The following is a 144179-nucleotide window of genomic DNA, read 5'->3' as shown; positions in this document are numbered from 1 at the left end:
GCACTGAACCTAGAAGAAGGCTATGCTTTTGAAGAACAATTATAGGAGACAGCATTATGAGAAAAACATGATCTAGTTCCTCTTATCATGTCTCACTTTTAGAGTAGGATAGCATCATAGAAGAACAAAGAAAACCAGAAAATTGAAAATAGATGAATTTGCTACATCCTCCTTAAATTTATCACCCCTAGTTGGATGCAGAAGTAAATATTATCGTTTAGAAAGTCCAATAGAAATAAATTGTCCTTTGCATGTGTCATCAGCAATTACTTGCACCTGAAAAGCTTGTGGCTGAAATAGAAATAATCCAGAAGTTAATGCAGAGCTCATCATCATGACCTGTTTCTTCATTTTAACCTACAGGGACCAATTTCAACAGCAGAAATTCACGTCAGTCCACTGTTAGCCAAGTCAATCCGGTAAAACACATCAAGTGTATTTGGAATTAAGCTGAAATCTCAAACTCATCTTCTATGATCTCAACTAATTTTCTTCACATCCACTTTCAAGTAAAATTTATCTCAAATTCCAGTTAAATTAAAAGTTGCAATAAATTTTTGTTATCAACTTCAGCTAAATTCAACTCCATAAAAGATCGATATTCAATGCTGGTGTGGTACTGCACCCCAAGATAACAATATTTATTTCTGTGATAGAAATGAAAAATAAATAAAATACTGATCGGCATTAAAAATTAGAGTAGTTTGTTCAGAAAAATAATGAAAAAGAACCAAACCGTCAAGTAGCATTCAATGAAGAGAGCAACAAACTTCCATGATAGTTCACTAATAGTCCAGTCAATGATTTTACAATCTGAATCAATCAATCACTTCATAGATTGAATGACCCCTGTAGTTAGTATACATAGTGATACTAATATATTATATAAAAATAGATTAACAATTCTTCTTCCTTGCTGGCTGAATAAATCCCAGGTTTCCAACTGACTCTGACAAAATAGAAGACAAGGAAACCCTGCTGAATGTTGAGGCTGCTCAAATCACGGCTAATTGCTAATACTATATTTGTTATATACACTAATTGCTACTGGTGCCACCACCTCTGTACCCCTTCAGAGCTCCATCTTCAACTGATTTGAATGCAGAGATACTGTATCACAAATTTTAAATTGTTCATATCAGATTCAAAAGTAACATACCAGGATAAAATTGCAGAGTTATAACAGATTTTTTGTTATAATGCAAACTAATTCCTTTTGAGCAATTTATAACATTTTTATCAGAAGTTAACTTTGTTTGAGTTATTTATGATTCATTTATGCTTTAGAGCATCAGTATGTTCCATAGAAAAAAGACAGCTCCCATCTATCCATTTTATCTATTTATAATATGTAAAAGATGAGTTACAAAACAATATGGTGTCATGAGTATTATTCCTCTTCCGTTTGTTCTATTACTTTAGAATTTTAATTTTCTATAACATTTATTGTTTTATAATTATCTAAAATTACTAATTAATCAATAATCTGTGTTTTTATTAAACACATTCAAAGTATATATCAGTTACTCATTACTAATTATAACGGTGATACAACATTCATTATAATTTTAAACCTGTTGTAAATTCTGTTAGAAACTGGTTACCCTTTAAATTGCTCATTGAATAAAAGAAAATTAAAAATTCTTATTTATTTTACCTGCCACTAGAGTGCTCAATCAAGGCCTCGTACCATGAAATAGAGTTCTTAAATGTTCCTTGTGTGGTTTCCCAACTCATTTGCGCCTATTAAAAGCAATTCAAGATCCAAATGCAAGTTGTGAAATCATAATTGAAAGGATTCTCTCTCTACACAGAGACAAACACATTCCTCACAAAGGCATCATTGAGACTCGTTTGGAAAGGGTTTTAGTTGAGTTAAAAACATTTTAAAACCTACAACCAGTTTTCAGCTTTTAAAAATATTTTTAGCGTAGGATGGTTTCTGGCTTTTAAACTTTCAATTTTTAGTTTATAGATTCATATTAAATCGGTTTGAAAAAATTCTTATTTGGTTAAAAATATGTTTGTATAGTGTTGGCGATGTTGAACACTACAACAGTATTGGTATGGAGTGACAACAACAATTGTGGTAAATGATGAAAATGTTAGTCTTATGGCAATGGTGTAATAACAAATTGATAATGACTACTGCAATAAGATTTACTTGCAGGGGCTAGTAGCTTATCAGTGGTAACACAATGACAATGGCGAAGGTGTCGATTATAAAAGTAGTAACGACAATGACAATTGTAACAATAATAACATCAATGGTTTACAATGGTAATATGTCAACGATGATTAAGATGACAAAGACTGGGTGATGATAAAACTAAAGATAGTGGTAATGGTAACACGATGAAAGTTGCAGTAGCGTTGACAATGGTGCTTACGGAGGTAGTAGTGAGAAAATAATTGTCCAAAGTAGAAAAATGTGTTTTCTATAAGCTAAAACAAAATTTATAAATCTTTTTTTGGTCACAAGAATAAATGTCAAATTGTTTCAAAATACAAAAGAAAAATCATTTCCCTTTAGTTTTGGGAACACGTCTTATTTGAAAACTTATTTGAAAATCAAAAACGAAACTCGTGACCATTCAAAATGATTCGTAAGTTATATCCTTTCAATTAACAAATATGGGAATGTCTATTCTTATAATATTAGGAATTTTATTTTTAAAAAGAATTTGAAATGTTATGTAAAAGATGTTAGTTAGATAAGAAGTCTTAAAAGAATTCGAATTATATAAATTTAAGAGGGTAATTGGTCTACTCACAATCAAAGAATATAACATTTTTCTATTTCACATTTATGTGAATATTATCAATGTGTTTTGTTGACTTATTATATCAAATACAATTTTATTTTATGTTTCTTGAGATTAGTAGATGTCCTACCCACGTTGATAAAAAAATGTTGGTACAACTATTTCTCGACCAATATTAATTAAAACTTTCTAGATTAATATTTAATCAAAATTTTCTCAATCAATATCTTTTAACCAATTAGTAAAATCATTTTCCAACCAATATAAAATAAGATTATTTTTCGATTGACATTGTTCAAATTATTTTTCGTTGGTGGAGACCAAGACTAGTTCTCTATAAAAGTTGGTCAAGGTTTTCCAAAAAAATTGTTGACGAGCCTATTTTTTATGGAGTTAGTCGTATTGAATTAGTTGAAGTTTGTCCTCGTTATTTTGTTTAGATGTCTACCGAAATTTTTTTAAAGGGTTAACATCCACGCAACGCGCGGGTACATTTCTAGTTCTGCCAGTTGAAGAAGGGAGCATGATGAAACTAAATGCAAATTTTTGTTGAATGGACTTTTGGGAGGAAAGGGTGCGATAGAAGCTTAAGTCTGATGTACCTGAATTTGCCGATGAGTCATAACTCAAGAGTGAGTTTTCTGGAGTCATAAAATTAGTGTTGTCTTCTTCCCTGCCCCAAACGGGCTGGTGGTGGAATGCATCGAACTGCCACGGTTGCTGATATTGTTGTCTATTTGCATTCTGCGGGATTTCTGGCCACACGACGGGTGCAACTGTGGGAGGGAAGTTACAGTCCATTGGAGACACTCCCTACAGGTTACCGACAATATTTAGCAGCAGAAGGAAATTAAGATAAAATCTAAACATCAATGGAAAATGCTGAACTGGCTCTATTGTTTCATCCAACACAAACACACCCCAGAGCATATACTGATTGTGATAAGATAGACTATCAAATGCTACCATCTACGTGTACACATTACATTGTTAATTCTTGTTAAGCGTCTACTTAAGGTTGGTCTGCAAGAACATCCTACAGAATGAATGAATCACAGTAACTGACTATGAGGCATCTCTTTCACTGTCCCAATTTTCAAGTTCACCACTCCAGTGTTTTGGGAAATATAAAAACAAAGAAAATCACAACTGATAAGGCAGGAGTAAAATTTTTTGATCTATCACTAACCAATGTGAAAATGTAAGTGTTTGAGAGAGTAGTCTAAAATTACATCAGAATTCTTAATACTGCACAAATGCCCGTTTTCCAATAAAACTATAACTGAAACTACTCCAGAAGGTGATGATAAATGTTATTCCTCAAATCTTTTAGAATCCAAGCAGACAAAACTCATTCACACAGGAAGTGGATTCTCTCGTGTGATATCCCCTTGGCAGACAATAAATAGGTGGGATCTATCTCATAATCATTAGGAAAAAGATAATACAAGATTTGAACACCGATCTATTATGTAAATGAGGAGCCATAGCGCATTTACTTCAGATGACTCCCCAGCAAAGACAAAAGCTAAAAAATTATACTTACTTCGGTAGCCAATAAGCTGTCAAGGTTGAAATCAATTACTGGGTTCACTGCTGCCAGTTTCATTGATAATATCTGGATTGATAACGAAAATCAATAAGAACAGCATCATCTTTACGAAAATTATTCATATTATAGCATTGTATTCCAATAGAGAGATTCTTCATAATTGTAATTCACTTGCAACGCAAACTTACTTCCATAAATTACCATCTCAAAGAAAACAATTTTATCATTTTTATGACTTCTGCGATACATACAAAAACCAAGCAATGCACAGCTCCAAGAGCATTTATTTTCAAGTCTCTAGTCCACATTAGGCAGATAGGCGACAGTTCCGTAATAAGATGAAATACAATTCCATGTTCATATAAGAAGGTCGAAGCTTTTATGACATATATTACAAAATAATAGAATCATGACTGCCATCATATTCCAGAAACTAACGGTAGCTTTTTATTGGGCTACATGTCAATTTTGAAGTATCAGATAAAGACGAGAGAAAGGAAAACCAGCCACTTTTTTTAAATGTTTGTACGCACTATCCACAGTAATATTAAGAATCAGATTACTTCTAATATCTTTATTTTTTTCATTGTTTGTCAAAAATGCCTAGAATGTCAATGATATGAAAGTCTGACCTCCACTTCATGTTGTAGAGATTGTACATGGTTGATGATTTTATCCAGAACCAATGCTGTACCTGATATCTGTATAGCAAACATTGTTATGTCAGCTTCAGCTATATCTGGTATCTGATTTACTAAATTTACTGCTTGGAGAAAAAATAAACACAATCTAAATGCATTAAATATTCACAATAGTGGCTGACTATTAAGGCCTCTAAATTAAACCAAAATTGGTCCACAGTAGCATCGATAAAATTGTGATCGTGTATAGTAAATCATTAATTAAGTGAAAAGGAGTGAGATTAATTTTTTCCCATGTTGAGAAACATCCGCACCTAAAATTATTCAAAATATCACTTTATATTAAATAGAAAAAGGTCAAGCTAATACCTAGTTTGTTGGTTTGAGAAAATATATTACGATTTTCGTTTCTTCATAAGTATTTACAAAGCTACCATTTTGTTTTAACTTTAAAAATATAAAAGTAAAGATTTGTCTGAAACAAGGCTGTTGTTGTTTTCACTGTTCATTGTACAATTTTTTTTATAAGAGGAAACAACGTATTTATAAGGTTATAATTTTGTAGTCAAGTTTTCATAAAAACAAAAATAGTTTTTCCAAATCAATCAGGGATAAATTTCTCTTGTAGCTAGCTCAAAACAGACAGATTCAATTGAAAACTGTAGGAGATAAATCTTGAGGTGTGTATCTAGATTAAGGTTAGGCGGCCATAATTTTGATCATGTACAGTGTTCAAAGCCAGTTAGGTTTATCCGTTTGGTAGATGCACTGCAAAAGGAATGCTTTCTTTTTTCACCCCATTTCCGCCATCCCATAAATGATTGATGGATACCAAACTCCTAGAGAAGATGGAACCGTCACCGTCTAAAGGATTAATATTTCAATGGCCGAGGGGACCCATGCACACTAGTTTCAATACACCCACCTATGTGTCTTCAAATCGTTAAGAGCAGAGTCCAGCTAAAATATGCCCCCCATTTTCGCCCCCACACGCCCACCCTTCTGTCTCTTCACTAAGCCTTCTGGCTGGAGAAAGGGACGAGGGAGGATTTCCTTAATTGTCCTGAACAAACCGTGACGCATATTTTTGTTTGTCCTTTTCAAAAAAACAACGACTAATTTATGGCTAAATAAAACGAAGAATCGCTATATTACTTTTATGTAACATTCTTTCCTTGCTGTCGCTTTTTGTACAGTTCATTCTTTTACATTGACGTCCAAAATCCGGAGTCAAAAACTTGTTAAAGGAACAAAACTGGTTAAGGATGGAGAAAGGGCTCGAACCTACCTCAAACTCCTCGCAAATGTGTTTGAATTTCAGTAGATAATCTAAACTACTGCTTGCCTAAACCATGATTTGGGAGTTCAATGAGAAACCAAACACTAATTTCTCATTATGCACTTAAGAGGCTTGACAACGCAGTCTAATACAATTTTTGCTAACATCATTTACTATTTATTAAAGTTGATTAAAAGAAACAACAAAAATCAAGATTAACTCTTTGATGTAAAAAATAAGTCCCACTAAATTATGCAATCTTTAATAAATCTCAACAAAATTTAGAAAAGAGAATGCGATAAAAATGATTAAATTTTGTTATTAACATTTTTGATAGCCTAACGACAAATAATTTTTCATAAGCATACACAATAAAAGAAAAGAAATTTCTTCTGTACTTTATATACAGAGCTAATTAATAGGAACTATTTCTTTATTTCACAAAGTTGATTTGAAATTTTGCATAAACTAATTTGAGATTATATAAAACCTTGCTATAAAAACAGTTATAATAAAATAGCCCTTCTTCATTTAACTGGTGTATATTATTCTCTTATAAATGCTTACTAAAACAAATTATCCAAATAATTCTTAAACAGAGGAACAAAATTGGAATAACAAAGGCTTTTTTCTGTACTGGAATGACGGAGTTAACCTTGAAACAATCTTGTTCAGTACGTTACAAACCAATTCAAAAAGCAACACCAGAGAGAAGGTTACGAAAATGCCGTGTTGACACACCCAGTGGGGAGTGAGCACTTTTCTTGATACAAAAGCATACACTTTTTTTAGGTGAAAAGGTGACAATGACACAAGCCAGTTTACAAAACCCCATAATCCCCGGACATAATTGCACTTTTAGGAGACAAATCAGACAGATAATCATGGCATAATCATGAAAAATGAACAAATCGCGGTTAATGAACTCTATAATTAAGAGTTAAACTCAACCCTAAAAAGGAAGAAAAAGGACCAACCTTGTTGCAACCCGGGACCAGCTCTTGCAAAAGCTTCATCCGAGCATTTATTTTCTCTCTCCTAGCCTACAGCACGGTTAAACAAAAACAAATGTAAGAAGTACTACTATTTAAAAAAAAAAAAAAATATATATATATATATATATATATATATATATATATATATTCAACTTAACTTTTTTGACATAATAATATTATTCAACTCCACTTTTTCTCTTATAAATAACTGTGATTAAAATAATTAATCAGTGGTTAATTAAATAGGTTACCCTTTCTGCTAAGCTATGGCTATCAGTGGCTTGACCTCGACGAACTCGAACATGAACGTACGGAAGCTTCTCGCCGTCGCCGGAACTATCATCGGCGACAACACTCTTGCTCTTCTTCGAAGATGCCTTCACCTGCGTTTCACAGAATCATTGAATTTCGCACAAATTACGAAAACCGAAACCCTAACTCCGGTTAACTCCGGTTGCGATTGAAATTTGCGAGGTATACCTTCTTCTCTCGCTCCTTCCTCTTCAGTCCCTTCTCGTCCTTGTTCTCCAGGACGGGATCGGAGGCTGAGCCGCCGCCCTGAGTTGAACTCGGGTTGGAATCGGTCTCCGGCAGCTCTCGCTTAATCTCCGTCGAGTTGGAGTTGGAGTTGGAGTTAGAATTCTCTCCGGCGAAGACAGAGAGCCTGGCCGCGCGTTCGATCAGTGCGGCGTTTGATGGGAAGGTCAGGTTGGCGGCAGAAGCGGAGGCGGAGGCAAATGAGGTCAACGGACAGGGTTTCGGATTATGGCGCGGTGGTTTCCCAGCTTGCTCCGGCGAGTGGAGGAGCTCGACAGCCTGCGTCGGCGGGAGTTCGAGCAGCGCAGTAAAGGAACTGGCAGTTTCCGGCGCCGGAGCTATGATGCCTTGGATTTCCTCGTTGAACTGAATGGCTTCAAGCATGGTTTGCTCCATGATCCAAAATGAACCGAACCGGACAGGAAGTGCAGGGAAATGGAAACGCGCTTCTTGGTTTTGAAGGAAGTTCTGAAGAGTTTTCTGTTACGAGCTGTGAAGGAGAATGGAGAGTAAGAAAAAAAAAACTAGAAAGAGAAGAGAAAATGGAAAGATAATGAAGGGAATGTGTTTGGGAGTGATATATAAAGGGAAGTGGTTTTTAATGGCGGTCAATGCTCTTTCCCTTTTTTTTTTTTTTTCTTCTCTCTCTCAGTTCTTGTGTGTGTTACTGTGATTGTGTCTGGGAGATTGCTTCTGCGCCATTTCAAGTATTACGAAAGCAACCTCGCTACGCTAAGCAGAGTTTATAATCTCGACTATACGGGTATTTTCGTACGGTTGTAACCGAAATGTAGAATACGGGCTCCCAGAATCCAGAATCGCACTTTAATCTCTTCTGTCTAATATAGCGCACAGTAACTTTTAATCATATTAAATATTAATAATTAAAATAAATTTATAAAATTGATTAATTTTATATATTATATACAAAATAATGTATTAGATTATTATATATGTAACTGGTGAAAATTTCAAATATTTTATTGAAGTTAGGATTGTATAAGTGTGACTCAAACCAATTATCAATAATCTGTAAAAATTTATAAAGTTTATGAAGGCGTATTTCATTCAAAGTTTTATGTTTTAGAAAGGATATATAATAGATAAATAAACATATTATCAAATTATGTATGACATTGTTTTCGAAGATTTTCAGACATTTGTTTATACACGTACTATTAGTTGTATGAATTTATGTATTCATCTGAGACAAGTATTTTAATAATTTTTTAATCTATAAACAATATATAGTCGAGTGTATGTGATCGAGCTAACTCATCGATTGTCACAACAACTGAGTATACAAATTTTCTTGAGTCATTAATGTTGGTTTATAATTTTTCTTTAATATATTTTAAAATATTAAAACTAGCTTCAAATAATACTTCAAAAACAAAACATAACAATAATACAAATAAGTAATAAGGAGATTTATTAGTTAAATGAATGACAAATAAAGAAAAGATTTTAGGTTCGATCTTTAAAATTGTAATATTTTGTATATGGAGGATTTAAAAAATAAAACATATTTAATATATAAATTTAAATTTGTACAATATAATTAAATTTTAATATAAATATTTTACTCTGTAGAATTGAATAAACATTTAATTATTTTTATAATAATATATTTTATATTATTTCATAAAATAATTTTAAATTAAATATGATAATTGAGTTAATTAAAATAAAGAATTTTGATCTAAATAAAATAATAATTAATAATTTTACATATTTGTCTTTCAGGTCTTGTGTTTCACTGTGATTGTGCCTGGAGATTGCTTCTCAGCCATTTCAAGTATTACGAAAGCAACCTCGCTTGGTACGCAGAGTTTACAATCTCAACTATACGGGTATTTTTGTACGGTTGTAACGGAACGGAAATGAGGAACACGGGGTTTCCCAGAATTGAACTTTAATCTCTTCCCTCGTCTATCTATCACATTATACAGGTGACAAGTGTCTCACTCCACTTCCCAACCCGATGAACTTGAACTAAACTGGAATTTCTTCCTGCACCTCCAACCATTTATTCTGTAACTCCAAAATAAATTTAAAATTCTCACTTTACCCTTTAATTAAAAGTAATTATTTTTTGGTTAAATCATTTCAGAGGTCCCATTCTTGTAGCGAAATTTCAAGTACATTCCCCCATTTTTATTTAACTCAATTGAGTTTCTATTTTCAAAAATTCGCTACAATCAGTTTCTTTTCGTTAGTTGTCCAGGTGCTAATTATGTGTCACGTGTCAGCGTGATTTTTTTGATTTTTTTTTAATTTTTTAAAATTTTTTAAAATTTTTAATTTTTTATAATTTTTTTAAAAACAAATAAAAAAATTGCCACGTGTCAATCTGACATTGTGCCACGTAGCAGAAACGGTGTGATATGGCAATGATAGTGCCACGTGTCACTATTGGATGTCAAAAGTCTCAATGTAATTCCTTTATTTGTTATTTTGTCTTAATTTGGTCCCAATTTTTTTAAAACTGAGTCAATTTCATCCTATATCAAATTTAAATTTTATATAAATTTTACCATGGTATTTTTATTATAGTTGATATTTTTAACAAAATTAAATTTATTTAAATGTATATTTTGCACTGATATTTATTTAAATTTTATTTTAAATATTTATATATCCATAATTTAGAGATAAATGTTAGAGTTGCTTTAAAAATAAAAATTTTATAAATTCAAATATAAAATTTTAAAAAAAATTATAACAATTCTAACATTTGTCTATAAATTATTGATATATAAATATTTGAAACAATATTTAAATAAAGTTCAATGCAAAATATACATTTAAATAAACTTAATTTTGTTAAAAATATCAATTATAATAAAAATACTATTGTAAATTTATATAAAAATTAAATTTGATATAGGGATGAAATTGATTCAGTTTTAAAAAAATTGGGACCAAATTGAGATAAAATAACAAAACTACAGTGAGACTTTTGACATGCAATAGTGACATGTGGCACTGTCACTGCCACATCACATTGTCTCTGCCACGTGGCACAACGTCAGATTGACACGTGGCAATTTAATTTTTTAGAAAAATTATAAAAAATTCAAAAATCAAAAAATATAAAAAAACCCACGTGCTGACACATGGCACATAATTAGCACTGTTACTGGACAACTAACGGAAAGGAACTAATTGCAACCAATTTTCAAAAATAAGAATTAAATTGAGTCAAATAAAAATAGGGAGATCTTGAGATTTTGCTACAAAAATGGGGACCTCTAGAATAATTTAACCTTATTTCTTCTCTCTTACCTATTCACTTATAAATTTTTTTAACATATGTCGATATTTAGTATCTTATTTCGTTTTCTGGACATGAATATTTGATTTTTTTTTCAATTTTCAGTTATTATAAATGTCATCATAATGATATTAAAATTATATTTATTTATAAATATCAATTTTTGTTCAATTTTTTTTTATGGATGTCAACATTAGTATTTTTTTTTTCTTTATCGGATGTTCACATCCGATATATATATTACAAATGTCAAAATTTTATATATGTTTATATATATATATATATATATATATATAAAATAAACATATTTTTTTATATTTTTCAGTTTTATCTTTAATTATTATTTTAAAAATTAATTATATTATATATAATTTAATTTTAATCGTTATTCTAAAAACCTTCTCGATCTTTAGTAGTTATTTTAAAAATATTTTTGTGTACATATTTAATTTTTCCAATTTTATTTATTATTTTAAAAATAATTTATCTTTGACCGTTATTCTAAAAATCTTTTTAAAATTTATTTTATTTAATAAATATTTTAAAAATTAGTTATATGTTTTGAAAATAAATATTATTGATTTTAACTCAAATTTCTATACAAATTAAAAAAATTTACTAGCATATAAAGGGAGGATTTCCTTATTTTGTGTCCATATTTTATAATTCCAATTTTACAATATATTTATTTGTTTAATTTTTAAACATTAAGTATTACTTTTACACGTATCTTTACAGTACAAACCGTGTGACCTGTACAATGCTCCATTAATGATTTAAACGACGTTATAGTAAATGACCAAATAAAACACGAATTGCGAAAATGATGACCATTTGAAACATTTCGTAACAAACATAACTAAAGAAATTAAGCATTTAACTATAAGAATCATCCGCAACAAACACTATAAGAATGAGGACAAAAAGGTATTTAAGTCAAAAAAAAATATTACACACTAACTCATAACATTTACAACAAAAATGCTAAGGTGGTTTATACAAATATAACTAAAGGAATTGATTTAATTATGTGACTTATTGAACTAAAAAGTTTTGAACCAAAGTGAATAATAGCATCAAGGACAAACTTACTAATTAAGCATTCTGCATTATAATGGTTTGGAGAGAGACTCTATTTAAAAACATAATAAATGCTTGAAACTTTTATGTTGCACAGTTTTATATTTTCACTTATTTTCACATGAAACTCATGAATATATAATTACTAAAAATAATTTTATAAACATATCAAAAATATATATATTATCACTTTGAGGAAATCACCAATTTGGAGTTAAACCGTTAAAATTATAATGGACAACCTAATAGGTTACTAAAATTAACAAAACAGAACTTTGTCTTTGTAATGTTCCATCAAATTGATTTATAAAATCAGGAGGGCTTAATTGTACTTTCGAAAAGTTTCAAATGTATGGCCTTTTTTTCCCTCCACGTTTTGACTCAAATAATATCACGAACTCTGTTTTAACGAGTAGAAATATAGGCGATGTGGTATATTGACAATTTTTTTATCACGTTATTTTTTAATGATTTAAAATTTAAAATTTATATTAATTTTAATTTGATATACACTTTTACATAAAATATATGTATAGTTTGCATTTTAGATTATGTAGTTCCTTTTGGGTAGATATAAGAGTTTTTCTTTCCTACTTTTCCCTCATCATTAGTTAATCAATTAAGCTTTTTTTTTTTAAATTTATTTAACTTATTAGTGTAGATTTTCTGTGTTGTGACATTAAAATATAATTAAAAGTAATATAGGAAAAGAAAAGTATGGATCTTTTATTTACTAGTATTACAAAATATGATTTAAAATTGATAAACAATGGTAAATGTGTTTTAAATCTTAAAATATGTTCACATCACGAGTAGAATTATTTAATAGCAAAGAAATGGAGAATTTGGCTCTAATTAGTGTAGGATGATCCATTTCTCAGAAACTTGTCCAGAGTCATTTTTTATGTGTGACTCATCTTTTTTTACTCGTGATTAAACTTTACCCTTACCATTACCTATAATTAATAGATTGATATTTCTAAATATTTTCACTTGATGATTCGGTAATGATGCTTTACTAGTTGAAATTTTTTTATCAAACAATCTTAGCAAAGACCTTGTCAAAGATAACCAAGGTTTGTACAAGTGTAATAGGCAAAGCTATAAAACACTTTACACTTATATTTATTCAACCTAATTTTGAGTTACATTCAAGTCATTTTACAAATTGTAAAGGATTTCACTAATTAAATAATGAATACAAACACATTGATTTTTTTTTTTTCACTAAAGTCACTTATAGTTTTTTTTTCCTAGTATTTTACAGATGTCACTCTTAGTTGTAACAAAACAATTATTTTAGATGATGAGATAACTTTCCAAAAAAAAATATACAAATTGAAACTTTTTGGTTAGATATATGTTCACAAAGTGAAGGTTTTACAATGTAGCGGACATTTTCTACAACATATTTTATGATCTACCCTTAATATCCTAAAGTAGTGACACATGGAAACTACATTGATACTTTTTTGCAAGATTGTTAATTTGTTATGCATGACAAGACTTCTATTTATATATGTATTGAACAAAGTTGTTGTGAATTACATGTAGAGCTTTTATTCCATGTTAGAGTTATAGCGGAGGTTAATAACCATTTAGTTGACATAGATCTTTGTTGCACCGAACTTGTAATGCTTCAAACTTCCTTTTGCACTGAACATCCTTTTTGTGTACAAACAACACCAACTTAGTATACAAATGCAAAAGGTTAGTCTAACGGGTCAAAGATTTTAGTGGAATATGTTGATGGTTTCTTAAGATGATTTGACAAATTCAAATTGCGCTGGACCTTGTTGTGAGTTTCGTCTTTGGTCTTGCATGTTCTCTTAGATGTCGTATAATAAGTGTTGCATAGAAGTCATGTGGAAATATGATATGATGACTCCATAAAGTTTAAGCTTTATTTCACTTTTAGATCTTATAATAATTTTTTATTAGCACATTTAAGAAAAAAAATACCAATTCATCAAAAATAAAATTTATTTATTATGGTATCATATGTCATATTGACTATTGTTAGTGTTAGGTTTATAAGGAGGGGGTTTCACTGGGGAGATACAACACCAATGAGACATGAGCCAAACCATATAAGGCACTGACACCACTCTCAACCCAAAACCTTAAAGTAATGAGTTTATGGGTCTTGATTCTTATATAGTGCTTAGACTCACACTTGAGAAAGTAGAGCACTATATAAGAATAAAGACCCATAAACCCATTGCCTTAAGGTTTTGGGTTGAGAGTGGTGTCAGTGTCTTATGTGGTTAGGCTCAGATCTCATTGGTGTTGTATCTCCCTAGTGATACCCCCTCCTTATAAACCTAACAAGTGGTATCAGAGCCGATGGTTAATACCGGCTCAGACGAGTGCAGTACCAGTATGGTCCTAGTATTGAAAGTCTTCCTGACAGTGTGGGTCAGGTCAAGCGTGTCCCGTTAAGAAGAACGGCGGTACAGAAAAGGGCAGAAAATGAGTAAGTCCCACATTGACCAGAAATGAGAAAGTAGAGCACTATAAACCAGATAAGACTAATTTACAATATATAAATGAGTACAAAAAATTTCACCTTATTACAAACCGATTTTGTGAGGTTGAATTAGATTTAAAGTCAATTTCTTAACATGACATCAAAATCATGAGATAAAACCTATCCCGACGAAGTTTTTGTTTGTTAAATTTATTGTTTCAACCGTTATTGAACCACCCATTAATGTCTAGTCTCACACTTGAAATGTTTATGTCTTGGCGTGAGGGGATATGTCAGAAGTTTCACATCTACTAGAGATGAAGCTAGTTTACAATATATAAGTGGGTGCTAACCTTATCTTTCAAGTCACTTGAGTTAGACTTAAAGTCAATTTCTTTACAACTATTTTTATCTATACAAAATATACTATTGATAAGAATTTTTACGTCATATAATAATTAGATTGCTTGAGTCTAAGAAGGATGTTACATGCCTACAACTTTTACTTGATTTGTTCTCGAACCACACCATACAAAGGAAGAAACTTGCACTTCCTTGAAAATTTCTTAAAAGGTCATCTTCTTTAAATTACTCTGAGTAAATAACTTTCGAGTTCTAGTAAAGAGCTACTAAAAACCATATGCATCTTCTTGGTGTAGGTAGTAGTAAATAATTTCACTAAATTATTTTAAAATTTATAGTCTCACACTTGAGCAACCTTCATATATCTTCCATTTCTATGAATATTTTCATCCATCAATGTATCTCTCTTATCCTCTAAGAGTTGTTCGTTGTTCCTTCTCCATACCTCACCTCTTTTGCATTGAAAAACACACCCCACCATTGTTAGTACCAAAGATTTTAAATGTCCTCCAAATGGTTCATCCTCAGACCACACCATACTAGGAAAGATGCCCTACTTTAATACCACATGTAACACCTAACACCTAATTGCCTTCAAAATCAACGACCACCACCACAAATCAACTCAACTTTTTAATTTGGCCTCACTCACACATTTCTTAGAAATTATTCGAATGAATTATGAGTTCTAATCTGTCAATAAAATTGGAAAAATAAAAAAAAAAATTGTATAGAATAAAATACATTAATCATCCTCTAGGTTCCATGAAATTGCATAAATACCTCCCATTTTTTAACACATACGGTATTCTTCCTTATAGCCATACACTCTACGTTTTTCAAATACTTAGGTTGGTGCAATGCAAAAATATATATATTCTTGTAATGTTTTTCAAAAAATAATAAAGGAAGGGAAGTATAAGGATAGAAGAAAGATGCTTACTTAATTTAACAAAATATCATTTACTAAAAAATACAAAACAAATCATGCTACGTTAAATATTTTTAGAATCGATGACGACACTATAGTTAAAGATTCAATAATTGGATTCAGCATAGTTGAGTTTGAGATCGAATCACTATTAAAAGCATTATTACAATAATTAACTAATATATTAAACAATATTAAAATATAATATCATTCTTTTACAATGTTAAAAACTAAAATAAAGCATCAATTTGTTGATTCTTAATATTTAAAAAACATATACAAGTTTAAATGAAATATTTGACCATACAAGTTAAAAATATTTATTCATAATTAAAAATTTACATAAAACAAAACAAAAATAGATTGATTTTTTTTCCAAAAAGTTAAAAACAAGTTAAACTAAAAAAAATTATAATATTTATTAATAATTACAAGTTTATATATAAAATAAAAAATTAGATTGATTTTAAATTAAAAAAAAGTTAAAACAAAGTATTGTTATTTTTTTGGGGTTAAATGTGTTTTTGGTCCCTTAACTTTAAGTGAATTTTGGAATTAGTCCCTTTTGAAACTTTTGATCAATTTAGTCATTTATCTTTTGAAATACGTGGATTTAGTCTTTTTAATCAAATTTTGTTAAGTTTATTTGATGTTTCGTACGCATCTCAGGATTGTATTTGAGTTGTTTATATTGTTTGACACATTTTTGTTTTAATGTTAAGTCAAATACTATTATGAAACGCGTTTGAAATGTCAAATAAACATAACAAAATTTGATTAAAATGACTAAATTCACGTGTTTCGAAAGACGAAAGACTAAATTGGTCTAAAGTTTCGAAATGGACTAATTTCAAAATTTACCGAAAATCAAGGGACAAAAAAATATTTGACCCTATTTTTTAATGAATCCAATTTAACCATTCTTATTGAATTTATGATTTTTTTTCTCAAGTCAATCTTGTAATTTACTTGAACTAATTGCTTGACACAGGTTCATTTTTTTGAACCAACCATTCTTGTCTGATTTTCAATTTAGATAATAGGATGAGAAATTATATATCTTTTAAAAGTGGTGCATAGTGCATGGTTTGAAAGATTAGATTGATTGAGGAATTTTTCTAATTTTATCAAAAGAAAGTGTATATAATTGGATTCTATGTATCTAAAAGGTCAACGAAATTCCATTTCAGCAATTTAATGTGCGTAATAATTTAATAATAAGGTACTTTTATTCTGCAGCTGGCAAACAGGGAACATTATTAAGGCGTGTTAAGGTTGTTTGGACCAAATGGAAAACAGATAAGGTTAGGGTTTGTAATGCAATATAGCTGTCTCAAGGTAAGAGGAGTTTAGTGCCATCATATGATATATACTTTTTCAATTTCAAAATTCTAATTAAAATTCATGATATATAAATACAAAAATAGTTCAAAAAGAATTTAAAATTAGCATTTCATCAACTTGTATGAACTTTTTGCAACACCATCCAATAATATACACATTATTAAAATATTTATTCCTTTCCAAGTAGTTATAGGTGAGCAAAATTTCCTTAAGAAAATGATAAAGCAATTAGGCATATAGTAGTGGGTCATGCTATGCTCGAAGAATATTTTCCAAGAAAATACTAAGTATGTATGTTAAATTAATAAAATTTGTTGTTAATTTAAATAATATTTAAAATTTAATTGACGAATTGTTTAAGAAAGTATAGGATAGAAAAATATATAAAAAATAAATAAAAATAAAATTTTAGAAAAAAAACGCATGAAAGTTTAATTTTTATAAAAAATTTAATTTGATTTTTTTTCCTTAAATGGATTTCTATTACCACTGCAAAAAAAAAAAACTAATAACTAATTTTACTGACCAATAATTGCTAGTAATTATATTGACCAATTTAAATATTAATTTACAAAATTAAAAATTATTGATTACTAAAATAGTCATTATTATGAATAAAAAAATTATAATTAATCACTAAAAATTAATCACCAAGTTTTGATTACCAAATGAATTAGTTTCTAATTAGTTAGTAACAAATTTAGTGATAAATTATTATTTTTTATTTATAATAGTGACTATTTTAGTAACCAATAATTTTTAATTTTGTAAATTGGTATCTAAATTGGTTACTATAATAATTAATATTTTTATTTTTAAAATTAGTTTCTAATAAAAAATTCTTGTAGTGTACTTTTTAGTATAAATTTGATATTCTAAGGAAACAATTGGAGTGCACATTAAAAAATACAAAAAAATGATATAGTTCATATAATAATGTTATTTGCATAAAAGATTATTAATACTATTAATCTTAACAATAACAATTGCAACTTGTCTATATAGTATAATATTAACCTATCAGATCAAAGTATTATCAATTATAAAAATTCTTAACTTCATGTTAAACAATTTTTTCTTTAAAAAAGATTACATCGTTTTATTTTATATCGATATGTTTTTCGCTAAGTAACATTAAATTTGAGTTCATTAAATATAGTTTTAAAATTTTATGGATAAAAATAACATAATTAAGCAATGTGAAAGTTGCTTAAGTGATAAGAGTCAAGAATCTTGAAGCAAGGAGTAATATCACTCAAGTAATGTTTTTATACCAAATGTAGTAACGTGTGAATTTGTACGTGGATGACTATTATTTGAGATATTTGGTCACATAGAAATGATGTTATCTTTAAAAATGCAATAATAGAAATGGAAGAAGAATTTAGGTTGACTCAAACTAAAGCATGGGTTTAGATCACCAATAAGTATTCATCAACAACATTTTCTTATTCTGATTGATGTTTGAGTTCAATTACATGTCTCTTCTCAATTTAAAAGTTTCAATTTTGGGGTGCTTTATCACTTTTTGGCTCATCATGATAGAGCTTGTGTGTATGTTGTATGTTGCCACTAGTTATAAGTGATATTATCTATACACTCTTCATATTTTTAGATTTCGTTCACTATTGTTTGTAGTCTTGGTTTGGTTTACATCAAATGTCTTGTTGAATTAGCTCTTTGTATTATCTTTGTGTGTCTTATTGACTTCATCTTTTGCAGAATAAATGATACTATTGTTAAATGATGGTTAAGCTTTGTATTCAAATCATAACCATGAAGGGTTTGCTTCTTGTTTGAGTGTATATCATTATAATCTTTGTTTCTATACTGAGTTTGTAATGCTAGTAAAATATTACTTTATATGATGAGTAACTTTTTTATTGTTGTTGTATATAGGTTGAGGTAACCAAATTGCCTCTTATTAATATATGTATTCTTATTGATGAAAAAAAAAAACTAAACAGTTTATATAGTTTAGCAATAATCCTTAGATATGGCACAAATGCAAATAACTAACTATTAATTTATCAGAAAAACAAATACATATAATATGTTTTGAATAAAAAAAAATTGAGTTGCGTAATGCTGAAAGAGCACGCAAGAGGAAAATGAGAGAATGAGTGATGTTGTTGGTCCACTAAAATTCATGTAACAAGTTTTACGAGTGCATGTCATGCAACTTTGCAATGCATCAAAGAATGGTGAACTGGCTCCAAATACGAAACTTAAAAAAAAAAATAGGTATATGAATGGTAGTAGGTAGTGAATAGGTAGTTATATGTTACAGATGAGCAATGAGTAAGATGTGGTCCAAAGGCTTGAAAAAGTTAAAAACATGACAATTTTTATTTATTGCTATCGATTGTTGATAGAAGAAGTAGGGTTACCTCTTCCCACTCACTAGTAACAACTGCTTCTTTTAGTGCTCTGATTATGACCCTACAACTACAACCAACCCTCTCTATCTCTTTCCCTCTCTACCCATATCTTATCTATCAACTTTTCTTCTTACACAACCAAATCTTTATATCAATACTTCACAATCTCCCTTTATAACATTTTATAAGTAATTTCTATTCTTTTACTTTCTATATTTTAAAGATATCACATCTGATTATAAGAGAATGTTGTCAAAATATCATTGTCCTATAAATAATTATAGTTAATATAAAATAATAATAAATTTTTATTACTTTAATATTTTATATTAATAATAAAATCTCACACTTTTTAATATATGAAAACAAGAAAATAAATGACAAATAAAATAACAATCACATCACTCAATTAAAAAAAGAATTAATAACAAAAATTCAATTAAAAAATATAAATTTTTTAAAATACTCAATAAATATACTAATTAATAAAGATTTGGTTGAAAATAAATTTATTTATGAGAAACTTAAGGCTTAATTAGATTATAATATGATACCAACTCCTAGGTTAAAGTAGGTTATGTTAGAGATGAATAGTGAAGTTGTAAAAGTTTTATCTTTTTTGTATTTTTTTTGTGTGTATTAGTATGTAGGTATGTGTTTATGTATAAATGATGTGACAGGGATTGAAGAGGGACAAGAGGTAGACATAGTCTGACAAGAGAAATTGGGCCTGGTTGCATGGTGGGGGTAAGAGCCCATTGAGCTGAGATTTTAATGTTAGAGAGGAAGGGCCTGATCCTGAATGTGGGCCATGGAGGTTTGTGATGGAGATTTCTCTGGCTCTTATAGTGTTCACTTGCCCATACCCATCATCTATGTATATGTATTGTAACTATTAAGATGTATTATTTGAATTTAGATTTTCCGCTGTTTTTTTTGTGATATTTTTTTTACTGTACGTTCATAATACACATCATTACCATTAATGTTAATATTTTAAAATATATTAAAAAAATATTTAAAATACTAACATAATATATTTTTAATATTCAACAGAAAACAATATTAAAAAAATTAGTAAAAAATTTGAACTCGTATTATTTTAACCCGAAAGCAAGAGTAGGAGACAAGGTCGCAAAAATAGGAAAAAGACATGACTTGTCACCTTAACCCTTTGTCCTTCTACTACATCCTCATCTTATTCATTCAATGGTGAACAAAATAAACACCACAAGGGGTACCCTCTATTTATGGGGCTTTCCAGCTGGGTAAAGCGACCCTAGGGTAACTTCTTTCCACTATGGAGGGTTAAGGAACAAGGGCACTGCCCTATTATGCAAAATTGGAATGTGGGAATCTATCTTCAAAGATAGATTTTTTTATTTTTTATTTATGGAGAAAATATATTATGGACACTGCTGGTCCATGGTGAATCTAACTGTTTTGGTGTTTTCTTGAACATGTATGCTGACATTTCATCCAACCGTGTACTATATTACATGATTTTTGTGTTTTTATTCATTTGTTTTCTCTTGCTGTGGTAAAGGTTCTGAAAATAATGTATCCCTAACTTCTCTGTTACATTAAATTCGTTTTGCCCCGTTTTCTTACAAATAATACACCACAATTTATTAACTATACATTATTTACTATTCTTCTTACCACGACCCTAATATTCTTGTAAAATTTGGTATGAACTTGGTTTCTATTTTGAGATTGTACCCTCTTTGACTGAGATTTTCTGAATTTGAAAGATTAAGTCATTTCTCAAGAATAATGTAGTCATAATTAAATTATAAAATCATAAAATCCTATAATTTTATATACTATTTACGAGTTATATTCCATCATAACCGTAGTAGGATCATAAAATCGTCGTACAAATTTATAAAATCGTATAAATTTACGTTTTCTTCAAATTATTTATTGCACCGTCTCTTTACTGTTTTTAATAAATAAATTTAACTTCAATTAAACCTAGAACTAATTAAAAGTTAATGTAATTAAAAATGTTCATTATTATATGTTGTGTCATTTTATACATTTCATCCAATTACAAATTAATACTATTGTTATTAAAATTTATTTTTCAATTAAAAATTAATATAAAGTTGTAACACCACAACATCATCGATTAAAAATTAATATAATTAAATTTTTTTTCAGCCATACACATCTTATATACACACAAAACATTTATTTTGCCTCTATAATTTCATCTCAATTCTCTAATGATGTTTGAATTATGGAAAATATTGAAAGAGAAGAGAAAATAAAGATACAAATTTAAATGATGATAATGGAGAGGATGAACATTTGGTTAAAGTTTAAATTCAAATTTAATTTTGTTATGTAATATGACATTTTCTGTGTGTATCTAGGTAAAATATTTCTTCTATTTTATTTTTTTCACTACTGAAAAATATCCATCAACTCTAATGTTTATGGTAAAATTCATCATTAGAGTGTTGAAATAAAATTAATGTCGTTTTATATGTAATATCGTATACAAATATAAATAACTCTTCATTAATGTTTATTGCAATTCATTTAGAGACTCAACAATAAAATATCAAATAATTATGTATGTAAGATCTAATAAATTGATAATAATGATCTAAATGAATAAGTATATTTATGTATTTGTAGTTAAATAATGGGAAAATATGATGAAAGTTAACCGTTAAGCTAAACTAAGGCCACACAATGTTGGCCCAAAAATAGGAGATTTGGGCTGAATTTCATTTCAATCAAACTAATCAATTTTTTCTATTAATTCATTTTGTTGACTAAATAAATGTAGCTGTGGAATAAATTATTTATATTATTCTAATTTTTATTAGAAAAACACATGCTGAAAAAAAAATACCGAACCTAGTCTTCGTATGAATAACTGTGATTGTCAACCTATTCATTTTTTTATCTAGTATACTTTTGAGTTTTTTTTAGTATATATACATTTTAGTAATTTTTTATTAATCCATTGTGTGAAATAAAATAAAAATAACATAAAAATGGACCCTCTAAAATTAGGTTGCACATACCATTTCTTCATATCATTACAAACATGAATTATGAAAGCAGTTTTGTAAATATAGAAAAACACTTATTACAAAGAACTTACAAATTCTCCACTTCTTGGTATTTATGGCACAAAAGTTTACTTTATTATAAATACAAGCTTCAATAACATTTAAAGAAAATGACATAATTTTTTAATGCTTCCAAATATACTTATTTATTTGTTATAAAAAAAAAACTTAAAATTAATTTACACACAAATTACAAAGTAGGTCTTAAGAAACTATATAGGATATATTTTACAAATTAATTTATCTTTAAATTCATTTTATTTGTTCCTTCTTTTTTCTCTTTTAAAAGTTTTTGTGGAAATATTTATGCAATCAAACTTATTAATCTATAAATCAACTGATAATGAGTTTCATATTGTCTTTTTTATTAGGTAGAATGTCGGTGTTATCTAGTTACTTTGTTTATAACTTATTCTCAATTTAGACATGTAGTATTTCAAGTAAATAAATTCATGTATACTTTTTATAAATTTTCATATTTTTTTTAAGGCTTTGTTTGTTGTGATAACCATTCATCCTTGGTTTGGTATTTTGAATTTTAAAAATATACTTTTGATCTTTAAGTATTTTAGACATTTTTTTTATGAAGGGGAAAAGTGGCTTATTTGGAACTTCAATATTTTAAAATCAAAAAGATAAAAAAAGAATAAACAAAATGTTTTTTTCTTTTTAGAAAGAGTGAAAAGATTAAAACATATTTTATCATGACCCCACTTTTTTGTTGATTTGAAAATACAAGTGAAAATGACCGGTGGCAGCTTGCAAAGGCCCGGTGGGCCCATTAGAGACACCCAATTGTGGGCCCGAAAAGGACCCAGCATGTCACGAACCGAACACGGGGTCAACACACGCGAAGGGATAAAAGGCCCACGTGTTGGCATTAGATGGGCCCAATAATCAATTATGAGTTGGAAGAAATGCATACAGTTGTTCTCAAGTTGAGTACAGTGTGTCGGGTATGGTCAGATGTGAGAAAGATAATGTGGGCCCATTTTCGTTCTATCACTGTTTTTTTTTTTTAAATTAATATTATTTAAAAAAAAGTATATTTAAGTCTAATTTAATTTCATAAAATTATTTTGTAATGTAAAATATATATTCCGTTATATAAATTATATTTTTGATTATATTTTTAATAAATGTAAGATTTCTACCGGATATTGAGTTCCTTATCGCTCAAACTAACAATTTCTTAAGATTATTTAATTTATCGTATTTTTCTTTACAAGATTCCATTTGTTTGTATCTGAAGAGAGGGTGAAAAAAAGTAAAAAAAGTAGTGTTAGTGTTAGGTTCTTTCGGAAGACGGATTTTAAATTTTGAGAGATTTGAATTATTTTGATTAAAATATTTTACATTTTTTGTTTTTCTTTGGGATAAATCAAATAAAAGTTTTAGTTTACATAGGATAGTTTAATTTATGCTAGATGTAAATAAATTAAATATAAAATTAAAAATAAAAATTAAGACTTCAATGTTAAACTTAACAGAAATAAATATTAACCAATTTTAAATATTTTATAATTTAAAAGCATGTAATGATTAAAAATATGTTATCAATAAATATTAATTATCTATAGTATCTTAAAATAACATCCAGTAATTTAAAAATATAAATATTGATACTTTTATCCCATGAGAGAAAAGAGATGAAGGAGAGAGAAGAGAATAATACTAACTAAAGAGAGGAAAAATTAAGTGCTTATTCTTTTCATGGATTTACTATTTGTGAGATAGTACATAAGGATGATATGTTTTTTTTTCCTTTAGTTGGTTTGGAAGAAAAAATTATGTAACTTTAGTTCATTTTCATATTTTGAATGATTCACTTTTAATTTTCAAAAATAAAAAAATATATAAAAGAATTAGATAAAAATAAACTAAAATTTCGTGACTTTCTCTTTAAAACATCACTAAATCCGCTTCACGAGAAAGCATTTGGAGGAAGAAGATAAGATTTTGTCACTCCCAAAATAAAGTGATTAAAGAGAATGAAAAATCCAATTATGAAATGGCCATTGACTTTTTTTTTTTGAAATTTACAACCATTTATCCATGATAACTAATATTTATAATAATAATAACGAAATATAAAGTATTTAAAAACAATATTAATGAAGAAATTAATAATAATCATAATAAATACTAATAAAAGTTATAACGACAGAAATAACTAATTATTACTAGTATTAGTTTTTTAAATTCAATATTTTACTATAAACATTTTATCCAATCCTTTTTTATTTTAAATTAATTACAACTATTAATATTTTTTATAAAAAAATCATCCAAGTTTTATTTTAAATTAATTTTAACTAATTAAATTTCATTTGATATTATTTTTAATGATAAGAACAAATATGTAATCTTATCATTTAATTTATTAAATAATTTTTTATATGTTACGTCTATCAAATCATTTATAAACTTAATTTTTTAAATTTTATTCTCTATTTTCTCTAAAACTCATCCATTGAGTCTCTCTCCAATTATCTCACCAAAAGAACCACAATAAAAAAAAAAAGAGAGAAAAAGACCAAAGGAAAAAAACAGAGTAAAAAGAAGATAACCAAGAGAATAGGAGAAACATGAGAGACAGAGAGAAAATAAGAAGAGACAATATTTTCAAATTCTAGAATTTAAAATCATATACTTTTAACTAATGAAAATTCTTCTATAAATTTCTAAAGCTCAAATTTTATAAATTATTTATCTAAAATAAGAAACAAAAATCTTCTTTGAAAACAAAAATGTTTCTTTTATAATAAACTATAAACTGTTAGGTTTGCTAGTAAATAAATCCAGAACTTTTTTATAATAAAAAAATTTCAATCCTATGATTAAAAGAACTTGTGATTCAACTTATATCGGTTTAAAAACGATATTAATACTCAAAATAATCCAATTTGTTGTGATTTGTATTGAATCAACTGTTTTCATTTTTACCTATCTTGGCCAACAAATAAATGAAATTGCATCAATTAGAATATTATGTTAAGGTGAAAATTCTTAAACAAAAAAAGAGAGAGAACATATTAGATATATGAAAGACACTTATTCATAATATTGTATCATCACATAGTCATAACCTTATCGAAATTACAAACTGCAAGTCAAAACATTCTTTGAAGTTTTAAAAAGAATGCAGATACACGATGACAATAATCTAGAATTTATTTGATAATAAAATAAGAAAAACAATGAATTTAGTGCATTTATAAATTGATTTTCAGTAACATTTTGAACATGAGAATTAAAAATCAAACCACGCTGGTATTTCAGTTTTTTCAGATAAGAAAGTGTTTGATTCTTTATTTAATTGGATTAGTTCAATAATTAAAATTAATTCACTTAAACCTAATAGTCTTGTTTAAGATTCGGAATCAATGATAGATAAATATTTCTCTTTCCCTCTTCAGACTTCGGAAGTTAGTTTCTTTTAACCACAACACAAATTACATACTCCAAAACATTGACCTAAAATAGAGGAGTGCAAATAACATGCAATACCATATGACTCTTGAACTAAACGTGCCTATTTCTTGGGTACCATCCACGTAACCTTAGCATTCATGCTTTCAACTGCGAACATCTAAAAAATATGGTACCGTTGAAATAACCTCTCAAATAATTCGTAGGACAAGCCATTTCAGGTGAAAAAGAGATGTAACAAACAATGTTGATACATGAGTTTGTAATGTTTCACTCAAGTTAATACCTAACATTTCTATTTCTGAAAACACCTGCATTCTAAGTGTAAACCTAATGTAATGGTACAGATAAAGTCACAAGTTCCCCCCCCAAAAAGGGAACTCTCCCAACAACCAAAAATAGGGTGCAACTTACCCAGAGTGCCACATTGCACAAGTTGTGGGTTACCAAAGGTGTCCTAGGTCATCATCGTCTTCAATGCCTAAATAGTAGACTGCGATTAATGTAAGCCTGAAAATAGAAAGTAGGTACAAATGTTGACCATCAGGTTCCTTAAGAGAGTATATCTACCCATGAAGAATAAAGTTTGCAAGAATAATCGTAGAATCTTTCAGATATCAGAAGCAAAACCATCCATTTTATTTCCAAGGAAAGGACATTTTAAGAAAACACACCATAAGAGCAAGAGAGGAAAAATATCCTAATTTTAACTTGCATAATTACGTATGTTCTGTTCTGTGTTATTCAAATTTGAGGGACAAAATACTAATAGGTCACATAATGCATCTAGACAAGGATCCCACCCAAACATTCTCTCACGTGTAAGCTTTGGTTATATATGACAAGAAAATTACAATTTCAAAGGTCATTTGAAAATATTTACGACCATTTACATGACCAAAAGAATTAGAGAGGAGAAAATATAGTTGGAGAGGGACTAGTCAAGAAAATGTAATTACAGGATTCCAAGGGTCTCTAAAACCATGGCAGCTGACATGGTCAATTTCCTAATCAGATAAATTGTAATATTCTAAAGAAAAGTGTAGATTGTATACTTCGGAGGATTACAATTTTTTTCAAGACCACTAGAGATTTGACCGAATGTCTAATCCTTCAAACTTGGAAATGTAGAATATTATTCTTCCTGCGGCAAGCATCCTAATGGAAGGTCTTAATTAGAAAAGGAAATAGATACGGTGTTAAGCTGTTAGATCGTGCAAGACAAAGCAGAGTAGATAAGCATGTTCTATTGTAAGGGTGTGTGACAAACCTGAAGATAGTAACAATGAGAACCGTTAAGTATAAAGCAAGTTTGACTATCCGAAATTTCTTCTCAGCATTAACTACCCTAAATACCTCAGTAACATCAATAAGATGCTCTCTTTTCATATACCTGAATCATAGAAAAGGAATAATCATGACTAAAAAGAACATAAAACAAGTTTAAACAATATGTTCTAAATGGAAGAACAAACATAAACTTATTCATTATACTAAAAAAATCGTTGTTGACATTTCCTACTCTATGCATATGAACCCGCAAAAAATAACTTAACACTAATTTAGACACAGAAGTTGGAAATTTTTTAAACAAGAAACTAACAATCATGTTGCATGGATCATATGACATAACACATTCATTTCCCTCTAGAAAACCAGTGAACAAGGTTAACACAAATAGCAACAATGCCAAAACATAAATGTAATCCTCACAAATCCAAACAGAGTTTAAAAAATTCTATCCAATTTGTCATCACGAAGACAGTTAGTAATAGGGATAAAAAGACCAGATTGTATGCAGTTTCAATGAAAACCTCAGGATCCGAATCGTATAACGAGAAGATTAAAGAATAGATTGATGTTGATTGCCAGCCTACAATAGGAATCCAATATTCTATGTATTCATGTCTTTCTTTGTCAATCTTTTTGGTGAAAGAATTTTGAAAAGAAATGACTAAAATATACAATTACTTATAAGAGTTTCACAATGGCATTATATCACTTGTAAGGCAATGCTAGAATTCTAGGTTTGGGCTTAAAGCCCAACAATTTGCTCAACATAGAATTAGTTAAAATAGTTTATGTGGTCAGTTTGGTTTTAGAGGCAAGGCAGTCATAGGGAGAGGGTATGGCAAGGGTGAAAATAATGCTGTAGCTTTTGTTAGATAACCTTACATTGGGAACATGTCTTCTCTGAGAATCTTTACCCTGGGATTACAGGTGTTTCTCTTCTACAATTTGCAAGAGTTTTTGTTTTTTCAATCAATGATATTGCTGTGTTTCTATCGAATCTGAGTCTTATCTTAACCACGAGATATCTGTGTTACCAGGGATGGTGGGCAAGTGGGCCATGAAGGATGAGCTGCCAGATTTTATATGGGAACCTGCTTTGTGGATCACTAGAGCAGAAAGTTTATTTGAGGAGCACGAAAATCACCTTTAATGAGTTGCAACAAACTTTCATGAAGATGGATGGTGTGACTCTGCTTTGGTTTCGGTCTTGGTGCCAGGAGGACCTTGATTATATAAAGTTGAAGGAAGAAGCATTCTAAAAAATGTTGCAATATCTCTTTTCTTTTACTACCTTGCTATAACTTAGAAAAGGAAAAACATGTCGCTGCCCTGAGAATTCTACTTATATTGATGATGTTTAGATAATGTTAAGATATCACTAGATATTATAAGTTACAATAAAATTCCAAGAGAAATATTGTGGAAGTATCAAGCGAGAAAAAGAGAGTACATATTGCCTATATTTAGTAATTCAAGAGATGAATGATGGGTCCCAGCTGGGGTGAAAGCAAAAGGTGAGACCACAGAAGACTTTTCTGCAACTGTGGAACAGGACTAAGGATTTCTCTTGGGTTTACAAAAACCTCTATGTAATAAGAACATATTCAGATTGACAAGAAAGATATGAAAAATATTTCAAAAGAATCTTTTGCAAATTCAGATGTAAATTAGTAAATTATAATAGCCAAACAACTAAACAATAAACATTGTCGTAGCCAAAACAGAGAGTTTAAAGAACTTCATCTACTTTGTCACAATGAAATATTTAAAAGCTGTCATAACAAAGTGGCTGAGGTGTATCAGAGTAGCAGTTTCAATTAGAACTTCATATTCAAACAGTAATAAAGAGAGCAATATTCCATTTACAAGAGATTGTATAAATGCACAACTATAATCACATCATACATATACTTCACTCCCTTTATTCTCCAAGCAAAAGTAAACCTACGCAGGCATCTATGTATATGTAGGAAAAACAAAAAACAAAATGTAAACGCAAAGGTTCCCAAAAAAAGTGTTTGGTTTTGAGTTCACATAAATCCTTCGAAAGAAAAACTCTTGGGCCTCAAACTTTTTCTAAAAGCAACCATAAAAGGAAAAGTAAATTGAGCTCAACCATGAGTCAAACTCAACTTACGCATTCTGACTTCTATAAAAAAAAATCTCATCTAACTTCTTGAATAAACACAGAACTTCTCCAGAAAGTGTTTGGTTTTGAGTTCACATAAATCCTTTGAAAGTAAAACTCTTGGGCCTCAATCCTTTTCTAAAAGCACCCAAAAAAGGAAAATAAAAAAAGGTAATATAAATTGAGTTCAACAATGAGTTAAAATCAATTTATCCATTCCAACTTAAATAATAAAAAAAACCTCCTCTAACTTCTAGAAAGATGAGGTAACAAGATGATTTTAGCCTACGGAAGAGGATATTTATTTCAGCCATAATAACATTATTAAAAGCACACACAGACACAGTATCAGAAGCAAAAACATCACACCTAAAAACCCCACCAAACAAACACAATGCCACTAACAACAACACATAGTTCACTCTCCTCTAACAAAAAAAAAAAAACATGAACAAGTTAACTTACAGTCTGGCATGGTAGACAGTAACAGGAACTGTGAGCAAAAACATGAACCAATGGCCAGTGAAGAGGCACAGAACACACAATGCTCCCTGCCCAATGAACTCCGGAAGCACGAAGTAGTTAATCCGAGACGAAGCGTCGAAAGGGTTGACGTAATCAGACTCCAAATCCGACAGAATCAAAACCTTCAACCCCAACAACAATAACCCCAATTCAAAAACAGTTTTACCGAAAAAAATAATAATAATTAAGCAAATGAAAAATTGAAGACCTGGTAGAAAGTAGAAGCGAGAAGGGCAATGTTGGCAGGGAAACAAATGAGGAGCCAGAAGATGAGATTCCAACCCATTTACAGAGAAGGAGGAAAGTAGGGTTTGTGAAAGGGAAAAGGGTAGAGAGTGACCGTTGGAAGCGATCCAAAATTCAAAAGTGGGATTGTGGGAGAGTTGGGGAAAGAGTGCATGAATGAAAGAATCTTTGTTCGCATCCACGCCTGTGGAAAAAGGAAGAGTAAAGTTGCATGCGTTTCACACCCCTGCATATGAAAATTGAAACCTTGATTTTAAGAAAAAAACAAAAACAAAACAATGTGATCGTGGTAGAAAAACCCCACATCGATTATTACCTACTCAACTGCTACGATGTTAGTGACACACCATCAGATACTGTTTTTTCTTTTCTCTTAACTGAATTTTACATTAGATTTCGTAAAGTTATAGATGTGGTTAAATTCGTATTTTTCATGAAACTTGGTTTTGTTATGAACAAATGGAAACTTGAAAAATTAGAAAATATTTTTTCTTTTTTGTATTTTTATACCTTAGGGGCTTTTGTTTTAAGTTGAGTTGAAGTTTCCAGAAACTTAACACAGTTATTTTGAGTTGTACCTGAAAGTAACTATTTTTTATTGAATAATAAATGAAAATCGAATCACGAGGAAAAAAAAAGTCTTGATTTAGTTATATTTTTTTATATTATGGTGGTTTATGTTTGAAGTTGAAATTTTTATGTATTTAACACGAGTATGTTTTATTATGTCTGATTTTTTTGTGAGGATTTTTACTTCAAAATAATTATTTTTCACTAATCAATTCAATCAATAAGTTGAATTTATAACAACTTTTTCAAGAAATTATAACATTTATAACCCTCATAACACTAAAGAATAAAAGCCTGGGCAAAGAATAAAACTAAAGAAAAGACACGCAATAAAAAAATAAAAAAAATTATATTTTGATTCTTATTTTTTACTTTCATCTCTTATTACTTAATGTGATTTAGTATGAACTATCAATTCTTTTAAAAAGAAATAGTGGTACAATGATTTATATTAAATCACGTAAAAAAAATGAGAGATAAAAATTAAAAGATGAGAAATCGTATTATTATACTTAAAAATATAGAAAAAAAACTTAAATTAAATCAACCAAGCATAAAAATCTTACCTTAAGCACGTGCAGATTCATCTTAACAGTATAGAAATTAATACAAAACTTGATCAATAGATTATTGCATGAAACTAAGACTATAATTATTTATAATAGAAAATATGATATAAAAAAGTAAAATTTGAATGAAAAAGTATAAATAATATATATACTTATCTTTTCTGTCTTCAATAAATGGTGTCTTACTTATACAAAAGAAATATAATAATATTAATTTAAAATATTTTTTTACATTAACTAATATTTTTCATTTTCAGTCTTAAACTAACCATTTATAATAGGAGTTAAAAAAACTCTTAGAAAATGTTAGGAATCTAAAGCTAACATTTTCCTTTTTAGGATTATAAAAGGTATTTAAATTAAAATAAATTGATTATTAAATTAATAGTTAACCCTTTTAAAAAAAAGTAGTGGACTAGCCTTTGTTTGTGTGACAATTAGTCTTTAGAAAAATGGTCGTTTATAAAACCTCCAAATCCAAGTAAAATCTGAAGGCTTTTGCATTCGTACACCCCATCATGATTAAATGCACCCTCATATATCCTTATTCACTTAAAAGCTTGTTTCAGAAAATATTTCAAAAAGTATGTTTAAAAAGGTTGTTTCATAAAGTATTTCAGAAATTTCATTCCCAAAATTTTATTTCGAAAATCGTATTCTGCAAATTCTGTTTCAAAAAATATATTTTAGAAATTCCAGAAAATTTGTTTCCAGAAAGTTTCTGAAACAAGTAATCCCAAAGTTACTTCCATGAAAGATGAAATGGTCATTTTCAAAATTCGGGTGCATAAAGAAAGTTTTGCGGGTGCAGGAAGCAAGAGTCAATCCAACCCATGTAATAGGGCCTGGCCCGTATTACCCAATCCAGAAGGAACTAGAGGTTGCAGAGATGAGATGAACGATACTGAATTTCCTGAATCATCATTTGAAAATCTTGCTTCACCCGTTCATCTTCCAACCATTGTTATTATTCTTTTCTTCAATTCCAGATTCTAGCTTTTCTCATTCACAAAACTCTTTAGAGCCCCAAAACCCATTTACTCACTCTTCATTGCATTGTCTTCAACAGGTTTGTTTTTCCTCACCCCATGTCTCCTTCTGTCCATTGCCCTTTTTTTTATTCCCCTTTCCTCTTTATATTGTATCTGTTATACATAAATTGCAGTAATAGGAGTCATAGGGACTTTGAATTTTATATTAAATACTGTATTATACATACTTAATTCCTGCTGATAGACCCATGCTATGAAAAATCCCGTGTTAAATCGTGACATGTTTTAATTGGTGGCATTTTAGTATTTTGGGTTGTTGATGATAGTAACTGATATGGGTTCAATCAAGAAAAGAACTGAAAGGGGTTGAACTTGGATTGGAATAAATAGGGAATTTCATGTGATTCTAATGTGAATATCTGAAAAGCCAAATGATAAATTTAGTGGATTGAGCAATCTAAATATATAAATTTTCAAAGTTTCAGGCGTTTATTACCAACTTCGAACAAGCTTGAATGATAATAACTTCTCTTCATATAAAGATGCACCTTTACTTTCTCAGAATGAAGTATTGAAGACTCTCCGCCTGGAATGGTGTTGGTAAAAAGAAAGTATAAATTGATTTCATGTTTAACTTAAAAGGTTATATCTAATTGTTAGATGGACCGTTTTGAAGGAAGCATTTAAATATGTCCAATTAGAGATTTCTGAAGATAATAGAGTCTAAGCTGGTAAATAGGAGAAAAGAAGCACTGCAGGGTTTCAACAGATTCTTAACTTAATTGTATATAATCGTCTAAAGGATGGGAAAATGTCAAGTTTAAGATGCATTCAAAGATGGGAATCACATGGTTGATTCCTGTTTTCATTTGTGATTTAGTGCTAATTTAGAAGATGTTTGGAAGAGTTTCTATGCATCTTAGCAAATATCTCATGACTCCTATAAACTCTTTCTGCGTTATTTCAATAAGCTTCTCTCCATATTTTAAAGCTTTCTAGGGAAGTGCTTCAAATACCTTTAGCTTATTCTGATAGGTTTCACATTCTAATTTATGACAAAAGCTTTTGTGTAGTATGACCTCATTGAATAAGTACTTGATTAAACAGTTTACCCAGATGCATCCTTAGTCTTGCTTTTCACAGAGTATTAGACACTTAATACTGTATATAAATGGTGTATTGTGCCATGATATGGATTGACGTGAATGATAGGAAAATGATAAAACTAACTTCTAATCTGTCGTACATTTTTTTTCTCTTAAATTTAGAAATTGAATCCTGGGAGTTAGACTGGTTATTCCCCTGTGTTCGTGGTGTGAGAAACATTATACACTTTAAACATTTGAGCCTTCCAGATGTTCAGATTGGTCTTTATTTTTATGAAATCTCTTGCTTGCCGGTGCCATGGGTCTATAGCAGCCACCCAAACGCTTGATAGAATGTAAGTAATCCTTCAATTGTGTCAAATAGAATAGTTGATGTGTAATGATATTGAAATTGAACTTTTAACACCAGAAATTACTGGAAATCAATGGAAAGAATAAATAGGAGTGCCTCTATAACGAGTCTTTGAGTACATACATGGACAATGGGTAAAAAACGAAAAAAATATGGTCGTTGCTCTTATCAATCTATCTTATGCAATGTGATTTTTATCTTATTGAGTATGATTTCATGATCTGGCATTTTGACGAACTTCAGATCAACAAGTTACTAACCTATATCTAAAAAGTTGGCATTTATGTTGTTTTTAAGACTACACGATACTAGTTTAAAATAATATTTATGCTTTGGTTGTCAGCTTCCGATACTGTGTGAAATCATGGCCATGGACTAAACGAAATAATATTTATGCAATTTTATATTAATTTCCAAGTGATATGGATTTTATAAACATGATTAACATGATAAGGACTTTCAAGTCCGCTGAACTGACTGTCTTGAGAACTAAGCTAGGAGCTGCCATATAATATTGGGTTTTATGGGAATATTAATGCTAATTCATATATTCATAGTAATGTTACTCTGGGCTGATAAAAAAATTAATTCTGATAAAAATAGTAATGTTACTTTGAATAGTTTTTGATGAATATGGTTGGCTTTTATTCAGGCAATGTAAACATGAGTGTTTGCGTTTCTACTAGTCAATCTTCAATAAATGCTGTTGTCTTGAAAGGTCGTTCTCCACTGCTGATGAGCAGTAACATTCATGGACTTTGGTCCCGCGGAATATCCACTTCATTTTCTTCTAGTTCATTTCCTGGGGAGTCAGACATAAATCATGTTGATCTTTCTGTTTGCACAAAATTGTCTTGTTCTACGGTTATGGGCCAAACAATAAGAGGGGGCTTCCTTCGATCATGCTGCTCCAAGCCAAGGGGAAATACTCGATTCTTTAGTTCTGTAGTACCTCGGAAGAGGTATCATGAAATTTCACTGGCATGCCAAAGTATGAATATGAGGCTTTTGTTACCCAAACAAAAATTGCTGCACAAAGTCAAGTGTAATTTTGGTCCAGTCAGTTGGCTGCGGGGATGTGCTTCAGTTGGCTTGATTTTTGGGTTACTTGTATGTAGTTCTAGTTCTGAGCCTGCTCATGCCGAATCACATTCTGAGAATGAAAATAGGAAAGATGACTGCAACGAGTATGAGTTAAATGTTAAATTCTCACATGGGAAGAAAGTTTATACTGACTATTCTGTAATTGGTGAGCTTTGCTTTCTGTTAAAACTCCAGAGTCTAGATACATACACATACAAGTCTATTCCTATGCATTTGTAAGTAATAACTGCAATGTTTACTAAACTTATGGTACTGAGCAGGAATACCAGGGGATGGAAGATGTTTATTTCGCTCTGTTGCTCGTGGGGCCTGTTTGAGGTCTGGAAAGCCTCCTCCTAGTGAAAACATCCAAAGGGAGCTGGCGGATGATTTACGAGCCAGAGTATGTTTTATGTATCTCTGTGCATCATTGTAACAAGTTTAAAACGCCACCTTCCTCCTGACTTCCTTGAAACTAAACTAATTGGAAAAACAAACAGGCACAGTATTGCCAACAATTTAAAGTGATTACTGAGATATATCAATTGCTGATGGATCACCATTTCAAATTATTCTTATAGTAGCTTCCTAATAAAGCAGTTGAAGTCATCTGGTCACTACTTTACTTCAGCTCATGCTCTTGATTTTTGTCTTTCATTTTTCAGGTTGCTGATGAGTTTGTCAAAAGAAGGGAAGAAACTGAATGGTGAGCTCCCGTATCCTGTAGCGTTCTGATGATTCCATTGCTTGATTGACAATTTTATCAATACAGTTCTTTCAATCTGTTTTCCCCTCATAACATGTAAACAGCTAAAAATACAATAGAATGTTTGAGACATCACAATAACTGTTTCTACTGTTAATAAAAGATTAAGTTTATTCTCAATCTTCATGTTCTACCCTCAAAGTATGCTCTGGTACAAGCAGATTCTCTCCATGCTTTTTTATTTTTATTAAAACTACTAGAAATGAACAGAGCGTAACTTGGCTCTAACGGTTAGCTCAAGTGGGAATAATTTCTGAACCGTTATGAAAAATAGCCCGACCATATATTGACTCAACGTGGGACATCTGAGCAATTAACACTCATGATGGACATTTGTAGTCTAAGATTTGTAGAACTGGATATTTGTTGGTACAACATAAAATTGATTGGTCTTGATTGAAATGAACAAAACTTAACTCAATTCCAAAAGCTAGCCTAAGAGTAGTTTACCTATATTCCTAACTTATAGTGGACATCCTAAAATCGGCAGGAGAAAATTGTCATTTTAAGTTGATCTCAAACATCAATTTAGTTTATTTATTTATTTTGTTCTTCTACTAGTATAACTTATACCACACTTTCTGGAGGAATGTAGTGAACTTAAATCAAAATGTATGCATTAAACTTTGTGTATAATGATGAAATCGATAATTGATTATTTGCTAATAAACATAGTTCTCCCATGAAATCTTCAGGTTCATTGAAGGTGATTTTGATACATATATTTCACACATAAGGAAGCCTCATGTGTGGGGAGGTGAACCCGAATTGTTCATTGCATCACATGTTTTGCAGTAAGTCTCTCTTCCTTTTGGGCAAGTGAATTCATATGCAGTCATTTACTGTACACAGTCAATGTTAATATAGGAGGTCCATTTTCCAGGATGCCTATCACTGTATACATGTATGATAAGGAGGCTGGTGGCTTGATATCAATTGCTGAGTATGGCCAAGAATACGGCAAAGAAAACCCAATCAGAGTTCTCTACCACGGTTTTGGTCATTATGATGCACTTGATATTCCTACAAGGAAGGTTCCTAAGCCACGTCTGTAGCATTTCATATTCAAAAACTGACACAGATTAAAGCCTGTATTGGTTTCCTTTAGTAACACTTATTAAGGTCATTCATAGGTCCAGTTTCCCAAAACCTTGTGCCTTTCAGATCTTAAAGGCCACAGGTTCCATGGCCACAGTGAACAATGATATTCACTTTATTCCTGAGCCATGTTCATGGTTGTTTGTGTTGTAATTTTTTTTTTTTTTGGAGGCTGAAGAGAAAGAAATGAGTCCCCCCTTGACTATCTTAACCTTAAAGGTTCAAAGTTCAAACTATCTACTAACTTTTGCGAACCCTTTCTGTGAAGGTAGAAATAATGGTATCCCCTTAAGTCTGAGTTCACCACTATTCATTGAGAAAATATATGTAATGTCTGATAAAGCTGGAAGTTGGGGCAATTATTGAGATGTTATGTTATGGATACCATGTATGTGGTGTAAGTTGTGTTCAGGGAATTAATGTTTAATTTTTACATAACTAAACTTCTTTGCTTACCATTTCATCTATTATGCACTTTCTTTTCATGTAAAATCTGGATCAATGTCATTAGAACTAGAACTAGAATATCAAAGCAAAAATATATACTTTTTTAATACTTTTAATATATTATATTTGTTGGGAAAATTTTCATAGTAAAATATAAGTTTTTCTATATATTAAAGTTCTTCTGTTGTCTTTGTCACATGATAATGATTCTAGTGATTTGTATGCGATGGCAATTCATACTATTTTATGTATGAGGTACCGAATTGTTCTACTTGTCCATTTTTTTAGAATTTTTTCAGTTTTTTGTATTTATTTTCTTTTTGCAATTGTTTGTCTATCCTTTTCAGTAAATGTCAATCAAGGTGAACTTATTTTTAATAAATTAGAAAATACATACTTTATTACTTATATTAGCCTAAAACAAATGGAAATACAAGTAAATTAAATTCATTTAAATTAATTTTATTATTCTTTATATGGTTCTATAGAGTTTCAATAATACGTATTTATATTACTTATTTATTTTTTTGTATATATTATTAGGAACGTATTCAATTTTATTTATACTAATAGATTATAAAATAACATCAATATTTTTTAAATACATTAAATATTACATGGAGACATTATTTTGAGCAACTTGAGATGAAATAGTAGACATGGGCCAGGCCCGCCGCCGGCCCGTCAGTCTTTTTTTTTTATGTTTAAAAATTAAAAATAGTTAAAAAAAATAAATTTATTAAGCGAATATTAATTTACTGAACCTATAATAAGAACTAGTTTGATTAAGCAAATATAAAAAGTCTTTTTTTCTTAATAATGGAAACATCATTATCAATGTTTAATAAAAAAAATAGTGCATTATTGATATGGTTTTTATGTACTAAACCATAAAGTATTATAAATTAAATGCATCATTAAAAAGTATGTCTATTGAAATAATTGTTATAAACATTCTTTTTTAATAATCTAATAATATTTTTTAAGACCCAACTTATATAATTGCTCCACTTTGATATGTATCAACCTATATTAGCATCTAAAAACAAAATTTATAGGATGAAATCATGTATAGAGAATTATATCTCCAACATAAGTAATGTCAATTCATATCAAAATAAGAGAATATTTTCCTTAAAAAGCTTGGACCATACCATCTTTAACCTCATAAGAATATGATAAATATATTATATGAAATAGATATTTAATATATATCCCAATTTTCAGAAGAATATTAATTAATTTGAACATTAAATCACTTTTCTTATTATTATTCTATTTGAGTTGAAACATGCAATGATGATGGAAAGAAAAGATAATAATTTAGTTATAAAATGGTCCTTCATTTTACATACAAAATTAAAATCTTTTTGCTGAATTTTTTATGTCGTCTTTTATTTTGTTTATAAAATATACTAATTTTGGTATATTAATTTTTTAATATATTTTAAAATATGAAAGTCAGTATATGTTGAAGATAAATATCAAAAACTCAATAAAAAAAATTAAATTTAAATAAAACACATAAATGAAGAAAAATGTTCAAATTGTTTATATATAGTTATATAGTTATCTAAAATCTTTTTGCATCAATTTGATAATAATGCAAAGTCATTCATTTAAGAACTAACATGCTCTTTAAATGTCTATTAAAAAGGCTAAATCATTGCTTAAACCCTTAAGCAAATAAAACCTAATCTTTGATTGATAATATTGAAAGGTTTTATCTTTCATGAAAAGTAACAAAAGAAGTGGTAGAGAAGCAATGGCATAGAAGCAAGTGCACCATCACGTGTGTGTGTCTGCCTCCATACAAACACAACCTTTTCACTTTAATTGTTTTCAGGTCTCAACCCTTTTCTCCACTTTATTTATTTACACTTTTTGGCTAACTTTTTCTTTACATAAATATGCACATATACCAGGGACCCTATACCCCATAACCTATTATCCCTAATCAAATTGTGGACAAAAAATACATAATGGAAATGCCTATTCTGGTTTCACAAATTAATCCTTAAATATTACAAATCCCTCACACATTTAAAGACTAAATAAAAATTTACAATTTATATTATAATGATTAAATATGATTTTGGTCCCATAATTTTAGGTAAATTTTAAAATTAGTCCATTTTGAAATTTTAGATCAATTTAATCTTTCTTTTTTTGAAATACGTAAATTTAGTATTTTTAATCAAATTTTGTTAGATTTATTTGATGTTTTCTACATATTTTAGAATTATATTTGAGTTGTTTATATTGTTTGACACATTTTTGTTTTAGTGTTAAGTCAAATACTATTATAAAACACGTTTGACATGTCAAATAAACTTAACAAAATTTAATTAAAATGACTAGATTTATAAAATTCGAAAGATAAAAGATTAAATTGGTCCAAAGTTTCAAAATGAATTAATTTCAAAATTCACTGAAAATTAAGGGACAAAAACATATTTAACCTTATTATTAATTACTAAAATGAGTGTTTACATTTTAATATTAGAAAGTTTATGGAAATTTAAAATGAGTAAAAGATGGGATCAGATTCTATCCAAAGTCTACTTTCTGGGTATATAATGTGATAATGATCAAAATCCTTTACAATTTTCCTTTTGGAATAAAATGATCTTAATTTGACGTCATAAAGGAATCAAAGAGAAATGTTGCATTATTCTGTTGTATAATATTCTTAGTACTCAGAGACAGATTTTGTTCCATAATTGACACCACTGTACAAATTATACATCATCGTCAACATTCATAATCAGGTTACGACAGATACAGATTGAATTGAATCTATGCATTGTGTCATGTCTTCTCTTTGTCACCAAAACAAAAGGAAACGAATATAAAAAAGTTTTTTTTTTTCTTACACTATAAGGAGAATGTCTCAATGTTATCCATGTATACATGTTCTGCTAAGTTCAAAAGCACGTTTAGAATTGAGAATAAAAACTATTTATATGTGTTTTATTTTATTTGAAATATTTATTTAAGAACAAAACAAACACTAAAGTATTATTCTGTGTGATGCTGCTGGTTATACAATTCCATGAATTATTGTACAAAAAGCACGACAAATAATGCTTTATTTTGCATATATGTCTCGTTGACATTGTGGTTACGGGAGTTATAAAAAGAGAAGATTATGACAATGGAACGTACTTCCAGAAAATTTTGATGTTTTTTAGTGGTACGTGTAAATCTATCTAATATGTTAGAAATCTTACCTCAATTAAAGATAAGACAATTTCATAATATATATAAGTAAAATGTAAATCTCACTTTACAAACCGGTTTTATAGGGTTGAGTTAGGCTTCAAACCCACTTTTAATATGATATCAGAGTCAAGTTAGAGCCTGTCCTGGAAAATGGATTAAAAGTTCCATATCGACAATAAAATAATTTAATTTTATAATGATAATTTCATAATATATAAGTTACGTATAAACCTCGTTAAAATTTAAATTTAGGTTTTAAAATTTTGTGTTCTATTAAAGTATCTCTATTTTTATATAAGTTGATATGTGAATTATTAACAAAAGTTCACATAGGGTGCTATATTTTTCATATGTGGATTATGCACTACACAAATAACCAAATCATTTCTACTTTCCTTAACATTTCACCAATTGTTTCTCATAAAACTCATATGTGAGTGGATAATCACTATTGGGGGTGCACTCAGTTGTGAAGGCCCATAAAAGGCCCAATTAGCCCAAAAAACTGAAAATGTTTTCCAGTATTTTAAGTAAAAAAATTGGAAAAAATGCAAAATTTCAGGGAACTGTTGGATGGGAATGCTGATCTTCAAAAACACCTGAACATGAACTCAAATGTGTGTCTCGTAAATAAATTTTTGGGGTTTTTAAGTTCTCCATTCGTATGGAAAAGATATTTTCTATCTTTTTGGTTTTTAATACTTACATGTTAATATATTATACATGTATACAAATATTTATTCAAATAATTATACTATTCCTGTTAATTTAAACTAAACGGAGATTATGTACTTTGTATCACAGCCAACTTAAATATATATTAATTTTAGTTCCAAGATTTTTATATATCCGAAATATTTTGCAAAGATCAAAGAGTTGTAATTGATAATTGATATTGTAATAAAATATATGTATGAAGGTATTTAATAATAGTTATAGTTTTATTAAAATCATATCAAATTACTATAATCACCTGCAAACAATCAGAACAGACATAAATCATGTCAAGGTCAACTAACTAATATATGAAAATAAAATTCTTAGGTACAACCAAATATTCTTTTCACTAAAATTAAATCTTTAAGAATGAACGAGGTCACACACACACACACACATATATATATATATATATATATATATATATATATATATATATATATATATATATATATATATTAATGATGAACATGGTAGTGAAAAATTCCATTATTATCTCTAAAAATAGTACACATTCCATTACTAAAAGCTATCAATGTGTACCGTTTGGTTGGAATTTTTCAAGGGCATCTGTTAGGAGGAAATTCCATTTCTCCACCTTATTTTGATTTTAAGGAAGTTTAACAAAAAAGGATATTTTGTTTTTTATTTTTATTTTTAAATTTGAATGATTAGAGCATTTCCAAAAAATGTTTAACAACTGTATCATAAATAGTTAGAGATGTTTCAAACAATTTTAATATTGGAAAAATGTGAATGTTATTTGAAATATAATGTTTTATTATTGGAAGAATATGACTGGACCATAAAAATGATTATTTTATTCCTGTCTGTAATATCAAAACCTCCTATATGTAGAAAAATAACAAATGAATTACCAATATAAAGACCAAAATGTAAGAGCATATCAAAACGAAGAAAATAACAAACAGAAAAAAAAATCATGACAAAATAAATAAATCAAAAACAAATAGTAGGACTCTAACATTAAATATTTATAACTTTGTGAGAAGAAATTTTACCATTGTAAAGGTTTATTCACATAACATAAATGATGCTCATTGTAAGAAAAAAAAAAAAGGTTTTTATATTTTTCCTACCTCACACATTAGATCCCTATTTTTGTTGTTTAGTTGTGTCTACTCAATCCTAATACTTTTTCTTGTTCAATTAGGTCTCAATTTTCGTTAATTTTGTTCAATTTGGTCTTTTGTTTTAATGTCATTTAAATATTTAATGATTAGAAACGATGATTTCCACGTGTCACTACATGTTTTTTTTTAATTTAAATTTTTTTAATATTTTTTTTAAATTTTTTTGAAAAAATGTCTACGTGTTAATCTAACCGTTTGTTATGTGTCAAAGTCAATGTTTTTATATTCAATTTGGTCCGTATAATCGATATTTTTGTTTAATTTAATCCCAATTTTTTGTTTTAAAGGAAACACTTTTATCATTCCAAATTGAGACCAAATTTAATTTTCATGTAAATGTTATAATCATGTTTTTACTAAAATTCATATTTTTATTAAATATTTTTGGTTTAGGGTTAAATTAGTTTAAAATTAGAATAGAAATTTTTAGTATGAGAACTAATACCATTAATCTAAAATTTTAAGTGGTTAAAAATTACATAATCACATGAAGTGATGATGTTTCTCCACACTTTTTAACCTCTCCAAATTTTATAAATCACATTTGATTTTTAACCTTTTAAATTTATAGATCAGTGATATTAGTCTTTATTCTTAAAATTTTAGTTTTAATTTTAAACTAATTATAACCCCAAAGAAAAAATATTTAATAAAAATGTGCATTTTAATAAAAGCATTATTATAACTTTTACATAAAAATTAAATTTGATCTCAATTTGGAGAAAAAAAATTGTTTCATTTCAAACAAAAAATTAGGACTAAATTGATCAAAAATAATGAATATAGAAAACAGATTGAATATAAACATAAATTTTGACACGTGACACGTTATTGGGTTGATACGTGAATATATTTTTCAAAAATTAAAAAAATAAATAAATAAACTACGAAGTGACACGTGTCCATCACTGTTTATCATCATTAACTATTTAAATGACGTTAACAAAAAATAATCAAATTGAACAAAATTGACTAAAATTGGAACTTTGAAGAAAAGAATATATTAAAACTAAATTGACACAATTAAATAAAAATAAGGACCAAATTTGTATTTTACCCAAAAAATTAAATTACATGTATTCATTGTTTCTCTTGAATCTCAACATGTGCTCCACACCTTCCTTCACCCTCAATTCAAGATCATTATCTTGAAAATCATTTTCAACACCTACCATTTTTTTTTTTTATAAATTTGTTTGATTAAAGATAAAACTTGTTTTGTTTTATCATTTTAATAATCTTAGATTAACAAAACATGCAACTCAAAAAGGTTCACTAAACATAAATTTAATCTACATTATTATATAAGTGTGAAAGCATACATATAAAAATAAAACAAGAATATGAACACATAGGATCAGCAACAGAACAAACAGAGGATAAAATTATAGTTCTTATAAGTTTAGCATTGAACATCAGTTTAATACATAATATTATACAAATGAGAAAACTTGCTTCTAAGAAAAGAAGATAAACATGCACATGGAGCAAAAGATAAAACAAAACAAGTATAATAAAAAATAAGCTCAATTCAAAAATTCAAAGGAATTGTAAATGTTACAAAAATATGATTTTATCTACATTAATAATTTATTTTATAGGTAATGAACAATTTTTGTAAATAATTTGATATTATATATGAATTACCTACTAAATAATTTGTTGGTAGATAATTTTATTTACGAAATATGCATTAATGTCTTTTTTATTTATCTGTAACAAAATTGAATCACTTATAAAATTCAATAACATCCAAGTGGATAAGAGATATGAAAACTTGTTAGAAAGGAATTTAGTGTAGCATTCTTAATGTCATACAAAATACAATATTGAAGTTGATTGTGTTGAAGGAATCAATTATTGAAGTTGAGTTGATCACTCACTAATTTAATGTTGAGAGATGATCAAAGAAGTATACAACTAAACTTGGTATGTTCAAAAAGATAATAACGAGACAATTAAAATCTTTTATAGAGCAAACTTCACCCCATAGTTCAAAAGTGTAACACATCATTCATACATGGAATTTTCACGGAATATTAAGGGAGAAATTTAAAACTCAACATGCTTGATTACTATTTAAGAATTAAACCAAAATAATATTAAACATTTGAGAATAATTCTTCAAAAATATCATAGCTTTTTTTCTTTATGTTCGTACTCATCGTATAATAAAGATCTAGTACAAACGCTAGTTTACATATTGGTATGCAATTAAAGAAAAAAGATGACAACTACTAATTACTTAAATTAAAAAAGTCATAATAAATGTGTTTAAAATGTAAAATTCTTATAAATGACATCAATAACATGTTTGAGAAGTAACAAGAAGATCATGAAAGATGTTATGACTTTTTTTATACTACATTTAATTTTTACTATTGTTCATTTATTTAAATATTATGTAATTCACGTAATTTTCAAATTAAAATATTTGCATGTATTATTAACTATTTAATTTCTTAAGGACAAGTTGAACTATTTTTCGTAAAATATAATTAATTTCAATTAAACTATATAAATAAATATTATTGTATATCATAATTGTTGAAGATTCCACATTGGCGAGAGATTAGTTAGAGGTACGATATTAGTACAAACCTCATCTTAAAAGTTGATTTTGTAATGTTGAGTTATGTTTAAAGTTCATTTTTTTAAATCGTATTAGATTTATCTGAAAATGATATTTGTAATTTATTGGACCTACCGTGTCACCCGCTATAGGACCACCATTAATGTTTAGTCTCATGCTTCAAATGTATATGTCTCATCATGAGGGAGTTGTTGGAGAGTCCACATCGATCAGAGAGGTGTTGGATACAAACCTCATATCATAAGTCAATTTTGTAAGGTTGAGTTAATTTTGGTATGTGGTCACAATAATCATACTAAAGTTGTATACTGCTATTTAGAGGCTGATTAGCAAGGATCTTCTAATAGAATGTCACTTCCAAATATTTTCAATAAGTCTTTACGTGAAACTTAGAATTAATTATTATAGAAACTTGGTACATAGGATTTATATATACTAGTTTAAGAGAAAGCGTTAGATATTGTTAAGATATCATAAAATATTATTAATTACAATATTACATGTTATTTTTAAATATAACGCCTTAGACTTATCTCCTTGTATTTTTTTTATTTATAAATACATAATCTTAAGTAGGGGTGGCAATTAGGGCCTCGCCCGGCGAGCCGACCGGTAGGCCCGCACAAAATACGCGGGGCGGGCCTAGAAGTTGAACTCGCAAGCCCATCACACCCCGGTCCGCATAAGCCCGCGACCCACACCCACAAGCCCGTATAAAAAAAATTTGCACTTGTGTATATTAGTTACTTCTTTTATGGACTCTTGCATTAATGTTCTAAATTCTTGTATAACTAGAAAAGACAAATATTATGTATTTTTTAATGTGCTTGTACATTGTGTATGTCATAGTATAAATATGAATATGATGAAAATGTTGAATTATCAATTTATCATCCAACTTCCCAAAGTCTTTACTTAATTTTGTGAACTTCTTGAAGTTTTTCAATTTTAACATTGAAAGTTTTATCATAAGAATTAAAAAAAAAAAAGCGGATCAGCCCGCGGGCTCACGAGTCTGCAAGCCAAGTGATGTGCGGAGCGGACCAATGATTGCAATTCGCATAAATTGTGTGAGACAGCCCACGATGTGCGAGTCTTATGCAGGCCGAACCTAAATAGATCGGATCGGCTCGCATTGCCATCCTAAGTGCTCAATACACATTAATAACTCATCTGATCTCTTTTTTTCTTTTATGTTAACAATAATCAGGTTTAGCTAAAAATTATTAAATATTGAGTTGCTTGTTTACTTTTTTTTTTCCCAATATAATAAAATTGAATGTAAATTCTTTAATGATGATATGGAATAGTGAGATTCACATTTTACATCTATTTTATTATAGAAAACAACTCATGGGAGATATTTCAACAAAGTTGCCCTTTAAAGAGCTTGTAAAGAGGAACCAAAAATTAAAATAGTTTTGAAATAATATAAGAAAAACCTATACAAGTTGAATACAAATATTATATTCAAATTGATTAAATTTCATTAAGTTGAATTAAATACATGTTACATATCTTTTATTCCAATTTAATTTTTGTTTCTATAAATAGTTATAAAGTTGATTCAAAGATGGGCTAAGAATTAGATGCCAAAAGAGAAAGAAAGTAGAAGAATTTGAATTGAAAATGGGAAAATGGATAAATAAGAAGAATGTGAGGTTGCAAAGAAAATATGAAAACTTGTTTTGGCAAAGACGGCGGTTGCGAATGTAATCTTGAAAGAGAAAGTGAAAAGGACGAGACATTGCAGAATGAGATACGAGCAGAATCTGGTACGCACCAGACCACCTAGCTTGTAATTATAGACCAATTCAAAAACTCTTCTGTCTCTATAATGTTTTTCCTTTTTTTCTCGGATATGTTAATTCTTTACAATGTTGTCATGCTACCTTCGTCTAAGATCCTAAGTCCGACAGTGACTTCTGTACTAAAACCCTAATTGCAAGTTGCTGTACTATTTTAAAAAATTCATTTTCTTCATTATTCTTCATAGTAATGCTTCCCCAGAATTTTGGTGGAATATGATTGCATAAGGTTTCAAACTCAGTATTAGTTAGATAATAAATTTACGCCAATAACTACTTTTATTATTTTTTTAGGATTAAATATCTTTTAATCTATAAATTTGGACATGAAATTAGAATTCATTATTATCCGAAATTTTGATTTGATATATTTTTATCTTCAAACTTTAAAAATGAGTGGATATAACTTCTTAACCCAGATGTGTTATTTTTTTTTACGTGTTAAACGACCTTCTAAACTGCATTTAAGTTAAAATATGTCATACAAGTGTAAACCATTCGGACGTTAACCCGAAACGTCGCTTAACACGTCAAACAAATTTTACCTTATTAAATTAAAAATATTATATTCATTCTTTTTTAAATTTTGAGGGTAAAATTGTTTCAAAGTTTTACATAAGCATTATGTCAAAATTTTTTATAAAGACGAATTTCAATTTTATATTAAAGTTTAAGAATTAAAAATATATTTAACTTTTTTAACTATTCTTTTGTTAATTTTAGGTTAAATTACTCTTTTGATCTTTGTTTCGTTAAGAAATGTCAAATTAGTACTCCAATTTTTTTTTATCTCAATTTGGTTCTGATTTTTTTAAAGTTATTCAATAAGATTAATTTTTCACAAACAGTGTTAAATTTAGTATCACATGTCAATTTGTGTTTTTTTATTTGCTTTTATTTTATTACTAATTTTTTTTAAAAATTTGCACGTGTTACCACATAGTTGTGTCACGTGGACAAAGTCTCAAATTGATCTCTATATTTGTTTTTAGTTTTAATTTAGTTCCAATAACAATATTGTCCTCATTTAAATAGAGACTCAATTCACTTTTTGAATAAATCATATGTTGGTATTCTTACTAAAATTAACATTTTTATTAAATATTTATGTAAATATTTTTAAATTAACTTTAAAATTTATAGGAAATTAATGACTGAGATCATGTTAATTAGTGTTTGAATGTGATTATTAAATCGAATGTGAAACAGACAACAAAACATGCAACAAAAAAACATAAAACAAATTAAAATTAATAAGTTGAATAGTATAATTATCAAAATTTAAGTATTAACTCTATCAATTCACCCATGTGAGTTGTCCTAAATATTTCATATGGATTTTAAAGCTTGTTAAAAATATTTTTATAAATATTTAATAAAAATGTCAATTTTAGTAAGAATATCAGCATAAGATTTATATAAAAAGTAGTTTGAGTCTCAATTTAGAGAGGAAGGACAATATTGCTCAATTTTTATAAAAAAAATTGACTAAATTGAAACTAAAAAACAAATATAAAAACAAAATTGAAACTTAGTCAATGTGGCATAACCTTGTAGTGACATATATAAAAAAATTATTTAAAAAAAATTAAAAAAAAATTAAAAAATCACAAATTAACATGTGATACTGACTTTAACATTGTTTATGAAAATTAACGGTAAAAATTAAATTAAATCACTTTAAAAAAAAGTATGACTAAATTGGAAAAATAAACCGAAAAATCAATTTGACATAAAAAAACAACGAATAATTTAGCTCTGATTTTATTTTAGGTGAGAAATTATTTACGATAAATAGTAGTTATCATGATATGATATCATGATAAAAAGGTAGAAGTGTTTCTTTGAATTTTATCCAAGAAGATGCTAGATGTTGTGAATAATAATATGCCACGGTAAAATGAAGTCTCTGTCTTGAAATAAATGATAAAAGAACAAAACCAAGTGAAAATATTTGTTGAATTATAACTCTAGAAGCACCCTCATGTGTGTGCTTTTAGAAGTCATTGAGATGTGAGACACTTTTAGTGTTACATATATATCAAGGATGACGAAATAAACGTCATAATAAAAAGCATTAATATTTTTATTTCTAAAAATTATTTATTAACAGAGAAATAATATCGATATAAAAGTATACTAAATATAACGTAAAAATTTAAAAATGAAAGAAAAATCACGAGACAAATAAATAGAAAATAACACTATATATAAAAATTTATACAACATAGACTGCTATCACATTAATCTTAAGTTAACTCATATCCATTAAGATGAATAGAACTAATTTGACTTTTCTCACACGATGTACAAATTGTTTAATATGAAATAAATGTTCAACAGATTTCATAACATCCTAAGGGAAAACATTACGACAGCTAATAATCATATTGATAAAATTTGAGTAGCTTGACGATCTAATGAAAACCACATTTGACAACTTTCAAGCCTTAAAAGATATGTAACAAATTATATAAGTAATTATTACTTAATTAGAAATTGAAAAAAAATTGTATTATATAAGTAGTTATTAATCAATTAGAAATTGAGAATAAATTTTATTGTATAGGTAATTGTTATTTAATTAAAAATTTAGAGTAAATTTTTTTATATAATAAGTTTTTCTTATAAAAAGCATTAATCATAGTATAACATCGTAAAAATATACGTGTAAACATATTCTTTCTCAAGAATACTGGTAATCATAGGTAGTTTAAACATAAAAAATACTGGTAGAATCACAATTATCTTTCTCAAGAATATTATTTTTTTTATCAAACCACAAAAGAGATAAATATTCATTACCAACCTTAATAATGGTGAACAAATATCAAATAGCCTCAAGACATGAATATCCTATTAGGCATTACTTTTAATATATATTAACCTACTTAGTAAATACTTCCTTAGGCCCATGATGTATTAAGATGGTCTCAACTTGCTTGAATGAATCCAATAATACTTTATCGATTGACATGCATTTTGATATTTTCAAGGATCACAATTAAATACCTTATATGCATCTCAATCAACAATTTATATACACCATCTAAATTAATTCAAAATGTATAAAATAATAATTGAACATATAAATATTTTTCTTTTTATTCAATTTATGGAATAAAAAATTATATACTTTTATTTTATTTTTATTATTATTTTATATACAACTTTTTGAATTATAAAAATCAATGAGTACCTATAAATAAATATAAATTAATAAAGAGAACTGTAACTATAAATAAATTAAATAACATAACTATAAATGTAAAAAAGACAAAAATGACAAATAAATTCATCCCCGATGATATTATTTGAACTAGTCCCGAGTTTGGGTATGATTAATACCTAATTTTTTTTTATTCCATTTAAATTACTAAAGCACATTATTCTCTTAGTTTTTAGTTTTATAAAAAAAAAAAATTCTTTTGCTACACAATTTTTCCTCCCTCTAAAGTTGGGGTTGGCTCGTTCTCCTCCTGCACATTGCGGGTCTGACTGACCTGTCTCGTAAAGAAAATGCAAACTGAAAAGTCTAACCTGTCATGCATTCTTTTTGGCCCACGGGCTAGTCCTTTTTTTTTTTAATTCTTATGATAAAACTTTTAATGTTCAACAAATTGAGAAACTTTAACAAATTCACAAAATTAAGCAAAATTTTTGGAGAGTTGAATGATATATGATAATGCAACATTTTCATCATATTCATATTCGTACTTTGACAAACATTATCTATCCTTCAAAGTTTAGCACATTCAAAAATACAAAACACTTGTCTTTTCCACTTATAAAAAAATTTGGAATGTTCATGCATGAATTCAGAAGGAAAGTAATCAATATACATAAGTACAACTTTTTTTATGTGAGTTGCGTGCCAGCCTGTGCGAGATGGGGTTATGCAGGTCAGGCTTTTTGTAGGCCAACGGACTCAATATCTCGACCCGCCCCATTTTTTTTATCGAGCATGCGGGCCGGCCCGCCGGGCCAAGCCTACATTGCCACCCCTATATCTCTCTAGTAATTGTTTAGCTTGTTTTATATCCATGAAATTCATTCACATCTTCAATATTTTCTCTCTTATCATAACCATTGTGCAACTATGTTCAAATTGCATATTATCAAATACATTGAATCAATTTTTTTGTCTCACATTTAAATATATCTACTCCTTTTTAATGTTTTTATTTATTTATTTTCATATAAAAATATTTGATTCTCAATTTTAAATGTTCAGTCATATAAACTCTTCACTGAGCAGGTAATATAAAAAACTTATCTTTTTTAAGGTTAAATATGTTTTTAGCCTCTAAACTTTGACGCAAAATTGGAATTCATCCCTGATCAAAATTTTGACACCACAAACTTTAAAAATGAATGGATATGGTCATTTTAATGAAATTATTATGTTAATTTTTTTGACTTGTAAACCGCATGTCAAACGGTATAAATAACTCAAATGCTATGAAACATGTTTGATACGTAAAAAGGAAATTAATATAATTAGTTTCATTTTTAAAGTTTAGGAATCAAAATATATTAGAATTTCAGACATGGATGAATTCCAATTTGCATCAATCTTAATGGACTAAAAACATATTTAACCCTCTTTATTATTCCTTTTTATCCTTAATTTTGTTTCATTTGAAGAACTTTGGTTTTGCTAAAATAATTTTTATTATCTCTTAATAGTTCAACTTTTGATATTTATAAACTAGAGATTGGATGTATATTCATTTGAATCGAACCAGTATAAATCTTGTTGTCTCTTGTGCTCTCTTTCATTCTCTTAGGTATAAAGGTTGAACAATATGCATTCTTAAACTCCTTTTGTCAATTGGTTAAAGGTTTCATAAAAACTATTTTTCAAGTGTAAGAACAAATCAAAAAATTTGAAAAACCAATTCACCCCTTTTGATTGTGAAATATTGGTACATGAAAACTAACATAATTTCTTCTTTGGAGTTCAATATGAGATAATGAAACTTGTCTTCTTGTCTTCGTGTCATTTTGATCCCTAATCCTTGAAGGAAAACCAATGCGTAATTAAAAATTAATTAAATAACATAAATATAAATTTAATAAAGAAGATAAAGCTTAACTAAAGATAAATTAAACAACATTAATATATGTTTAACAAAGAGAACCAACATGTAACTGGAAATAAACTAACCATAAATATAAATCAAGAGGACCATGAGTGATAAATTAAATGACATAAAGTAAATTGTATAAATGAAGATATTCATAAATATATTTACATGAAATACATCATATAATTTTCTCATATTTATACCATATCAATTGTATAAATGAAGATGTTCATGAATATATATACAAAATTGTGATAGGTTAAAAATATTATGAAGTTTTGAAATGTTTGAAAGTAAACAATTTGATATGTAAGAAAACCAACCCGTTTATAAATTTAATAAGGACTAATGAATTTGAGTAAAAGTTTTTTAGATTTTAGAGTTCTACCGATCCTAATAGTGACAGGTGTAATTTTTAAGAAAATGTTTTCCCCTTCTTCAAATTCAAGGGGTTTCATTTGTTTGTCATAATAACATGTTTGCCTAATATCAGAAGTTTTCATATGTTTCTTGATTATTTTAATTTTATCAATTGTTTATCGAATTATCTATGAACCAAAAATTAAAGAATTTACATTCTCATATCAACGCAATTAAGTTCTATATATTCTTCTGTATAGATCCTTGTATGGAGTCATTTTTATGCTTAAACAAAAATTATTAGTATAAGTAAATTTTATTAGTGATATAAATTGATGCCAACTTCCAATTTGTTTTAAGATATAAGCTCTTAACAAATTCTCTAAAAATTGAATAGTCATTTTAAATTAATTTTTAGTGATAAGTTGAACTAAGCTTTATTTTTGTTTTTGAAACATTTTATAAACTATTCCAAAATTTAGAGGAGAGATGAGATCTTTATTTTGTTAATCTACCCACAGGTACTCAAATTGCATCTTAGCCAAACATAATCCTTGTTAAAATTGTAAAAATAAAATAAAATTCATGCTTTCACATTTCCACTAATCAATAAACATCGTATAAGTATCCTAACAAATTCAATAACTTTGTCACTATTAATATATATATATATATATATATATATATGTATAATTTAAATATATTTTTTATTTATATAAAGTTGATGAATTTTTATTTTTATCCAAATTTACCCTGGATAAATTTAAATTTAAATTTATCATTTTTAGTTTTTATAAAATATAAAATTTTATTTTAATTTCAGTAAATATTTTTTATCTCTCTAAAAAGTTAATATCACAATTTTTAGTTATAATTTTATTTTTAGAGAGAAATTTTGATTTTACATCTTATAATGCTTTATTTATTTGCATGTTTTAATTTTTTTTTCTTAAGAGAAATTAATATATTCTCTATTAATAAATTGGGGTAAACATAAAAAAATATTTTTTATCGTTGAAAATTTATCTGTAAATTTAAATCACATACCATATATAAAAATAAAAGAGTATTTGAATGAAGCAATTTAAGAGAGTAATTTATTTATTTGGAGAATTTGAATTTCTTTAGAGTAAAATAACTTGTTTGGACGGGGAAAGTAAAAGGAAATTGAATTTGAGGAATTTTAAGAAGATATTTCAAATTACTAAAATAGTAGAATTTGAAATTCACTAAAAAAGAAAAGAAATTGAAATTTCATAATTTGTGAAATTCCTCATTGTTTAATATTCAAAATGTCAATTGGGCCTATACGACCCAGATGACCTAGACAGGTCGGGCTGGGTTAATGACCCATATGGGTTGGACCGACCAGATGATTTAGACAAACCAAGCAGGCACGACGACACAGACGGGCTGGACAGGTCCAACTACCAAAACTAGCCAGGCAGGCCCAACAACCCAAACAAGTCGGGCGAACCCAACAATAAAGACAAGTCAGGTAGGCTCGATGACTCAAACGAGTTGGGGGCCTGATGAACCAGACAATCCCGACAACCTAGACAGACCGGGCCGTTCAAATTTTGAAATTCATCCAAATTTGACCGAGTTGACCTCGACCGAAATTTGGAAAAATCTGGCCTAGTCTGCACCGGCCGAAATTTGGCGGAATGTGACTGAGTTGGCTCCGACCTAAATTTGGCCAAATTGAACTGTGATTGCATCAGCCAAATTTGGCCAAATTGAACTGTGATTACATCAGCCAAAATTTGACCAAATTTGGTCGAGTCAGCTCGATCGAAATTTGGTTGAATTTAAATATTTTAAGGTTACAATTATATTTGTTAAATTTAATTTCAAATATATTAAATAAATATTATTAAAATAAAATTTTATCTCATAAGAGAAATTCAATTATTTTATCAAAACAAGAGATTGAAATGTAAGATATTTCAATTACTTTATTTAAACAGATTATTTAGAAAATGAAAAGAATTCAATTACAAAAATTTCAAATACAATGTATTTCAATTTTCTAGAATTATTGAAATATTTCATCTTAACGTTTCTATTAAATATGTTTTAAATTTATAGGAAAGGAAAAAAAGAATGAATTTCAATTATTTATATTAAACTATTACTAAAAAAATCAATATAAACTACTCAAGTAAAAGCAATCATATGCTGCAATTTATTCGCTGTAATTATTGTTATGCAATTACTATTATTATTATTTTTTAAATATAGAAAAACATGCGGTCTCTTTTTTCATGAATTTTAATAATATTTGTTTAATATAATAAAGAAATAAAATTAAATCTATTTTTTCTCTTAATTTTGCAGTAAAAAATAATTTTTTTAAACTTTATATTTTAATTTAATTTGTATAACAAAAACTTGTTAAATTTATTTAATATGTTAAATATATTTTATGATAATATTTAAATTATTTATATAATTTCTCTCATATTAAATGTATAAATTTAATAAAATTTAATTAAAAAATTAAATTCAAATAAAAATTGTCATATCAAGTAAATTTAATAAAATTTAATTAAAAAACTAAATTCAAATACGCTATTAAGATTTGATGACTAAATTAAGTGTAAATAATTCTAATTTTCAGTTAAGAAAGAAAATACATATTTAACAAAAGAAATTATATTAATTTATTTTTAAAATAACAAAATAAAATTAGAAATATTTAAGAGATCTAATCTAACATAAAAATTTATCTTTTAACATGTCTTAATTAAGCATATAGTCCAATAAATAAATAGAGGAAGGACAGTGATTGATGGTTTTTGTACTTTCTATTGGCCAAACTCAACACCACATTCAAGATAAATATGTTGCCTCCCTTACTCACTTTCTCTTTCTCTTTCTTCATTCATTAGATCTTCCTTGTTTTCACTTCTTTCAAAAGCAAATCTGAAACCTGCTCGTAACACAACTTTTGTTTATCCCTATCTCTCTTTCTCTCTCTCTCTCTCACCCAAACCGGTCCCTTTCACCGGATCTCTCTCCCTCGAACTGTGTGCAAACTCATCTCTTTCCTTGCTTCCTTCAACTACAAGATCTTATCCCACTCCAGCTTAGTCCCTAAGCTGAAAACACACACCAAAAAACAAAAAAAAATTCTCAGAATTTTTTCCCTCTTAGGATAAAAAGGAACCAGTCTTTTCAACAATGATTCCCCAGCTTCTCATTCCACTCTGACTTTACCTTTGTTTTCTTTTTTTCTTTTTTTTTATCTTTTTACGGTCACTTCTTATTATATAATTGTTCAACAATGGATTCCCATACCCATCATCATCATCATCAGGATTACCAGCTTCATCTCCATCACAACCAACCCTCTTCTGGGTTGCTTCGTTTTCGCTCTGCACCCAGTTCGCTCTTTTCAAATCTCACACCTTTTGTCGGCTACGGTGCTGACACTGCTGCTTCGAGTACCTTCCACGAGTTGGAAGAAAGCACCAACCAAAAGTGTGGTTCTAAGGATTTCAGTTCGATGAATTCGCATAAGGGGTATGGTGTGGGGTTACCACCTCACTATCCCAGACACGGTTCTTCTTCTGCTACTTCCAGTTCTTCTATGGAAGGGTCTTATGGCTTGGTGGGTCCAATGGGAATGGATCATGAAGCTCCAAATAAGGGCTTCGGGTCAAGTCTTCTCAGGCAGAGTAGCTCTCCTGCTGGTCTTTTCTCCAACAACAATGTTTCATTCCAAAATGGTATTGTTTTTCTTTAATTTTCGATGTTCTGTTTGGTCCTTGGTTGTGAAATAGAACAGAGAATTTATAACATGATTTTTTTAGTTGCTGGCTGTATTGTACTTGATAGATACGACACTTACACATACATGCCTAGAGATTTTAGTGTATGAGAATCGAAAAGTCAGATTCTTTTTTGGACATTTTATATGTTTTCTTTTGTTGGCCACTCTTTTGGAAATTTTGAGCCCCTTTACTTCTTCTGTTTTCACTTCCTGTTTTGAGCACCCCTTTACTTTACTTTCGATCTGCTTTGTAAAGAAAAAGGGGAAAATGGAAACAGATAATGAAAACTGGAGTAGATTAGTTAATGTTTATACTCATGTTTCTGAAAGAAAAAAAAAACATTCATTTCCAATTCTGTTACTATGGAACTTTTAAGAGGAATAATGAAATTCCATACTGAGTTGCATTAACAACACTTTGAAGAATAGATATTCTGGTCTATGAAAATAGAAAGCAATGATTCTGGGAAATACATTTTATACAGTTCTTGTTTGTTTAGGATCTGATGATCCACATACATTGTCTATATGTGAGTGGAGATGCAGTTCCTAGTATTCAAACTCTTCCCAGATTGAATTTTTCCCATGTTAGACATTTATTCAACTCTCTTATACTTCAACTTTATCACTTAGTGTAGTTAGAGACACAGGATTGGAAACTTAAGCATGTACTGTTGTAGTAATATCAATCTGAGGGACTAGATTCTAGATCTTTTTGACAGCACATGTATATTATAACTGATCCTGCTTCTTATTTTCTGATGACAAATTTCTTTTTGAGGGTTACGATTCTATTCATTCATAATGGCTAATGAGAAGTTATAAATCTGTAAACGGCAGGGTTTGTCACCATGAAAGGTGTTGGAAACTATGGTGGGGTGAATGACAATAATGGTGAACTCAGTCCATGTATTAGCAGGTTGAAGAATCAGATCAACTTCTCACCAAGAAATTCTTCTTCTCTGGGAATTTTGTCTCAGATCTCTGAAATAGGGAGTGAAGACATTGAGACAACTAGCCCTGATGATAATACTAGTCATGGAGGCAATGATACTCAACATTTTGGCCCTGGATTCCCCTATGGTTCTTGGAATGAGACTCCACAACTGTCAGAAAATCTCAGTGGCTTGAAAAGAGGGAGAAGTGAGAATGAAAAGATCTTTTCTGATGTTCAGGTGTTTATAGAATGCTTAATTGCTTCATTTTCTGGTTGCATCTCTTGCACTTTTGTTTCTTCTTTTTGATACAAAAAATTGTTTTGCTCAGAATGGAGAACCAGGAAACCAAGTTAATATATTATCACATCACTTGAGTTTACCAAAAACTTCAGCAGAGATGATTACCATGGAGAAGTTGCTTCAGTTTCCTGATTCTGTTCCTTGTAAAATCAGAGCAAAGCGAGGTTGTGCTACTCATCCTCGTAGCATTGCCGAGAGGGTAGGATTTTGTTTTCCGAATTGAATTTAATTGGAAAGCACAGACAATGTTGAAGCTTTTTATAAATTGATGATTTCTGATTAATCGACCATGTAAAAACCTTATTAGGATATCAGAAAGTTAAACTTATTTTGGAACCAAAACGACATAGAAGACATATATTGTGTAGACTGTGTTGAATTCATGAAGTAATAATTTGAACAAAAGATGGTTCTGAGGTGTTGTGCATGTCTTGTTTTCAGGTGAGAAGAACTCGGATCAGTGAAAGAATGAGGAAATTACAAGAGCTTGTTCCAAACATGGATAAGGTAAGATCATAAGCACATTTAACTTATGAATGTGTCGATTTTATGTTACAATGTTGTAGTTGTGGTTGAAAAAAGTTAACACTCTTCTTCATTCTCTTGACAGCAAACCAACACAGCAGACATGTTGGACTTAGCTGTTGAATACATTAAAGATCTTCAGAAACAATTCAAGGTAAATACAAAAACATACATTTACAAATTCAAAAGCAATAAATCATGTTACTGTTATGCATGCACTGATTTTTCATACACATGCAGACTCTTGCTGATAAACGGGCAAATTGCAAGTGTTCAAGCATGCAAAAGGCAGATTCATGAAGCGTTCAAAGATGGCTTGGATTATTGGTGCTTTTACCAAATAATATAGGATGATGGTATTACCAAAAATAGAAAAAAATGAAAAATAGAGTAGAAATAAGACGACAAAGATGTGTTATTTGAATTGATAGAAATAGAAGATAAAAGAGGGAGAGAAAATTCTCTTGACATATTTCACGAGTGATGAAAAGAATGGAATATAAAAAAAGTAGCGTATCTTGTCTTTTCATGTTTGATGAATGATATAAAAATGGAAAGCAATATATAAATGATTGTGTAAAGAAACTTTTATTATACAATCTTTTTCATAATTTTGCATTATAGTATAAAATACTTAAAATGAAAAACCTTCCACTCAGAATGATTTTCTTCTGTCTAGTTTTTCTCACCAAAATCTTCTACTTCACACCGTATAAATAAGATATGTTACACCAAATCCAAGCATAAAGCTTTTTTCATCAGTATATCTAAGTTCTTTAAGCAAAAGGGTGTTTGAAATTCGGGGTGAATAAATGAGATAGCATATTTTTAATAATTCTAATGAATGTTTTCCTTGTACAGTAAATGTACTTGTTTTCTTGGTTTTGGTTTTTCCAGAAATGTGAAAGTGTTACTAAATGTATTTGTCGCGCTTCCCCATCATTGAATAGTTATGGCATATACTTAGAACATTTCAATTGTTTTGCCCTTAATAGATGAGTTGCAGAAAGTGTCACTGATTATTGATGTAGACCCAGAGAGAAAATATTGACGCACGCCTTCATTTATGACCAACTGCAACTACCTGCACGACTCTGTCTTCAATTTTCTCCCTATATGGTCGTGTTTGGCTGTTTCTCTATGTTTTTTTCCTTGAAATATCCAAGACAGTTTGGACCTACTCGACAAAATTAGCCGTCTCTTGTCGTTTATAATATGGCCAAAAAAAAGAAGAAGAAAGGGAATTGAAATTATTGAATTGGAGAGATAGTGTGAAGGAATAGTATTTTCTTCTGATTAATATCAATTATTGATCAATGAAACAAAAAATCATTGTGGTGAATATTACTGCTAAAACTGTTCTGCATATTTTAGGATGAAAAACAGGGAACAGTAAACAGTTTGCAAAAATGTATATTGTGGGTCATACTTGTTAGGTTTTTAAAGAGGAGTTTCTTTGGGAAGATACAAAACCAATGAGATCTGAGTCTCACTACATAAGAAATTAACATCATTCTCAATCTAAAATCTTAAAGAAAATGAATTTATGAGTCTTTATTCTTATATAATATTCTGTTTTTTCATTTCTAATCAATGTGAAACTTAGACTTACACTTGGATTCTTAACAATACTCACTCATTTTTCTCTCTTTCACCCCTTTTTCATAAAAAATATTGATTATTTATTGTATTTCTTCCCTTACTTTTAATAAATTTTTGGTAAGTTTATTTGTGTTTGTTTGGTCTTCTAACAATATCCTTCACTTCATGACCAACTTAGTTCAGAATGTTGGGTTGATGGTGGGGGTGTGGGATTGTTGTGGTTGGAGAGGAGTGTGCAATAAGTGATGTTTTTAGTATGGGGTTGAATGAAGTATTTGATTATGGAGAATATGTTTTGTTGGTGATATTATAGTGTTGTAGTAATTGTTGGTCTAGTAGTTGTAATAGGTAGGAGTTGGAAAGTGGTGTTTGGGATTTGAAAATTGTGGTCCACCAAGGTATAGACTGATGTGCTAAGGGTCATTAATGTGGGTTGGTGGGAGTGAGTTTTGCCCTAGGTCATATTAATTGTCTGCTATGTAGGTTGAATGAGTTAAATTATAATTGAATTGTGAAGTTAATTCTTTAAGGAAGAAGAATTACATCCTGATTTTCGGTTATAATTTTGGTTTAGTGAGAAGTGATTGATTTACAACTAAAAATTAGAACTTTGATTTAAAAAAAAATAATTGTTGAAGAGATATTGTTACATGCGATACATTAATGATTTTCGTAATACAAGTTAAATGAGTTAAGTCATAATAAAATTATGTAACTTAGATCGTTATGTTTTAAAATAGAAAATTGTAACTAATATGTAGTTGCAAAATCCTCGCTTCAATAATAAATTTAATTAGTGGTGTTGGTGTCCAATAGGTTTTGGAAGAAGAGCATAGGAACAATTAAAATAGTTAGATGCTACACTTGTGTTGTGATGACAATTGAGATTACAACTCGAATGATAACTCGGATGACATCGAGACTCGGATGAGTTTCTTAACGGAAAATGATTTTTTAACAATTAAATTTTAATAACTAAATTTTGACAATTTTTTTTATAATTAGATGTATTAAATTTTAAGTGGTCTCTCATTTTCTATTTTTTCATGTTTCTATATTTTTAAACCAATTAGAATATGACATCTCAAGTTGTAAGAGGAAGTTGTCAAAATTTGATTTTCAACTTATCATTATCCTTTCCTAATATCATTCTCATCCTTCTAGTAAAAGTTTATCCACATTCCATTTTCATACTTAATGGATATAAATTTTTTTGTCTAACCCTTAACTCTACCGAGTCATTAATATACTTTTCATGAATGGACTTTTTTGTTATCTCACCGTGAATTAAATAATTTTTATTAAAAAACTAAAAATCACAGATGAAACATAATATTAATATTCAAATGTCAAAAGAAAATATATTTTTTTTATTGTGAAATATTAAAAATTATATATAAGGGTAAAAATATCAAATTAGAATACCAAATAATAACTGAATAAAAAGTTAAATAATTATAACTAATGTTAAACAATTTTTTTAACTAAAATTGCATGACAATCAAAACATCTATTAATTTTATCTATTAATTTTGTAAAAGTTGAGTAATTTCACTTGTGTTAATTAAACAAATATGATGAAGTTAAAAAATATTTTGTAAAAAATGCAAAAAAATAAAAAACAAATAATCAAGTTTGTAATTATTTAAATATTTAAAATGTTTCTTTACTTTCTTTTCCTAAGTTCTAATAATGAGAAATTTATTTTACTAATAAAAATTATATAACGTCACTGGGAGGGAATTGCATGGAGAAAAATAATCAAATGTTATCGATTATTAAAGAATGTTAACTAATATTTTTAGGACATTGATTAAGGTATAATTAATAAGTATAAAGTTGATAATACACGTGACATTAAATGAATTTTAACTTTAATAATGATAATAATAGTTAAGTTTTATTTTATTTAGAGGACAAAAATACTTACAAATATTATATAAGAAAAATAAAAGTTAAAATAATAAAATAATTTTAATATATCCTTAGGCTATTGATTAGCATAATCCTAAACTATTTAATTCAATAAAATTAATAATACATTTTTAAACATACCTACAAGATAATTGTATAAACAAATCTGTAATAAGAGAATAAATATTTTGGGAGATATGAGTGAACTTCATGGTTGTAAGAGAAACTAAATTAAAAGAGAAGAGAAGAAAGATGTAACTGAGAGGTTAACAAAGAACAAGCTATCAAACTAAAGATTAATAAAATATTATATTTAAATGAGGATGACAATAAAGACATGAATGAGTATAGAATGGATACTAAAGCATATGGTAAAAGCATATTATATTATATTATATTATATTATATATATATATATATATATATATATATATCATAAATCATCCATTATTTTATGTAACTAAAAAATAGCGTTTCTTTCTTACTAATAATTGTAATAAAATATATTGCATTTAAACATTATACTAAAATATTTATTAAAATACATTTTATATCGATCAAAGAAAGAAACAAATGTGGTAAATTCAATTAAGATTAGTATTTTCAAAGATAAATTAAAATAGGCTTAAATACCTCTTTGATTCTCATTTTTGTAGTGTTTGTTGCGGATGGTCCTCTTTTTGACAGAATATTTAAAATGGTCATCATTTTTACCGAATGTTTAAAATGATTCTCATTTTCGCAATTCATGTTTTATTTGGTCTTTCTGTGTAACGCCGTTTAAATCATTAACAGAGCACTGTACATCTTTATTATTGATGTACTGCATTTTGACTTTTTCTTAAATTTAGTTGATGTAGTGCATTTTGATGAGGATGAATTAACGTTATGAATTTAACTTCTTCCCGACTTAGATCTTAGATTAATTTAATTTTTCCAAAGCTTATATCAATATCACTTACTTCAATGCTCAGATTAAGATGTCATTTTGAACATGTTGGGACTAATATCAACATAATCAAACTAATTCATTTCTTCATTTAACAATAGTACAAAATAGATTGGACTTTAAAAGATTACATACAATAACACAATAACAGTACGAATAATACAATAAAAATACAAGTGAACCCTATTACTAATTGCAGCCTCTTCTCAGCAACCTTCAATAACTTCTCCAAATCATTAATTTGCCTCATTTATGTCATGATGATGACATCTTTTTCATAACACCACCATTTGAAAAAGTTGCAGCCCATATTATTGGAACCACCACTCTGTAAATCAATCAACCAAAAATTAAAACCAATTTATTATTAATACAAAAATAAAAAAAGATTTTCTACCAATATTCTTTGGAGTTCTTGTCATCCTCAAAGCTGTCATCTCTCCGCAGCTACAACTCGGGGTTAATCCATTTTTCGTTTAACCACCAACAGTGCACGAAGATTGGGACCGTAACATACCTATATAATGGGATTGCAGGAAGAAGAAGATTGCAGCAACACCAATTGGAAATGGAGGAACAAGATTGTCAAAACTCACCAACTGTCCAAATATTCCTTACCAAAATCCTAACTCACTTCTTTATCCCCAAATATCTAATTACCACACCTATACAGTATAGTACACGTAACACACCCTAATACAAACTGTGCCACATGTACATTGCTCCGTTAATGATTTAGACGGCGTTACAGAAAAAGACCAAATAAAACACGAATTGCAAAAATAAGGACCATTTTAAACATTGGATAAAATTGATGACCATTTTAAACATTCTGTCAAAATGAGGAACATCCGCAACAAACACTACGAGAATGAGGACCAAAAAGGTATTTAAGCCATTAAAATATAACTAAGGACTTTTATATAATTATTTGAATATGTTTCTAAATATTTAAATTTAATTTTACTTATATATATATATTTTACATAATATTACAATTTACAAAAACACTATTCATAAATATAAAAGTAAATAATTAAAAAAAAGTTGTAATATATTAATTTTTTTTCTACCAATTCTCCCATTTCCTCACCCCAAACGGCCACCACCTCTTTCCTTCGTTCTCACGCCTCTGTTTCTGTCAACGCAACAACCAAAACGACCGCGTTTTCCCTCCTTCTTCCTATCACCAACATGTGATGATCATGATGATCACGACGATCATGCCTTCCCCCTCCGCGATCCCAACAACAGCTTTTCGCAATGCTTCATCTAAAAGACGCCGTCGCCAACGGCACCCTCCGTCTCGCGTAACCATCACAGTCTCATTTCCGCGGGATGTCGAACCTGTACGGCGATTTCAGCCAGAAGATCGATTACGTCTTCAAAGTCGTATTGATCGGTGACTCCGCCGTCGGCAAGACCCAGCTCCTAGCGCGCTTCGCCAGAAACCAATTCAGCGCCGATTCAAAAGCCACCATCGGCGTCGAGTTTCAGACCAAAACGCTCATCATCGATAACAAAACCGTCAAGGCTCAAATATGGGACACCGCGGGCCAAGAAAGGTCCATTCTCTCCTCCTTCCGCGCTTCGCTTTCCTTTGCCTGTCGTTTTGCTTCTCATAAATTCAATAACAATAATTTAGAAGAGACCTTCCAAACGCACCTATAATCGTTCTCATCCGTCTGCTTCGTTGTACTGTGGAACATTCAATTTAGAAATTGCGTGTCGTTTTGCATGCTGGAATGTCGTTTTCGTTTCTGTTGTTGTTTATTAATGTAATAACATGTTTCTTGTGTGGTTTAGATGATTTGCAGTATTGGAAATGTTTTGAACTTTGCTAGAGATCAGTAGTTTATATAACTTTTGTCTTATCCCAGAGTTTTCTCAAGTTTACTTAGTCACAAACTAATCAAACTCGGAGGTAGGAATTAAATGCATATTCACGTGATCATAGTGTATTTGAAAACAGACGAAAGTGTTGGAGCTAATTTGGTTTGTTTAATGGTCGAATTGAATTGTTTTGGTTGTGGTCGAGTCTGGGAGGACCTTATAATGTAGGGGGAAGGGGACCAAGTGGAAAAGGAAAGGGAAGTGCATTTGATGTTCAGACGGCAAATTTAGTTTTGATTGTTTTGAATTAGAGGATTTTGTGACCAAGATTTGCATGTGGTTACTGAAAATTGATGTAATGTTTGAGTTTAATTGGAATGTATTAATAATGTAAAGGTTTTTGTGACTCATCTAACAAGGTAGATGGTTATGAATGATAAGTTTGTTGAATTTTATAATAAACTAGGCCTGGACCCATGCATGGTGACCTACATAGAGGGAAAATAAAGGAGAGAGGAAGAGAGGATGAAATTAAGTGGGTGTTTAGTACATCAACAAGTGATATGCCAGTTAAAAAATAATGAAGGTAGGATTTTTATATAATGATAGATTACTTTAAAAGTCATACTTAAAACGATTTATGATCAGTTGACAATTAAAAAATTATTTACATGTGCATGAAAATTAAACTCATTTTATGTCTTATTTGGGTTTAGCTCCTGTAAAGTTTGGATCATTAGATGTACTTTAGTGAAGTGTGGAATCACTGTTGTTGATTGCGATAAAATATAAGGATGGGGTGCCAAATTATGAAATACGAAAAAAAAATGCAGGTGGTGATTTCCTAAACAACAAGTTTGAGGCTGCTGAATTGTTGAGGTCGCTGTTTCTGCGTGCAAGGGTATTCTAATTATGTTATATATATGCTCTCTGCTTTAGCTTGGTCTGCATCTTGGTTACAACTTGAATTGTTTTCTGCATTTTATTTTAGAGTTTGAGGCTTTTTTTTGGGCAACTTAGAATCTCTTCTTTCTTCTCTCAGGTACAGGGCAGTTACTAGTGCATATTATCGCGGTGCTGTTGGAGCAATGTTAGTTTATGACATGACTAAGCGTCAATCATTTGATAACATGGCAAAGTGGTTAGAGGAACTGAGAGGCCATGCAGACAAAAATATTGTTGTGATGCTAATTGGCAACAAATGTGATCTTGGAACTCTTAGAGCAGTGCCAACTGAAGATGCCGAGGAGTTTGCTCAAAGAGAGAACCTATTCTTTATGGAGACATCAGCACTTGAGTCCACTAATGTGGAAACTGCCTTTCTGACCATTCTAACTGAGATATACAGACTTATAAGCAAGAAAACACTAACTGCCAATGATGATGCTGATCCACATGGCAGTTCAGGGCTTCTGAAGGGAACCAAGATAATTGTTCCCAACCAAGACATTAATGCTGGTGAAAAAAAGGGTGGCTGCTGTGGATAGTCTTAGGTTACGCTTGTTTCCACTCTTCTTGGGAGCATATTGCTCCCCCTGACTCCGCCTACATGTGGCGTTTGTAGAGAGGGCAGATACTTTTATTGGTCATCCAATCAGCAAAATGTAGTCTATATTTATTTATCACTGTGCTTGTTGATTACAAGCATGCAGTTTTTCTTCTGTTTTGGTCTTTTACAGCTTTAGGATTTCAATTTGTTAATACAGATCCCCGGTTTTGAAGGGATGGTTCAGTTCGGACAGAGGAATGCAAACTGTATAACTAGCTGGATGCAGTTGTTTTTGGCCTGTAGTTGAAATTTTTAGTATTAATGTTGTCTTTGATGTGAGATATTTATTAATTATAGGAAGGGATCAACTTACACTATAATTCTTGTGAAATTCTATAAGCTTTGCAGTTACATTTTCATGTTTCGGTTGCTTACAAATAGCGATGAAAGACAAAAGATGTGTAGTATCTTTTTCTTTCTAAGTACTTTTGGTTCTTCTCAGAATTACCTGCAAAGATCTTACAGAGATCAACGCAAAAAAGAGATCCCAAAGAAAGACGCTGCGGTTCTTGATTATTAGTAGGTGTAATATTCTATTCTTATTTTTTGTTTGTATATACGATTTTATTTTCACTTTGGTAGCCATATTTCAATACGGTCTTGATGCCGTGTTCAGAATTTTCTTGCAAATTTATCTGAGGGTTGATTTTAGTATGGATAAGAGATATAATAAACATGTAGATGAATGAGTAGTGATGAACATAGATAGGTACATAGGAGTGTTAAAGTGAAACAAAACTCGTGTTAGAAACTTGATTTTCACCTATCGAATGAGTGAAACTTTTCAATCTTGTGTTCATTCATAGAAAGTATAGTACTGTCACTCTCTGCTTATAGCAAAAGCAATTAAAATTTTAGTCACTTACTTGTATGTGATAAGTGTTCATGATGTAGTTTGGATTTATGGCGTTTTTACTTGTAAATCTTATAGTGATAAAGAATAGTTGTTACAATTATGTGAAACAGAACTCACATTATTTTCAATACAAATTTTTAATGAAATCAGTCATCAGTAAAATGTTATTATTTTTTCTATCCTTATTCAAAATGTTTGTGTGGGAGAAAAGAGATAAGGAAAATACAAAAAATTATTTATTTCAAATTGTAAAATATGTAAATGAAAATTATTTATTTATAGTGTAGGGAAAAAGGAGTACACGCCGCTTGGAAGTAACCCAAAACGACAATCTAGTATAGGACCACCCCAAGTATATTCATCTAACAAGAAACCAAGAAGGTAAAAATTACAAAATGTACGGATTTTAATATTTTAACTCATTATAGTGTATTATAATTAATTTATAGGACCACTCATGGTATTTATTTAGCAACAAATCAAGAAGGAAGAAATTATAAAAACACGGATTCTAATATTATATTTACCTTATCGAAAGTGTAGTATATACTCATATATATCATATAATATGTATATAATTCACTTTCATCCTATTATATTTAATCTTATCGCATGTAATGTTCGATTTGATGTATGAACCACTTAAATTTTATTTAACAAACTTTCCTAGAAGAAAATCCTTATTTTTTGCGTGTTGTGTTCTAGCAATTATTTGTTTGGTTAAAATATGTTTCACCACAAAAAAGAAAAAAAAAACAAAGGTTCATGTGTAAACTCTCAACAAATGATTATTATATACATTTTGTCTAACGAAAATGAAATTTTATATTCTAGTGGTATGATGCGTATCAATTGTAACCAATTTATTATTCGTAAAGTCAATTGGTTATAGTAGCATTACGTTTCTCAGTGATTATAATTTTTTTTTAAATATTTTTAAAATAATTAATGAGTGTAGATAATAATAATAATCGAGTTTTGATATTTAAAACTGAGCTCTTTAATTAACTAATTTTTACAAGAGGAAAAAAAGTCGTTTCTTTAACATTTGTTATTTATGATATAAAATAATTAAGGTTTTTAATACAAAAGTAAGTAACTAATACAATTATAAAATAGTCTCATGTTTTCTCTTATCATTTATGTTTAAGCTAAAATTTCATAATAATATGTATGACAATTAAAAGCTAACAATTAGACCTATGTTAAATACTTAATATATATATATATATATATATATATATATATATATATATATATATATATATATAAAGGTTAAAAGTATTAAAATTTCAATAAATATTTTTAGTTAATTATAAAATTGTTAAATATGTTTTTGGTCCCTCAAGTTTCAGTGAAATTTGGAATTAGTCCCTCATCGAAACTTTTGACCAATTTAGTCCTTCATTCTCAGAAATGCGTGGATTTAGTCCTTTTAATCAAAATTTGTTAAGTTTATTGAAGTTTTAAACGCGTTTTATGATAATATTTGAGTTAGCATTTAAGCGAAGATGGGTCAAACAGTTTAAACAATTCAAATACTATCATGAGATGCGCTTGAAACGTTAGATAAACTTAACAAAATCTGGTTAAAAGGACTAAATCCACACGTTTCTAAAGATGAAGGACTAAATTGGTCAAAAGTTTTGAAGAGGAACCAATTCCAATTTTCACTAAAACTTGAGGGACCAAAAACATATTTAACCCATTATAAAAATATATAATCTTTACTCAAATAAGGAAACTATTTGTCATTCCTTTTGAGTTTAGAAAATCAACTTTAATTTATTAAATGTAATTTAAATATGGTGATAAATTACTTTGCTGTAAGAAGAATATCTAAAATGAAAAACAATTTCCTTAAAAGTAAAAACTGATATAACTATTTATCTAAAGTATACAAAGAGTATAATTTTATACTAAAGAAATAAATTAATATTTTTATCTTTACAATGTGTTACATATATTTTATGCATTTTAGCATAATATTTTAATTATTAAATTATATTTTGCAATTACAATTTTACTCGTTATCTAATAAAGTAAGAGTATATTGTAATAATCAAATGTTATAGTTTTAATTTTATTCATAAGTTAAAAAAAAACTATAATAAAAATGTTATACAAGTATTTAAAATTAGTACACACTAATAATTACTGAAATGAATAAAATAAAAATAAAAATGTGGTGAAGAAAAATGTTCAATTGTCGAAATTTTGTATTATCCGTATTTATATTTTATGTCGAAATTTTTCATCAAAATTAAGGAATTTGAATGTTCTATTAGATTTTTCTGTGTTGTTCCTTTATTGTGTCTTCCTGATACACGGATTACCATTTACCACTAATTTTGATGTTTTAAAATATATTAGAAAAATATGTAAAGTATCAACACAATGTATTTTTAATGTTGAGGAGAGGACAACACCAAATAACAACTAGAGAATTGACACTCAAAATTAAGACATATTGAACTAATACCAAGTAAATAGATAAATTTATACATTTTGTAAGTACTTATATATTCTGATAATAATTAGAGGTGAAAAAGAAGTGGATGGAATTTTGGTAAACCTGATTAACGAGTTGATATTTCTAATCTTCCAATACCTTTTAACTCAACTTGAGAACATTCTATTTTTAAATTAAAATGAAATTATAGTTAAATTAATAATTGATTATAACAAAGTGATTTAACATTTAAAAAAATAATTTTCTTATGTAATTAGAGAAATTAATTATTAAATTAAAATTATATATATACATATATTAAAAAAATAACAAAATTATAAAAAGAATAAAAAGAATTTTGATATTGTGTTAAAAGTAAACTTTAAGTGAAAGTCAATCCTATAAAAATAATTTGTGAATTAAGATTTGCACGGACTTATAAAATTTATACTTACTTACGTACTATAAACTATTCTTTTAGTTGAAAATAGAATTCCAAATTTGTGAAAGAATTTGGTGACAAATGAATCATTAATATGTAAAATATATTTTTATCATTTTGATGGCTTGGTGGCCACCATATAAGAATGATAAACTTAGTTGTGTTGTTCATAATTGAAACTGTTTTCCAACATCCATGGCTGATTGTGGTGAGTATTTTGTGTTGCTTCTCTTGTGGCTAGCCTCAATCTTCTTGTTACGTGTAATCCTCAGGAAGGTTGGTATGAGGGCACGCCTACCACCAAGTCCTACACCCCTCCCTGTATTAGGACACCTCCACCTCCTCACCAACCTCCCCCACCAAGCATTTCACGCCATCTCCTCACGCCATGGCCCTCTGGTCTACCTCGTCTTTGGTTCCAACCCCTGTGTTCTTGTTTCATCGCCCGAAATGGCAACTCAGTGCCTCAAAACCAACGAATCATGCTTCCTAAACCGACCCAAAAGAACAAACTTGGACTACATCACATACGGTTCTTCAGATTTTGTGCTGGCACCCTATGGACCTTATTGGAGGTTCATGAAAAGGGTTTGCATGACTGAACTCCTCGGAAGCCGCATGCTTCGCCACCACCTTCCCATCAGAGCTCAGGAGACAAGGCTGTTCTTGAACACCATCATGCAAAAGGCTGGTTCGAGAGAGGACGTGAACGTGGGCAAGGAGCTAGCCATGCTCACCAATAACATAATCACCAGAATGGCTTTGAGAAGAAGGTGCTGTGATGATGTTGAAGGAGAAGGGCACCAGTTGATTCAGCTCGTGAAAGAGATGACTGTGCTTGGTGGGAAGTTCAACTTGGGAGACATGTTGTGGTTTGTTAAGAAGCTGGATTTGCAGGGGTTTGGTAAAAAGCTTGAGAGTGTTCGAAGTAGGTATGATGCCATAATGGAGAAGATCATAAAGGAACACGAAGATGCAAGAAGAAACAAGAGTGGTGATGGAGATGAAACAGTGAAGGATTTACTTGATATTCTGCTTGATATCTATGCTGATGAACATTCAGAGATTAGATTAACCAGAGAAAATATCAAGGCCTTCATTATGGTATAATTAGCGATTAGCAATTAGCAATATTCCCTTTAGTGTTTTCATTCAAGAAAAAAAATGCTTACCATAAGTTTTTTGGTTATGTAATCTGCAGAATATGTTTGGTGCTGGAACTGAGACATCAGCCACTACAATAGAATGGGGTTTGGCTGAGCTAATCAACCATCCAGAAATGATGGTAAAAGCAAGGGAAGAGATTGAATCAGTGGTTGGTAAGAAGAGATTGGTGGAGGAATCAGATATCCCTAACCTTCCTTATGTTCAATCCATAGTGAAGGAAACAATGAGGCTTCACCCCACAGGACCTTTGATAGTGAGGCAATGCACTGAAGATTGTAATGTTAAAGGGTATGAGATTCCTGCAAAAACCACTGTGTTTGTGAATGTTTGGGCCATTGGTAGGGATCCAAAGTACTGGGAAAACCCACTTGAGTTTAAGCCAGAGAGGTTCCTTGATGAAGAGGGACGAATCCCTTTGGATCTGAAGGGACAGCATTTTGAACTTTTGTCCTTTGGAGCTGGGAGAAGAAGCTGCCCTGGTGCTTCACTGGCTTTGCAGATCATTCCCACAACACTGGCTGCAATGATTCAGTGTTTTGAATGGAAGGTTGGTGAAGATGGGAAAGGAGTGGTTGACATGGAAGAGGGACCTGGAATGGCTCTTCCTAGGGCACATCCCTTGCTATGTGTTCCTGTCGTTAGGTTTCCTCCTTTGGTTTAAGGGTATGTTAAGATCAACTTTTTCCTAAACATCTGCACCAAAAAGAAGATTAAGAAAATAAGATGATATCAAGTATCGATGAAAACTAATTTTTAACAACTAAATTTCGATAAAATTTGAAATATCATTTAGTATAATTGAGATGTCAAAAGTTTGTAATGGTGTCTAAGACTTTTATGTATTTGGAGATTGGTTTAAAGTGGAAATTGTAAATATGGATCAGTTTATTTTTATTTTTTGTAAAACACGATAAAGTCATAAAAAATCAACGGTTTTACAGGTGAAGTTGTTATAATACATATCGGTTTTCTTTTTTTATTTTTTTGAAAAAGTAAAGTCATCATGAGTAATGACGATTTCACGTTTCTGATACACTGAAACTGATATGAGTCTTGACGACTTCACTTCTCTGATACACTAAAACTGTCATGACTCATGACGACTTTGGTTTTTCAAAAAAAAAAAAGGAAATCGGCCTTTATCATGACAACTTCAGTTTTGATGTCTTCTCACTCCTGACGACTTCATCCTGTTTAAACAAAAAAATCAAACGATCCATATTTACAAATTCAACTTCAATTTTATGAAAAAAAAAAGGATCATATTATTTTTGTCATGTAGTTTAGTTTCTTTAAATTTTTAGTTTAACCTAGGACAAACTTTTAAAAAATGTTCAGTTCTATGTTTGTGCGTGAACACCCTTTTAACTTTTTTTGTAAGCAAAGTTGTCATGGAATGTTGATTGTTGTGTAGTTTGTTATTTTGCTGTATGAAATGTTTGATTTTGAATGATGGAAACAAGTGTACATAGAAGAATAAAATGGGGCAATGTTAATGATAGCAATAATACATACACTAGAGGACAGGGAAGATCAAATATCACCTACTTATGCCATGGACCACCAAGAACTAAATATTAATTAAGGTAGCCATTGTAAGATCAATACAACTTTTAAAAAAATAAAATTATAAACACTTTTGAAGGTAGCCCATCATATTTATTTTTTAGTTATGTTTTTTAGGTTGTGGTTATTAGTAGCCATGAGGTGATTTCACCAACCTACGACTAATTAATTTCTAATAAGTTTAACTTTGAATATATCATGACAAAACTGAGAAAAAATATTAAAATTGTGTCAAGTGATTAGTTGGTTAATAAATTTAATTAAATCAGCCAATAATTTTTTATTTTTAGGATGAAGTGATAAAAATTTTGATCAGCGCTTTCCACTAATTAAAAATGGTTAGAATCATTTTTGTATGAAACGCTGGAATCCAAAAAATAGCTTGAGTTCTGTTTATGGTGGAAGAATGCAGAGGGTACAGAGTTCTGTTTCGTTAATTTTTGCAATAATTATCTTAAAATCATTTTAACAAACTTCTTTTTATTAACTTACCGAAATTTGTTTTTTAAAAATTCAGAAGTATTGGAATCTATCAGAAGTCGATCTTTCTGAAAAATCCAACTTGTGAAAAAAAAGTGCTTAAATGATTTCCCTTTAACAAAAATTACTTTAGACAACATCATAAAATTATGATTTAAATTATAAAGACCGTGGTTTAAAGATTATATTACAATTTTTTAAGTATGGTATAGGTGAGTGTAGTTATAGGTAATAGATAATGGTTTTTAGTACAACAATACTTTTAAAATTGTTGTTTAAAATCCTTATAATAGACAATAGTTTTTCAAGTTGATTTTAGACCTCACCTCTATTTTTATACCATACTTATACTAGTTTTTTCCACATAGTTTAAAACAAAAGTTATGTAATCATAGACTTTCATAATATTTATATAACATTTATAAAAATGTTGAAATGTTGTTTATTATATATTAAGGCCATATCTATATAACCGTTGTCTAATTTAGTGTGATTAACTACAAAATGTTCAAGTGTTTTCTTTGAGAAAAATTGTTTGGATAAAGAAATTTAAATATTTAAATATATTAAATTCAATTGTTTTTACTAAATAATTTATTTGAATAAAATAATATAAATTTATTGAATTTTAGTTATTTTAGATGATATTTAAATTAACACTAAAGATTAATATTAAATTATGTTTAAAAATTTTAAAATACTATTAATGAATTTTTTATTTGAAGTTATTTTTGCTGTCAAAAACCATTATTAATATTTTTGAATTGAGGTTGAAAATGATTTTCTGAGTTTTCTTTATCAGCAAAAACAAATCATTTAATGAGAGGCCATATTTAGATTTTCGGATTGATATAATTGATGGAAACCACATTTACTCTCTCTCACACACGTACACGCGCATATATATATATATATATATATATATATATATATATATATATATATATATATTAGGTCATTGGTTGTTATTTTAAGTCATTTTTATTTATTTATGGTGTCAATTGAAAATCCTTCCTGAATTACGAATTATATTGATAAAAGGTAAGACTAACGATATTTTCACACCATCGATTTTTTCTTTAATTTCAAACTTAAATTTTATAAAATATTATTCTGTTATAACATTTTATTTATATATTATTATTATTATTATTATTATTTTAATATAATATTTTATTATTAAAATTAGTTGTCAAGTGAATATCAACAAATCATTTTTCAAAAAGTAATTATAGTCAGCTATAAAGAAAAGTTTCTCTAACATTAGAAAAAAAAAAACTCTACAATTTTAGACAAAAAAAAACATTCATCCAAAGTAATTATAGTAGATATCGAAAAAAAAATTCTATAAAAGACATTAACTTAAAAATCTAACTAAAATTCACGGAAAAAAGTCCACACTAGTGAAGAAAACACTTATTAATGTATGTAAGCTAATAAATAATTTTGGGATAGAAAATTTTGACTTACATGGATTGAAAAATAACTTTGTTATAACACTTAATCGAAATAAATCCAATGTTAAATTTCTTCCTTACCCAGGAAAGAAAATCCTTTTTATTTCAAGGTTTATGTAGTGGAACTGAAGTTGACTTTTCAAATTGATGGAGAAAGGAATGTAAAATATAAATAAATGCAAAAATGGTTTGACTAGAATTAATAACAAAACATTTCCCAATTATTTGAGCTTTTGGTAAATCATATAAATATTTTCCAAAACTTATTTATGCATGATGACTTCAATTGCTTGCAATGACTTTGGACAATTAAAAAAAAAAAGTTAATAATGAAAACTGAAAGAGACAAGAACCTTAAAATCACAATGATGTTAATCCTCTGCAGGCAAAAGGAGTATTTAATGTAAAATGAAAGCGAAAGAATAGAGAGGGTAACGCATCTAACGAACCTGATATTGGGGAATACCAGAAGGGATAAGAGAATTATCCCTTTTCACTTCAATGATATAACCCTTTAAGCCTTTTAAAATTAGAGTCTCCACAAGTTATTGTTGCAAGTAATTTATTTAAGAAAATTGTGAGAAAATTAGGGTGTAAAAGTGGCTCATAATTTAAATATGAGTTATCTTAATTTATTTTTCAATGAGTTAAAATTTTTGTAATTCAACATGATTTATTATAGATAAATAAAGTAGGTTGACTCATATAGATATTATTTTTTAACTTATTTTATATATTTATTGTAAATTTTTAACAGTATAATTATATTTATTTATTTCATCAAATATTATTTAAAAAATAATAAATAAAAACCAAAATTTATATAATTGTTCAAATAATAAAAAAATTAAGGATAATATAATTAAACAACATTATAACAAAACCTAGATAAATTACATCCAATTCCATCCTTCTGGGTTAAGACAGTCTTAAAATAAGTAAAACTTATATATTATAACGTGATCATATATATATAACTGATAAGATAATAGATTAAAACTAGTATTTTTACAAGTTTCTATGAATATTTTAATCCTTATAATTGTAACTTTGTATTTCACTCTGGTTGAAGCAATATCCAACAACTTAACGCTGTAAGCAGCAGAACAGAGATTCTTGGTAATAAAAGTTGCAGTACAACCTCCACCAAAATAATTAGCTTTGTTTATAATTAAATTGCTTCCGGCATTAGTTTATGCCGAAGCTATGTCACGCCACAAGAATCTCCAATTCTTCGTAGTTCACAAAAAGACAAGACATCAGAAGTTGAGTGCATTTGTCTGAACTCTTAAACAAATAATGCCTTCTCCAACCAAGAAACCTAGCTACATCATTAACTCCTCACATAAACTTCATCAAAAAAAACATAACAAATTACTCTCTATAAATGTTCTTCATTCAATCACATGCACCATGAAGACAATGGATGATGTTCAAGGATACATACCAATATTCCTTATTTTCCTAGCCTCACTAAAACTGCTCCAAGCCATATTCAAAGCTTCAAAATTTCGCCTTCCACCTAGTCCTTTGGCTCTACCAGTTATTGGACACTTCCACTTGTTAAAACCACCACTTCACAGATCTTTTCAGAAGCTCTCGAATCGTTATGGACCCTTGATTCACCTCTACCTTGGCTCCACTCCCGTTGTTGTTGTTTCCTCTGCAGAAATTGCCAGAGAGATCTTCAAAACACACGAACTTTGTTTCTCCAACAGACCAGCGAATGTTGCTATCAGCTATCTCACTTATAACTCATCTGATCTAGGGTTTGCCCCTTACGGACCCTACTGGAAGTTCATGAAGAAGCTTTGCATGTCGGAACTTCTTAACGGGAGGATGCTGGATCAACTCCTACCCATTAGAGAAGAGGAGATAAATAGGTTTCTGGTGATGCTGAAGATGAAAGGTGAAGCATGTGAGCGTGTGAATGTTGGAGATGAACTTTTGAAGCTAACGAACAGCGTGGTGATGAGAATGGCGATAGGAAAAAGCTGTTTCAACGTTGATGACGAGGCTCAGAAGGTGACGGAAAGGGTGAAGGAGAGTTCGAAGGTGAGTGGAATGTTTAACCTAGCAGATTATTTTTGGTTTTGCAGGGGATTGGATCTTCAGGGAATTGGGAAGAGAATGAAGGAGGTTCGTGAGAGGTTTGACACCATGATCGAAAGTATCATTCGGGAACATGAAGATGCGAGAAATAGATCCACCCAAAAGGATCCTCCAAAAGATGTTCTTGATGCTCTTTTGAGCATTTATGAAGATCAGAGCTCAGAGGTGAAAATAACCAGAGACAACATTAAAGCCTTCTTGGTGGTAATATTCCTTGAATAACCCCTCTTTTAGAATTTGAAATTCTAATTATTTCTAAGTCTTGTTTATGCTATTTTTATCTTGATAAAAACTCTAACTTTAAGCTCTCACTGATTTTATATAGAGTGATATATTTTAGTTATTTATAACATGTTTTTGTAAAATTAAGAAACAAAGTAAGGATCTTGTAAATACTACTACAAAAACACCAAACTAATACATCCAATTATCACTGGAAGTTAATGATAAAGTATTTTAAGTCTACCGACTTTAATAGTGTTGCGACTCACTTGATGACTTCAATCATTTACTTTAATTTATCAAATAATCAGGAAATGATAAAGATTGACAAGGACTAATCAAAGGAAAATAAAGTTTTTTCGGAGTCATATATATATTTCTTTTACCACTACCTATTGTGCAAGTGCAGTAGAATTTGACAGAAGTATGGTAATATTTTGAATTGTAAGAATTTGTGTGTACAATTTGTCAGGATATTTTCACAGGTGGGACAGACACAACTGCAGTTACTGTAGAGTGGTCAGTGGCAGAACTAATGAACCATCCAACAGTGATGGAGAAAGCAAGGAAGGAGATTGAAAGTGTGATTGGCAAAGAAAGAATGGTGATGGAATTAGACACAGATAATCTTCCTTATCTCCAAGCCATAGTGAAGGAGACACTCAGACTTCACCCTCCATCTCCATTTGTGTTGAGAGAGTCAACCAAAAAGTGCAGCATTGCAGGATATGAGATTCCACCAAAAACTCAGGTTTTCACTAATCTGTGGGCTATTGGGAAGGATCCAAAGCATTGGGATAACCCTCTTGAGTTTAGGCCAGAAAGGTTTGTTAGCAAAGAGAATGAGAGTGCAAAAACATGTGAAGTTGATGTGAGGGGACAGCATTATGAGCTTTTGCCTTTTGGAAGTGGAAGAAGAGGCTGCCCTGGAACTTCACTGGCACTGAAGGTTGCTCACACCACCCTTGCTGCTATGATTCAGTGCTTTGAATGGAAGGTTGAAGAAAAAGTGGGAGAAAATTGTGGTAGTGTTGACATGAAAGAAGGACCCTCTTTTATCCTTTCCAGAGCTCAACCCATGATTTGTATCCCAAAACAAAGACTCCTGCCATTCCCTTTGTCTCATGCTAAATCTTAATTCTCGTTCTCACCTAAGACTATAAGAATAAGCGTGTTCCATTGTATCTTCATCTAAATATTACCCTGTTTCTCTTATTCATATAACCCAAATTATTGGTACCCATAATCTCTTTCAAACATTCTTTTATTTTTCATGTAGTTGGATTAGGTGAAAGTGTTAGAAGTTGACCTTAGATTGGTTGTGGTTCACAAAGAGCTTGCTTCCACCCACCTATTGTTAACAACATCTTTTATCGAACAATACTTTCTAATACTATTACTTGCTAATACTCTCCAATATTATTACTCTAATATTATTACTTGCTGTAAAAAGTTTTTAAGGATACATCTACTACTTATAGACCTCTACTTTGGTCTTTCGGCCTCTAAGTCTTAATTAAACCCAATTACTACCAAAACATAATTAATGAACACATAATTATTACTAAGAATTACTCTTAACCTTTACAATCCCCGAAAACAATTAATTATGACAAAACATTAAATGCAACTAACCACATTTAAACTTATCTAACAAAATCTCTCGCAAATTTAAATATTTCTTTTGTCTTTCATCCTAATTATATTTTGCTCTTTTCAAAGAGTATTTTTGACAACGACTTCATGATGTGGGACTGTTGGGTGCAGTAGGAACCCCCAGTGGAGGTTTAAGGAGAATGAGCGTATCATTCTTGATGGAGGGCTTAAGGGACCGATGGTTCACATGTAGAACCTCGTCATCGGCTCCATGGTGAACACTATTGTTCCGATTCCAGTACATCATTAGGGTCAATCACCATGCATTCGAGGTATTGTCCGCTTTGGAGTGTGTGCTCCATCATGGTTTTGTCCTTAAAAGGCGCCTCGAATGGTGGGAGGAGGAAGGGTTATTTAAACCGCCTTAGGCCTGAACTTCTAAACGATGTAGGATTATTGGGTGCGATAGAACACTAGTAAATATTTCATAAGACCCAAGTCAATCATCTCAAATTCTTTCATAATTCCTTTAAACTCCTCAATCAACTTGGCATTGTTCCTCTATGAGATCATCAACGTAAAGGGCAACAAACATCATTTTTCCTTATGTAAGAAGAATGTTCATAAGGAAACTGCTAAATAAGTATCAATCCTTCGATTCCATTCTCGAAGAACTTGTTTTAAGCCATAGAGCGCATTCTTTAATCTCAACACTTTTTTTCTTCGCTTCTTTACATGTATCTGAGTGGTTGTTCAACATATACTTCCTCCTCCAAAACTTTACTTAGAAATGTTGAATTCACATCCATCTACAAGATTGCTCATTTGTATTAAGTTGCTAAAGAAATCAACAGCTGAATTGTTTCCATCCTTGTCACCGGGGCGAACACCTCGTCATAATAAATTCCTTCCTTATGCTTATAACCTTTAACAACAAGTTGAGCTTTATATCGCTCGACATCTCCTTCAACATTTAACTTCTTATACACCATTTCATGGACCAAGCTCCTTTAGGAAAATCAGTCAACTCCCATGTGTTTTTGCGTTCTATTGCTCCTATCTCCTCATTCATAGCCTTTTTTTCATTTCTCCTCCTGCACGACCTCTTCAAAATTCAAGTTTTCTTAATTTGCCAAACTTCTTGTGCACACTCAACTTTCTTATGCTCCAAACTTCTTGTAGTGTCTTCTTGTTTAACTTTGTGTAAGGGCATTTATTTTGTACATAAATAGCATTCCGCACAACTTCAGCCCAAAACTCCTTTAGCATATTTTGCTCTTCAACATTGTTCGAACCATATCAACGATGGTTCAGTTCCTCGATAACTCCATTTTGCTGGGATGAATATGGTGCTTTTATGAATCTTCTTATACATTATTTGTTATATATTTTTTCATGTCTTTTTTTACAAAAACTAAATTAAAAAGTTGAGTATACCATTTCTTTCAGGGATTAATTTAAAATGTTTCAAGCATTAATTTCCTTTTACAAAAATACCTCTAATTTTTGGTCTTTTCCTTTGTGTTTAATGAATAATAGGTAAAATACACTAATGTCTTATACTTTTTTATAATCTGAATACGTTTATTTTATACCTCCATTTAAATTTGAATATTTTTATTTTATCCCCTCAATATTAGTAAAACCAATAGAAATTGAGTATGGAAGATTGAGTGAATTAAATATTCGTAAAAAAAAGAAGATTTTTCAAGAACTCGTCCATATTTAACCCCTCAATATTGGTGTTGTCATCTGCTAAGCATTCAAAATACATCGGTATATTTAATTTTTTTCATATAATTTAAAACTTCAAAATCAGAGATAATTTGTATATTCAATGGCAGATCTTGATTAAAAATTTTGAAGGGATCAAAGTAATATATTTAAAATTTATATATTTAATCATTGTCACTAATATAACAAAAGTATATATAATTTAGTATTGAAATATTTTTGTATGTATTTGAAATGAAATCCATTTTAAATAAGTTTTTCTAATTTCATTTGATATTCACATATTTGAAAATATTTTCTTGGAATAAGTTCCAAAGAATTAATATGAAACTTTCCATTTGTAACCCTTTGAATCATAAAAAAATCACTCTGATTCACCAATTGGATCCTTAGTATCGTGCTTTTGAAAATATGTAAGTAAGTACATAAGTATTATTTTCATCTTCACGAATATATTTCCTTTTATTACCTTAAAAAAATAATGTATTATTTTATTCTTCATCAATATACCTATTTAAAAAAATTAAGATTAAAAAATAATTTATTAAAATGCAATTGAAAATTGAGAGAGTAATTACTAAAAGAAAAATTTATGATAATCAAGTATTCACAATTAAAAAATAGTTTTAAAAAAAATATAGTACATAACTTTTTCGTGTATATTTATACAAAAAAAAATACCAAAAACTCATGAGATGAAAAAAGTACTAAATATTAAACTAATATTTCACTATAAAGAGAAAGTATTATTTTTTTATCTTAAAAAATGGAAGAGAAATAACAAAAAATGAGAGCACAAAGAATGAATTTGATTCTAACTTTCTATTTGTTTTTTAAAGAAAAATACAACGGTGGAAGATGAAGTAAGAAAGCTAAAAGATAATAAGAAAACAATAAAAATATATCAATAAATTTTTTATTTTTTATTATATTTAATTTTATATTTTATTATTTATTACATTAAATAATATATTTTATAAAAAATAAAAAAGTTTATTTACTTTATTTTTCATTATGATAATATATATTATATTTAAAAAAATAAAAAAAATTTGGGGGACCATGACCCCTAAGCATTACTAACATTCGTCATTGCGAATATGTCAAATACACAATAAAAGAACACAGAAGGAAAATGATTTTTTGACAATTAAATTTTGATAACTTCTTCTTACAACATGAGGTGACATCTCCTGAGTGGCTACCCACTTTTTCATTTATTCATTTCTCTATATTCCAAAACCACTTAAAATAACACTTCAAGTTATAAAGAAAAGTTATCAAAATTTAGTAAAATATCATTATCAAAAAAATACTCAATAAAAAATTCAAAAAACTCAACAGAAAATTCAAAAAAAAAAACTCAACAGCAAGTAAAAATTTAATGTTATTAACCAAATTAATTAATTATTTTATTTGTCGTGAACAAGTTAACTATAGTTATATAAAGCGAGAAAACTTAATTAACTCGTTAAATTTTCAACTCTACACCTATATTTTGCGGTGGAAAAGTATCATCTCTCAAGTAACCAAAAGATCATGGAGGAAAAAATTACTCACTCATGTCATCTCTTGTCTTCATCAACAAACTTCCATATTTTTTTTATAATATTTTCTCTGTGTTTGTTACCTCGTCTTTTTCTCCTCATTTAACACCAAACTTTCCTCTTACTTTCATTTCACTCTGCCTTTTATTAATAAAATATTATATTTAATAAATAATAGTAAACATAAATAAATTTTTAAAATAATAATATTTATGAGTGTGAAATACGATTATAATAAAAAAAAGTGTCAAAAGTAACTACGGGGTCCTCTGACATACTATACAAGACATGAAATATTTTCCAATGTTGTTCCAAAACTTGCACGCAGTCATGGCGGAAACAGAACCTCAAACCTATGTCCAACTCTTCTTCCTCTTGCTACTCTCCACCATCGTAGTTCGTGCGGTCTTCTGGTTTACCCGCCGCCATCCCCGCCGTCCACCGGGGCCACCCTCTCTCCCCGTCATCGGCCACCTCCACCTTATCTCCTCCCTCCCTCACCGGTCATTCCACTCACTGGCCACGCGCTACGGCCCCATCATGCAGTTATTCCTGGGGTCTGTTTCGTGCGTGGTGGTTTCGTCGCCGGAACTGGCGAAAGAGTTCCTTAAAACTCACGAGAATAGCTTCTCGAACCGTTTCGTTAGTTCGGCAGTTCACCAGCTGTCGTACGGTTCGAAAGGCTTCCTCTTCGCCCGCTACGGAAGCTTCTGGAAGTTCATGAAGAAGATTTGCATGTCGGAGCTTCTCGGTTCCCGCACCCTCGACCAGTTCCTCCATGTCAGGGAACAAGAGACTCGAAGGTATATAAAACTTTCCTATATATATCATACAGTAAGATTTTCAAACTGTTTTTATTCACATATATATAAAAAATTATTTTAAATTCTTTAAAATAAATATTACTCATCACTATAAACTGAATATTTGAAATCCAAATCATAATGTTATATTTTAGAAAAGAGAAAGTCAAATATAACTAAAATGAAAAATAAACTTTAAACCGGGTATTTGAAATCAAAATAATAATATAATGATATTTTAATAACCCACTTCTTTTTAACTATTAATCATCTTTTAATTATCTATTTTGATTGTTTTTAGTGGTGTTAATCATCTTTTAATTATCTATTTTGATTGTTTTTAGTGGTGTGATGAGATGATCTAAAAATGATTGAAGTGGTTAGTTAAAAATAAATCAAAAAAAGTGAATTGAAATATCATTATCTTTCGAAAAATACAAAATTCAAATATAATTAGAATGAAAAATAAACAAAAGTCTTTGATAGAAATAAAAAATTAAATTCATTTATTTTAAAATATAAATAAATTTAAAGGTGAAATATAATTTTAGTTCCTAATTTTTTCGGTGAATTTGAATCCAAAGTTCGTCATTTGACATGTCTATTGGATGTTTACCTGTAACACGGTTTAACATGTAAGAAATTTTAGTATCATTGAATTAAGAAAATTACATCTATTCTATTCTAAAATTTATAAGGAAAATATATAAAAGTTTTAAACATGAATTAATTCTAATATATTTAACTTTGTATTCAAACTTCCTCATTTTAATTTAATGCAAAAACTTTGTATACTGACTAAAATGGACTTCCTATAAACATGCGATAAATATTAATTTATATCAATGTGGAAACATGCGACAAAAATTAATTTTTATGTACTATTTTGCTTATGTAACAATAGAATGATTTATATTTTTGGTTGATTCAATGGTGTGTTCATCTATGTAACAATATATAGTTAATAATACAAAATTGTTAATGACTGTTGTAATACTTTAGAGGAATGGGTAACTAAATATCTATAGAACAACATTTATTTGAATTAATTGTATATTAATTTTTAATGAGTAGTTATATATTTGAGTTAATTGTATATTTATCTCTCATTCACCTTAATGACTCTGTTGTGGTTCATTAAGAAAACCCTAAATGTAATCCTATGAACATAAATCAAATTCAATTAGATAGGACGGTTTGTGTGTCCTTATTATATTTTGAAATAAGAAGGTAAACATATTTTTATGTTTTTCCAATCTGTTTATTAAACCAAAGTAGTTTTTTTCTTTGTTTCGAGTTCTTTTGAATTAGTATTTTACTAAAAAGCAAAAATAATATTTTGAAAACTTTTTTTACATAACAGTGTTATCTTTTTAAAATATTGAAAAAGAGAAAATAGAAAAATAAAAATCAATTAAAAAATAACACTTGTAAAACAAAGTTTTTATTTTAAGTTTAAACTTGTACCACTGGAACAAACAACCGTTCATTTTTTATCCGACAAGGTTTCTACGCGTATTGCGGAGGAAGGGGGAGGCGCGTGAAGTGGTGGACGTAGGGGGGGAGTTGTTGACTCTGACGAACAGTGTGATATCGAGAATGGTGTTGGGACGAAGGTGTTGCGAGAGCGAGGGCGAGGTGGCGGAGGTGAGAAAGATGGTGGAGGATACGGTGGAGCTGGCGGGGAAGTTGAACGTGGGAGATTTCGTGTGGGTATGTAAATGGTTGGATTTGCAGAGAATGAAGAAGAGGGTTGAAGAGATTGTGGAGAGGTTTGATAGGATGATGGAGAGGGTGATAAGGGAGCATGTGGAGGAGAGGCAGAAGAGAGGAGAGGTTAGGGATTTGCTTCACATTCTGTTGGACATTCATGAAGATGAGAGCAGAGAGATGAAGTTAAGCAGAGAGAATATAAAGGCTTTTATCTTGGTAATTAATTAACCAACTCTCTTTTCTTTTCACTTCAAACATATGCATGTTCCTCAGTAAACAAACATCCTCGTCATCACCCAAAATGTTTTGTTTTATTGATGCAGGACATATTGATGGCAGGAACAGATACATCGGCTATAACAATGGAGTGGGCGCTAGCGGAGTTGATAAGAAACCCTAATGTGATGGAGAGAGCGAGAGAAGAGATAGATTCGGTGACAGGAAATAACAGCAGGGTGATTGCAGAGTCAGACATCGTTAACCTTCCCTACATGCGAAGCATAGTGAAAGAAACCCTAAGGCTTCACCCGACAACGCCGATGATAGGAAGAGAGTCATCGGAGAAGATGAAGGTTTGTGGGTACGAGATTGGAGAAAAGACATGGTTGCTTGTGAACTTGTGGGCCATGGGAAGGGACCCTAAGGTGTGGGAAGAGGCGCTTGAGTTCAGGCCGGAGAGGTTCATGGGGGAGGAGAAGGGGTTTGATGTGAGAGGACAGAACTACGAACTGATGCCATTTGGGACAGGGAGAAGGGTGTGTCCTGGTGCCTCACTTGCACTTCAGGTTGTGACCTCCAACCTTGCTGCTATGGTTCAGTGCTTTGATTGGAAGGTTGAAGGGAGTGTTGGCATGGAAGAGAAACCATCCATGACCCTTCCAAGGGCACATCCTTTGCTCTGTGTCCCTGTGCCTCGATTCTCACTTTCCTTCTGCTAAATGAAAGTCATGTTATTATTTTTCTTATTAATAAGATCAACTTTTACTTCTAAGGTGGTCACAATTTTATCAAACCAATGTAAACTAGCTATGATTTGTTTGGACCCAACTTATTTTTAAATCTTACTAAAAATTATTATATTATAGGAAGGTTTATTTTTGTAATTTTTTGTTAAAAAATATTATAAGAAACAATAATTTTTTCCTATTTTTTATAAGAATTTGAATAGAACGTAATTCATTCGTAAATAATTATTTCTTACAAAATTATAAAATTGATAAATATTTTTTATAAAATTTATTATAAAAAGTGTTTTAGGCAAAATATTTTACAAAAAATTAGTAATTTTCTGTAAATTATTTTTATAACAAAATTTATAAATATTTTTCATAAAAAAATTTCAAACAAATTTTGACAAAAAAATACGAATTTTTTTTAGTAATGATATATTAAAGTTATAGTAAGTTTCTTAAAGGTTTCTCTCCATGCGTTCATTTTTCTTATGGAAAATAGAAATGTAGGTTTAGTTGATCTAGAATATCAGTTTTTCATTTTAATATATAAATTTAAAGTCTGAAATTTTAATCATTTTAAAAATATCTTAGAAATAGTTTAAATATAAAATATATGAATAAGTATGAATCTCATCCTATACTTTGTTTTATAAAACTGTATAATTAAAGTTTATTTTCTGAATTGGTATTGGTTAAACCACTTATGTTTTCTTTTTAAGTATGTTCTCCTCATCTAATTATCTAATATATGATACAATTTTAAAAGAATTATATTTTGAACTCTCATTTTTTTTTTCACTCCCATCTTTTATTTTTTCACATGATTTAATGTGAATTATTGATTCTTTTAAAAAAATAAATAATAATACATTAATCAATTGTCAATATTAAATCACGTCAGAAAATAATAATAAGTGTAAAAAATGAAAATAATAATATTATTATCCATAATTTTATATGACTATATATATATATTATTGAATAACACCGTGACAATTAAAGGTAAAATTTAAAATGGGCGGTGTTAGTCATTATTATTAGAATTATTTTCTAAGTTTAAATCAATTGTAACCTTAAATTAAAATATTTAATAAAAATATAAATTTTAATAAAAATACTAGTATAACATTTATATAAAAAGTTAAATTTGATATTAATTTGAAGAGATAAAACTTTTTAATTTTAAAAGAAAAAATTGGAATCGAATTAAATAAGAATAATAAATTTAAAGATCAAACTAAAAGTAAATATTGTCTATATATGTGACACGTAATTTGAATTTTTTAAAATAAAAAATTAATTGAAAAACAAAAAAATTATGAATTAACACGTAAAAGACAATATTTAGTGGCTGTTAATTATATGTACTATATTAGAAAAAAAATTAAAAAAAAATTAGACTTGATTAAAAAAAAGTTATTATGACTAAATTTACAAAACTAAACTAAAATTAAAACCAAATGTGGAATTTAACTTTTTTAAATTGAAAATTAATAACTTGTATATATAAGACCGTTTGACAAAAGTCGGGTTAAAATTGTGAAGTTCATGTTCAAGCCCAAGAAAACAGAACCTTGTGGCGGTGTTCGGCTAAATCTATGGAATTTCTCATCCTTCCCACTACCAAAAATTCCCATCTCTCTCTAACATTAAATTAAAGACGAATAAAGACAAGAGAATAACCTTCTAAAGCATCTTTTCAACTTCACTTACTCCATACCCTTCCATGCCTCTTTCTCCTTTTTCTTTGATTATTCACTATTACTCGTCTCTTCTTCAACCCAATTCACATACACTTTCTCAAATTACTATAACACACATATCTCACATGATATATCAAAGTTTCCACAACAAGACATGTTAAGGGCAAAATGGTCTTTTAGCCACAAAATTTGTCATCTTGAAAAGTTATGGAAGAAAGACAAGAGAATCAATGAAAGTGGGCAGCGATTACGTGCAAGTCCACCTCGATTTTATTCTAAAAAGACCATCTTTGTCCTCTCAAATGGGGTGCCAATAAACCTTTACAAAAAAAAAATGGAATTTTTAGGAGTGCCTTTTCTTACCTTTACTTCAATTATCGAAGTGTGTACATGAAGCACAGAATTGTGGAATGTTCCTTTAGCATAGTTAGAAAGCGCGTTGATATCTTTAGTCAGATCAATAAATAAAAATGGAAAAAGAAAGCATATTGGTATCATTTTCTCAATCACCATATTCCATCTATAATGGGTTCCTCTTAATTTTCTATATGCCTTTCCATAAAAGTGACCTTTGAAAGAGAGTTTTATCTTGAAGCCTTTTTTTGGACAGTCTTGAAATTTTAATGTTCTGTTTCACTATGAATTAGAGGTTGAGCACAGAGAGCGAGAGAGAGAAACTAGTCTTGGCGATGGAAGTACTCAGAAATGGTTTGGTGCCTCAGATTATGAGCCTGTAAGTTAATCACCAAAAACAATTCAACTTTTTGCATTCTTTTATTTCATGCATCATATGCAGTGTTTTCGATTGTTAAATTAATGCTTTTAAAAAAATCAAGCATTCGATATATCTATCTAACAAAATTAATTGATTTTTTTTCTGCTTTTAAAAAATAAGTTCAATCAACCAAGCGCTTCATTTTGAGTCAAAACTAAAATAAAGAGTGAATAAAGCAAGAAAGGAGTGAGGAGTAGCATAGTGGCACTACATGATTCGGACAAGTAACTACCTTTCATTTTAGTGCCATAAAAGGTAACAAAACTTCAGGCTCACGTTTCTATTTTTGAAAGACTCCAATGACACACCATCTCTGTCATTGTAATTGGTAACACCATTGTTGGAATCAGGTTCAAGACATAAGCATCTAAACCAAAAGAAAATTTGCACTATACTTGTCTTTCACTAGCAATTTTCATGTTCTGTTTCACCAGACACATGAAGTAGAGGTTGAGAAGCAGCGAGAGGAAATTTGAAAGGTGAAATTTTCGGAGTCGAAACCATGAGTTCTCAAGCAGCAGCAAAGGGGAACCAAGAGGACTACAAGTTGAAGGACACAAAGCCAGAGCTTGGAGAAAGGTGGCCACATGGAGGGCAACGTGGAGGGAGTGGTTGGATATACAGTGAGAGAGCCACAAGCACTTATGACTTGGTGGAACAGATGTTCTACCTCTATGTCCGTGTTGTGAAGGCCAAGGACCTTCCACCAAACCCTGTCACCAGCAATGTTGACCCTTATGTTGAAGTGAAGGTTGGTAACTACAAGGGGAAAACAAGGCACTTTGAGAAGAAGACCAACCCTGAGTGGAAGCAGGTTTTTGCATTCTCAAAGGAGAAGATTCAGTCCTCAGTTGTTGAGGTATTTGTGAGAGACAAAGAGATGGTGGCCAGAGATGACTACATTGGGAAAGTGGAGTTTGACATGCATGAAGTGCCAACAAGGGTACCCCCAGATAGCCCTTTGGCTCCTCAGTGGTATAGGCTTGAGAATCTGAGAGGGGAAGCAAGGAGCAGAGGAGAGATCATGCTTGCGGTTTGGATGGGGACACAAGCTGATGAAGCATTCCCTGAGGCTTGGCATTCAGATTCTGCTTCAGTTAAGGGAGAAGGGGTTTATAATATCAGGTCAAAGGTTTATGTTAACCCAAAACTATGGTATCTCAGGGTTAATGTAATTGAAGCTCAAGATGTGGAGCCACAGGACAAAAGCCAGCCACCCCAAGTGTTTGTGAAGGGTCAAGTTGGGCAACAAGTGCTCAAGACCAAGTTGTGTCCAACAAAAACACCAAACCCCATGTGGAATGAGGATTTGGTGTTTGTGGCAGCTGAGCCGTTTGAGGAAAAGCTTGTGCTAACAGTTGAGAACAAGGCTTCTCCTGGGAAGGATGAGGTTGTGGCAAAAATAGCCTTGCCGCTTAACAAGTTTGAGATCCGTTTGGATCACAGAACAGTGCACTCACACTGGTACAACCTTGAGAGGTTTGGCTTTGGTGTGTTGGAGGGTGACAAGAGGAACGAGACCAAGTTCTCAAGTAGGATTCACCTAAGGGTGTGTCTTGAGGGTGCTTACCATGTGCTTGATGAATTCACAATGTATATCAGTGACACAAGGCCAACTGCTAGACAACTTTGGAAGCAACCAATTGGGATTCTTGAAGTGGGGATACTGAGTGCTCAAGGGCTTCAATCTATGAAGACAAACAATGGTAAAGGGTCAACTGATGCTTATTGTGTGGCAAAGTATGGTCAGAAATGGGTGAGAACAAGAACAATCACCGAGAGCTTTAATCCGAAATGGAATGAGCAATACACATGGGAAGTGTATGATCCTTGCACTGTCATAACTTTTGGGGTGTTTGACAACTGTCATTTGGGTGGTGGAGGGCAAACTCAAGGAAGTGGAGCCAAAATTGACTCAAGAATTGGCAAGGTGAGGATTCGTTTGTCAACCTTGGAAATGGATAGGATTTACACAAACTCATACCCTCTGCTTGTTCTGAAACCCTCTGGGTTGAAGAAGATGGGGGAGCTTCAATTGGCCATTCGTTTCACTTGTCTCTCCATGGCTCACATAATCTACCTTTATGGACACCCTTTTCTGCCAAAAATGCATTACCTGCATCCATTCACAGTGAACCAGTTGGAAAGTCTTAGGTACCAGGCTATGAACATTGTGGCAGTGAGGCTTGGGAGGGCAGAACCACCCCTGAGGAAAGAGGTTGTGGAGTACATGCTGGATGTGGACTCTCATATATGGAGCTTGAGAAGAAGCAAAGCCAATTTCTTCAGAATTGTGTCACTCTTTTCAGGTGCAATATCAATGAGTAAGTGGCTTGGTGAGGTGCAACAGTGGAAGAATCCAGTGACCACAATTCTAGTACATGTCCTCTTTTTCATCCTGATATGCTACCCTGAACTGATCCTCCCCACCATGTTCCTCTACATGTTTCTGATTGGAATATGGAACTTCAGGTTCAGGCCAAGGCACCCTCCAGACATGGACACCAAACTTTCTTGGGCAGAAGCAGCACGCCCAGATGAACTTGATGAGGAATTTGACACTTTTCCCACTTCAAAGGCTCAGGATGTGATCAGAATGAGGTATGATCGGCTCAGGAGTGTGGCTGGGAGAATACAAACTGTGGTTGGAGACATTGCAACTCAGGGTGAGAGATTTCACACCCTGCTCAGTTGGAGAGACCCAAGAGCCACAAGCCTCTTTGTGATTTTCTGCCTCATTGCTGCTGTGGCATTGTATGTGACACCTTTCAAGGTTGTGGCTTCAGTTGCTGGCATTTTCTGGCTCAGGCACCCCAAGTTCAGAAGCAAACTACCCTCAGTGCCTAGTAATTTCTTCAAGAGGTTGCCATCTCGTGCTGATAACATGCTTTGAGGTTGCAGATGAATCATAGCTATAGATCTCGTCATTGTGCTTCTATTGTGTATTGCATCATTGATTTTTATACTTTCTTGTTATTACACGGTTACAATTGGTTTTCATCATGTCATCAAATTTTTCATTCTTGAGTTACATGGGATTGTCCTTCACAATGAAGCTAATTATCAATCTGCAACATTTTTCCCTAATATTAATTTGCATAATGATATTTTGATCCACTTTTTTGACTCACTTTTAATCTACCACTTCAATCACTCTTAGATCATCACATCATACTACTAAAAAAAATTAAAATAGATAGTTAAATTGATGATTGGAGTAATGGGTCAAAATATTATTATCCTATTAATTTTATGGTAGTGATACATGTTATGATTCATAATCTCCACAATATAGAGTAGTCAACTTTACATGTGGATCAAATTCTCTAATATGTTAAGGTTGTAGAAAACAAAGAAATATAAAAAGAGAAGAATTTAAAATTATTGATTGTGTATAAAATGTTAAAAGATGTGTGTTATATATAAAAAAACAAACTAATCTTTGAAGCCACAAATAAATGAGTTTGAAATATGAGTCTATGTTAACAAAGGTAATTACTCATATTTCGAAACTTATACATGAAGCTATGACATGAGACACTAATTCCCTAAATTTTGTGCATAAAATTATATGTAATGGTGTTAATTTACATATGTCAAAGAAAGAAGAGAATTCATGTAGAAAAAAAAATCATTCCAAAATACATTTCATATGTTTTTGAAAAACTCTTTTTGAAACCCATTTCATGTAAGCATGTTTTGTAAAACTCATTCCAAAAAGTGTTATATACATTTTGAAAATGTATGCTAGAAATCCTACTTTTAAAAGACTTGTTTCAAAATGCAATTAATGTATTTCAAAAATTTTATTACAAAAATTTAATCCCATAAATCTTATTCTGAAAATTTTGAAAATATTCTCAAACATATATATTCAAGAAGACAATTTTACCGTAGAGAAAATTGTCATTTTAAAAATATCAGAAATGTGCAAACAAATTGTGGAGCTGGAGGAAGTAAAAGATGTTTGTACATAACCCAATAGATATGTCACGGGTTGGCTCACCACGAGTCGGGTTGAAAAAGAGTGAACCCAACCTGGTTCACTTTCTAGTGAGCCAGAAATTTTGTAACCCGGTTCAACCCACCACGGGTTGGTGGGTTAAGTGAGTTGGCTCACCAACCCACCTAAAAAAATTATTATTTTTTTTTAGTATTCAAATATTTAAATAAATTTTTAAGTAACCCCTGAGATAACAATCATAGTAAAATCAAAAATCAATGTTTTGATTATGCTCACCACCAATATATGAAGAATTATTTCCAAGAAAGTATCCATTAGTCTAAGAAAGCATGACTAATATTACAAATTTTTTGTCATGCTATTCAACAAAATATAAATAAAAAACTATACATTTTTTTCATGCTAATTTAGAAAAAATTGTTTATAAGACGGTTACTTGAGTAATTTACTATAAAGATTATAGTTAAAGATTAAAGTAACAACATATATATATATATATATATATAACTTGACAATCAAATTAATTAAACATTCAAACTATTCAAATATAATTAAGCAACATTCTAGCATTTAAAAATATTAAATTGTGAACAAATATAAAAGAAGTAGTAAATAATTATTAAAAAAATAAAAAAGAAATTAAAAAAATTAAAAAAAATGTAAAAAAATGTTGGTGGGTTAAGTGGGTCAACCCACCATCAACCTGGTTCGAACCCGTTTAATCCGTGGGTTAAATGAGCCGAGTTGAGTTCAACCCACTTTTAAAAAAGTTGAATTTTTTTCAACCCAACCAAACTCGAACCATGGTGAGCCGGATTAACTCACGGGTTTTGACATCTCTATTACCCAACATGACTCGTAGAACCCTATTTTCTAAGTCAGAATGGTTCATAAAGGCACTTCTTTCGCCAGCTCCAAGAATTTTTCCAACACTTCCAAATTTTTCAAAAATCCCCAAAATATTTGACTTTTCCCATCTCAGCAACCTGTACCCCTAAAATGAATTTTTAAAAGCTATTGAATTTCGAAATCCGATCAAAGAAATTATTACGTATCAAAATCCGATTAAGAAAATTAGAAAGTTATCAAATTTATATATCCAATGTTGAAATGTAATATGTATGTTTTGAAATCAGTTAAATATTTTAACCTGATTTTGAAATCCGATAATTTTCTTAACTAGATTTTGAAATTCAATACTACTTAAATTAAAAATTTCAAAATCCGGTATCTGTGTGTGAGGGATGCTGGTAAAAAAATCAAAAGTCATTGCAGGTATTCAAAAAAGATTGGGGTGCTGAAGAAAAGTTGGAGGTGCAAAGAAAAACACCCTCCATAAATAATGAATTACTTAATTGGGCCGATGGACATAATCAAGTTATTCTGCTCAATAACTACATGTAAATTGTTATTTCTAGTGAATAGAATCATTCATGTCTTTTGTTCAGGAAAACTTCAAAACAAAATAGAACAACAGACAAGCAAGTAAAGTATATATTACGAGTTTATGATTCAAATTACCTTTACCAAAAAATAAAATGAAATAAAATTCCAGAAAATTCAGCTTAATAGAACTGAACCAAAATCGAGTGAATTCAACATTTTTCTCATGAGCTGACCAAAATATGGAACATTTTTCTTAAGTTCAGTCTCGTTTTAAACTTGATGTTTCGTTCTAAAAATACTTTTAATATCAATAGTAGACTTTATTAAAACAAATAACGCGTATAAAGTGTTCTACGCCTTGCAGGTTGGTAACAACCAGTTTATCTCCACTCCCTGATTGAATTTTCAATCACATAACATTATAAAAGAAACAGAAAAATGGCCAAAAGTAATGTTCTTCGGAACTATTGCAACTATTCAAATAATTCCCAAACCTAATGCAGTGAATTATTTCATCAGAATTAACCCTGGTAAGAAGCTCTCTGTGTTCATCATCTGAAACCCTCAACTCTTTTCTAAGTTCAGTTATCAAATCTTCCTTCTCCTGATAAATACATGAAATAAAATGCATGAGATGAATCATTAACACAGGAAAATACAAAGATAACAAAAAGTACATGGAGGGAACCAATGCTATATACCCATGTAAGAGTATCAGACTGAGCTTTGAAAGCACGCAAGACAGCAGAGTAAGCTTCCTGTTCAAGTTGATGAATTTGAGCCTCCATGTCACACTGCAAATTAAAGCGTGTAACAGCAAACCTACAGAAGATTTTTCAATTATCTTTAGTCTCTTGCATTTTTCATTTTCAAGCTTATTCAAAAATTTGAGCAACTCAAATGATTGGTTCCGCAGGATTTACAGGTTTGGACAAAGAATAGTGACTAAAAATATAATTCAATGTACAAGCATGTGAGAAGCACTGGCAGAAAATGTGACAAGGCTTATAAGCATTCAAATTTTAATGCAACCTGCATTACAATGAGACAATTTCGATACTAAGTTAAAAATATGATCCAAGTGCAAGGTTCTGGAAAGTATCTTTAGAGATTTCATGCATCAGGGTTGCTGTTTCATTATATAATTTCTTCTACCCTGCAGATCACAATTGAAACATATATTTGGTCCCTACCATAACCTTCTTGTGATATATGGTTCCTTCAAACACCTACAGAACCAAATTTCGCCCCTTATCAACCTCCTTCATCAATTACCACACTGCATGTCATATACACACAAAATAGAAAAAATAAATAAAAAATCCATCACAGTAAGAATTTCCCTCGTATAACATGAGGTAACAAATTCCAATTTCATACTTTCAAACATAGATGCTGCATCTACAGGCACAAATACCTAGAAACTATGGACCCCAAGTCCAGGAATTTCGAATATCGCTAAACAAATTTTAAAAATCTTTTTCTTTCTGACAACATATTCGACAGGTTGAGGTAATAAGAAAAAGAAAACCCTAGAGGGCAATGAGGCTCACCGGGAGTGTCGGAATTGGAGAGTGCGAGAAGATTAGAAAAAATGGGTGAGAGAGCGAAGGGAAGCGCGTTTGGGTTGGAGAAAGTCGAAGGTTTTGGAGAAGAAAATGGGTTTTAGTTTTGAGTTTGGGTGAGAGAAAACGACAGAGTCAGAGGGTGTTGGGTGTGTTCCTCGTTATATAGTAGAGTCTCTCGAGTCGAGTGGACACAAAAAGCAAACCAATAGAGAAAACAGATTTGGTTTTGGTTTGGTTTGGTTTAAGGAAACCACAGCAATGACAGGGTATGGATTCTAGATTATAAGAACAAGAAAAAAAAGTTATTAGTTTAGTTAATTAAATGAGTAAAAAATAATTAAAGTTTATTCGTATTTAAGAATAAAATAGTTTATATTTTTTATTCTTACGTACATTCTCATATGAGTCTCCGTAACCAATTTAAAAATTGGAATATTACCCATATTCGTATTTCGTATCTAATTTATAAATTATGGACGCTTTAATAATTTAAATGGGAACATGAATGATGTCAAGGATGGATATTAAAACAATTATGTGGACAAAGACGAGACAGATATTTACATACCTATCTTAGTATTTATCATATTCTAAATCGCGACAAGATGATGACAAAATGATAAATAGTTGAAAACATAATTTGAAATCGTCACCATTGTTTATTTTGAAAAACTATGGAAAAAACGATAAAATAAGACATATTCTACAAAATTTGGATTTTGGGTTCGAAAATCAGTTACACATAAAAAAGATATTAACATTCTACAACGTTCATCCTATGACGGTACTTTTAACTAAATATGCAAAATAGATATGATATTTTTAAATGTTTATTTTCCAAAAAAATAAAATAAGAATAAAGGAGTGTATAAAAGAAACAAGAATATATATATTTTAAGTATTTAAACCGAATAAGAATTAACTTACATATTTTTATTCACAAAATAAAAAAATTAAAAATTAGAAACAAGATAAAAAGACTATTTGAAATATGCTTTCGTATAAAGTAAAAGGGTGTGGTGGTAATAAAGTGGGGTGCAAGGAGTGAAAGTGAACTAAACCCAAACCCAATTTTTCTTATATTTTCAAGATCCTAAGACAGCATGGCTCTTCTCCATCACAGAGGAGTTTCTTAAGCCAAAAAATTCTTATCAGAAGTTACACACACTTATAACCCTACTCAATATTTAAATACACACATAAAAGGAACTTATGGAACAAGACCTCGTTTTCACCTCAAAATATAATAAATGATGATCTCAAATGTGGTCAACTCAATCTATCATCTCAAAATATAATTGATTCATTATTTCAACTTCAATAAGTATTTTTCAACAAGTAGAACTTATTTCAAAGACACTCCAAAAAATAAAAAAATTAAAAAAAAATTTCCAAATGAATTGCTTTAATGAGTGAATGAAAAAACTTACTTATATATCTATTAGTTTTAATGCATTCAAATTGTTTTATTCCGTTATTGAAGCTTTTTTATCCATTAAACTGAGTTTCTAATTTATCCATTAAACTTACTCAATAAGTATTGAAGCTTTTTTATCCATTAAACTGAGTTTCTAATTTATTAAAATTATTAAAGTTTTAACAATTTTTATCGATCTGAAAACTTGAAATGTTTAGGTAAAATTAGCGAATTAAAACAAAATTTTAATAAATTAAAACGTTTTTTTCTCACAAACACAACAAGCTTAAAATATTTTAAAAGAGTAAAACTATTTTTAATCCACTAAAATAAACTTCACATTTCAAATAAGAATCAAATTAAGGTGAATTAATTACTTTATTTATGTAAAATTAATAAAAATAAAGTAATCACTCTCAATACTCAAATCACACAAATTACAACTAAAACATAAGATTAAACAAAATATCAAAGTTTTCATCTCTTATATCACACATTTTATACGATATTAGAGATATAAAATCTTAATGATCAAGCTTGCTTCAACCATCTAGTTCAACAATTATTATTATATTGTTATATTTTTGTTGTTAAAAAATTCGCCCATATTTTCATCATACTAAGCTAAAGAAGATATGAAGTTTTTTTAACGGAAAATGAGACTTTCATTTTATTAAATAAGTGATACAAATACATGTCACATGCCGTTTTAATTTGAGTTTAAAAATATAAATTGTGACAATTTGGTGCTTATAAACTCTTTTTAATGTAGTTATTAATTAGTTATTATATTAAAATTTAATTTCATCAACAGTACTGACAAAATCGCAACAACAATTTATTAAAGTAAAAGATATTTCATAGCCAGAAACAAATTATAAATATAGAAGAGTTCATTAGATGTTACATTGTGTTAGTATTTGATACCATGTTCGAAAGAAAGTTTCTTAATATTATAGGAGAAAAGAAACTGCTGAATATAGGACATAAACACTTGAATATATAAAATTTTGAAACAAGGACGACCGAAAAATAAATATATATTTAAAATAATATAAATAAGATGTGCGATTAATTATACATAATTTATTTTTATGACATATATTATAGAATATTAATATATTAAATAAGTATCGATAGTGATTCTAGATAAAGATTTTCGAAGTTCAATCACGAGTTTATTGTAAAAGATAATCTAATTTGTTTGTTCTTAGCATTTTCGTCAGTGCACAAAATTTCTTAAAAATCGTTACTTTCGTGAATTTCAATAATTATTGTAAAAAGTTTCACATCAACTAAAGATAAGACTAATTTATGTTAAACACAGCAAAATAGATAAATATATTTGTATGTACTGTCAACTCACATTTTATTAATCGGGAAAGATTGGCTTTTAAAGCCATACACAGCAGTTACAGATTTTAACTCCACTCCCACAATTTCATGCTAAATTCATGGATGCTGACTTAGACTTCAAACCACTATCCCTAATAAATAGCATATTAAAATAAATTTATTTGATCACAGAAACAGAACAGTAACTGCATAAAATAAAATATCTTCTAAACTAACCAACATTCCCTCCCTTAAACTATACATGTTATGATATATAGTTTATATTTGAAGCGTCAGTCATGCCTAGCATACATCGAAGCCTTTCAAATTGATCCAGCTTCAGGGGCTTAGTCATAATGTCTGCAATTTGAACTTCTGATTTGCAGTAACTCAATTTGACAACTCCATCCTTCACCAAGTCTCTTAAAAAATGGAACCTTATATCAATATGTTTGCTTTTTCCATGAAAAACAGGATTTTTGGATAATTGTATGGTTGAGTTGTTGTCACACAAGATTAACGTGCTCTTCTGTTCCTTAGGATCAAGTTTCTCCAATACTCTTTTAATCCACACACATTGACAAGCACAAAACACAGCTGCTATATACTCAGCCTCAGTTGTAGATAATGCAACTATAGGCTGTTTTTTCGAGGCCCATGAAACTGCTCCAAAACCAAAGAAAAACACATATCCAGAAGTACTTCTTTGATCATCTAAGTCTCCAGCAAAGTCACTGTCAGAATAAGCTACAACATCAGTGCTTCCACCACCTTTCTTGTAGAAGATGCCCATTTCAGTAGTACCTTTTAGGTATCTTAATATGCGTTTTGCTGTCAGCCAATGAGATTCATAAGGACAAGACATGAATCTACTAATTAAACTAACTGCATACATAATATCTAGACAGGTTGCAGTCAAGTACAAAAGACTTCCAACGAGTTGCTTGAACACAGTTGAATCAACTGTGGCTCCTCCATCATTCTTTGATAGTTTTGTACCCGTACAATAGGATTTTTTACTGCATTACTATTCTCCATGCCAAACCTTGTTAGAATCTCACGAATATATTTTCTTTGACAAATGAAAATACCATCTGAATTCTGCATAACTTCTATTCCAAGAAAATATCTCATTCTGCCTAAATCGGTCATGTCAAATTCTAACATCATTGATTCTTTAAATTCATCACACATGCTCCAATCATTTCCAGTATAAATCAAGTCATCAACATAAAGACTTACAATTAAAATTTTACCTCCTTCCTTTGATTTTGTGAAGAGAGTGTGCTCACATACACACCTTTCAAAACCTTTACGAGAGAAATAGCTCTCTATCATGTTGTACCATGCTCTTAGAGCCTGTTTAAGGCCATACAACGCCTTTTTTAATTTATAAACTTTGTCTTCTTTCCCTTTCTTCAAAAAACCAGTGGGTTGTTGTACATAAATATCTTCTTTAAGTTCTTCATGAAGGAAGGCACTCTTCACATCTAACTGATAAACTTGCCAATTATAGTGGGCTGCCATAGCAAGTATAATGTGAATGGTATCAAGTCTGGCCACAGGGGCAAATACCTCTGTGTAGTCAACTCCATATTCTTGAGCATATCCTTTCGCCACTAATCTTGCTTTAAATTTATTTACTTCACCATTTTCTTTGAACTTTGTCTTGAAAATCCATTTAACTCCAATGGGCTTTACTCCATTTGGTGCATCAACCAATTCCCAGGTTTTATTTTTTTCTATTGATTCCATTTCTTTCATCATTGCATTTCGCCATTTCTTGCTTCTAGCGGCTTCTTCAAATGACAGTGGATCAGTATCAATTACTGTCATCATAACATTTAAAGTATCTTCATCAGACAAGCCTTCAGCACTTTCATAATCAAGCATCCAGTTGGGTTCTCGTCTATTTCTTCTAACCCTCCCTTCAATTGGATTGTCATGGGCTTGTGGTTCATCAATACTTGTATCAACTCTGTTGGAATCACCAGGATGTGTAGCAGACTGCATGGTGTCATCAATATCATTATTTTCAGCAGCTTCTTCCTCAGTTTCAGCCTCCACATCTAAAGCATCTTGTGTTGTAGCCTCTTCGTTTTTCTCCCAATTCCAATGCTTTTGTTCTTCAAAAATTACATCTGTGCTGATGATGATTTTTTTGGAGATTGGATCAAACAAGCGATAGGCTTTGGATTCATCACTTACTCCCAACAGGACACACCTTTTGCTTTTGTTGTCTAATTTGATTCTGTGTTGATCTGGTATGTGAACATGTGCTACGCATCCAAAGACTCGAAAATATTCCACTGTAGGTTTGACTCCACTCCATGTCTCCTCAGGGGTTTTATCTGGTACTGCCGCAGTAGGACACCGGTTGAGAACATGTACACACCACCTGGCAGCCTCTGCCCAAAATATCTTTGGAAGTTGTTTCTCAATCAATATGGATCTCACCATATTCATTATTATTCTGTTATTTCTCTCAGCCACTCCATTTTGCTGAGGGGTGTAAGCTGCTGTCAACTGTCGTTTTATGCCATGAATCCTGCAGAATTCTCTAAATTCATTGGAGGTGAATTCACCACCTCTATCTGTCCTTAAACAAGTGATATACATTCCAGTTTCTTTTTCAACACAAACTTTGAAATTTTTAAACATAGAGAATGCTTCTGATTTTTCATGTAAGAGATAAATCCAAGTCTTACGAGAGAAATCATCAATAAAGCTTAAAATGTACCTTTTGTTACTGATTGAAGTGGGTTTGATAGGCCCACATATATCTGCATGCACAAGTTGAACTTTGCTTGATGCGCGCCACCTACTTTTCTTTGGAATAGAGTTTCAATGTTGCTTTCCTTCTAAGCATTGTACACAAAGTTCCTTTGGAGTTGATATAGAAGGTAGCCCATTGACCATTTTTTTGGAGGAGAGTAGTTTCAAGCCATTATAGTTGAAATGACCAAATCGGTGATGCCAAAGGTGGGATTCATCTGTTGATTCTACTTGAAGACATGTAGAATTTCTAGGCATCAAAGTAGTAATCACTAAGAACATCCTATTGCTACTCATCTTGATTTCCATAATTTGACCACGTTCAAGATGATGAACTCTACACCTCCCATTCTCAATTAAAATGGTGAGTCCTTTCTCTTGAAGTTGCCCTAAACTTAAGAGATTATTCTTAAGATCAGGAACATAGTAGACATTTGAGATCACATTTGTAATGCCATTAACATTCAGCCGAACATTCCCTTTCCCCATCACAGGCATTCTGGTATTATTACCGAGCTTTACCGTGTGTCTAAAGCTTTCATCTATGTCAGCAAACCAATCCTTATTTCCACTCTTGTGATTACTGCATCCAGAGTCAAGAAACCATTCTTCTTTCGTGCCTTGTTTCAGATCAACATAGGCCATTAATAAGATCTCATCTTCCGTTTCCTTTTCATCTTCATCATGTACTTCAGCATAATTGACTTTCTTTTGCCAAGTGGGACATTCATATTGAAAGTGTCCCATCTTGTGACATTTAAAGCATTGAATTTCAGCTTTGTTGAAGAATTGTCTGCCTCTTCCTTTCCCTTAACCACTTCTGCTGGAATTTCTTCCACGTCCCCTTCCTCTTCCTCTCCATCCTTTATCTTCATTGGTAACTTGTAACACATTTTCTTCTTCTTCTTGACCGTTCATTCGTTGCTCATGAACAAGAAGACTGCTTTGTAACTCATCTATTGTCATAATCTCTAAATTGTTGGACTCCTCAATTGAGCAAACTACATAATTAAATTTAGAGATCATGGACCTTAAGATTTTTGCAGTAATACTGTTTTCACCTATATTCTCACCACACGCCTTCATACTTTTAGCGATCTTGAGAGTGCGAGCAAAATAGGAGTTGACGGTTTCTCCTTCCTTCATCTGCAACATTTCAAATTCTCTGCATAATGCTTGCAACTGTGCTCTTTTAACCCTTGTAGAACCTTGGAATTTTTGTTTCATTGAATCCCAAATATCCTTAGAGGTCTCGTCATTAAGAATAGTATCCAGAATCTCACGACTAATCGCCTAATAAAGATAATTTTTTATCTTCAAATCTTTCAGTTTCTGCTCCTCTAGCACTTTAGCGTCTTCTGCAGAAAATACAGCTCCATCCGCTACTTTAGCGATCCCTTATTCCACCAAATTCCAATATTGTTTGGAACGTAAAAAATTTTCCATTAATTTCGCCCAATGGTCATAATGACCATCATATTTTGGAATCGCAGGTTGCACATACTTGTCGGTGTTGTTATCTGTCATTCTGTATCTCACTCTCTTCAATATACTCAGAACACTCTTTCTACACACTTCCTCACCGACTGTTTCTCTCACACACTCAAGGAAATATTGGATCAGGCCCCTAGGTAGGAGCTCTGATACCAATTGTTAAACACAGCAGAATAGAGAAATATATTTGTATGTACTGTCAACTCACATTTTATTAATCGGGAAAGATTGACTTTTAAAGCCATACACAACAGTTACAGATTTTAACTCCACTTCCACAATTTCATGCTAAATTCATGGGTGCGTGCTAACTTAGACTTCAAACCACTATCCCTAATAAATAACATATTAAAATAAATTTATTTGATCACAGAAACAGAACAGTAACTGCATAAAATAAGTTAGACTTAAAAATTCACTTCTAATACTTACTATATTCAATCAAAAGAAATATTCCAAATTCTCTTTATTCTTTCTGCTTGTTGTTCTAAATAGGAAATGCCTTGTTAATTTCCATATTCAATTTTTAAGTTTTAATTTTCTATTCATGACACTTGTGTGTTTTTTTTTTTCACAATAATCTTCCTTGATTTGAAACTTCATATAAAAATTGTAATTTTCCATCAATGAATTTTCTGACATGAGAAGCTGCTGCGTGTTAATTTACATGCCAAGTATCACCATAATAAATACATTTGTTCATTACACAAAAAGCAGTTAAAGGAATCATAAATTGACCAAAGTCTTTATGTTCATAAATGAAAGAGACGATAACAAGTTATGCATGCAATGCAACCATTGATGAGCACGTAGAAAATTCAGTTCAACTCTTCAACTTTCCTTTTTCTTCTTCTTATAAGATAATATTCTTATCAGCACACATTTCTACACAAACCAAAATCTTCTCTTCTTATCTTTTAATCAAAGGACAAAGGTATTTCAAAATCATTCTTTTTTTTTATTACTATTTGATATTATCTCTCATAATTATTTACTTTCTCTTTTTTCTAAAAATATAAAAATTAATTTTTGTTAAAACTATTTTATTTTTATATAAATTGTGAAATAGTATCAAATGACCTTTCTCCTCAAATATATGTTTTCCATTTTTCACTATTTATTTCCCACTAAAAAAATGGCAGTCATGTAAATATTTTTTATATTTCAGTCATAAGTATTTTCGTTCAAATTATTATATATATGAGTAATTGATACAAAATATATTGAATATGATAACTACTATTCTAATTAATCTGATTTTGTTAATTGAGTCTATGAGAGATGGAGAAGGTGGGTGAGAATGAAGGAACTTAGGAGAATATTTAAGAGAAGAAACGAAGAAAGAAGCTACAAGGTCATATAAAGTTATTTGAAACTAGTCTTGGCGAGGGCGCGTGAACCAGAGAGAACTCAGAGCTCGAAGACGATGGAAGTACTCAGAAATGGCCACCAAACACCTTGCGGCTTGGCGCGTGGTTAGCAGTTGCTGCAGACGGTGAATGGTTTGGTGCCTCAGATTATCAGCCTGCAAGTTAATCACACAAAAAAAAATCAACTTTTTCCTAATACTCTACTAATAAATATCTTTGACTTTTTTTTATTCTTTTATTCCATGCATCAAATGCACTGTTTTCGATTATTAAATCCTTTAAATGCTTTTAAAACAAAGCATTCAATAATATATTTCATTCTATCACACAAAAACAATTCTTTCTAAAAAATTTATGAACGGATTTTACTTTATTTAAGGATGTTGTCCTTAAAATGTCTGAATTTTGATTAATACGTACTAATCCTTTATTTCATCATCATTATTTTGTAACTTTTTTTTATAAGGAGGTTTTAGGAAAATTATTGGAAGATTAGTAAAGTTTGATGCCCTTAATTAACCAATATGTGTAATAAATGGATTTTAATTTATTTATTTCAAATAGAACATATCAATTTTATGTCATACATTTTTCAGAGTTAATGAAACTTGAACAAAAAATTGAATAATATAAACTCGTTGTATTTTAGATTTATAAAAATAAAATATAAGTGAAACTTTGTTGAACTACTGAAGATATATAAGTGATTCTAGTGATCACACGTCATATGTGAGGAATTTAGAATTCTAATAATGATGCCTTTATTTGTTGTCTAATAGCAAATTATCCCCACTAATTTATTAATTAATATGATTTATAGTCTAGTTAGCTAAAACTTAGGCAAAAGAATACTTAAGAAGTTTTAGCATAAGGACAACATTGGATTGGGACCTTTTTCCTTTAAGAGCACTAGAAAGTGGAAACATAAAGAGGCTGAATGTTATTTTTCTACCTTATGACACGTTGGATTAATTTCTGAATCCTATAAATGACAACAACAACAAGAATGATAATCAAATCAAATCAATCAATCACACTAAAATCTTGGACCATGTTTTTTTTTTCTAGTCAACTTTGTTGCTAGTAGCATTAGATTAAACAATTAAATCTTCAGTTTTTGCCCCCGCTATATTATTGTTATCGGCACCCCTAATTAAACGTTATCAATTCATAAAAAAATTGCAGTCAACTAAGAAAAAGATAAAGAATACATTTTTTTATTTAATTATTTGACAGTTTTAAAGGATTGAAAGGAAACAAAATTCTTTAGTAATAGTTAAACAGAAACTACAAATCGGTCAAACTGAGACACAGATTAATTAATGGGAAAGGTTTCTTGTGACAAAATCTATTTTATAATCATGATGATGATGTTGTTGGCTACCTAAGGTGTTTTTTTTTTTTCTGTTTTTTTTCTTACTTTACCATAGTTTCAAACGTGTTCTTCGAAGACTTGTAATTAAAATCAATAATTAATCATTGAACTTAAGCATAGTTGGTGAACCGACCCAGTGACCATGAACGTCACAGAGAAGTTTTACACATCTTTTTCCTTTTTTCCCTTGTTTGTAGTGGAAATTTCAGGATCAAACATGTTCATACTTATAAACTCATTTTAAATATTTTATTTAAATATTCTATGGTAGGTCATGCGAGTGTGTGCGTGTGTGTGTTTTCATAAATGGCCAAAAAAGAAAGCTATGGTGAAGGGTGTGTATGTATGTATGTTGTGTCTTCAAGTTACAGTTACGACCATGACATCACATAGGTATGGAATTCAGAACGTATCTTTCCACGAGGAACATCAACGAGGGACCACATTTTTCCTTAGACTCACGTGTACGTGACCAATGCTACACTTGTTGATTAGTACTAACTTAGGAATTCGACGTTAAATGCATTTATATCTATTATTATCCTCACATTTTACCCATCAAAAACAATTTTTCAATACCCTAATTACTATTTTCTACACCAAAACTCTCAGTACTAAACCTTGTCCTATCTTTTTGTACAATAACCATAAATCAGTCTTAATCAACAACAACCAACTACAATATTAGCTATAGGGTTTTATTTTCCTACCGCTTTCAAGCAAAACTACAAATCTATGCTCATATATAATATACACGTGCACATACAATTTTGTTCCACATATATTAACACAAATATTTTCAAAATTATTTATATTATATATAACCACCTCATGGAGAGTATGGAGTATGGAGTAGGTCTCCCTATACCAATTCAAAGAGCTTACCTGATCCCCCACGAGATCAGTTACGGAAATTTTGTACTAATGTTACGAGGACCACAAAACCAGTTTACCAACATCACAAAACTTACCCAAATTATTAAATCAACCACAAATTCAACATGCATTCATTCATCAAACATTATTATTTTATGTAAAAACAAGATTCATATGTATGTACCTGTCTCGCAAAACTTTCAAGGGTGGAGAGTTTGTTCATTGCCACAGCCATCTGTCCCATGTAGTTAGTCATATTTGGAGGACACCAGAGAGAGTCTGAAGTTAAAGTGTCCGAGAGAGATTGGTTTAGGGCATCAAGCCCTTGTGAAAGAGCCTCTTCTGCCTCTTGTGTGGATTGTTGCAACCCACATATCCCAAGTATCTGTTGCTCTGTGAGAGGCTCAATTTGACCCAGAATAATCTAAAACCAATGCACATTAATAAATCAATAAATAAAGAAAGAAATGAAGAAAGAGAGAGAGAGGTTAAGTCATTGTCTATGAGTTAGGTTGGTTTTGTTTGTATGTGTGTGTCACACAATTTCATGGTCAATGAAAGGTTGTTAGTTTACTTGAGGTTATGGAAATTAGAGGAACTTAAATTCATCCATAGGAAGAAGACAGTGAGAGATAGAGACCCGTGTCATGCACTTTGCTATAACTCTTTTTCCTTTCTTAGTTGCTCTCCCATTCCAACCACAAAATTCAAGTGAAACCCAATGAAGCCTAACTCTACCCAATGCAACAAACCCTTCATCATAACTTTAACTCCATATTCATTGATGGCATTAAATTCAGCCCCACACCGACAAGTCAATGGATTCACATAATCATCTTCTTCTTCCAAACTCACATCTAACGTTACAAAAACATTCAACATATAACAACCTAGTGTATGCTCCTAGAAACAAACAAACAGACATCTAATTTATTACCTTGATGAGTTCGGAGGGTCTGAAACCACCGATCCACATGAAGCAACGTTCGGCTGGGGTCTTCCACATGCCGAAAACAAGGTGGAATACGTCTGTTTTGGCCACTATGCTCTTGAGATTCATTACTTGGTCGTAGTGAGCCAAACAATTGTCCACGTATAATCGAAGCTCGTTTTCATGGAGGTGTTCTTGCACTGCACCTCTTAGCTCGCACACTATACGCTGGTGCTCCTCTAACCATCTCGTATATTCCACGTCAAACATTGCAGCCTCTGCAATTCATGCACAAAACTATGTATAACTCGAGTGTTTTTAGTTCTAAACTCTACAAGTTTATTCCTTGCGTTTCATTTTACCCATATAATGTTTATGGGTGAAACAAGAAATGTAACAATTTTCTGTCATGATAAATACATAAGTCTAAATAGATGTATAATATCTTAAAACTATAAAAAAAAAGTGTTACGTTAATGATAATAAGAAAAGTTTTCTAAAAATATGAGAGTGAAAAAAGAAGTGAAGAAGCAGAATGATCACCTGAGCTAATGCCAGTCATAGCCATAGGAAAGCCTTGGTCACCTCCCAGAAGGGCATTTCCACCCATTAATATGCCCTAAAATAGAAACACGCATTGCTTGTTAATAAGTGCTATCAAGTTTGAACTTGCATTATTGAAACACCATCATGTCAAACACATTTATAACATTTTATATATGTATTAGAAAAGCTATTTTTCAAAAGCCTATAGCTTCAATATATATATATATATATATATATATATACTAAGTGCGTGTGTGTCTGGTCTAATGTATTTAAGAGAAATAATCGTTTGTTCGTCAACTTTTTGAGCATATTTTAACAAAAAGTACTTTTCCAAAATTATTCTATTCAAAGAATGCACCAAGTCTTTGCCGTAGAGAAGAGGTTCTTCCTTACTTGAGCTCTTGCACGCTGCAACTCTTGTTCTAGCTGATTAAGCTTAATTCTACTTGACTCTAGCTGCTGAACGTACGCCTGAGAGAGACACACGGAGAGAGAGAAAGAGAAACACAAATAAATTCTTCATATTATAACAATTTATGGCTCAAACTTTAAATAAGAGAGACCCGTTGACAACTCTTGCCTAAAATGTGCATAACCACACACATTATTTTAGAGACAAATAATCTTTCAGGGGAATTCACTGCACCTTTTTTCTGAGCCTGCTTTTTCTTGCTGCTTCTCTATTCTGAGCAAGTCTTCTCAGTGTCTGTGCACACCGTTTTGAAACCACACATTAATTCGGCTTTAATTATGAAATCCAAAACAACAACGTACATGAAGGGACAACATATGTGACACCAAACAAAATTAATCATAGTTATGTCAACCTTAGGATCTGGTGTTTTGGGTGCTTCCTGCTCAGAACTTGAGGTTGCTCCCTTGCGATTTCCCTCTCGCTGATACAACACATGCATATTAAACAGGTGATTAACTGTTGAAACAAAAATGGAAGAAAAAAAATATGTCGAGGGTTCCCGGTTTTCGACACATTTTTCCAAAATTAAATATATAAATTTGTGTATCCATGATAAAAATTACATGTCGTGTACCTTTACAGCTTTCGGTGGTTCAGGTGCTGAGGGAGCTTCAGTGTGAGGGTTGGGCTTGGTTATGGATGACCCTGGTCTCTTGGAGCCACTGGTTTGCGTGGAGGGTAACTCCATGCTAACCTAACAAATAGAAAAAAATAAAATATTTAATGTTATATATTAGAAGCTAGCTAACACATGGATAATCTAGATCAGATGTGCATAGCATAGCATTAAAATTAACAATATACAAATGAGAGTGGGATATGATTATTATATTACTATATATCATAATTATATTATCATAGATTATTATTATTATCATGGTACCTTGGAATTGGGTGGTGGCACTGCGTGCATAGGCTGAGATGGGAAAATATTGAGAGTTGGTGGTGGCCTCATTCCTGATGATGAGTTCTCTGTCGAAACACATATATGAATAGAATTCAGCATCATCAATTATAAGTAAATATATGTATCAATACAAGTAATATATATGTATATATGTATGATCACAGAGAAATTGTGAGAACTGAAAGACAAGAGTTATGTTTTTGAAGTGAAAAAACAAATGATTGCAGAAGAACAGAAATAAGAAGCAAGAGAGGTGTGGGAAACTGTCATGCATTATTTGTAGCTCTGTCAGAAGAAGGAGAAAGCAGAAAGCATCCATGCCCTATGTGCGTATACTTTTTCAGTACATGTGGAGATTATGAATAAAATCAACAAGAAAACTAAGAGAGGATCAATTTTTCTTTTTCCTTTTTTGAGAAGTGCAAAAATGTCTCTACAACATTTTTTTTCACTTCTCTGCAAGGATTTGGTCAAACAAAGTACTATACGGCAGATAAGATATGGATCTCCTGAAACATGCTTTTGCTGTGACCCAAAACAAACCTTGCCTTAGAGAATCTTTCAAACTGAAATGAAAAAAAAAAAAAAAAAAGCAAGTGCTCTTCTTTCTGAATTGAAGAAGATCCGTTGAAATCAGAAACATGTTTATTTGTTGTTCCTTTATGTAAGAGCATTTGAGAGAGAGAGAGAGAGAAAAAGCTCACGTCTTTGGTCTTGAACACTAGAAGGGTCAGCTTGACCATCAAGATATAAAAAAAAGGCTTGATCCAATTCTCCCAGATCATAAGCTCCAGAATCTTTGCTTCTGTTGAATAATCATAAAGTGAATCAAAACAACAGCAGAAAGAAGAAACTAACACAAGAAAAAGGTGTGTTCTATTCTAAGAAAAACTTGATACTACGATGATCCCTGATCTTTGTTGCAGAAAGTGCAGACTCACAAGTAATTTGCAGGGATAGAGTGTGATGAGGAAGATGGCATCATCCCAAAGGAGATTTGTTGGTCTGGTATTTGATGATGATGATGATGATGATGAAAATGATGTGGTGGTTGTTGATGATGAAGATGTGGAGGGAGTGGTTCAAGTTGAGTTGTTGAGTTGGTGGTCTTAACAGTTGAAGAAGCCATGATATTCAGAGAGGAGCTTAAAAACTTTGTCTCTTGCTCTTGTTGTTGCTGTGCTGCTTCTAATTCGATAGCTATGGAGAACCCCATTAATGGTGAAACCGCCTTCTGGTTTTTCCTCTTAAAACCATTTCCCAAGAGAGAGAGAAGGAGTCGGTTATGAATTCTGGATGAATAGCTAGAGAGTAGTGTGTGTGTGAGGAAGAGAGAAAATAAGAGAATTGAATGCTACCAACAAAAGACAAACCTTCTTTTCTCTCTTCTTTTTACATCTATCCCCTTTTCTCTCTCATCTTTTCTGCTATTGCAATCTTGTTGGGACACTGTTGTTCCCTCATCACTCTCTCTCTAAAAGAGACCACATTTAAACTATAATTAAACACCCACAAATTATATTTCATTAGTTTAAGGTACAATCTTGGTTTTTTTTTTTTTTTTCCAAAAGTTTCATGTTCGTTCATTAATTTTTAATCTTTATTTTATTTTTCATCAAACTCTATTTTATATTTTTTTTCTTTTTCTTTTTGTCTGAGTATACATACATAGGAACGAGAAAAAAATGGTTTTTGTTTAGAAGAATGAATTTTGAGTTGAGAAGGATGTTGTAAGAGATGGAAGACCAACAATGGCTTCCTTGGGTGGCTCTCTTATTCTATTGGTGAAAAGACCAAAAAGTCTTCTGTTGTGTTCAACACTTACTGTTGACGATTTCATGCAAACTTACACGTAGTTTCTTGAGCCACCTCTGTCCATTGGATCATAACATAGCCAATTCTGTTTTTAATACATATTTTTCCTTCTTTATCTCTATCTTTTACTTAGATACATTCTTAAAAATTAATAAATTCAAAAATAAAACATTCAAGGAAGTGAAAAAAGTATTCAAACTCATTCATCAAAGTTTAACATATAGATTTTGTAGTTATATAAATAGCATAATATATACTATGTTACTGGACAAGATATGTACAGTAAACTTCTCATAATAATAATAATAGATTATGGAGTTCTCTCTTATTTTTTATTTTAAAAGAATATAATATAAATTTAAAAGTTAGCTTTCATTATGTTTTTCTTCCACTAATAAAATTATATTTCATTATTTAACAACTTACCTTCTTCTTCTTCTTTTTTTCTTGTCACCAATATCTACTCTATCTTTTATCTATATGGATAAAAAAAAATTAACAAGTGTGACTCTTTTTTTTATGCAATATTTTTTCTGTATGGCTAATAAATAATAACATTAATTGAGTTAATTTTATGTACTCTGGTAATCCCTTGTTAACTTGGAGAGGTAATTAGCATTAGCCGACCCTCAATGATTTATATTAAATTATATTATTTGCAGATGTCTTCTTAATTAAGTCATTGAATAAATTTAAGAATGAAATATATGCTATTGATTTTCAAAACATTTTTGTCACAAGTTGAATCTTAGATGTCGTTTTTAAGGTTGAGGAATATCTATAGAATAATTACAGTCACAATAAACGAGCTTGCATACGTAAGTTATCTCTACATGGTAGATACGGTTGAAAATACTTTATTTTCAGCAGTGTTCTAAACTTGGATAAAATTGACTTTGAAGTAAGAAATAAATATGTTGGAATTACAACTTCATAAATCCCCACCAAAATTTCAAGAAAAAAAAATCTTACACTTTCTGTTTCAAGGTTCCGCACCTATATATGGATACTCAAAGACCAGTAAGTGAATGTCAATGAGAAATTGTATAAATATTATTCCCAGAAGATGCTTCCACTTTTCTTTAATAACAAGAAAAATCATAACAAAATGGAGGAATGTTTAATTAATTAAAGGCCACCGAATATTTTTCTTGGAAAATCAGGCTTGATTATTTAATTGGTGTAATATTTTGTAATGCTAAAGTATATCTTTTTATTTCAAAATAATCCACTATTATTAAAAAAAATAAAGAATCTTGCACACCCCACAAATTCAATAAAATTTATAATTATTAATCAATGAATCTTATTGAATTATTTACAAATTTGCAATTGCAAATAGGTTTCTTTATAATATCTACAAAATAAATACATAAATAATACTTTATATATATAGTCAATATAAATTTAAAAATAAAAAAGACGGGGCGGCGCGGTGAGGGCTGAGATGCTTTCAGGTGGAAACACGTGCGATGGACCAATTTGATATATTATGGGATTCAAAAAGTAGGTGAAAATTTTGAAAATGAAAGCTAAAATATACTTTTTTTATTTCAATAATATTTGTTCCCTTTTAATTTTTTATAATCATGATTAATTTTAGTGGTTTTACTCTTACCCGATAAAAAGTATAAAGTCTAACACCATTTACACCACTAATCTGTTGCTGCTTTCATGGTTTTATTTATCTTTTGTTACTTTAGTCTTGGAAAGTCATGTTTGATCTCTACAAGAGATAATTAAAATAATTATGAAATTGAAAAGTTAAAATGTAGCACTGCATTTAACTCGTACAGAATAATGTAATATAGTGCAAAAAAGAAAATGGGGTTGTGGTAATTATTTAAGATTTATTTGCTTTTAAATTTTATAAACTTATCGTATGTAAATACAGCTGTTCTCTCGTGTATTTAATTTCATTAATTTAATATATAAAATAAATTTATATTTATTAAAAGAAAATAATAGCTAATAAATAAAGAGAAATAATTACTAGAACAGTTTTATATTAAATATATAAAATATAACTGTTATTTTTAAAAAATTAAATAAATAAATTATTATAAAGAATATGAATAATAATCGTAGAGATATCAGAAAAAAAAATTTATATATAATTATATATTTTAATTTTTTAAAAAAGAAATTGTTTTTCTGCTTGTGTTAGTATTCTTTTTTAGATTTGAAATAATGAATTGAAATTTAAGTAAAGACTTGGGATTTTCTGTTAAAGATGATATAATTGCGTATATTTAGGACAGTAATTAAATTTAGCATATTTTTATACTTTAAACTATTGAATTTGTGTGACATGTATTTGTACTGTATGAAAGATTGAAAAGATACTTGGATAGTCCTCTGAGTCGCATATTTTAAGAACTAATAATACCAGTTATCCATAGGCTAGGTGGTGAACTTAGAAAATAGGGGTGCAAATAGTTCATACTTGACTTATTTGAATAAACCCTCTAGTTTCTTCCCTATTATCATTGTAAATTTCATTTTCCCTTCCTTCTAAAATTTGAGAAATAGAATTCTCTTTCCTCCTTCTCCTATTCTGAAGAAATCTCAAAATTCAAATTAGTTAAAAATTTCAAAAAAACTAAATTTGAACAAAAATTAAAAATGATGATAAATTTTATAAAATAAATAATTAAATACTTAAAATTCTATTTTATTTACTCAACCGTGACTTAAAATTTTAATCTTTATCATTTTCAAAATCAACCCATTTAAAAAACAACGGTTAAATATGTTTTTGTCCCTTAACTTTCGGTGAATTTTAGAATTACTCCATTTCAAAAATTTTGACCAATTTAGTCATTCATCTTTTAATTTTTAAAATACGTGAATTTAGTTCTTTTAATCAAATTTTGTTAAATTTATTTAACAATTCAAACATGTTTCAAAATAGTATTTGACTTAACATTAAAGCAAAAATGTGTCAAACAATATAAACAAGTCAAATACAATTTTGAAATGCGTACGAAACATCAAATCTAACAAAATTTGATTAAAGAACTAAATTCATGTATTTGGAAAGATGAAAAACTAAATTGGTCTAATGCTTTGAAATTGACTAATTCCAAAATTCACTTAAATTTAAGTGACAAAAACATTTTTAACCCAAAAAATAAATAAACTTTTACATAAGTTCTCATAATTCTATTGTTATTGCAACATCTGCTTCAATAATCTTCCATCTCGAGCATAGGAACATGGAGAAGGTTATTGAATCCAAGATATATTTAACTACACAATTAAATGACATACAATTCCATAAAAATAAAAAATAAAATCTGTAGAAAAAATATTACTTCTCCTTATAATTGCAACTATAGCTGAACATGTAAATCTCTAACAAAATAAAATAGCTAATGCTAAACTTTTATAATTGTGATACGAAAAAACTCAAAACCTGTCAAAATTTAGTACATTTGTACCCTTAAATGCTTATTCCAAGTTAGTTTCTTTAGTTAGGTCTATTTCATATTTAATATTTTTAGATTATCATTTAATTTAAGATTATTTTGTGATAAAATTTTCAACTTTTATTTTAAATATTATAATTTATACATATTTGATAAAGATATTATATATCTCCTGCTTTTATTTATATTGATAGAGATATCATATATTTGATTCTCTTTATTATTATCAAATATTTTTTTTTTTTTACTTTTCCCTCTATATGATGGAACATTGTACTCTATATATTGAACAAAGGTTCTAATAAATCAGTGAGCAAGCAAACTCTCTTGAGTTGGTTTTTACCCAAACTTTTCTTGTGCGTTTATTTTGTACGCATCCTTTCTTCTTTCTCTCATGGTTTATACATTTCTAACATGGTATCAGAGCCAAGTTAAAGTCTATCCTAGCGAACTTTCTTGGACATTCCACCCGATATCGGGCCGCTAACGGACCACCCACTAATTTCTTGTCCCACGCACGAGATGAATATACCTCAGCGTGAAGGGGGTGTGTTGGAAGTCCCACATCGACTAGAGATAAGGCCAATTCACAATATATAAGTGAGGTGCAAACCTCACCTTACATGTCGATTTTGTGGGGTTGAGTTAGGCTTAAAGCTCACTTCTAATATGGTATCAGATTTAAATTGCCTTCTGCAACTTTTTTTCCTTTGTTGTTGATTTCTTGCCATGGCCAATACTCATGGTAAAAATTTTTGCAGTGGTTTCTCTAGCAATTGTGGACGAGGCCGCTTTCCTCGGTCTGGTGGCCGCAATCCTAGATATTGTGACCATTGTCACCGAACCAATCATACATCTGATTCTTAATGGATTAAGCATGGTGTGCCTCAAGGCTCTAACCTACACACTAAAGTCCACCCTCCTCCTTTGAAGCCCTCTGCTCATGCTAGTATGGTTGATATTGTCTCCTCTACTGCCGATCTTCGTGTCGGGGAGGATGACAAAGCTGAAGCTCAGTTTGGTTTCTCTAAAGAGCAATATGAAGCTCTTCTCGCCTTGATTCAGCAATCTCCCAATGATTCTTCTTCCACAACTATTGTTGTTCATCAATGTACTACCAAACTCACAGGTTTTGTTTTTCCCTTTTCTTCTTGGATTTTAGATAGTGGTGCTACTGACCATATTTGTCCTTTTAAATCTTTATTTCAAAATCTCAAACCTATTTCTATACAATTACCTAACCAAAACTCTGTCATTGCTAAATTCTCGGGTACCATTGTCGTGGGCAATCTTATCCTTCATAACACTCTTTTTGTCCCTGAATTTTCTGTTCAACTCATCTCTATTCCAAAATTGCTTAATTCTACTAATTGTCTTATGGTTTTCTCCCAAGATACTTGTCTTATTGTGCAGACAGATACCTTCCAAACAATTGGAGCAGCTAGGAAACATCAAGGCATGTTTTATCTCTTAGATAGTTCTCAAGACAGGCATAACTTGAGTATATCTAACACAAATATTTCTTTACCACATTCTACTCTCATTAATAATGCTAGTCCTTGTAACTTGTCCCATATGAAACTTTGTCATCCATCTGATAAAATTTTACAGCTTCTTATTTCTGATCATCCTGATATTTTTTGTCCTTCTATTATTGCTTGTGATGCTTGTGCTTTTGCGAAACAAAAACGTCTGAAATATTCTTCCAGCACGAGTAAATCTCTCCAATTTTTTGAACTTATCCATGTTGATATTTGGGGCCCGATTTCCGTCTCTTCCATTGATGGATACAAGTATTTTTTGACTATAGTTGATGATTATAGCATATTTACTTGGATTCTTTTTCTTAAAAATAAAACAGAAGTCAAATATCTTCTTCAAAACTTTATTATTTTGACAGAAAATCAGTTTTCTTGCAAGCTTAAGAAAATATGTTCCGATAATGGCAAAGAGTTTCTTCCTAATGATTTTTATAATAGCAAGGGTATTTTTCATGAAACTTCTTGTGTTGCAACTCCTCAACAAAACGGGATTGTTGAGAGGAAGCATCAACATCTTCTTAATGTGTATCGTGCTCTTCTTTTTCAAACAAAAATACCCAACATTTTATGGTCATATTCTCTTAAATTGGTTGTTCATCTAATTAATAGGTTACCCACTCCTTTTCTCAGTAATCACTCTCCTTATGAATTGGTCTATTCTACTAAACCCGATTTTTCCAATCTAAAAATTTTTGGTTGTTTGGCTTACGCTAGTTCTGCCAATACTGGAAGAACTAAATTGGATTCTCGAAGCTTAAAATGTGTTTTCCTTGGTTATAAATCTAGAACAAAGGGATATGTTTTGTATGATCTTCACTCCAAGTCTATTTTTGTGACTAGAAATGTTATCTTTCATGAAAATATTTTTCCTTACTCATTCTCTTTACCTTCTGATAACTCTATTGCTTTAATTGATGATTCTCATAATTGTGATATTAGCATGTATGATTTTCCAGCTTTATCTGTATCACATGCCATTGACCTTACTATGGACCTTGTTACTAGTATTGTTTTTGATAATGCTGAAGTTACTGATCTTGATCTTAGAACATCTCATAGAGTGAAAAACAGACCTTGATACTTAGATCAATATTATTGTGTTGTTGCTCCCACTTCATGCGCTACTTTTTCCACACCTTATCCAATGCATTCTTTTGTTTCTTATGATAATTGTTCTTCTGACCATACTGCTTTCTGTCATAATATTTCTGCCCAAGCTGAACCTTTCTCCTTTAAAGAAACTGCTCAACATGACTGGTGGAAACAGGCTATGGATGTTGAATTACATGCTCTTGACAGAATCCAGACTTGGACTTTAGTTCCTCCTCCTTCTGACATCAAGCCTATTGGTTGCCGTTGGGTTTACAAACTCAAACATAAACCAGATGACACAGTCGATAGGTTTAAAGCACGATTGGTGGCTAAGGGTTTTACTCAAACCGAGGGGATTGATTATTTCGAAACTTTCTCTCGTGTTGTTAAACTTCCTACTGTCCGCATCCTTTTAGCCTTGGCCTCTGCTAGTGATTTGTTTATTCATCAATTGGATGTTGACAATTTTTTCCTCCATGGAGACTTACATGAAGAGATCTATATGAAGCCTCCACCTGGTCTTTCACTTCCTCAGCCAAATCTTGTTTGTAAGCTTAACAAGTCTCTATATGGTTTGAAACAAGCCAGTCGTAATTGGAATCAAAAATTAACTTCAGAGCTACTTCTTCTTGGTTACACACAAAGCTCTGCTGATCACTCTCTCTTTGTGAAGAAATTTGCCTCTGATATTACTGTTTTATTGGTTTATGTCGATGATGTGGTTCTCACTGGCAATAGCATTGCTGAAATTAATGTTGCAAAAGCTCATCTTTATTCAAGATTTCATATTAAAGATCTTGGCCCTATCAAGTATTTTTTGGGTCTTGAAGTTTCTCGTTCTCTTGATGGATTAGTTTTGAATCAAAGAAAATACTGTTTGGACCTCATTTTAGAGACAGGGATGCTTGGATGTAAACCTGCACCAACACTATCTGATCCTTCTATCAAACTTCATGCCGACAAGGGAGCTCTTCTACCAGATCCTTCTTCCTTTCGGCGTCTGATTGGACGATTACTTTACTTGACTAATACCAGGCCTGATATTAGTTTTGTTATCCAACAACGCAGCCAGTTTGTTTCTTCTCCGCGTGAACCACATATGCAGCAGGCTTTACGGATCATTCGGTACTTAAAAATGCTCCTGGATATGGCCTTTTGTATAAATCCAACACCTCTTTTAAAATTCAGGCGTTTTCTAATTCTGATTGGGCAACATGTACCATTACCCGACGCTCTGTTTCTGGATATTGTGTTTTCTTAGGCACCTCTTTGGTTGCTTGGAAGTCTAAGAAACAAACCACTGTTTCACGGTCTTCTTTTGAGGCTGAGTATCGCGCCTTGGCATCCCTGGCATGTGAACTACAATGGATTCAATACCTTTTTCAGGATTTGCATTTTTCTGTTCTCACACCCTACACTGCCTTTTGTGACAACAATTCTGCTATTCACATTGCCAAGAATCCCACTTTTCATGAGAGAACCAAGCACATAGAACCTGATTGCCACATTATTTGACAAAAGCTTGTTGATGGTCTTATTCATCTTCTTCATGTTCCTTATAGAAGTCAACTTGTTGATATGTTTACTAAGTTCTTACATCCTTCTACTTTCCGGGTTGCTACTTCCAATTTGGGCCTTTACAATCTTCATGCCCACCTTGAGAAGGGATGATAAAGATATTATATATCTCTTGCTTTTATTTATATTGATAGAGATATCATATATTTGATTTTCTTTTATTATTATCAAATATTCTTTTTTATTTTGTTTTTTATTTTTTCCCCTATATGATGAAACATTGTACTCTATATATTGAACAAAGTTCTAATAAATCAATGAGCAAACAAACTCTCTTTAGTTTGTTTTTACCCAAACTTCTCTTGTGCGTTTATTTTGTATGCATCCTTTCTTCTTTCTCTCATGACTTATACATTTCTAACAATATTTTATAGTATATATTAATATAACACTTTAAATGACACATTTTTCTAATTATACATTTTATAACATTATCTTATCCAAATAACATTTGAACTTTGACATTTGAGGTAACCTTTCACAGCTTAACAATAGTCATATGAAAATTTTATTAAAAAATAAAATAAGATGAGAACAAAACATGGAAAAACATTGTCAATCCCCTAATAAAATACCTTTTAACATCATCATATTTTCTATCGTAGTAAAATTTAGAAAAGGGTTAAAATGTGGAAGAAAAAAAAAGGTCAAAACAATGTTGTTTTGAAATTTTTGGTGATGGGACGATGGTGTTTTGTTTTTTACTTTTTTTTCTTCTAACACATCATCACTATGTCGGAAAGTTAATAGATAGGTGAAATGTACAAGAAAGTTTGAGGAGAAAAACGAATGAAAAGAAAGTTTCGGTAATAAATTAGAAAAAAGTTTACAAATATTTTGACTCATTTACATTCCTATATCTCATTTACATCCATTGAAAAAGAAAATCACTTTTTTGACCACCAATTGAAGCTTTGACTATAATTACAACCAATATAAAATTAATAATTTTTTTATACCAATTAAAAGCTTCATCTAAAATACATTAATTCTACGATAAATATAAATTTTCCAAAACAATATACGTAACATATATTTCTAACAATATTAATATTATACTATTACAAAGAATATTAGCAATTTTGATTTCATATTAAATGGTTAATTAAGAGATTAATAGATTGGAAGTCTCACATCAATTAGAGATAAAGGCAAACTCATAATATATAAGTGGATGAAAATCTCAACTTACAAGTCGATTTTGTACTTCTTAACATAATATTAGAATCATGAGTTATGTTTACATGAGAAAGTTAAAAGTATATTGAGATCGAAGAATTTTAAGAAGACATTTTAAATAATTAAAATAGTCGAATTTGAAATTTATTCAAAAAGAAGGAAATTAAAATTCTCGAAATTGTGGAATAGTTAATTGGTTAGAACAAAAGAGGTTTACATGTTCGGAAAAAGTCGAGTGGGTCGGGTCGGGTTGAAGGTCAACTAGAATTAAAAGTCAAGACGAGTTGTACCGAATTGTAGGTCGAATTAAAGTCAGTTAGACTCAAAAGGAAGAATTGAGTTCACCGTTAAATAAAAATTAAATTATTTTATCAAAACAAAAAAATTTCAATTTAAATTATTTCAATTAATTAAGTCAAACTAATTATTTAAAAAATAAAAATAATTTAATTATTAAATATTTCAATTTCATGAAATAGTTAAAATTCCTCTTGCAAACACATAAGGATAAGTACTTTTTTAAGAATTCCATGTGCCCAACCTTTGGACAAATGTCTTAGAGAAATATTATTCTTCACTCTATCAACAATTTGAATTAAGTTAAAAAAATTAGTATTCTTTTTTCTTTACATACATCCTCTAATTGATACTAAATTTGAGTATCTTTCAGAAAACAATAGTACCATATAATTTATCAACCTGATTATTACTATTATTAATAAACATTAGCCAAGTAAAGAAGAAAACATATATTTTTATTGTTATATTTTTTTTTAAATCAACTTGTAAAAATGGTTGGACTGTCATTATCATGGAACTTTTTCCGTTTAGAAGACAAGGTTAAACTACATTGATAAACAAATATTATAGCATTGCATACTCATAACTTATATAATGACAACATTTTTTAATTCTTTATTCAAAGTTTGTTATTTGTGAACCCAATCACAACCCTTAGTCCGAAAGAGACAAATATTTCATGTTTAAATAAACTGGTTTAGGTATACATGAACACCATCCAAAAATAAATGTATAGTTATATAACTACGAGAGAACGAATTTTAAGGTGATTCAAGTAATGAATTCACCAACTATTGGATCCATGTGTAGTGGGTTTTGTTTTTATATGATCAAAGGTTTTTTTTTTTTTTTTTACTCTTTTAAATTTTAAGCAAATCTTATTTTGTCTCTTATTATAAAACTAAAACAAAAATATTTTTTAAATTAAAAAATTGTAAGCTTAGTCCACAATAATTATGTTCGGTTGGTAAGTTGAAGTGTGTAGAAATGGCAATAAAAAGAAATGAATTGTAGAAAAGATATCATAAAAAAATGTGTGCAAGAAATATTAATATAATTATTGACAAAATATCAATAGTTTCAAATTTCACATCACTCCACTTTTAAATTTTTGAATATTTTTTTAAGTGAGATAGCAACCCATCGACATGTAATCTAAAATTTGAAGGAAAAATTCAAATCTAATATTAAACTCATACAGTTTACCTTACACAAGCACAAGTAACACATTTGTTAACATATATTTTATCTTTAATTAAAATTTATTAAAATCTATAAAATGAAGATACTCATACGTATGTGTTTGGCAAAATTTGATAAAGTTTAATCAATAACAAAAAGGTATATTAAAAAGTACATATTAGAATATATATATATATATATATATATATATATATATATATATATATATATATATATATATATATATATATCAAATAGTTTCTTCTGGTATATAAGAACATTTTTTCTTAAACTTTTGTGTTCTTATATTTTCACTTTTTGTGGTTTAAAAGGAACTGTGAAAATAGACAGATACAATAATTGAATACTAAGGTTGTGTTTGTGTTGGCTTTGATGTTTGATGAAGCAGTTGGGGTTCTTCTTAGTATATTATAATAATGGAAGATAAATTAGGTCACCCAATCCCATGGATCATTATATGCAACATTTATACATAAAGCCAAAAACATACGTGGAATCTGACCAAAGATCTTCTCCCAATCATAGCATTCAATATTCATATACATTTCCTCTTATTTTTAATATTTATTAAATTTTATTTTGATTACTTTTTCTAGTTTTCAATTCAATTACATTCGATATTTTTTTATATTTTTATTATTTTATTCTAAGTGATAGTCTTAAAACATGAAAACAACATCCACCTAGTAAGCTAATAATGTTTAACTTTTCTCTTTTGAGTGACATGAATCCGAGTCAAATTTTAATTCAAATATTTAATTACCTTGATCTGCAAATAAGTTATTAAGCTCAATTCGTTTTTAAGTCACAATTTAATTATTTGAACTTCGTTTTGTTAATTTGGAACATCACGGAGCATTGATCATATTAAGACGTAGGATGATTGATTCTTTCAAAATTCTAAATTCTGTTCAACAAACTTTTCAAGTTGCAAAACTAGGCTTGGATTCATGCATGAAGAAATATACTATTTTTGGAAGAAAGAAGAATTGAGATTTTTAAAAAACTAAATGATAAGAAGACTATAGAATGCAAGTGAAATATTCATGGTTAATTAACTATGAATGTGGCAGGATTTTAGAATAATATAAGTATAAACTCGCTGCAAAGGAGATCTTTGACTATATAAACATTTTATCAAATTTCAAAAACAATACATTTATCAGTGTTGGGTCTTTCAAGAAAAATCAATCTAAAAGAGATACACCTTTAATCTAAAACTTAAAGAAATTGATTTGTTTGAATCTATCACCGAGACTAATTATCAATTTTGACATCATTAACAAATCTTTTGAGGAAAGATCCATTATTTGAATCGATCACCAAGATTGATCATTAGCTTTGATACCATTAATAAATCTTTCGAGAAAAGATTTATCGAAAAAAGACAACACCAAAAATATAAATGATTGATATCACTTTCAACCCATAATTAACCTTAAAACAGTGTATTTATAGGTTTTTTTATATATATATAATGTTCAAATTTTTCATTTATGCGAGACTTAAACTTGCATTTAGATTTCTCAATAATAAATATTTTTTTCATTATTATTTAATTTTGATAGAATTATCATAATCTATTATAAAAAATGTTACTCCGGTCTATTCTTATTTAAGTAAGTTTATTTCTTTCGTATTAAAATTTTTTGTTATATAAATATATATTCAAATTATAATATATAAATAGAATGTAAACTCTATCTTATTAATTAATTAATTTGGTAAAGTTAAATTAAGTTTATTTTTTCAAAATGATATCAAAACCTATCAATATCTTTTTCAATAAGATTCTTTTAGACATAGATATACATATATGAATAAATTATAATACATATAAATAAATAGAATGAGATAACATTATTACAATTTAATCATTTAAGAAGCATGGTTTGTGTAATACGTGATGTTCACTTCAAAATAAAGTTGAAGTATCCATAAATAATTTGATGCCAAATTTTGCAATGAACATTGTAATCTCAACTTCCTCCAATTATAGGTTTAGGCAAAGTGATTGCCCATATGACAAGAACACCTAAACCTAAATTGGTTGACATATATAGCATCATGAAACTCAAAACCTATGAAGCCTATGGTTGTTAGAAAGGAGAGAAGAAGATTAGTGAAGTCAAATTTCAATTTCAGAATTCCATTTGTGCATATGATTCCGGCATAAACAGTTTACGCAACCAATATGTGGCAATGCCATGGTCTAGGATAGCCTTCAAAGCTTGTTCATTCCAAAGTTAACTCTTCTTAGACATTACCTACAACATTGGTGTTTTTTCATTTCATCTTAGGTGTGCCTTAATTATTACAAAACTCCACCAAGTTATGTTCTAATGCCCATGCCTCTTGGGATAGATCAATTTGATTCAAAATTCTTTGCATTACCATGTTTTCAATAATCTCCGATATTTGGTACCTTATCTTATTATTTTACCCTAAGAAGCCATGTCTTGTCTTGAGAAATGACTTGAGTAATTAAAGCAAGGGACATAAATGGAGGTTGTTTTTCATGTTCTTGTTCTTGTTCCTCTTCTTCACTTGGTTCCAAGGATTGGATAGAGAGGCATTTAATGATAAATAGGCCACACCCACAGAAAGGTTGTTTGATGTAGGAAAAATTAATTTAGAAGGTCCTCTGAATCTGAGCCAAGCAATTGGGCTTATGGGATATAAAGTTTGGATTATAGTTGGAAACATGAATTAATAAAGTTTTGATTTTTAGGGTTGGGAATGGGGAAAAACACAAGATGGAGAAAAGCGGCTATTGCTAAGTTTGGCATGGCACCCTCCTCTATCTTCCATTCATTAGTTCCCTAATTTGTGGAAATCATGGGTCATCCCATTTTTCATCTTAATCAATTTATTAATTTATTTATTTATTTATCCAAAGTGGTTTCCATATATGGAAAATTTTGATGAGCTTGGTTTTTGGAGGGTTTTCCCAAACCTTTCACTTTTATGTGTAAACCATATTGAATTGAAGAGTGTCTTGGCCTTCCACAAAGACTGGTCTAGATTGGCCATTTATGAAATGTGCCTTCTTTCTTTCTATTTTTCTGTTTATTTTTATTAAACAAAATATATATTTGAATGTTACAAGATAGATGATTTAGGATGCAAAATGATTTTAAAAGTTTAAATTTTAAAATCTATTGAAATGTTGATTATTTTCAAAGATTTTACAACATGTGAGATTAGGATGGAAAAGAGACGGTTTTTATTTTATGTGCAATTTTTTTATTTATAAAGTTTTGATTAATAAATTGAGTTAACCAATCTTTTAAAAAAAATGCAATAAATTTAATCAATTGATAACATTTCGAATTTGGATTTTTTATTGGATTTTTTATTTGGATTTTCTTTGTCTTGTATTCCTTTTAAATTGAAAACTATCGTTTTTAATCTCTAATATATAAAGATGATTTATAAGATATAGATGGATGTAATTTTTAATCTTATAAATAGGTTTCATGATATTGAAATAAATATAAATTTATTTACTAAGATAATAAGATAATATCAGAGTAATTGAAAGGCTACGTACTATGTTATTATTGTCGGACTCATAAAATTGTATCAGAGTTACAATGAATTTATCCAGTCAAATTCTTTGATCCAAACAAACATACATTTAATTTTCTTTATCCATCAAATTTTATATTCAAAATTATAAAGTGGATAATAATGTGTACATTAATTATATACAAATAAAGTATTGTTAGAAAGTGTGTGATTACATGTCATTGACCATCGAATAATCGCTTTCTAACATACATTAATCGCTTTCTAACATACAAAAAGGCATTTCATAAATATAATTAAGAATGGTAAAAAACAAACAAAATATTATAAAAAATAAATAAATCAGAACTTATTTTACCATTTGAGAATCCGATAATTTCACGTAGGAGTTTAACATTCTCACTCATTCATTATTTGGTATACAATCCCATATTTAAATGCTTAAATTACGTATGAAAAATATTTTACATTAACTATAGAATAACAGGGTTGCAAATAATATTTACTCACCTACAATATTTTTACATTATCAAGTATTCTACAACTCAATAATCCTATAAATAGAGTACTTATAATTGATAAGTAATTAATATTACTTTTAATAATGTGAGCAATGCAACCAACTTTTAATCCTATAGATAGAGTACTTATAATTGATAATTAATTAATTACTTTTAATAATGTAAACAATGCAACCAACTTTTTTTAATTGTTTAACTTGATCAGTGAAGATTAAAAAATATGCAATACTTAACTTATCATTCTTTCTACTCATACTTGTTATTCTATAACTTTGATTATTAAGGTCTATTTCAAGTGAACTTTCATTGAATATTTATATTCCACAAGTAAAACCCTACCTACCTCAAAAATTTCACTAACATGAGAAGGATATTCAACACTCTCGTAACTTGATTGATTAGAGTTATAAAAATGGGTTGGAACCCGCAAATCAACCCGGTTCACCACAGATTTAGATCGGAATGGATTAAATTTTTTTTACAAATTTCAATACGGGTTGATTGTTGATCCAGCTCACCTAAAATTTGGTTCATCCGAGTTAAACCTGTGGTGAGTCGGGTTGGCTCACTAACCCGCAAATAAAGGGTCACACAAATATTTTTTATTAAGTTAGACTTTGTATCTGGGTCATGATAGGTTATTTTTATTTAGCCAACACATAGATAATTTGTATTTTTGTGATTTTGGTTTGTATTTAGATTGTATTAAAATTTATTTAGATTTTAATTAGAATTATAATCTAGTTTTGACTCAAAAATTAAAAAAAATAAAATTAATTAAGTAAACTGTAAGTCAACCCGTTTAACCCACAAACCCGCGGTAGGCCGGATCGGGTTGGGAGTGAGTCGGGTTGAGTTGACTCATTAAGTGATTAACCCGTTGTGAGTTGAGTCGGGTCGATCCACATTACCCGTTTTGACATTTTTATGATTGATGTAACAAACACAAATAAATAAATTAGATTATAAACAATTAAATCAAAAGATAGTTACAAGAAAAAAACTTACCAATTAAAAATGGGTTCATGGATATTCTTTAGTCTTCTAATTTTATAGAATTTTGGTTTAGTTTGGGAAATATAGTATTTATATGGAGATAAAACTTTAGTATTGGCAATTTGTTCCATGTTCTTGCGTAAATCATACGTAGTTCTAAAAAAACCAGTGAAGACTTTACACACTTTCAGGAAACGTGTAGAGAACCATTTGGAAGATGATTGAAGAATTCCATGTATATATGTTACCACTTTAGACTTTTTAAACAGCTCTCGAATCAACAACAAAGATAAAGATTAAGAAACAACTTGGGAAAAACATTGCAACAATAGCTTATAACATCCTCATCTTCATTTAAAAATTGCACTTCATCATGCTTATTTGGAAGTATTCTGTTTTCAGGATTTGACTATAATATAGGTTTCCATCATTCCATGCATCTAATTATTCTTGTTAGAGGTATCATATTAATTGTGTTTGCACTTATAATTAAGCTTTTTAAGACATTTAATTTCATGTTTTATTACTTATAGTGTGTTTGGGGTGACACACACTTGAGAAAAGAAAAATGTTGTCCCACTATGTATGCATTCAACCCAAAATAACTCATTTGTTTTAATTTTTTTTTATTTAATCATGTTTTTTAGGATTAGAACCGTGCATATGATGCACCGATACTTCAACTTGGATCATGTATTTGTGTCCGACACGTATTGTGTCCGATATTTTAGGATAATTTATCAATACTTATCAATGAAGTATCTAATTTATAAAGTCGTAATACATTACAAAAAAATCTTTGAATAATGATTAATTTTAGTGATAAAAAATAATTACACTAGCCTTTCAGTAGATTCTCTTGGAAAATGGAACAATCATATTTGTCGAAATCAAAGAAACAGATTTATTCTATACCGGATAAGTAACAATACGCAATGCTGAGAGACGAGAGGGGTTGACAACTTTCTCTATGACTATTTAAATAAGTAAATGCACACATATTCGCTTATCACCCCAATGACCCATTTATAACAACTCGACTTTATTTAGTCTTCTTTTTATAAAAAAAAACAATATTAAAAAAAAAGCAATATTAATATAAAATCAAGTAAATCTTTTTTAACACGATAAGTTAATTCTTACATTTCTACACTAAAGTGAGATAACCAAATTGACAACTAAAATAGTTTAAAAAAATTATAATTGGTCTCTAAATTGATAATTAAAATAGTTTCAATTATGAATTGGTTTCTAAATTGGTTATTAACATTAGATATCAGGTTTTGGCTATCAAAATAACTGGTCTCTAATGAGAAAATTTAGATTCACACAATAATAATTATATAATTATTATATTTTTTAAAAAATTATTGTATAATTCTCAATATTCATATATCATGTATCGTATCCTATTATTTTGGACATGAATGTATCAACATATCAGATACGTGTTGTATCCGGTAAACATACCGTATTTGTGCATTATAGGTGCATTGTGAAAATTATTTATACAAACTCATAAATAGTTTCTCTTATAGGATGGAAATTTTTTCTTGTTCAAAAATACGGACAAACGTTAAATATAGACTTAATGGAAGACACTTCTCTCTGAGAAAATTTAAGTGTTAAGTTGTTATATCTAAGAGGCTAATTTCTTCTAAATTTAGGTATAGTCGGTGCAATTTTTTTAATTAAAAGATAATAAATATCACTAAAAGGTTTGACGTTTACAATGTTCATGATTCACGTTCAAAAGGGTTTTCGCATGATGAAAATTCTAATGGGTTTTACATGGAAGTAACCATAGGTTGAAGAAAAGGAAAATGAATTAGGAGTTAACGGCAATGCAATAAGATGAAAAAAAAATATTTTTTGAGTCCAAATACGTGAAAGTGGATTGGGCTAGGTCCACTAGAAAATATATCAACTTAAGCCCAATACAGATTGGATTCTATCCTACACGGGCTAACCAAAGCCCACTAGGCACTTAATCTCAGTGGAATTTGTCCCATAATTTCAACTTCCAACCCCATTAAATTTTATATTTCAGAATATAATTTCTATATTTTGAATTATACATTTTAAAATACAAAATAAAAAATTGCTACGAATTATGTAATCTGAAATATATTGTGTATTTTGAAATATAAATAATATATTTTGGATTGTACAATTTATCATCTAAATTTTGTATTTCATATTATACAATAAAAAATAAAAATTTATAGAGGTAGAGGCTGAAATTATGGAAGTGAAAGAAGAAATTGTCTTAAAAGTTTTATAGAAAATTATACGTGTGATTTAAGAGGATGATGTGTAGGAGTTTTCTCTCAATTTCATATTTAAAAAACGACTAATGTGTCTATGTCATAATACATGATAATCTATTTAAAACTATATTTTAAAACAAGTAATTTAGAACATTTAAATATTATGTGATTCAGAATTATCCAGAATATATCTTGAATGATTACACAATATAGAATTGCATAATTTTGTTTTAGATTACACATTTTGAACTATATAATCTTTAATCATATCTTGTATATTACGTATCATGTTCCAAATTACATAATAAAAAATATATTTTAAATTACATAATTTGGATATTTTAAATTATAAAATTTAAAATTTATTATGACAAAGGCATGTTAGTCCATTTTTATATTATGGGGGCGGAAAAAAATACCGAGATAAAAGATGAAATTATCATATTTGTGAATCTAAATAGAAAAGAGGAATAATGTTTTATCCTAATATTGACTTTATATATTTTTTAATGAGTAAATGATATGTTGACAGCCGAATGAAACTTGAATTTATTTTTTGATAGTATGAATGAGAAAGAGTTGCAAAATTTAATCATCCATTAGTAAATTATTACTTTAAAAATATATTTACAACCAAAATTTAAGCGTAAGCCAATAGTAAATTATTATAAATAATAAGTGAAAATAGTTAAATTTATGAAATAGATGAAATAAAAAATTATAGTTTGAAAAATTGGAAATAATTTGGTGAATATAATAAGTGAAAAAAGTAGTGGGACATAATGAGTGTTTTCCAACATGAAGAGGCAAACATTTTTTGATGAAAACAAAAGTAGCATTGTCAACTTCTCTTCATCTTTTTGCATAAAACAACAAATGCTCCTAACTTAGGTGCTAAGAAAAATTGCCCTTTAATTCACCCAAACCACCACCCTATACCAAAGTTGGAATCAACTCCCTCATCTTTCTTTTTTCTTCTTTCTTTTGTTTCATTTATGTATGTAACTCTTTTCGATAAAAAAAAAATGTTCACATTCATTTTCCTTTGTTTAAAAGTTAGCTGAGAGTTAAATTTAGGTTTAAGTACCCACTTTCTTTCAAATATATCAGTTTGGTATCTACTTTTAAAAATGTGTCAATCAGTCCTAACTTTTAAAAGAGTTTCTTAATCAGGTCTTTTTCAAACAAAAATTACTAAAGTCGTTAACTTAATTCATGATTTTTACCACTAAATTTTAATATAAATATCAATACTTAATTTTGTAAGTTAGTTTAAATACCAATACCGTTAACGGTGTTAATAATTGTTTGCTAAAAAAGACTTAATTGAGACATCTTTTCAAAAGTTAGGACTTAATTGACACATTTTTTAAAAGCGGTATCAAACTGACACATCTAAATAAAAGTGAGTATCATTCGATTATTTAAACCTTAAATTTATGATATGATAACAATTTTATCAGACATAAATAATAATGTTGACTTATTATTCTAAAAAAAATTCATTTTATTGATTATTTATAAAAAATATTTATCTTCATCTATACGTTAAAATATATTTCTAATACCTTAATATATATATATATATATATATATATATATATATATATAAATTAAAGTTTCACTTTAATAAAAAAATAAAAGGTTGGACATTATAAGAATAAAGACTCGTTAATTTATTATCTATTACCTTAAAGACTTTAAGTTAAGAATGATAATAATATCTTATATCTGAGTTGAACTTATATCTCATCGATGTTGTATCTCTTGAAAGATTCAACGACATAAAATTTTAAATAAAACTATTTAAAATTAAGCTCTTTAACATATAAATTTAAATAAAAAATACATATTAAAATATTAATGAAAATATATTTGATATCCTATAAATAAATAAATATTTATAGGCTTTATTGAAACAAATCATTGAAAATATTTATTTAATATTGATGAAGATGGAGACACTTTTTTGCCATAGTTATTTAGCAGACACAAAGAAGAACACAAAGAAAGACGAAATATTACAGGCTGTAAAGCAAAAAAAGAGAGGCGCAGATAGGTAGGTACCCACTTGTGTCTTCCAACCCTTCAAAGTGATGCTATAAATCAATATGCAATTATTTTCTACTGCTACACCAACTCTTTCATTTCACCATTATCAATTCTTTTATATTTTATTTCAATCTCTATTTTATGATTTTGACAAGTTTACTGTTAAGCCACAACTAGTAATAATAACATTTGTTTTTTTCGTCTTCAATTCTAAAATTATTCATGATTTAGCATTTTGCTTTGCTATAATTCTTATAAATTTGTTTCTCAACTAAATTTTGATAGGCCACGATTTCACTTTAAAAAATGTAAAACTGTCAGAAAAATAAAAAAATAAATTATAAAGAATGCAGTAGGAAATAGTTTAGAAAAATACTAAAGTTTTAAATAAATAACTAGATAGTTAAAGTTATAGTTTATATATTTAATATAAAATAGAGGTTTAACTTCTATTTCCTTTTTAAAAAAAATTTATGCTAAATTAAAATTGGGTTTCATGATAGTAATTATTTTATAAATAATAATAAACTAATTTAATAATTTTTAGATTTAAATGTATTTTTTATTTCTTGTAAAATAAATGACTTCCAATTTTAATTTTTATAGGATATTATTTATATTTGTTATTCTTATCAATTTTGAAATATCATTATTTTTAATTCTTATAAAATGTATGAATTTTGATTTTAATCTCAACAAAATACTTTTCACTTTTTTTATTCCCAAATTCTGAAATAATTCATGAGTGTTGCATGATATAGGAGATTAAAAACGATAACTTTTAATCAGAAGAACTGAGAATAAATACAGATATAGATATTTACGAAGAACAAAATCAAGATACCTTAATTTTATCTGTATGTAAAACAACATACATATTATATTTAACAAAAAGTTTAATAAACATGACATATTCATTGAATGTAACATTTAATTCCAGAGTTTGAATTTATTATATTTTTAATACTAATAAATGTTGCCTTTAGTATTATTGTGCAGTTAATTTCAATTATTTACTCGTGATTATTATTTTTTTAATGTAATGTATTTATTGAATTTAAGTTGTATATATTTTATTGGATAAATACAATATTTAATATTACACTGCTGTAAAATTCTGTTAGATATATTGGTTGTTATATTTACACTCTTATTTCCTTTTTTTTTTTTGTTCAAAACATTTTCATGTTCAGAAGTCAAAATTCATAATTTAATTAATGCCTTATATGTCATCAATGGCTCAAAAGTTCGGTCATAAGATTTTTGTCAAAAGTTTTAATCAATCATAGCTTACACTAGCCATAAATTTTACTTTATCATTAAAGCATGGACCCACTCATACATAGTATTGCAGCTCTTCATGAGATATTATGAATAATAATGATGCTCTGTTCTAACAGTCCAAGGTTGTCATGCTCAATTCGTATATTATATATACTCTGTCACTCACTGCTGCCACATTAATAAACCCACTTTGCTTGTAATTGGGAAAATTGTGACCATTTATATCTGTATTTGTTTCTTATCATTATATATAGTTTCTTCATGCATATACCAAATCAAAGATAATTATTAAAAGCAACTATTAAAACATTTCATTTTGTAAGATAAGAAAAACATAATTTAATTCAGTAAAAACAACAAAGTATTTAACATTTTTTTTAATCTCTGACATTTTCACTTCACTCACGATAGAGAGAATGGAAAATGAACATCAGAACAGAACGACATTGTGACAGAACCAGATTATTTTATCATATGCAATCTGTCATTAGAAAAACAATAGTAATACTTTTTGTTGAAGGGATCTTTGTCTGTACAGAACCTCAAACTCTTAACCCAAGCAACAATTTAAAAGCAAAACTGCACATTGGGACTTAAATAAGTGTTACACTATCCAGACAAAGCAGTAATATACTAAACCACATGCATTCGTGAAGCTTCTAATTAAATTAATTGAACATGCATGTTCTGTAATCACAGCACAAAAATTCATCAGAAAACTAGAAACATCGAGAGCATTAAACGCCTATTTTAAAAGAAACGCACCAAACACTATTACATCTAATTAATAGTGGAGGGGAGAAAAACACAAATTACCTCCACTGCCATCAGAATACAAACTAATAACTCCCCATTGAGAAACACTATTACATCTAATTAAGCATGAAAGTAATTAAGCTGAAGTGAATTTCAACTCAAACCTACAAAATTACAAAAAAACAAAACTACCATGAAGTTCAAAAGTGAAAACAGAAAATCCTGTGACAGGATAACGAACAATAAATGCACAAAATCTACTGCCTTCAGGAGAAGGCAAGCTCCATTCTGCACTGTCCTGGCTTCAGAGCATGCAATCAGTTCTTGCAGGCAGCCTCCTGAAGAAATTAAGAGGCACAGAAGGAAGCTTATGGCGAAACCTTGGATGTCTCAACACATAAATTCCTGTCAAGAGGGCCACAACTTGGAATGGAGTGACGTACAGAACAACAGCAGAAACAAGACAGAAAAGCACAAACAGTGATGTAGCTCTGGGATCACGCCAGCTTAGCAAAGATTGCAGCCTTTCACCCTGAGTGGCCAAGTCCCCAACCACAGTTTGAATCCTCCCAGCAATGCTTCTAAGTCGATCATATCTCATCCTCACAATGTCATTTGGCCGGGAGGTCGGGAATGTGTCAAACTCTTCATCAAGTTCATCAGGATGTGCCGAGTCTGCATGAGACAGACGAGTGTCCATGTGAGGAGGTTGCCTTGGCCTCCATCTGTAGTACCAAATTCCAATCAAGAAGAGGTAAAGGAAAATTGTAGGCAAGATAAGCTCTGGATACATAACTAGTATTATGAACAAGATATGGATCAGAATTGTAGTGACTGGACTTCTCCAATTGCAAATCTGATCAAACCATTTTCCTACAGCAATTAGACCACCCAAAACCCCCATAATCCTGAAGAAGTTGGCTTTGCTTCTTCTCATACTCCACATGTGGGAACCCACATCCAGCATATATTCCACTACTTCTTTTCTCAGCGGTGGCTCGGCACGACTCAGTCTCATTGAAACAATCTGAGTAGCTTGATGCCTCAGACTGTCCAGCTGGCTCACAGTCAGCGGGTGTATATAGTGCATTTTTGGCAACAAGGGTTGTGAATACATGTGCATCATATTGAGCAGAGATGAACAAGTGAACCTCACAGCCAAGTGAATCTCACCCATCTTCTTCACCCCGTTCGGGTGAAGAACAAGAAGTGGATAGGAATGTGTATAGACCCTATCAGTCTCAAGGGTGGAAAGACGAATCCTTACCTTTCCAATCTTTGAATCTTTTGCTCCACCAGCCTTGTCTCCACCATGCAGATGACAGTTATCAAACACACCAATTGTAATGACAGTGCAAGGATCAAAAACCTCCCAAGTATATTGCTCATTCCATCTTGGAGCAAAGCTGTCAATGATTGTCCTTGTCCTGACCCACTTCTGCCCATATTTCGCTACACAGTAAGCATCTGTTGTCCCTCTCCCATCCTTCGTTTTCATCGGCATCAAACCATGAGCATTCAATATCCCCAGTTCAAGAACACCAATGCCAGACTTCCACAGCTGTTTCGCTGTTGGGCGAAGATCACTGCTGTAGTGAGTAGATTCGTCTAAAACATGATAGCCACCTTCTAGACAAACCCTCATGTGAATCCTGCTTGAAAATTTGGTATCCTTCTTCTTCTCCCCCTCAACAACAATATGCCTTTCCAGATTGAACCACCTTGTATTCACTGGTTTGTGGTCAAGTCTCTTTTCCACATACTGCAGAGGAATAGCACACCTCCCCAACACTTCATCCTTGTTAGGGGCAACTCTATCCTCCACACTCAATATCAGCGGTTCCTCAAACTGTTCGGCTGCCACAAACATCAAATCCTCATTCCACATTGGATTAATACTCCTACTATGAGAGATTCTGGTCCTCAAGGCCTGATTCCCCAGAATAGCCTTCACGAAAACCTCAGGGTATCTACCCTTATCAGTTGGCTGCAAGTCCTGTGCCTCAATCACATTAACCCTCAAATACCAAAGCTTAGGAGACAGATACACTTTCGATCTAATGTTGGCAAGAGCATCACTTCCACCGACCGTAGCAGCATCCGAGTGCCAAGCTTCAGGAAAAGCTTCATCAGCCTGGGTACCCATCCAAACAGCCAACATCAGCTCTCCCTTGACCTTGTCACCCTTTCTATCTTCTAATCTATACCATTGGGGCGCCAAAGGACTATCTGGAGGCACCCTTTTGGGGACCTCATTCAGGTCAAACCAGACACGTCCGATGAAGTCATCCTTCACAACATCCTTATCCTTCACGGTAACCTCCAGCACAGACGCCTGAAGCCGGTCCTTCGAGAAGGCAAAAACCTGGTTCCACTCAGGATTGGTTTTCTTCTCGAAATGCCTGGTAGTACCCTTGTAGTTCCCAAGCTTGACTTCAGCATAAGGATCACAACTCCCAGTGACATCTTTGGCAGGCAAGTCCTTGGCCTTCACAACCCTCACATAAAGGTACAGCATTTGCTCGACCAGATCATAGGTACTGGTAAGTTTATCACCGGAGACCTTTCCCCCTCCAAGGTGGGGTTTGGTCTCCTTCAACAGAAAATCTTCAGGTGGAGGCCTCTGCATTTTTTTCTCGCTTCAGAGAACCAGAAACCCAAATTCAAATTTATAACCCAGATATCCAAAGCCTTCAACAACTCGGATTATACCCAATCGTTCCACAGAGCCTAAAAAATAGGAAAACACAGTCAAGTAGCCGTTACAACACGCTATACCCAACCGAGGCATCTAAAAGTCCGGGAAATTTCAAAAAACATCATCAAAAGAAGATATAATCGAGGTAACAGCAGCTGAAACTCAAATAACGTGCACCACTAGTATATAAAGTATAAAACTGAAAAAAAAAAATAATAAAAACGCCAATGTCAAACCTAGATCTCAGATTTCACAAAGTGTTCTTCGAGTCCAACATCGGAAAAACACCAACCACTTTCCCAGAAAAAGTTAGATCCGATTGTTTAACCTGCAAGCATAAACAAAAATCATAAAAAAAATAAAACGAAAATCCAGTTGTGTAATGCAGCACATGAAAGAAAAAAGCAACATTTCAAGGTTTTGTACTTTCAGCATTTTGAAACGCCCAAGTTAAAAACAACAACCACTTCCTTAACTAGAGAGAGAGAGAGAGAGAGAGAGAGAGAGTTGACTGCTTTGAAAATGAACAACACCACCAAGAAAAAACGCTTCGATTAACCGTTGATTTGTCTTCTCAGTTCTCACATTTTCCCAGACATTATCAGTTCTTAAAAAAATAAAATAAGAAAATGCATTTCTGATACCAAACGTCGTCGTCGCCGGCACACCCCCAGAGAAGAAACCCCGAACGCGACGGTGCATGCGAAAATCCGAGAAGCACCGAAAGGAGAAAAACGAAAAGAGAAATAAAGAAGAAGAAGAAGAAAGGGAAATAAAGTAGTTTTTTTTTTTTTTTTTGGCTTTAACTTTTTTGAATGTGGAACGATAGAAGAAGCGGAGAGAGGTGAGTGTACCTTGTGAAACGAGGTCGTTTTTTGGAAAGAAGGAAAAATAAAAGAATGGAGGAGGGAAGTGTTTGAGGGAAGAAGAAGAAGAAGAAGAAGAAAAAGTGAGAGAGAGAGATTTGTCTGGTTGTGGAGGAATGAAGGAGAGAAGGTCCATTGCTGGTTTTGTTACAGTGCTGTACATCTCTGCGTGTGTAGTGATGCTGCTACTGCTGCATAGGGAGTGCTCAGCCTCTCCCATCGACCCCACTCAAACGCTTACACGTGTGACACACCAACCTATGTTTTTTTCTTTTCTATTCTATTTTCTTTTTATTTAACTCTGAAAAATTTTAATTTAACACATATTTAAGACCGGAAAAATAAATCCACCAAACTCGAAGAAATCTGAAATAAATTTCAGCATTGGACTGGATTGGATTAGATAAATAAATAATATGTAATGAACAAAATTTGTAATCTATAACTATATATAAAGGGGATTCCCTCTTTTGTGTCCACATTTCATAATTCCAACTTTACCCTTTATAATTTAATTATTTATTAAATTTTTAAAAATTAACGGTTATTTTTATAAGTTTTTATAAAATTATTTACTTATCTCTTTTTTCTTTTTTTCTCTTACTATTCATCAATAGTTATTTTTCTCTTATTTTCTTCGTACATTTTATTTTATTTTTTATAAATATACTTTTATTTTGTTTATTAAATTAATAACATTACAATATCATCAATTCTTAATATAATTCAAAAAATGCGTACACACAGGCGCGATAGCGCCTGTGTTTACACTAGTATGGATAATGGTCATTAACTTCCGGCGTGAAACTCTATGAATACCCAACTCTATATTTTAATATTTATAAAATTGTAAATATAGTTTAAATTTTAACAGTGAATTATATAAAATTAATTTAGTAAAATAATGCAAAAAATCGTAGAATAATGGAAACGATTTGTTAAGTTTAAATTATAATTTTTAGGACGAGTAAAATGACCAAACAAGGTATGTAGTTTATTTGGTTAGAGTACCTAGGTAACATATGGGATGTATTTGTTTTAACTTTTACTAGTAACACTTTTATTTTAGAGTGTCTCGGCAAAATTGTGATTCCCATATTTCGATCAGATTAAAATTTGATAAATGGTTCTTTACATGTAATTATTCACTTTGTCCGGTTGAACGAATTCCATTTTAACATGAGGATATTGTGAATTTATTGGACTATTTTAATGATGGATAGTTGAGTTTTCATTGTAAGAAATGACATGATAAAGGTAAGTCAATTTAATTTGATTAATGGATAGATATTGTTTAAGAAATTTGATCATTATTTTGAGTAAACATTGTTTAATATTACGTGGTATGAATATATGGTGATATGTGCTGAGGTTGAGGACATGTGAGCCTGAATGCAGCTAACACATATCAGTCATGATCCAAGAAAGAACGTGAGAATAAAAGGGCAACCCCATTGTAAGGATCCATGTTAGAAACAAAGTAGAAAGTGAAAGAATAAAGATTTAATTAAGGTTAACAAACATCAATTAAAGAACCCTAAAACGAGTTAAGTCTACAAACCCTAGGCCCATCCAGGTAGTATAAATAACATTGTTCACGAGGTAAGCAAGCGATCTCATTTTCACTTTATATTCCCCTATTATTTTGCAATTGACTTAGCATTAGAGTGACTTTGCAGACTCCCCCGTCAAGACTACTCTACTACATCGAAAGAAGACACTTCGACATCGGAGACGTGGAGATAATAAGAGTAGCTGAAGTAGATAAGTGTATTCCTAAACCTCCTCAACTTATATAGAAGATTAGTATACCTCTAGGTATATATTGTCCTAACAGGAACAATTTCGAAATAAGAGTTTTGAATCACACTAACAAGTATATTAACTTTGTATTATTAGATTTCTAAAATATGGTAAATGATGTGACATGATTGGATGGAGGAATTTGAAACAAATTTTACAACTACACCATAAAATATTTTTTTAATAACTTTTAAATTAGGGTAAAATAATATTTTTGTCCCTTATGTTTCAATCAAAATTATAATTAGTTTATCTTTAAAATTTTGACATAATTTAGTCATTAAACTTTAGAAATGCATGAATATAGTCATTTTAATCAAATTTTGTTAAATTTATTTGACGTTTCAAATGTGTTTTATGTTAGCATTTGAGTTGATTACACCGTTTGACACATTTTCACTCCATTGCATTAAACATATTTAAAACGTAAAATAAATTTAACAAGATTTGGTCAAAAGAACTAATCCACGTATTTCTAAAATTAAATGACTAAATTTGATCAAATTTTTTAAGATAAACTAATTTCAATTTGTACCGAAAATTAAGAGACACAAATATATTTAACCATTTAAATTAAAAGAAAAAGTTATATTTGATGCATGTGCATGTTACTAGTATAACCGTTTAAACTAATTATATATTTTATCAGGAGTTTTAAGATATTTTTTATGAAAATTATTATTTTGTAACCAAATAATAATTTAAAAATGGTTTACAATAACATGTACATTATTTTTTAAAGAAAAATTAGTGAGAAAGTTCTTGTAATATTTAAAACAACTTCGTATATAAGATCTTAACTTAATTACTAATTAACATATTATTTTTATGAAATATGCAAGAAAACACTTACACTGTTTTTCGTTTTAAGGATAGAAACTTTGCAAGGAAAGAAATCAGACTTGATGGACTATTCGTTTAAGGGTATATGTGCAGAAGGGAGAGCGAGCATCTGAAGAATCCATCACATTTGTAATCGCGGGTTATATGCAAAGATATGGGGGGATTGGGTTGGGGTATTACATATTTACCCCTGGCATCTCTTTCACTTGCCATGCATGGTGTGAGATAGTACGTAAGTCAGTCACCGTTCATTAACCATGCATTGTGTAATATTCCTGAAAAAAGCATTAGATTCTTGACGCGCTTATGACCATACATACAAAGCTATTTGAATCTGTTTGACTGAAAAAAAGCCATTAAATACGTATTGAATAAGTTAGATAGGTTGGTAGTTGGTATTGGTGGAGTGTATAAGTTATAATAGGGGAGAAGGCAACCTAGGTTTTTGGTTTTGGTGGAGATATTCATTTCGATGTGCTGCCATTTCAGGTGAGTGTGGTGTTTTTTTTAAAATGTGTGTGTAAGTTGAGTTTTTTACTGTTGTGTGTGTGTTATTGTTTGATTTGAGTTGTGAAATGGTGAGGAACCCATCAAAGTTATGCCCCATTTACCACCTCTTCGCTGCAATGCAAACATACTGCTGCAACCAATCCTCACTGCAACTATGAGAAGCTGCAACCATGTCGCGGGAGAAGCATATCATGTGTGAAGGATTTGATCCCATTGTGTTGCTGGATCAGATACGGTGGATAATTGGATCGGATACGCTCGATAATGAATCGAATTCGTGCTCAACTGGATCGGATACGTGGTGAGGGGATCGAATACGCATGGTGAGGGTGGATCGAATACGCACTGGCTGGATCGAATCCGGTTTGGTGGATGGGATACGAGTGTGTGGATTGGATACGGCTATGGTGGATCGGATACGGCGTGTTTTAAGTCTTTTAGATCCGATCTTCCTTCCTTCCACCATGGCTGCTTGGTTTCATAATGTTTGATTTTTTTTTTGTGCAGGGGATTCAAGAGGTGGTCGAACACGGGTTCAAAGGCTTAGCACGTCTTGTAACTGTGGTGGCTGACCTATTGTTCATTTTTACTTGTAGGTGGTGAATAATTATGGATCGTGGTTGAGGCGGGTTTGCGTCTCCTTCTAAGTGGTGGAGGTTAGTTATTTCATGGTCCTGGGTTGATTTTGAGTTACAAGTTTCCATAATATGTTTGTTGGTGTAGGTTTGCTGTGGTGTGGTGTGTTTGTTGTTTTGTGTTGTGGCACTATGCTTGGTACTTGGTGGATCTGAGTTGTGCTGTGTGTTCATGGAAGTGGTCCAGTTGTGAGTGTGACGAACCTTGTACGTGGTTGAGGTATGTTTGTAGTTAGGAGAATAACTTATTTTGTGTGATTTGAAGATTGTAATATGATTCAGTTGGTGTTGGTTTTTGACATTTGTGGAAATTTGTTTGAAGTCTTGAAAAGCTAAAACAGAGGTATGTAACATGTTCAAGTGTGTTACTTATGAAATGTGTTAATGGTATGAAATGTGTTATTTGTATTTTTTTTGGATATATTCTATGTTTTATTTATGGATACATAATGGATTGATTGCATGGTTAATTGTAAGTGTTATTATTGAAGAAAATACTTGTATTTTGTTAATGGGAATTTATTGTTGGAGTTTTTTTAAAGTAGGATGTTTATAATAGTTCATTATTATGTGTATTATGTGGATGTAATAGTTTTTACATTTCTTAAAGGTGACATACATGGGAGAAGAATTAGAACTTTCTTATTTGGATGGTGATGATGTAATTGATGATGTTGTGGGTGTGGACTTCAATATAGTCACACTTTTACACCGACAATTACAAATTCGCACAGTAATAGCGGCAGTAACAATGTTATGCATTGTTGCACATGAGTTGAATATATTGAATATATATTCAAATCATAGCAATATTGGTAGGGAATTTTGGCCGAACAAAGATCGTCAAAGACAACAACTTATGTCTTACTTGGTGCATACTAATCGATGTCGTGATATCATTCGTATAGGACCATATGCATTCATTAACCTGTGCGAGCGACTACATGCAACTGGGTTAGTGAAGGATGCGATACAGTCGTCAGTGGAGGAACAAATGGCTAAATTTCTTCACATAATTGGCCATAACGTGAAAAATAGAAGTATCACATTCTTTTTCCATCGTTCAGGGTCAACTGTTAGCAAACATTTCCACAATGTGTTGGATGAAATTTTGACCTTGGAGTCTGAATTTTTAATTCATCCATCAGGAAATGAGGTTCATCCTCACTTGGCCAACAATCGTCGCTTTTTTCCATACTTAGTTTCATTTGTTGTGTTTAAAAAAATTAAGAATTTCATTTACAACACTAATTTAACTAAGGACTAAAAGGTAATTTGATTATTATTTATATTAAAACATATTTTTTAATCTATCACATCAATCAAATCTTTTCCAAACTTTCACAAAAATTACTTCTAAATTTACTCACCATCACTTCTAAATCCCTTAAAAAAAATAACACAAATCTCACTCTTAAATCAACTCAAACCCTTCCACTCACTCTCTCTCAATCACTCTCCTTCAAGTGAACAGAGCATTAAGGTGAGAGTTAGAGATGTTAAAATGGCTTTCAATTTGCAAGCCAACTTGATTCATCATGGATTGAGTTAAAATTTTTTGTTTTTAAGAATAGTTGAATTGAAGCGACTCACTTAATCTACGGATTAAACAAATTCAAACTGGATTGAATGTGATTTGACTTACAACCCACTAGCAACAATACTATTACTTTTTTAATTTTTTTATTATAATTATTTATTATTTATAATTATATAGGTTCACACTTTGATGTTTTTAAATACTGTTTAATAATATTTGAATAGTTTAAATGTTTGATTTATTTTTTTACTAAATTATATATTTTGATACTTTAATCTTTAACTATTATTTTATAATGATATTTGAATAGTTAAGTGAGGATAATGATTCTATGACTCCTATTTTTTTACTCTTATCCTTTATTGTCTGAGGTGTTTTAGTGTGAGTAATTGATTAATGCACAATTATCTTTTTCTTTTAAATAATAAGAATAAAAAGATGAGAGTTAAAGAATAATTTTTCTAAAAATAAATCAAATTAATTCAATTGTAATCAAATATATATATAAAATAAATTATAAAAGAATTATTTTTAAATAAACGATCTCACTTCAGGAAATTGTAAAAAAAAAGAATATTGCAAAATTTGTGACGAAACAAGTTGAGTCGACTCGGTTGGCTCACTTCAGGGAGTGGTGTGTTGAAAGGCTTAAACCACAGCGCGCTGCAAATTCCAAACACCAATTTCCAACGACCAACCTTTCCCCCCGTCGTCGAGTTGCGATTTGTTCATTCGCAATGCAATCTTCCGATGACGTTCGCAATCTCCCCATCGACATCACTTTCTCTCGTCTCGGAGGTTCCAATTTCTTTCTTTTCCCCATTTGTTTTTAATTTTAATTTTATCGCTTTCTGAATTCGAATTTTCGACCCTTACAGAGTGGCTGGTGGATCGCAAGCGAGTACCCGCGGATTGGCGAAAGCGCGTGGGGGCGATCAGAGTCCGAATTTCCAAGGAATTTTCTTCCCTCCCCAAAGACTCTGATCCCTTCTTCCAAACCCTAGACTCCGAAGGTTCGAACTTTATGTGTGTTAATGGGATTCGTTCGCTGATTGTAAATTATGAGTTTTTAAATGCAGGTGGCTAAGTTAAATTAGCTAATTGTTATGAGCAAAGTGGCAATGTTATTTTCAGGGATTGGATATTTGGAGGCCAAACAGATATATGATATTCTCTTGAAGTCTACTTCTGAAAGCAGGAACATATTTGGTCGCTTATCAGGTGCTCCGGTGAGATACACTTAACAGAAATGTGCACTATAATCATTCACAGTATGTATATTAATATTATCGAACTTATAGATAAATTAGGATGGAGTTCTTAAAATTTCACTGGTGGTCATGAGTTCGAGTTTTATTTGGCTCAAGCACGTTTACCTCCGGTGGACCTCATAACAAAAAAATAGACTGTGTAGGTAGTCCTTTGGTCGCTAATTGTGGCTGTTCTTATTTGGGTAGGGTGTTTGGGAAGCAATCGTGCGGTCGTTTGAGAAGGATCATGTTTTCCTTGGTGAGGCTGCCCAGATTATCATTCAAAATGTGAGCTATGAAATGTGAGCATTGTCATCTTTGGGTTTTTCATTTCTTAAGGGTTTGATTTTTGTTGCTTAGTATTTGTTTTCGTCGTGAAGCCCTTATCAGAGGAAACAGGTTCAGAAGATTCAGCAGCAACTGTTAGAGCTAGATCGCAAGGAAGCTGATATTAAAAGAAGTGCTGCTCTTTCAGTGGCCAAGTATGCTGAAGCTTGCCAGGAGCTTGGATTACAGGTTTGACTTTTTTGGGTGTTTATGTTGTGTAGAAAGAATTTCGGTAGCAGTTTGAAAAGGAATTTTAGGATGATTGATATTCCTGAGAAAACAATCGTTGTCCCTTTTGATTCATACAGCCAACCACACAAAGTGGGATACAAATTTTGTTGTTATTGTTGTGGTGTGTTGAACGCAATTTTGTTTTTATGGTGTATGGTTGGTTATATTGTTTTTGCAGGGGAAAAATGTCAGAGTAGAACTTCTCGAGACAGCACAATTACTTCCAAGCACGTTTCGCAAGATTCTAGATGTTGTGAACAATGACAACATGTCACGGGCAATTGAATATTATACCAATTTTGTCAGGGATGCTCACACTGAAAAGGATGTAAGAAAAAAATTAAAATTTGTATTCATTTTTATAGTTCTCATTAATAAACTCTTTTTGACATGGTTCAGTATACACATTATTTAAGATGAAAATTGATACTGCAGAGATCTTTAGGAGATGTAATACAAAACTTGAAGAATATGCGTGAAAACCCTCCATCTTTAAATGTTGCCGTTGACTCTGACATTATCAGTGACGTGAATGTTCATGAAAGTAAAAATGAATTAAATCCTGCAACAAGCAATGCTGCGATTGCTGTGCCTGACATTGACTGGGATATTTCTGTGGAGAGTTCACAAATTGATTGGGACATTGGAACTGTTGAAGAAACAGAGGATAATGGTAATGGATTGGGTCCTTATGAAATCATTAATGCCTCTGATATCGGATCTGATCCAACCGTATCAAACCAAGAACTAGGCTCACATGCAGATATATCTTGGGATATTAGTGTGGATACTCCTCAGGTTGATGTCATTGATGATGATAGTGCCCCAACTGTAGTGTTGGAGACTCAGACTTCTCTACCAGATGCCCTATCTCAATTGACAGAAAACAAGGAAGAAAGGAGCCAACTTTTAGATACGGAGTTCAGAAATAAGATTCTGGATGATCTATATGAGGTATATAATATCTATGCTAATTTACTGTCATTACCTGGATAAGTTATCGATTTTGATAATATTATAATTTCAATTATCATATAGAGAAAGAAACGCAATTCTAGCAAATTTTGTTTTTATGCTATTTTTCTTACAAGTAAGCACTTACATATACTGTATGAATTTATTGTATTGTGTCATTCTTATTTTTCGATTAAATTTAAAATTTGTTATTATTGTGTATGACATTAGGTGAAATCCTTTTTAAATCAACGATTGGCTGAATTGAGGAATGAGGAAACTTTGTCCCTGCAAAATCAAGTCCAGGCAGTTGCCCCCTTTGTGCTACAACAGTATACTGCTGATGCAATAGAAACAATGCAAAGTGATATTTCTTTAGCAATTTCATTGCTGACAAATAGGAAGACGAGGGATTTGATTATGATTCTCAACTCCAAAAGGTACTTCTTCATATTTTATGCCTGAAGTTTCGTACATATACTCATTCACGGAGTATCCTGATTTATCAGATGTCGACTCACATTTGTGTTGCTATGATTATTGGATGGGTTGAAATTTTTTTGAAAATATCAACTAATATATGGAATTACAAGTTTATGTACTGAAAACAACTGCCAGACATAATTGTTTAAGTTCGGTCATAGTTGGACTGAATATAATTTGTTTTGAAGTTTGGAATGTTTTGCCTGCATAACAAAAGACAGAGATCAAAACTTCGATTATTGTTTTATTGTGTAGTGTATGTATGTAGTGTACTAAGATGATGATCTTTTGGTGAATTTCATTTGGTCTATTTCTGTATTACTATGCAACTTGAAAGACTAACGGGATGACATTTTAATGCATGGTTTTCTCTTTTCTTCATTTTTCAAATTGCTAAAATGTATAGGGTGAAGAACTTGCCTTTTTTTTTTTTTTATGCTTGTACGCATGCTTGTTAAATTTTGAAAGTTACTCAACAAACCACATTAAGTATACTAACAGCATTTAGTATGTCACACGCTTTATTTTTGCTGTCTCTTTAGTAGTATCCTGTTGTGTTTGATCTATGTTAATTGATTGTGGTGTTGGGAAAAAATTCAGATTTCTAGACAGACTAGTCAATTCAATAGAGGAAAAGAAGCATCATGAAGTCAAGTTGAAAGAAGGGTTGAAGGATTTGGCTGCTAAACGGATGGAACTGCAAAATACTCTATCTTCTTCATGGTCCAAGCAAGTAAGTTGTGTGCTTGTTATTTATGAGGGGGTAGAATTTGTAGTGTTCAACGGATTTTCAAAATTGTAGGATAAAAACTACCTTTTCTCTCTCTCTCTCTCTCTCTAT

At 30.2% G+C, this 144179-nt stretch overlaps 12 protein-coding genes and 1 long non-coding RNA gene across 21 annotated transcripts in view; 8 read left to right on the top strand and 5 right to left on the bottom strand.

Moving 5' to 3' along the window:
* Positions 1–717: 717 nt before the first annotated feature.
* LOC114192167 (transcription factor bHLH48-like) lies at positions 718–8563 on the bottom strand. Of its 2 annotated transcripts, XM_028081791.1 has the most exons (8): positions 7713–8562; positions 7484–7615; positions 7215–7280; positions 4950–5018; positions 4312–4383; positions 3368–3578; positions 1658–1743; positions 718–1110 (listed from the first exon to the last, which is right to left on the bottom strand). In XM_028081791.1, the coding sequence occupies exons 1-7, from the start codon at positions 8163–8165 to the stop codon at positions 1706–1708; spliced, it is 1041 nt and encodes a 346-aa protein (XP_027937592.1). In that variant the 5' UTR covers positions 8166–8562; the 3' UTR covers positions 718–1110; positions 1658–1705. The 2 variants fall into 2 exon arrangements, with proteins under 2 accessions (XP_027937592.1, XP_027937593.1); XM_028081792.1 differs by lacking the exon at positions 1658–1743 and having other exon boundaries at positions 7713–8563.
* A 17531-nt stretch (positions 8564–26094) lies between these two features.
* LOC114190385 (protein cornichon homolog 1-like) lies at positions 26095–30740 on the bottom strand. 3 transcript variants are annotated; one of them, XM_028079242.1, is made up of 5 exons: positions 30648–30740; positions 30294–30557; positions 30026–30207; positions 27410–27532; positions 26095–26649 (listed from the first exon to the last, which is right to left on the bottom strand). In XM_028079242.1, the coding sequence occupies exons 2-5, from the start codon at positions 30369–30371 to the stop codon at positions 26583–26585; spliced, it is 450 nt and encodes a 149-aa protein (XP_027935043.1). In that variant the 5' UTR covers positions 30372–30557; positions 30648–30740; the 3' UTR covers positions 26095–26582. The 3 variants fall into 3 exon arrangements, with proteins under 3 accessions (XP_027935043.1, XP_027935041.1, XP_027935042.1); XM_028079240.1 differs by lacking the exon at positions 26095–26649 and adding an exon at positions 27078–27309; XM_028079241.1 differs by lacking the exon at positions 26095–26649 and adding an exon at positions 27078–27297.
* A 1632-nt stretch (positions 30741–32372) lies between these two features.
* On the top strand, positions 32373–37305 carry LOC114189742 (OTU domain-containing protein At3g57810). Of its 2 annotated transcripts, XM_028078413.1 has the most exons (7): positions 32373–32539; positions 33731–33903; positions 34573–35169; positions 35285–35406; positions 35669–35709; positions 36465–36563; positions 36653–37305. In XM_028078413.1, the coding sequence occupies exons 3-7, from the start codon at positions 34584–34586 to the stop codon at positions 36822–36824; spliced, it is 1020 nt and encodes a 339-aa protein (XP_027934214.1). In that variant the 5' UTR covers positions 32373–32539; positions 33731–33903; positions 34573–34583; the 3' UTR covers positions 36825–37305. The 2 variants fall into 2 exon arrangements, with proteins under 2 accessions (XP_027934214.1, XP_027934213.1); XM_028078412.1 differs by lacking the exon at positions 33731–33903.
* Positions 37306–55131: 17826 nt separating this feature from the next.
* LOC114190967 (transcription factor bHLH130-like) lies at positions 55132–58330 on the top strand. Its single transcript, XM_028080066.1, has 6 exons — positions 55132–55995; positions 56880–57214; positions 57306–57476; positions 57719–57784; positions 57888–57956; positions 58043–58330. Exons 1-6 carry the CDS (start codon positions 55551–55553, stop codon positions 58100–58102), a joined length of 1146 nt encoding a protein of 381 aa, XP_027935867.1. The 5' UTR covers positions 55132–55550; the 3' UTR covers positions 58103–58330.
* Positions 58331–63338: 5008 nt separating this feature from the next.
* On the top strand, positions 63339–66008 carry LOC114190968 (ras-related protein RABA4d). The gene is made up of 2 exons (XM_028080067.1): positions 63339–63832; positions 65143–66008. The coding sequence occupies exons 1-2, from the start codon at positions 63606–63608 to the stop codon at positions 65585–65587; spliced, it is 672 nt and encodes a 223-aa protein (XP_027935868.1). The 5' UTR covers positions 63339–63605; the 3' UTR covers positions 65588–66008.
* Positions 66009–69594: 3586 nt separating this feature from the next.
* Positions 69595–71312, top strand: LOC114192717 (cytochrome P450 93A3-like). The gene is made up of 2 exons (XM_028082509.1): positions 69595–70503; positions 70601–71312. Exons 1-2 carry the CDS (start codon positions 69595–69597, stop codon positions 71225–71227), a joined length of 1536 nt encoding a protein of 511 aa, XP_027938310.1. The 3' UTR covers positions 71228–71312.
* Positions 71313–75270: 3958 nt separating this feature from the next.
* On the top strand, positions 75271–77620 carry LOC114190401 (cytochrome P450 93A3-like). The gene is made up of 2 exons (XM_028079268.1): positions 75271–76385; positions 76876–77620. Exons 1-2 carry the CDS (start codon positions 75369–75371, stop codon positions 77539–77541), a joined length of 1683 nt encoding a protein of 560 aa, XP_027935069.1. The 5' UTR covers positions 75271–75368; the 3' UTR covers positions 77542–77620.
* Positions 77621–81577: 3957 nt separating this feature from the next.
* LOC114189996 (cytochrome P450 93A3-like) lies at positions 81578–84787 on the top strand. Its single transcript, XM_028078732.1, has 3 exons — positions 81578–82083; positions 83589–84012; positions 84120–84787. Exons 1-3 carry the CDS (start codon positions 81584–81586, stop codon positions 84732–84734), a joined length of 1539 nt encoding a protein of 512 aa, XP_027934533.1. The 5' UTR covers positions 81578–81583; the 3' UTR covers positions 84735–84787.
* A 2173-nt stretch (positions 84788–86960) lies between these two features.
* LOC114192362 (FT-interacting protein 1) lies at positions 86961–90294 on the top strand. 2 transcript variants are annotated; one of them, XM_028082063.1, is made up of 3 exons: positions 87014–87185; positions 87348–87482; positions 87662–90294. In XM_028082063.1, the coding sequence occupies exon 3, from the start codon at positions 87730–87732 to the stop codon at positions 90118–90120; it is 2391 nt and encodes a 796-aa protein (XP_027937864.1). In that variant the 5' UTR covers positions 87014–87185; positions 87348–87482; positions 87662–87729; the 3' UTR covers positions 90121–90294. The 2 variants fall into 2 exon arrangements, with proteins under 2 accessions (XP_027937863.1, XP_027937864.1); XM_028082062.1 differs by lacking the exon at positions 87348–87482 and having other exon boundaries at positions 86961–87185.
* Positions 90295–92882: 2588 nt separating this feature from the next.
* Positions 92883–94329, bottom strand: LOC114192440. Of its 2 annotated transcripts, none has more exons than XR_003606105.1 (4): positions 94131–94329; positions 93771–93856; positions 93279–93399; positions 92883–93181 (listed from the first exon to the last, which is right to left on the bottom strand). It is a non-coding gene; the product is annotated as an uncharacterized LOC114192440 (long non-coding RNA). The 2 variants fall into 2 exon arrangements; XR_003606106.1 differs by having other exon boundaries at positions 93777–93856.
* Positions 94330–102461: 8132 nt separating this feature from the next.
* LOC114189773 (bZIP transcription factor TGA10-like) lies at positions 102462–109140 on the bottom strand. Of its 2 annotated transcripts, XM_028078460.1 has the most exons (12): positions 109023–109140; positions 108591–108895; positions 108354–108454; positions 107626–107714; positions 107317–107436; positions 107095–107163; positions 106914–106973; positions 106661–106738; positions 106262–106337; positions 105725–105996; positions 104972–105211; positions 102462–102691 (listed from the first exon to the last, which is right to left on the bottom strand). In XM_028078460.1, the coding sequence occupies exons 2-12, from the start codon at positions 108863–108865 to the stop codon at positions 102542–102544; spliced, it is 1530 nt and encodes a 509-aa protein (XP_027934261.1). In that variant the 5' UTR covers positions 108866–108895; positions 109023–109140; the 3' UTR covers positions 102462–102541. The 2 variants fall into 2 exon arrangements, with proteins under 2 accessions (XP_027934261.1, XP_027934260.1); XM_028078459.1 differs by having other exon boundaries at positions 108591–109120.
* Positions 109141–131153: 22013 nt separating this feature from the next.
* Positions 131154–134938, bottom strand: LOC114191753 (FT-interacting protein 3). Of its 2 annotated transcripts, none has more exons than XM_028081127.1 (3): positions 134751–134938; positions 134133–134224; positions 131154–133928 (listed from the first exon to the last, which is right to left on the bottom strand). In XM_028081127.1, exon 3 carries the CDS (start codon positions 133825–133827, stop codon positions 131503–131505), a length of 2325 nt encoding a protein of 774 aa, XP_027936928.1. In that variant the 5' UTR covers positions 133828–133928; positions 134133–134224; positions 134751–134938; the 3' UTR covers positions 131154–131502. The 2 variants fall into 2 exon arrangements, with proteins under 2 accessions (XP_027936928.1, XP_027936929.1); XM_028081128.1 differs by having other exon boundaries at positions 134541–134931.
* Positions 134939–140665: 5727 nt separating this feature from the next.
* The window catches only part of LOC114191516 (CDK5RAP3-like protein), a 4842-nt gene continuing 1328 nt past the window's right edge, over positions 140666–144179 (top strand). Inside the window, exons 1-9 of the mRNA XM_028080726.1 lie at positions 140666–140891; positions 140972–141106; positions 141228–141322; positions 141551–141645; positions 141724–141859; positions 142080–142229; positions 142337–142855; positions 143087–143295; positions 143939–144071. Coding sequence (XP_027936527.1) covers positions 140831–140891; positions 140972–141106; positions 141228–141322; positions 141551–141645; positions 141724–141859; positions 142080–142229; positions 142337–142855; positions 143087–143295; positions 143939–144071 — 1533 coding nt within the window. The 5' untranslated portion in view covers positions 140666–140830. The remainder of the gene's footprint in view (positions 140892–140971; positions 141107–141227; positions 141323–141550; positions 141646–141723; positions 141860–142079; positions 142230–142336; positions 142856–143086; positions 143296–143938; positions 144072–144179) is intronic.

This window comes from Vigna unguiculata, chromosome 7 (genome assembly GCF_004118075.2).
Source record: "Vigna unguiculata cultivar IT97K-499-35 chromosome 7, ASM411807v1, whole genome shotgun sequence".
NCBI lineage: Eukaryota > Viridiplantae > Streptophyta > Magnoliopsida > Fabales > Fabaceae > Vigna > Vigna unguiculata.
Note: the sequence above shows the minus strand (reverse complement) of the source record. Positions and strands in the feature narration are given on the sequence as shown.

What these genes read in the sequence shown, in the direction of transcription:
- LOC114192717 (XM_028082509.1), top strand. Translation starts at nt 69,595, where the DNA reads ATGGCTGATTGTGGTGAGTATTTTGTGTTGCTTCTCTTGTGGCTAGCC. An exon ending in ATATCAAGGCCTTCATTATG is followed by an intron (nt 70,504 to 70,600) that starts GTATAATTAGCG and finishes TGTAATCTGCAG; the next exon opens with AATATGTTTGGTGCTGGAAC.
- LOC114190968 (XM_028080067.1), top strand. Translation starts at nt 63,606, where the DNA reads ATGTCGAACCTGTACGGCGATTTCAGCCAGAAGATCGATTACGTCTTC. An exon ending in GACACCGCGGGCCAAGAAAG is followed by an intron (nt 63,833 to 65,142) that starts GTCCATTCTCTC and finishes TTCTTCTCTCAG; the next exon opens with GTACAGGGCAGTTACTAGTG.
- LOC114192167 (XM_028081792.1), bottom strand. Translation starts at nt 8,165, where the DNA reads ATGGAGCAAACCATGCTTGAAGCCATTCAGTTCAACGAGGAAATCCAA. An exon ending in GCCATAGCTTAGCAGAAAGG is followed by an intron (nt 7,281 to 7,483) that starts GTAACCTATTTA and finishes ACCGTGCTGTAG; the next exon opens with GCTAGGAGAGAGAAAATAAA. An exon ending in CTCTACAACATGAAGTGGAG is followed by an intron (nt 4,384 to 4,949) that starts GTCAGACTTTCA and finishes TTATCAATCCAG; the next exon opens with ATATTATCAATGAAACTGGC.
- LOC114191753 (XM_028081127.1), bottom strand. Translation starts at nt 133,827, where the DNA reads ATGCAGAGGCCTCCACCTGAAGATTTTCTGTTGAAGGAGACCAAACCC.
- LOC114190385 (XM_028079240.1), bottom strand. Translation starts at nt 30,371, where the DNA reads ATGGGTTGGAATCTCATCTTCTGGCTCCTCATTTGTTTCCCTGCCAAC. An exon ending in TCGCTTCTACTTTCTACCAG is followed by an intron (nt 30,208 to 30,293) that starts GTCTTCAATTTT and finishes TTGGGGTTGAAG; the next exon opens with GTTTTGATTCTGTCGGATTT. An exon ending in CTCATTGTTACTATCTTCAG is followed by an intron (nt 27,310 to 27,409) that starts GTTTGTCACACA and finishes TTTCTAATTAAG; the next exon opens with ACCTTCCATTAGGATGCTTG.
- LOC114190967 (XM_028080066.1), top strand. Translation starts at nt 55,551, where the DNA reads ATGGATTCCCATACCCATCATCATCATCATCAGGATTACCAGCTTCAT. An exon ending in CAATGTTTCATTCCAAAATG is followed by an intron (nt 55,996 to 56,879) that starts GTATTGTTTTTC and finishes TGTAAACGGCAG; the next exon opens with GGTTTGTCACCATGAAAGGT. An exon ending in CTCGTAGCATTGCCGAGAGG is followed by an intron (nt 57,477 to 57,718) that starts GTAGGATTTTGT and finishes TCTTGTTTTCAG; the next exon opens with GTGAGAAGAACTCGGATCAG.
- LOC114189996 (XM_028078732.1), top strand. Translation starts at nt 81,584, where the DNA reads ATGTTGTTCCAAAACTTGCACGCAGTCATGGCGGAAACAGAACCTCAA. An exon ending in AGGGAACAAGAGACTCGAAG is followed by an intron (nt 82,084 to 83,588) that starts GTATATAAAACT and finishes TTATCCGACAAG; the next exon opens with GTTTCTACGCGTATTGCGGA. An exon ending in ATATAAAGGCTTTTATCTTG is followed by an intron (nt 84,013 to 84,119) that starts GTAATTAATTAA and finishes TTATTGATGCAG; the next exon opens with GACATATTGATGGCAGGAAC.
- LOC114192362 (XM_028082062.1), top strand. Translation starts at nt 87,730, where the DNA reads ATGAGTTCTCAAGCAGCAGCAAAGGGGAACCAAGAGGACTACAAGTTG.
- LOC114189773 (XM_028078460.1), bottom strand. Translation starts at nt 108,865, where the DNA reads ATGGGGTTCTCCATAGCTATCGAATTAGAAGCAGCACAGCAACAACAA. An exon ending in AAAGCAGGCTCAGAAAAAAG is followed by an intron (nt 106,739 to 106,913) that starts GTGCAGTGAATT and finishes TGTCTCTCTCAG; the next exon opens with GCGTACGTTCAGCAGCTAGA. An exon ending in GACCCTCCGAACTCATCAAG is followed by an intron (nt 105,212 to 105,724) that starts GTAATAAATTAG and finishes CATTGGTTTTAG; the next exon opens with ATTATTCTGGGTCAAATTGA.
- LOC114190401 (XM_028079268.1), top strand. Translation starts at nt 75,369, where the DNA reads ATGCCTTCTCCAACCAAGAAACCTAGCTACATCATTAACTCCTCACAT. An exon ending in ACATTAAAGCCTTCTTGGTG is followed by an intron (nt 76,386 to 76,875) that starts GTAATATTCCTT and finishes ACAATTTGTCAG; the next exon opens with GATATTTTCACAGGTGGGAC.
- LOC114189742 (XM_028078412.1), top strand. Translation starts at nt 34,584, where the DNA reads ATGAGTGTTTGCGTTTCTACTAGTCAATCTTCAATAAATGCTGTTGTC. An exon ending in CGGATGATTTACGAGCCAGA is followed by an intron (nt 35,407 to 35,668) that starts GTATGTTTTATG and finishes TTCATTTTTCAG; the next exon opens with GTTGCTGATGAGTTTGTCAA. An exon ending in AGAAGGGAAGAAACTGAATG is followed by an intron (nt 35,710 to 36,464) that starts GTGAGCTCCCGT and finishes TGAAATCTTCAG; the next exon opens with GTTCATTGAAGGTGATTTTG.